We start from the raw sequence: 144,179 nt of genomic DNA, 5'->3' as shown, positions 1-144,179 counted from the left end.
TGTGGGAGGGGGTGTCCCCCCTCCCACGGTGAGAACTTTTTGCATTTTGATGTTGCAAATGATGCAGTTTGATGCATGTTTTTGCGCGTTTTATCGACGTGAAACAGTAACATTAGTGTAAGGTAGCAGTATATTTTGATGTAGATTATTATTGAACAATTTGCTTATAAAATGGTATCATTTTGAATAATCTTCTTGTATTCATTCTTTTCACTGAATATCATGAAAGCGACTGAACCCGAGCGAGCGGAGCGAGCGAAGGGGGAGGGTGTGGGAGGGGGGTGTCCCCCCTCCCACGGTGAGAACTTTTTACATATTGATGTTGCAAAATGGTGCAATTTGATGCATGTTTTTGCGTGTTTTAACGAGTTGAAGCAGTCCCACTTGTTTGAGGTTGCAGTATATTTTAGTGTAGATTATTATTGAACAATTTGCCTATATTTAAATACACTTCTTGTATTAATTCTTACACTGAATATCATGAACGCTGTCTGTTCAGCAATCAAACAGAAAAAGCATGCACACGAGGTTGTAGATAGGGGCATATCCCCTCCCACACGAAGGGGATTTTGCGTTTTCAGACCTGAAATTCAGCGATCTGGTGCAAATTTTTGGTGCAATACTTTTTGATCGAAGTGTTAAAATCACGGAATTTAGCTCTTATTCCGAATGTGCACCATCTGTGTGTCAGTGTATAAATTCTAGTGAGGTAGAGCTTAGGGGAAGGGGAATTCCGCCTCCCGCTCGCGGAGCTTTTGCGTTTTTAGAATTGAAATAAAGCGATCTGGGTATATATAGCCACAGTCTACATGGCGGAAGGGGGGGGGGGGGGGAGGAGGGGCGGGTGAGCAGGGAGAAGGCGTCCACCTTTCCCTTCCGATGGAGCTTTTGCCTTTTTAAGGTTGAAATTGAGATATCTCGTATACGCATATTTGATGGAATCAACATTTGGGAAATCAAAAAAAAAAAAAAAAAAAACTGATGGGGGGAGGGGACTGAGGGAGGAAAGGGTCGATTAAAAGGGGAAATTCCCCTTATACATGAGGGAACCTTGAGTTTTTGGAAGGTATGTGATAAGTCTTGTGCACTCAGAATTATTCATAATTTTTTTGTAAATCTAAAAAGTGTACTAAGCTAGGGAAAGAGGCACAGAGGGGGAGGGTTTGGGAGGGGGATACCCCCTCCCAAGCACGAGAGATTTTGCATATTTTGAATTGAAATTCAACGATCTGGTGCACACTTTGAGTGAAATATTCAAAAAAATATCTTATTTGATGAAAGGTTGCAAAGGAGACCCGCTTCATGTGCATGCATACAGTATACACGCATTTTTTTTTTTCCGCCTCCCAAATCCCCGGTCCAAATCTTAGGGGGGGGGGGGGGGGGGGGGGCGACCGCCCCCATCGCCCCCCCCCCCCCCCCCTGGCTACGCCAGTGCCGTATAACGCTTAGTACGAGTCGTTGGTAGTCACATGATCGTATACTCTTTACACCAACCAGGTCAGGGTCGAGGGTGATTACTGGTTCCAAAACGATTCACTCAACCATTAAAGGTCAGGACTGGACTATTTGGCCTATGGCCAATACGAAGAGTATCATCACAAAACAGTTTAACTCCCTTGAGTCTTGTCAATTTGAGGTACAGTGATCAGTGGCGGATGGGGGGGGGGGGAAGGGGCTTTAATTTTTCTTTAAATAAATGAAATAAAAAAAAATGAAAGGGAGCGTGTAAGCCCCCACCACTTTAAATATATACATTGTAATGGCGGTTCTAGGGCAATACATGCCCTTTGACAATATTATATCCCTGGACCTACCCATAACCCAAACTCTAACCCTAAACCTATACCTAACACTTATCTTTACTCTATACCCTATCACTAACAGGTATAAGCTCGGGGGCGGGGGGGGGGGGGGAATAATCATCCTCTGGGGTAACCCGGGGGTAGTTGCCCTGATACATGTAGTGGCACCAAATATTTGCACTGAAGCCCCCCCCCCTTTTTTTTTTTTTGGTTACAGCTCGTTATTCCGAAGGTTCGATATTCCGAAGGCTCTTTATTCCTAAGATTCGTTATTCCGAAGGTTCGTTGTTCCGAATTTCATTTTTGGATTGACCAATCTTCGAAATAAGGAACCTTCGGAATAACGCCACAAATTTTCGGATTAACGAACCCTTTTTCATTTTCGGATTAACGAACCTGTAGATATAGGGAATTTGCGTGTTTCGGATTAACGACCCTTCGGAATAACGAACCTTCGGAATAGCGAATCTTCGGAATAACGAACAGCACCCTTTTTTTAAACCGAATTCCTGGATCCGCCCCTGGTAATAACCGATCAAACTCATTAAAGCCAACAAAATATTGAAGGTATACTCATGACTTTTATTTTTATTCAAGTGAATTATCACTAGAAAGGTTTAGATTGCTCTTTAATTGATGATGTAGCCCTCTGAAATATTTCAAACTGCCACTTAACCTTTCCATAAATACATCATTTACTTTTGTCATCATTGCAAAGTACTCTAGTATGTAATGTTTCACTCATGATTGAATTTATCGTATTCCATTTAGTGCACAATATGAGATGTATTCTACCTTACGACTTGATCTTTACAAATAAATTATTGATATACGATATGGTCAAATGTGGGTTTATGTAAGTATCATGTGTTACTTGTTCTTGGATGGAAAACTTAGTATTATTGAATTGAATTGAATCGGGCCGTAGTAGCAAGTTCTTCATAAAGTAATTTGTGAGGTGCATAATGATTATATATAATTATATATATATATATATATATATATATATATATATATATATATTAATATTTTTATATATATATATATATATATATGAGGAGTTTGTTCGCAAAAACCGATAAGTCCATTTCTGAAGATTTTGAAGTACCGTCTCTGTCGTAAAGTACAAAATAATACCTGTTAAATGATATTTTGGGAATTACATATAAAGGTACATTTTTGAAGTAATGGTCAAAAGAAGCAAGCAAACATTTTCTTATTATTCTCTTTATTTTTCTTGAACTTCAATCGCAAATATCTCCATTTGGCAAATATGGACTTATCGGTTTTTGCGAACAAACTCTTCATATATAATATATCAAAATTAGTGTTGTTTATCAAAAACAGCATCATTCTTCTGGTTGACTTTTACTTCTTTCATATTGTCAAAGTGAATCGAATTAAGAATACCTTGGTATTACGATCTGATATCAAGTTGTATTTGGATGACCACACAAATATTAAGAAAACAACAACAACGAAAACCTATATGTTGGAACGCTGTGTTAAAAAAAAAATAAAACACTATGCATTATAAGTTTACAGTGTTTCAATGAATTCGATCAATTATTGTAACAACAGTAATATAACTGAACTGAAAACAAAACACAGCCTGTTACTAAAAGCGAAGAGTAGTGACCAGTGTGATGTAATCATTGAATATGTGGATGGTTGGAAAACTGGAAAGGGAGACATTCCTTCATCAGTGTGGAAAAAAATATCATGAGAAGAGAAAAGTCTGTAGTGTTTACGTAGGTCAGTCTGAATGGTTGGCATCTAGCGCCCTCTTGTGGTGTATTATTCAAAATGATATGTGCGCGACCTGTAATTTATTTGAATGTGGTTCGACGTGCGAAATCACCGCGAAATAATGATCCATTCCGGGGTAATTACCCATATTCTACAATTTGTTCTCATGATTTGGAGCTGAAAAGAGCCAAGTTACTTTGACGAGTTACTTGCCAACGTACGAAGAGTCTTGATGGATAAATATTCATCATATGCGTCGGTAAGTTATGGTTGATAATCACGGGGGTGCAAGAGTTATGTTCCCAGCAGTAGGCTAGTCCGATCCATAGTAAATGATGTTTGTTACATGTATCTTTGCCTTCATAGAAAATATGGCCAGACAAAATTTCAGCTTCTTTTTATGATGCAAAGATGTGAGAGAGCGTGCAGAGCTTTGAGGAAAGGCATTGATTTAGAGTAAATTTGAATCTGGTTTTAATGCATTTTAGCCCCAAAAATTGCTAACTCAAGATACAGGGCGTGCTGTAGATTAAATTGTTGTAACCAGGGCAGATTGTATGGCAGTGGCAGTGCAGTGAGTCGTCAGCAGGTCAGTGCAGCAAGATTAAGAATTCAAGTAACGTTAGAAGCCGATAGTCTATCTTGTCTAATCAAGGAGGTACTAGGCTCACTGACAATAACGGAATAACAATGTCAGTGACAAAAATAATCAATGATAAGAGATTGATTGGGTGTCTGGCCCAGAGTGTTTTTGTAACTTTTGAAATTCTGTGATTAGTGTGAAAGGCAGATTGTGAACTAGATCTAGGTTCTAGTCTATTTCATATAAAAGAGAATTACATCATTAAGATGTATTTCAAATTTCAGGGCGAAATGATGTTTCTAACTCGAGAAATTTACTTTTTAAACCACGGCAATATTAGTTATTACCTCTTTTTTGACGAGCACGCACAAAAAGGTGTCAAAATCATGTTTGCAAACAACGCTGAAAAGTTGCATTCGCATGTTGATCTCCAGCGATCGGATAATGAGCGCGAGCGTACACTGTACAGTGGTTAGAAAATATGCGTAACAAGCGTAGAAGCCACTCCCCCACTGCATGTATTGTCACACCGCATGTGCTGTGTGCATGTGTATGTGCTCGCTCAAAAAAGGCTACCCTTCCACATGCACATGGCAGTTGTTTACTGCAGTCCCATGCAACCCCATCATCGCGAATGCAAGAGCATGCATGCTGAAATTTTGACAGCTCTGATGCCAGCATATACCATGTAAAAGCATGCGCCAGCCATGCAAGTGCCAGCTGCCACAGTTGATCTACAACCGTACCTTGCCAGCACAGGAAGTGTATCGTCCAGCAGCAACTTGCGTGAAAATATACAGCATTGGGATTAATGATAAAGTACCACAATTCAAGGCATTTATTGCCAAAGAACCTATCGCAATTTTGTAAAAATAACCTCAAACCGAAGTTCAGTCACAAAAATTGGTATTTGTAGTACCTGATCTTACTCACAGTTCACTGTGCAATCGTGTCTTTTGCGCAAAGGCCTGCGGAAGAAATGAGTGAGCTTTTGCTGCGGCTGTATGTGTACAATTTGTCTGTTTGCGTGTTTAACTCATATGATCATTTCCAATCCACATACAATTTTAGCTGTCCGATAAAAACGAGAGTAAATGTTAAATTGTCTTGTTTATGAGTTGAACTTAAATGTTACACCTACTGTCAGTTCCCTGGCTCACCTTTCATGCTGTCAACCTAAAAACTTTCTTGATCTGGTCTGTATTGTAACATGTTTATACAGAGCTCATGATTTGATATGTGTTTTTTTTTTTTTTCTGACATCAACATGCTTCATATCGATAATGCTTTCAGGTTAAAGGGATTGTACAGTTATGGTTGAGACCTAATTTCAGGTTTCTAACATTTTTTGGTGAGATAATGAGAAACCTCTTATAAAATGTGAAAGAGCATGTAATTCTATGAGGAATTCAACGTTTATTTGATGAAAATTGGTTTTGAAATGGCTGAGATATCAAAAAGGAGCGATTCTAATAAAGTGTGGGACCCACACTTTATTACGATCGCTTTGTTTTACTTTGTTTTGTGATGTTTCAGTCATTCCAAACCCGATCTTCGTCAAATAAACTTTGAATTCCTCTTAAAATGGTATGTTCTGTACTATATCATAAGTGTTTTCTTGGTATCTCGCAAAAAGTTAAAAACCCAATTCTCATCTCCACCAAAACTGTACTATCCCTTTAATATAGTCATACTGAAAAAAATGTCAACTGATTAGAATCGAATGAAAAGGTCATGTAAAGAATTGTTTGGAACCTTTTGAAAGACAAAAGGTTTACAGTTTGTACCTCTTATGCTGTATACCAGGCACCGACAAGAAGGTTTGATGGAGTGGGTGGGCTAGAGTCGCAGCCTTCTCCATACCAAAGGACAATTCGCGGCATGGGAGGGGAAGGTGGGCCTTCTCAGGAGGACATGTCGTTCAATGTGGAGTCGGTGTCTTCGTACAAGGAATACCCCACTGCCAGACCCCTTTTGGCCGATCAAGTTGCCAGGCGCAGTTCCCCTGACAAAGTGCGTGCAGTACCAGAAAGCAACAGCAGAGGTATGTATTGTGTGGGATAATGATTAATGATCATTTCCCATTGTGACCTCACATAAAGTGGTCAATATCATTCACCTACATGTATCAAGATATCATTTAATTTGTTCAGTGCTCACACAGGTTATAGTATCTTATTGTTACATGGTTACACACCACAACTTAAACTTTTTTTTTAACCCATTGAAGATGGACTGATTTTCTTGTAACATGCATTTCCCATTCTCCCCAGCCCGAGAATACTTTGGACTAGTCTTCAATGGGTTAAGAACCATCAATTGCAAATCAGCAGATGACAAGTCTAATTTAAATGGTCAGTGAGGTTTCTTGCTTGCTGAAAGTTGTCTTGACGGGTGACTGCATGATTTTTTTTCTAGTTTTGCAGTGCCCCTTCTAGCTGTTTTGTTATTGCATTACATTTTCTGCGTGCTTATCGCAAACTTTAGCGGTGATATCAGCTCTCCGGGGTCTACAGGAGAAGATTCGGCGGCTGGAGGCGGAGAGGGTGCAAGCTGAGGCAAACCTCAAGTCCTTGTCGACAGAGACAAGCCAATACAGACAGACCTTGCTAAAACAAACGTCCGACAGGCAGTCTGAAGCATCCAAGACATCTAAGCAATACAAAGGTTGGTGCTTTGCGAGCTTGTCACCTTTCTATGCTAATTCATATATGCTTTGAGTAGTGTATATGGTTTAGTATTCTAATGTGCCAACTCGTATTTCGTTTTTTAACCTTATTGAGTTATTTTTTTACTTCATGAAGATATGATTTTGAAATGGAAAATAGGATTTTCCGGAATTCTGTTGAGCATGCTCTGTATGTATCAATTCCCCCTTTTTTTAAAGTAAATACAGTATTACCATTTCTTCCTTCAGAATATGTAATTCCTTCTGAATGTTTTTTTTAGCTTATTGTTCTTAACCCTAACTAGGCCGGGGGGGGGGGCCTCCGAGGCCCCCCCCCTCGACGTTCCGTGCTATGTATCGCAATCGCAAAAAGCTATCGCCGCGACGTTTCATGACATTTTTCTTTCGAGTCTCCCGCATCTTTTGACACCAAATTTGCGACGCCCAGGCACGCAGTTCCGAAGTTACGCATAAATATGTACATGCATGTCAGACCAAAAATTGCTCAAAAACGTGAATTCGTGTACAATTTCAATGCAAACTGTGCTTACAGGCAAATTTCATAAAAGCATGATTATTTTGGTGTTTTATTGATTAAATCAATGAATAACATATTTTCTTGTTCGGAGCGATGTCGCGGACAAATTTCATCGAAAAAACAATGAAAAACATAAAGTCGAAAAAACAAGGAAATACATAAGAAATTCAAAAAACAATAAAATACTTCAGAATTTTTTCTGATATCACAATTTTTTTCATTACATTTGCTAAGGACACTAAAAAGAATATTTACACAAAAAATGTGCCTGTTTTGAGCTTTATTTTGTGATTTATACCAAATAGTCTGATTTTATGCATCATCATGCATAAATTAGCATAATTTAGCATAAATGATGATTTTTTGAAAAAATAACTTCATGGTATTTTAGATTACATCATAGGCAATGTGTGTGCCAATTTTCGTCGCGATCGCGCAGTCGACAGCCGAGATCCGAAGGGGGGGCCTGGGAGGCCCCCCCCCCCCCCCCCCCCCCCCCCCCCCCCCCCCCCCAGCTCTATCAACTACCTAAATAGCCCGGCCTAGTTAGGGTTAAGTGTGCTCTTTGGTCTACAGAGATTTGCAGCCCTGCATCTAGACACTTGAGAATCCCTTTGCTAATTTGATTTTTGCACAATTAAATAGTGTCAGAATATGAGTATTTGAAGTTTGTTTTGTTAATCTTTGGATTGAATCAACAAAGGAAAACAATACAAAACAAGAGAATTGTTGCAAAGACACCATTCTAAAATTTGTTCTTGATCCCATCCCGTTCCACATGATGCATGCATAGAAGTGCAAACCCAGCTGTCTGGTGCGGAGCATCGAGCGGCGCTGTTGGAGAAACAGCTGGAATACATGCGGCGCATGGTGCAGACCGCCGAGTCAGACAGGCAGGCGGCGCTGCGCCAGGCCGACGCCCGCCGAGCGCAGGATTCCCTCGCCCAGCGGGAAGGCATCAAGAGCCAGGAGGAGAAGCTTCGGCAGATGGAGCGGGACCACGCCCGGCTGGCGGCCAACCAAGCCGCTTCAGAGGTGCAAATCTTACTCAGAAAGACATTTACATGACCACATAAGAATGCAGAACAATGTTCAGTTTTCCTCTCTGGTTATGCCAGTAATCTGAACCAATACCTTTTTTATTACTAAGTAAAGTAGTGGGAGTAGGCAACATACTGACAGTTTAGAGACCCAGTAATGTAGGGATACCATTGGATGGGAAGACTAGCCTGGCTTGGATATATTGTAGAATCCATGCAACGACTTGTATACAGCTTTATCACTGATGTCTGCATAAGTACACACACAGCCAAAGAATCTCAAATGGAGTTGACTGTTGCTGATGAGCGAACATTTCAATGTACCTGACCAGTGCTACAGTGGTTTTCAAGTGTACCCCAATGGGCTGGGAATGAATTAGCCACCCATGAATCCCAAGCTACGGGATCTTTAATTTTGTGCTTCTTACATTTGCCACATGACTTATTAAACCAGACATTGAAAACCTGTCTGTACAATTTTGATAATGCAGAGAGAACAGGGTTGTTATTGACGGCCTGAAATGTTCTCCATTTTCTTCGTCAAGAGAATGTCATATTTTTTCTTGTATCAAAAATGATCAAAAAGTTTCTGTCAACATCTCAGAAATCACACTTTTGTTCATATTTTAGAAACCCATTGTAATGAGGAATATGGAGCTGGGAAAAAAAGAAGATCCAAATGAAGCCAAGGTAGTGATGTGTTACAAATTTGTTCGATAATTGATGTATGTTGTAAGAAAAAGAATGTGTACAGTTTGTATTTAAATTACACGATTAAATTTCTGTTTCGAACAGGGCAAGATAAAGGAACTTGAAGAGCGACTACAGCAAGAAAGAAGACAGAGAAAGCTTTTAGTAGACCAGGCAGCGGAGGTAAGGAATTACAAATTTTGTCTGTATATTTTTTTTTTCCACCCAAGAAATTAAAGTGCAATTCTGTCAGAAAACTCATGTTGCCTCAATAAATAGATTGTAATCGGGTAAACAGAATGGTGGAACTTTCAATAAAATCAGATTTTTTTCTGAAAAAAAGAAATGTATGGAATTTTATGTATTTTTTCTGAACATGGATTTTAGATGTAACAGAAGTCTCACAGTCATCTGTGCGTTAATTCAAACTGAATTCATTACGCCTTTTTTAACATGATATCAGTGGAAATATTGCACTCTTCATGTCAAATCATTACAATCTTGTGATGTCCCCGCAAAGATGACTTTAGGGAGGAATTGGTTGTAGTTGCTACATTGTCAACCCAAAACATGATATTTACATATTTTTGTAAAGACCAATGTTGGAGTTTTGCAATAAATATGAAGTGCCTTTTCCCGAGTGAGGGCGCAATCACTGCTGTCAGTGGACTCAAACCAGGGACATCAGGCTTGATAGTCCATGGTTTTATCTGCTCAGCCGCAACAGTTTGTGCTGATAAGATATTAACCAACTGAAGAGAATTATTTCTGTTCAGATAAATTCAGATAAGCTGCGATCACTCTGGCAAAAGATTATGAAGTTTAAGATCGAGATCTTTAAGATCTCAAAGTTTTGCCAGTGTGACCGCAAACTTGCTGTTACTTCCTGCGAAACTGCTCTCAAAACTTCTCACAAAACTTCCAACTCAAACTATTGAAATTACCTGACGCCTGCCAATCTTCTCGATCTTTGGACAGTGGGAGCACTAGCAACTGAAACTTTGCGCAGTTTGTCACTCGAGGAGTCCACCATCTGTTTTTTGGGTGGTACTTGTGAAACGCACAGTCATTGTGATGTGCAGGTGTGCATTGTTACCTCACAATCATGAGCTGTCAGACGGTGCGCCCTTTCTTTTTTTTGCGCATGCCCACCAGTGACCCAAACTTTGAGAACTTAAAGATCCAGAAGTTTGGCTGCCAGTGTGGACGAACGACCAAAGATCGCAAAGACTGCGCAATCTTAAACCTCACAATCTTTTGCCACTGCGACTGCTGCTACAGTTCTATCAAGAATTTTTTTTTTTTTGAGTGTAGGTATGTGTAGTGATTTGATTTGATTTGAAGAACACTTTGTGATATGCATTTTGTACTTATCTTTGTTGTGTGCATTAGCTGAGAACCCTGGCAGAAACCAACCGCATCATGGCTGCCACGGAGGTAGCGGTTGATCGTCCCAGACCCACAAAAACCAAGAAGAAGAAGAGAAAAGCTCCACAGAGGACATCCCCCCGTCAGTCTCCAGGAACTGGGCATCACTGTACTGGCCACCTACCATTTGTTGTTGGAAAGGTGAGTTATTACCCCTTTTGTGTGCTTATAACCCATCAGCATTGTACACAATGTTCAAAGTCTCTGCCACAGAAATAGTTAACAGTAGTTACAGGTTTTCACTATGCCATCCTGAACTTCCAAGTCAATTTGAACGTCCGCTAACTTTGATCATTGTTGAGCCCCAAGAGAGTTTAACTTTATATTGGAGACAGTGTGAAGACTCTCGTACATGGCTTACTTCAAGTTGTCAGCGACACTCCTAACCACAAAATTTAATGTGGTTTGACAGATTGTCATGATTCTTGGTACCGATGTACTGCCTGAGTAGATGCTCTGATGAGATTTTCAGCAAAGGAAACTCTGATCAAAGTCTAGCCTTTTGTCAAGGCCCTCTGGCTGTATGTTGGCTATAACGGGCAAGTGAAGAGAGCCCAGCTGAACACGACATTGTGAGGGCCTTTTGAGATCTGCTTCACACATTATTATTCATTTAATACACATGAACCGTAATGAATAGTCATTTTGATGGGTTGCGGTTGACCAATGGAATGGTGCAGCCCTCCCAACATCCTCTGTGCTGGCATTATACGGCCTGTTCGCATGCATCACTGACCACCAGTATAGGTCTGTGGCATGCATTTGCGGTATGCAAATCAGACTTGGGCAGACAGACACGCAAATTGGTTGAGTCTTGCTTCCCAATTTGAGGAGCAAACATCGGTAATTCAGAGGGCTAACATAAGATTGCGAATCAGATCTCAAAAGGCCCTCGCGCTGTCCAACTCAGCTGGACTTGCCTTTTTCGCCCCCATTCGCTCACCACCATACAGCGAGAGAGCCTTGGCAAAGGCTAATCAAACACTGTCCCTTCGCTCCATCCTTTCACAGTCTACTACCCCAAGCCACTCCGTCAATGCCAATCTGCAGAGTGTCATGGCTCTCCTGAAAACGCACAACACGGCCTGGTGCAACAACGGGCCGTTGGCACGGCACTCCCCGCGACCCCAGAGTGCAAAGGTCAGGCGAGCGATGTCCACGTCATCGTCGGCAACAGACAGCGACCTTTCTGACCTGGTTTTAGGCCTGCAAGAGGAGTTTGCGCAGATGGGATTGTAAGTGTTCGGGGTGGGGTGGAGTGGGGAGGCTGAGGGGAGGGGAGTGGAAGGAAAGGAATGTCTTCAGAATCCATACATGTAGTTTTCTTACCTAACGTTGCATCACCTAATGAACTTTGCTAATTCTAAAGCCTCTGTTTGCTTCACTATTCTGTACAATTGTTCAGTCACCTGCCAAGAGGAATATACATAATATTGTAAAGCACTGGTTCCATGTGTTTCAACATTTATCATTTGTTGATACAATGGGGGCAAATTTAGCTTTCGAGTGTACATTGCTTTGACATAATCCTGGCAACTCACAGAAAAAAAAACAACCCAGACGGAGGTCCAAAGTTCGAGTCCTGCCAAGTACTTGTAACATCCTTGGACGAGATGTTTTTGCCATGTCTCTCTTGACCCAGGTGTAAAAATGGGAACCTGGCAATGCTGGGGTAATAAGAATGCCAGGGCCCTCTGGAAGAACAATGCTAACACTAAGAAAGGCTAGCCAGTACCCCTAGCCAATACCGCGGGAAAAAAAGACCATATTATCATCATAAGCAGTAGTAGTATCTTCTGCACTTTGGATCTATGACCGCACATGGTTACCATGGTATCGTCTTTGAGCAAAATTTTGTTTCCCCCATGCTTTCAATACTTACTCCCAGTGAGCACCAAGATCTTGCCAAGCAGATCCGAGAGACGGAGGATGCGGACGTGAGGGAGGACCTGGAACGGGAGCTGGACCAGCTGGTGTTCCGGATGGAGGCCAAGGGGAACCAGATTGCAACTCTGAAGAGGCACAAAGAACAGGTTAATGGTGGTCGGCTTTACTCAGGTCTTATTATGCTCTTTTCGAGGGGACTTAACCTGTTCCTTCTGCGATTCTCTGAGTGCCTTTAATGCTCCCAAGCGAGATTCTTTTTGCCTGTCGACAAAGAGACAGACAGGTTGGTAATCCACCTGTGTGAAGGCAGTCAAGCGGTACATTGTATCCCCCTTTCTATGGTCAACTACGTGTGCCAGTGAACAATGGAAATATCGATCGGGTGGGAGGTATGAATAGAGCGTGCGCTGATGAGCGCACAGAATCTTTTGTTCTACACAAAACCAGGCACCTGAATGGGGTGACTGGGGTCAGCGAACACAGACATCTAACTGAACTCAGCTGTGATGGCTATGTACATGTTTGTACAAGTTTACAGCAGAACAAGCGAAAACTAAGTCAGGAAAAAGGTTAGTAATACTGTGAAATATGCATTTTTCAAACAGAAGGAGAACAAATGCTGATAGAATAAACTCTGATCTTTTTATTAACCCTATTCTAACTGGGGGGGGGGGTCAAATTGACCCCCCCTCGACATTTCGCGCCACGATTCCGCAACGCACAAAGATTTTGCCGCGTCATTTCACGACTTTTTTCATTGAAGTCTCCCGCATATTTTGAGACCAAATTTGCGACGTCCGGGTACACCGTTCTGAAGTTACGTAATGTTTTGCACATGCATGTCAACCCGAAAACAGCTCAAATTCATGATATCGTGTGCAAATCCAATGCAAATTGTGTGTTTTGGTTAAATTGATATAAATTAGATTATTTCAACTTTTAACCATTGAAATTAATCAATTCTAGAGTAGATAAGCTTGAAAAAGTGCCTGCAACAAATTTTGGCAAAAAAACAGTAGAAAACAAAAGGTCGAAAAAACAATAAAATATATAAGAAATTAACAAAACAATAAAAAACAAAAGATATTGATTTTGATTGTGCTATTTTTTTAAAAGAAAATTGTTTGATATGTCTTGAGGAATTCTGACACAAAAATTTAGCAATCCTTCAGTCTTTTTAATGGAGTTTTGGTGAAAATATGATTTCATGCATGAATTTGCATAATTAATTTATTAAAAATAGAAAGCCAATATTTTTCTATTGTATGACCATGTAATCTTGTAGTTGACATCCGGCTCTATCTTTAGGCAAAATTTTGCGGCAATCGCGCGATCGGCGGCCGAGATCTGAAGGGGGGGTCAAATTGACCCCCCCCAGTAAAAACTTGGTCTCAAATAGCCCAGTTAGAATAGGGTTAAACCCACTTTTCTTGGCATTTTAACACAAAGAAACATGAATTTAGGCCAAGAAAGCAGGCACTCTTGTCTTCATCTTGGGAACCTGGTATACCAGGTTCCCGTAAGGAACGGGTTAAGGCAGTCTGTCCTGTGATGGCTTGCTTACAAGAATTCATTGTTTCCATAGTGGTCATGTCAAACAAATCCTAATTCTGTTCAATTCACTAACTGCAAAGTATGCAGATGCCAAGTTTTCACTTTTGAAATCTTTTGCTTTAGAAGGGAATGTCATCTTCAAAAGTTGTTTTTTCCTTGTGAATTTTAATGTAAGAGGATTGGGGGGGGGGGGAGGGGCAGGCAGAATTATTTTCTTGATTGCTATAGTGTTTAGTGTCACTTGTCCAAGGCAATGTTATTTTGAAAACGTTTCTGGCATTATTTGATGAAAATTGATATGTTCATGTGTGTAGGAATAATGACCCGATTACTTGACACACGACTCTCCCCAAGGAGTGGGATAAGTAAGCTAGTGTAGTGTGGGACTTAAACCTGTCTGGATGGTAGTCGACTTTTGAACATTTCCCACTGTTTCTGTGAATCTCATATCATGGGCCTCTACATGAGACACCATTTTATCGTGATTTTGTGTGCGCTATGTTTTGCCATTCATCCATGCAGGTAACAAGCAAGTCAAAGAAGACAAAGAAAACGGCCAAAGCGAGGCAACCACAGTCGAAACCCGCCCCGAACAGACGCTCTTCTGATCCTTCGAGTTCAAGCGGGGCAGAAGTCCAGGTCATCACGACCGTCAGGACAAAGGGCAAGAAGGCGGGGCCAGTGTACATATCCAACGGCAACAGCAAGAGTAACTCAAAGATGCTGCGAGATATTCGTTCATTGCAGACAACGCTGAGGAAAGATGATGTCAGTTGGGACTAAATTGGACTTTACGGAATCAAGACTGAAGTTGTCTTTCCAGAACTGTTGGAAAAAAAAAAGAGGAAAATGTTAATGTCATTTATGAGATTTCGAGAATGTTTAGGATTGGTAAGTGAAAGAATGTTTGAAAGAAAGTCATGGCAATCATCTTTTTTTCCCATTGAAAAGAAAATTAAGCTAACAACAGAGTTTCTCTGTTACACCCCCATCATGATAGATCTGGAAAAAAAGGACAATGATGGCTTTCAATAATGCAGGTATGTTCAAAGCGAGAATTGCATTAAAATCAGTGTTTGGACAATTTATGCTAATATTTTTGATTACCAATGGAAATTGTCCCCATCCCCTGTATTCCCACATACCAATATTAATTGTGGTGATGGTTTTTTTTTTTTTTTTTTCACACACTGGCCCAAATTCCCAAAGGTCGTTTTTATGTACCGTGAGTAGTCTGTGGCTTATGCGACTTTCATGTGTGTAACTGAACGTGATTTATAGTGTACCCAGACATCTGATGATGAATGTGCGCCGACACACACATCTGAAATGGAAGCCTATTTTGCACTTGTTTTAGTCTGTAGACTAAATTCAAACCATGGATTTGATTTGGGTTACCCTTGTGAATTTAGGCTACTTTGTCTGCAGTGAATTCTGACAGTCATGTTAAGAGTTCTGCCAGTCCATGTACTCTGGACTATATGGGATTATAGCAATCTACCACTCACACTGAACTTTGTTTCTTTGGATAATCTGCATCATTTCCTGCACTCTGCTGTGGGCAGTTGAACAGAAAAGCAGTCCAGATTTGTAATATATATATACTGAAATAATATGAAAGGTTACTGGGAAGAAGCGCACCAAGTAAATTGTGGAAATCTTTTGCAAACTTTGAAAGGTGATGGTAGGTATTAGATACACTATGCGCAAGTACTCACTGGTGAGAAGCAGAAGAGCATTGATTCCAAAGACATTACATGGCATTAGTGTCTTTCTGGTTCTCACCCAGCTGTGGGCTAGGAAGGGAAATAATCTTACAATCATTGTGTGCTTTAGAGATTGTGTTGCAAGGTGCTTGTAGGTAACATCAATGTTTCTTAGAATTTGCCATCGTGCCCAAATAGTTGGAAACCCTAGATGTGAAGCACAAGCATTATTGTGATGATATTACAGGGTGGTTCATGAGGGGTTTCAGCATGTTGCTGCAACATGCTCAAATTTTTGTGCAACATCCTCAACTCTTGTGCAACATTCTCAAAAGCCAGCAACATGTTGTACAACATTTTCAAGAATTTGCAACAAGCTCAAAATGAAATATATTCAAACATTTGAAAATTATGTGCAAAACATAAGAAACATCAAACTACCTGGTACTGAGATATTTGTGTGCAAAACATGAGAGAGAACATTGAATGTAAGCAGCACAAAGAAAGATAAGCTGCGACATATATTGCGTACTACATGTACGTGCTTGTGATGTGCGCTCCACGCACTGTACAATTTCTGCAATATTCTCAGATTCTGAGCTTGCAACATGCTCAAATTTCAAGTTGTGGACCACCCTGATATTACAAATTTTTAGGAGATGCAAATTACAGTTACTATCTGCTAGGTAGCCATGGCTTCAAATGATGATTCTGAAATAAACCATAAACCCTTTGTGTGCCGGGGATTTTGGACAGTGTGTGCAACACCTTGGAGTTTTCTGTGTCAGTTGGCACTCCAAGAACTCAAAAGGGTTAAACTAAATTACCATAATGTCCAACGATGAAAACAATGAAGGGAGATGATGTTAACTATCATTACACTCAAGTCACTCAGTACTACCTACTTTTTGTTCACAGCTTGACAATAGCGAGCTTTAGATTTGCAATGCATATGCTAAGACGATGCAGCCTCCCAGGTTGGACAATGGAAACAGCTGTCTCGCGCATATGCAGAACACCATTTTTTGCCTAATAGCGCCATCTTAGTGTTTGCGTCGCAGATCCAAAGCTCGCTAATGACAGGCTGAATAACTCTTTCCCCTCCATCTCTTGACACTGATGTTTGTATGTTTAAATCGTTTTGTTTGATCAGTTGCAAACATCTGGAGTTAGACTAAGCTTTATCACAGCCTGTTTTTGATTGGTTCAGCGGGACGTGAATGCATCAGTCAGAATATTAATGTTTCAGGAAACACACACCGTTAATCAGATTGGGGTTGCCCCTCATTATGAACATCCAAATAATGGGTGACATTGAATCCAAAATGTCCAGGAATCTTTTCAGGGTACTGGTGCTCGCTTTATACATAGCATATTTCTTCAAAGTAAAAAGGAATGTTTTGTTTAAATGTACACATTTTAGACAGGTGCTAATTTGAAAAAAAACAAAAACAAAAAAACTTAAAGAATATAAAAATCTTCTTATCTTCCATAGACACAAATAGGAAAAAATAATACCAGATTGATGACATACATATATTTGAAAATCTGAGATACAAATTGTATTTATCATGTTGAAGATATCACAAATGTGAATGCATTTCCAAAGATATGAAGAGGAATACATGGCCAACACAAATGGAAAAAATCTATCTGGTGCTGGTTTCATGCCACAGTACTAAACATACACCCAGTGGGTGCATGTTTCATGTGTACTCAAAGGATTGCTACTTCAGTGACTTTTAAAATATGAACAGTTATCAAATATATATGTTCATGAAGCATTTGTGAAACATGTTTGTATATTATATAGCTTGTGTGTAATCAGTATTAACTCAGCACATCTTGGAATGCCTTACATGGCATGTTAGGGTGTATATTGTGGGCACATTTGATTAGTATGTTCTCCCTGTTTGCTCTCATTAAGCGGGTATAGTGGCTGTGTGCCAAATTTAATGTCATACAGTGTAGAATGTTACAACATTTTCACACAGTATCTTTGCAAATGGATGATTTTAGCATTAACTGTCGTTGCACCTTTTGAATTAATACACATATACAGTGTACAGTACAATGTATAATGATTATAGTATGCTGTACAGGTAAGGCAGAAATTTAAAACATTAAACCATACAATGTTTCCCATTTTGTCTTTGGTGTGACTGCCACACTACACAGGCATGTATTTAGCATAAAACAGATACGAGAGCCATTCTTTACCCCCATTTTCATTTTCAACCTATGATCCTGAACGAATGAATGAATTCAAGAAGTAACACCAGAGGCCTGTTGTTTATAATGTTTAACCAGAGAAAAACTCTGATAAGAACTGAAAACTTGTGTAAGCATGATTCCGCCATTGACTTTACACAGGGAAAAATTCTGTTCAAAATCAACTTTAGTTTTTCCTTTGGTAAAAAGTTTTATGCAACAGGCCCCATGAATTTCGAATGTACCGGTATACAGGGCCCAGCATTCTTCACATGACTAGACATATCCTTGTACATCCTCCTTGTTTCTTTTGTTTGGGGTACATAGTACAAAGTTTGCTCAATAACTCTTGGTTTCCCTGAAGTTCAATGTCAAATTTGAATTGTTAATGCAGTCAGTTTATGAAAATATTGTGGATGTAATTTGACAGGCATGCAGAAAAATGATAAACATGTTAATTATCACATTATCTTGGGCAGTGCGACACTAAGGATTGTGGTGAAGGTACATTATTCAGAATGGAATTTCATAATCCTTGATGTCAATTTCGAAGTACTGTACAAGTGTACATCGATGGAGACATTTTTCAGATTACTGCAAAAGCACAAGTCCACACTTCCTAATATTTTTCACTTTGCCTGCGGCAATTACCAGAACAAAACATTAAAGAAATTTCTTTCACTTGAATGCACAGCAGGAAGATGATTACTACATCTTGCTTTAAAATCAAATACATGTAATTTCAAATTTTCAAAATGTTCAATTCAGATGACACTAATCCATGTCACAATGAACATTTAAATCAATCATGATTTGCAGTGCGTCATCCTTTTGTATTCTAGAATTTGTTTATACCTTTATGTTCAGCAGATTGTATACAACTGGCTACCAGGTTATTTATGATATAAAGTACGTGTTCATATATTTATTGTGATTTTTGTGCATTTATTACATTATCCTTCACTGATATCAACTGCAAATTTAGTTTCCTCCTGTGTACACATCTGTCTGTGTATTACCCAAGGATACAAAAAAGGGAATTACACTATTGTATGTCACAGAGCCAGGCACAAAAACAGACAAAGACAATGTTTCAAATTTGAATAAATTTTATTCATGGAAAATAAACAAATATTTGGTGAACATTTGTGGTGAAAATAAATGTCACTGTAAGACAGAAAGTTCCGCCATGCTCACAGTACTACAAAACAAACTCCTGTTATTTTTTCTTCCTTCCTGTTATTTTTTTTCTTGTGGTGTGGCATCATGTGTGATAGCTTGTCTACAGAAGGGATATGTATAAAAGTTATTACATGTACAATCTCAGCTAAATCTTTTCCTTCTTAGATATATATCTTTTGACAGGGAAATGCTAAATAGTTGTAATTAGTCAATGGAATCTTGTTCCTGAGAGGCTATCACAGTATATCAGTTGCTGATTTTTTTACCCTTCAGTGATTCTTAATATGATCTGCAGAATAATATATGGATAGACTGTACAGAAAAAAAACCACCACCACCCCAAAGTATATCAAATTCAACAAGGGGAGAGAGAGAGAAAGAATACTGATTGGTGGAAACATAATGAAGAAATATTTCTGTTTCCTACACTCAAGTGTAGTGTACACCTTGTGATAGCACCTCTTTGGTTTGCATCTATCTTCCCGCATAATTTTACAGAAATTACTGCAGCTCTGACGTTTCTTTGAAATACAGTGGACTCCCGTAATACGAAAGTCCTTGGGACCGGCAGTTTTCTTTCGCTTTATCAAAATTTCGTTATAACCGAACAAATAGACAATGAAAACATATAGCGGATAATGTTGAGCCCTGAATTTGTATTTCGGTTTAACTGGAATTTTGTAACCATGTCCATTATTACAGGAGTGCACTGTATCAGAAAAAAATCTTTAGGGGGAAACTACATAGAATATTGAGTGGGTTTTATATTTCCATCAAGACAAGGGTAATCTTCCTCAATACTGGCACAACAATCAATCAATGAGTGTGTGTGTGTGTGTGTGTGTGTGTGTGTGTAAGCAAGAGAAGAACAGACAAACAGAGGGGACGGACAGACAGATAGACGGATACGGATACACATGAGCAGGGCTGCCATCTTGAGCACAATAAAAAACAACAACATAGGTCTACTGGTGGACATTACGAAACTAACTGATAGAAGAGTACAGATAAACAATATTTTGGCTAAAAAAAAAAAGGGAAATACAACTACATACCTGCCAACCCTGAGACTTAATAAATCTGAACAAACAAAGAAAAATTATTTAAAAATCTGAACGTTCATAAATTTCATATACTTTACTATTAACAGATATTTCAAAAAAATCAGAACACACTGAAATTAATGCATTTTCTTTCAGAGAAAAATCTGAATATTCAGATTAAAACTGAACAGTTGGCAGGTATGCAACTGTAGCATATAATATAGAATACTGAAGAAACTGTTGAATTTTAGACAAAAATTACACTTAAAGCTAAAACAGTTCTAAGAAGGGCTTATTCATCTTTCACCATTTGGAATTTGATTGCAATATATCAGAAGGTTCTACTAAGAAACTTGCTGGCTGCTGCAATTTGCCGCGGCATGATGAGTTGTTAGAGAGTGTTTTGAGATCAAAAGTGTGAAACAATAAAAGTCGGTGTACCCGACTTTCATTCATGAAGGGCCCTTCCCGCTCAATGTTGGGAATGTGGAAGGCCACAAGTACATGACTATTGAATCGTGCCCAAGCAGTAGTACATGATATTGAATCACATGTAGCTATTAATAATTGCATGCAAAAGATACTACTGTGTCCCCATATATTGTAATCGATGTAATTGAGTATAAAACATCGCATGATGGGGTATGCTCTGAGATTGCATTACTAGTACTTCTTGCGTACCATTTTGGGTAATATTTCACATTTTCGTTATTCTTGGATTTTGTATATCGAACCTCCTTATAACAAAGTTCCACTGTACATTTAATACATGGCACTCTCTGTTCCTGACAGTCGTGGATGATATGTGAGTTACTCCAGTCTTTGTTCCAGTCTTCACACTGGTGGGTAAAAATGCAACCTCGCTGATGTCCTCACGAATGATCATCCAAATGAGATCATAAATATATCAGCATTGGTAATCAGTCGTTAAAACTTGTGTACAATCTCGTTCACTGTCTAAAGAGTTCTCAGGTTCATTTTCCTTTCCTCTTTCTCCTTCGTCCATGTCCCTTGCTGTGACCTGCACCCCTACTGCCATCTCTACCACTGTCATCGTTGAATACGATGTCAGGGGTGGGTCCTGTCCTCTTGGGCTTCTCCTCCCCTTGTCTCTGCTTCGCGCCCCGCCCCTTGAACGCCTCCTCGGCCTCTATGGGGTCAATGACGGTGCCCAGCCTGGTGGAGATGCGGGGTTTCGTCAGAGCCTTCACGGCCGAGGGGGTGTTCCAGGTACCCCCGATGGGGGCGCGGATGCTCCTCTCAAACTGCTGAGTGCTGGAGAATGGGAAAGGCAGGTTGTTCACCTGTGGGGGAGTAGGGAGCAGACACCAAAGGAACGTTGGATTAGAAAATATTTGTCTCCCAGCCTTTGATGGTTTGGTTCTACAATGTTCCATATACTGATCTTGCAAAGAAAAGACAAATTATTCACCATTTGCTTTGATGATGAATATCAAAAAAGTGACCAGAAAAGCTGAAGTTCTGGGGTCAATGGCATACAAGTTTTGCCCTGACCTTAGCTTCAAATTACAGCAAATTACAGCAAAGATCAGTTGGCTTACAGCATTTCTGCTCATTGCCGTAGTAGATTTGATAAATGCATATTACTTTATGGCAGATCTCTAGTACAACAGGGCCTGCTAAACTCTTACGGGAGGAGGTGGCAATATGACATACATGTACACACACTGCATCCTCCTTAATCTGTCAAGGGTGAGCTGGTTTTGCTATAACACACATTTCCCATAGACATCTGCTTGAGCCTACTCAGAACTAGTCTTTCACTGGTTAAAGAAAAAAAACCCAAACAAACCTACATCTACGCAGTAAATAAAACATTGTAGCCCTTTATGACTGTGCCCTTTATTTCTGCATACCTTCATATACTGATAATATACAGCCGTAAAACTGCATATACGTACTGTACAACTACCCAATCCAAGCTGCCTTGCAGTTGGCATTCACAAGCAAAAAGATACTTCTGTCCCTTTGTATTTCATACTATTTTGTCATTGACTTCTGACTCTTAGATTATAAAAATGTACAGCACACATGTCAAATTATGCACGGCACGATTATGAAATAAATTTCATGATGAGATTGCACAGCAAGTAGGCCCTTGAAATAAAAAGAGACTCCAACTCTCACGTTTTTGACCGGAGATTTCCCGCCGAAAGCCCATTTTTGCAAAATCTCCCGTTCTCCCGTTTAAGATTTGATTTCTCCCGCCCTGGCTCTGTGTCTCCCGGTGGAAAGGATTTCTTACTTATTGCTATCGTATGTTGAAAAAATAAGCCTTAGATAGCACCAGAGAACATCTAGAACCCTAGGAACTTCGGGCGGGAGAATCTCTAGATCAGAAGGTGCTTGGGGTTGGAGTCTCTGAATAAATCATATTCAACGTATGTGATCCACTGATGGTGTGGAAACGAAGTATAAAAACTTTCGGGCAGGAATCACAGCAAGATGTCCCACTGTAGTGAATAGACACGATCTACTGACAGTGCATGAACGGATAATGTAACTTTCTGCCCAGACCCATTTCGCATGATGACAAACTGTATTCCTTCTATACACTATCTACCAAAGAAGCAGAAAAGGAACAATGACTTTAGAGCAGAATTCGGATGAAAGACGCATCCTCGGAGCAGAGCTTTCCCCTCACCTGATGCAGGGCAAACTTCTTGTCCCGATTCTCATTGATGATAACGTGAGGAAGATTGGCGTCCCTTCGTGGTGCTTGGGGCGGAGCTTTCCTGATGAACCTGTCAGGAGGGAACATGGAAAGTTACAATTTTTTTAGCCATATCTTTATAAATATTCATTCATGTACTCATAGTATGAGTAGATTTCTCTTTTGGGGTTGATCATAATAAGGGAAATCTTACCTATTGTATTCAAATTTGTCTTTTGAGTGTTCACGACAACGGGTGAAGTGTTTTCACCTGTTTTCTCTCTGCTGAGTTTGAATGTAAGAAGAGTTACCTTTTCCATCTTTTCTTTGAGGGTTCATTTTATGACAATGTCATGTCCTCTGTTTTTGTTTTTGTTTTTGTTTTCTGTTTCTTCAGAATACCGACAAACCTCGTTAAAAAGAGGTTGGGCATACCTAGTTACCTGATATAATGAGACGAGTTTGGAGGTCCCATTCCTTTTATATTCTTCTGTTTTTATCCACTATATAATGAGATACACCATAAAACGAGGAAATTTTAGTGGTACTGCACAGCTCTTTAAAACAAGGTTTCCCTGAACGCAAAAAGTTGAATACATTTTTTCGTTTCCTCTTCATGGCCCGAATTCAAGAAGGTGGTACAATCTTTGTCCATGGTTTAAACCATGGACAAAGACCGTAGTTTTGTATGGGGCGCCAAGTTTCGGATGGCCTATTTCGTAAGGAAATCAGTCATTCGTTATGAAATGTTAAAATTTCGTCGACATAGTGTTCACTTCGTTACGAAATGTTAACATTTATCGACGAAATGATCATTTCGTTGACGAATGACTGATTTCGTAACGAAATAGGCCATGCGACACTTGGTGCCCCATGCACCACCTTCGTGAATTAGGACCCATGGGTTCACAGTATGGCAAATGTCATCTCCTCTGTTTGCTGTTGCTTGTTTATTTGTTTGAGATTTTGTCAGACAAGAAAAATTACCTCTTCCGTTTCCTCTTTGAGGGTAGCACCCCACTTCCTCCCCAGTCGCCCCATCCCGGCAACGTCAGGTCAATGTCCTTGGGTTTGTCCTTCTCCACTCGCTCTGCCTTCTCCTCCCTGAACTCCCCGACCACGTCGTCATCAGCAAACGCCTGCTGGATGTTCATGTGGTGCTCCCTGCGCCCCTTCTCCCCATCCAGGTCGTCCCCTTCCTCCACCAGCTGGGGCGCCAAGGACTTCATCTCAGTGGTCTTCAGGGTGAAGATCTTCTTCGGGTCAACGTTGCCGGATGCCGCTGCCCCCTCCCTCCGGCCCTGGCTGCCAACGGAGTCCGCTGACACAGAAGCGGACAGTGAGGGTGCCGCTCTATTTGTGCTCTGCCCTTCCTTCCCATGTAACCAGCTCTGCTCCTCCAGCAACTCCTCCGTCTGCCGCCTCTCCAGACCTTCGTCCAAGAGTCCACCCTCTTCCGCTTCCTCCCTGTCATCCTCCCCATCGCTCCCAACCTCTATCACTCTCACTTGCTTCTTCTTTTTCTTTCTACTCACTTTCTTCACTTCTGCCTTTCCGGCTTTCTCCTTGTTCTTTCCCTTCATCTTCTCTTTCGTCGGATGGACCTTTTTCACCTTAGCGCTTGGCTCATCATCCTCATCTTCGTCTGCTTCACTGTCATCGCTACCATCGGCATCCCCCTGAGCCCACTTCCGCCTCTCTTCCTGGATGGTTTTCAACATCTCGTGATCTTTAGCCAACTCTGCATCCTCTGCATCCTCCTCTTCCTCCTCATCATCATCATCCTTGGAATTGTCTTTGGATCTGTCTACCCGCACTTCTTCCAGGGCGATGTACCCTTCCTCTTGCCTCTTCTCCTCCTCTTCGCCCTCCTCATCAGCTTTACCAACCTTTCCACCAGTGAACCATGGATTATTGATGTCACTGAGTGAAGGTTGGATGCTTTCTGCTTCATCCTCTTCCTCATCTTCGTTCTTTCCACCAGCTTCCTCCCTTTCATTCACATCTGCGACCTTCTCTGTGAGTTCACGGCTCTTTTGAAGCTGCTGTGCAAGCTCCTGCCTTGCCTGTAGGCAAAAGAACGAATCACTATGAACTGCAATATAGTGTAATGAATGAAAGGAAAGCAAAATGATGCCACTTTACTGACTTCACTGTCGATGCAAACTGAGCTGTAATAATCTCTCTTCTCATTATCGTGTCATGAGTACAGTCTTGATTTTTGCCTCTCTAGGTGGGTAGAACCATATTCAGGCCAATCAATAAGGAGAGAAAACATTCAAAAAAATAGAAACAAGAAACAAGTTGCAGATGAATGAAAATAAACAAACAAGAAAAAAAAAACAATGAAAAAACTGTGCAAGATCTGTTGAGGAGAAATTTCACACTCTTTCACCTATTTCTTTTTTTTTCTGTCATGTATGATCAGTTCTACTGGAGTTTTCATTTTATCTAACAGTATGATATTCTGTGGCTACATGCACAATTCACAACATCTTGTGCGGATATTAAACAATATTTATAGTCTTGATACATTCTAAACACATATTCTCTATGTCTCTACACTGGCAGCTCCAAAATACCTCGTCAGCATGGAAAATAACAGACAAAACAAACAAACAAACAAAAACAGAATATTTGCCACTTACTGAAATATTATGACGACCATATCTGATCATCGTTTTTGCCCATTTGCCAGTGTTCCTGTGTTTCAGACTCATTCTCTCCTACAAGAAAAGAAAGGAAGAAGGAAATAGAATTAATGCATCCCTTGTGAAGTACATACAGTATGCTATAGCAGGAACAGAGAAATACATGACCATAATTTACGGTTTCATATATAAACTTTGCTTCAAGAAAGTTCCAAGCACTTGACATACATTGTTTAAAAATGAACAAACACACACACAAACACAGGCACACAAAACACTATATCGTACTGTATATGCCCACTGCATGGTTAACTCAACATGTCCTGCAGACAGACGAGACAAAGTACTGGATATACCATATATTTCAAGATGGCTTAATTTTTGTAAATTTCAAAAGTAAACCGGCATTTGCAAAATTATTGATTCACAAAATATTGCCTTTCATAACAAAACTGCCATGTATACAGTTTAAAAGGAGGGGAAATTACTTACTTTTGTCTTGGATAGGAACACTGATTTTTTAATCTGTTGCTGTGGTTCTTAGTTACAAATTCTTACACTGATGTTGTCAACTAATGTTGTCTTGAAGTCCTGATTTGGGAAATATTGTATTGGCCCATGAACCCATGATGGTATACAGCATACTACATTTTGTGAATTGGGGAAAAACAAATTGATCCCTTCACTACAGGATTCCATCTTGGTCATAACACAATGAAGAAATTATGTAAAGTAGAGTAATTACAACATCAATGAAGTTTCAGCAATATGCACTGAAGTAAGAGTCTATTACCTGTGCCCTTGACTTCTCCAGCTTGTTCAGCGTCTCCTGGGCAACCTCTGGATCTGTCTTCATCAAGTCTTCAATCTTCTTGCCCTCTTCCTTTGCCTTACTTTTCCTCTGGATACGATGGAACCTGACAAAAGGCAAACACCATGTTCAGATACCAACTCCCCATTCCTTACAGATCACAGAGCAAGATACAGCCCCTTTAAATGCAGATGCAATGTACCCGATATAATTGAATGCTATTCAGAGTTTTTTCTTTACAGATAGCCCTTCCCTTTTGCATTCCTTCCCAAATAGCACAGAACATGATATATTCTACCAGAATGACAAGACTATTGTAAATCTATAACATTCATGTGATATTAGAAGGTTGTTAGCCATTAAAATTCAAATAATGCACCAAACGCTCACTGTAACGTATTCTGTGTACTAGGCACAGCTGCATACATTACTCCTCCTGTGGTTGTAATAATCATACATATACTTCGAACAAAAGATATGCATATTAAAGGTGTCAGATAGAAATGAAGAATTCACTAGCTTCTCTTACTTTGTTGTCGATAGCAAATAACAACACACCACTTACATGAACTACACGTGCAACTAAGTGCATCTCACAGGTCTGTAAAACTAGACTAGTAGTTTAGATTTGTAATTCTTTTGTAGTACGAAAAAAAATATTCAAATCTTAACAGTCAATTTACTAAACAAATAAAGACCCTCTTGAGTTCAAAATTTACAGGAGGTTTCCAAATAATGTTTTCTTCAATACCTAAGTGTTCTCACCAATTTTTCAAAAATTTGCATGTAAAAGGGATTGGCTGTCTTTAATGTATCATACACTAATTCATCATTCATACTTTTTTGCACAACCATTTCCTAGGGCAGCATGAACTAACGTATGCAGCTATAAAGCGGATACCTGGGATTCACTTATAACAATATGACAAAAAGAGAAGAACAAACAGTCATTTACAGCTAATACATCACAACTGATTTGTGAATTCATAATTAAAAGATATTATCATCTGCCATTCTCAAGGCACATTCTCTTACTTTATACTGCAATAAAAGATGACTGGAAAATATGTAGAATAACTTTGCATCAACACACACATTTGTGGGTTTGCTGTTTTGTTTTGTGGTTTTTTTTTGGGTGGGGGTAATGAACAATTGGCAAGAAAAAAAACAACAACAACAATTTTGATAATGATAAGTTTGTTACAGAGATAATTGAGAAAAGCACTCACTTTTTGCTTTTGATCTTCTTCTGCCTCCGACATTTTGCTTCATAGTATGACATCAGAGCTCTGTGTTTCTGCAGCTCAGCTCTCCGCTCTCTTGCCTATGAGCACATGAGGACAGAGGACAAAAACACCAGCACACATTGTGAGTTGCCACTTCTACATTTTCACTGATAAGACAGATAGAGGTTTGGGAAGTTAACAAGTTACGAAAAGGGTGGAAAGACATATTTGATTCTGCACCTCATTCACTGTCATAATAAAATGTCATACAAGGAACAGTGTTTTGTTGTTGTTTTTTCCAACCACTACTGAAAACATCTCACAAGTACATGTACCAATTTATGAAATACATGGAATTTTTGTACCATTTCAGCACATACAGCTGCACTGCTCTGAATGATAATCATCCCGATGATTCACAGCAGCCGTGAGATGGCAAAACAACATACCTACATGCAACCTCTTTTCCAGTAAATCGAGTTTAAAGTTTTGCAAACATACGGCTCTTTTTCTGTTTTAGTTCAAAACTTCATATCTTACCCTAAAGGACCAAGAGTATCAATAATACATTGAATGCAAATTGATTTCACTACACCACTTATTTTTAGAAGAATTTATAAATCACAGTCAAAACATACATTGTTTCACAGCATCAACCTAGCCAAGCTATTGCTATGGCCAAACAATGTATGTCTTGAATAAAGACACATGCACATGTCCTCAAATGTCATTTTCTGCATGCTTCTGCAGGACGTGCACGGCGTGCAGCCTATTACTGCATAAACACGTGTATGGCAAAGCAACGTATTGCATGTAGATGCGTAGTTTTGCAAAGTTCATGACCGTCACATGTTGAGAAGGGCCATGCATATTGCTGCTTTTGTTGTTTTGCAAACAAAATTCTAACAATTCCCACCGGGAGAGGGCATCATATCTCAGTAGCGGAATGTACCCTGATCTCAAGATTTGGTCAGGAGTTAGATTACATGAAAACAAAATGAAATATGTGACTAAGTCAATTTTCATGAATTTTCGACATAAATTGTTTTGCCATCTCACAACCAACAAAATTTTTCTCCTTCTTTCATCTTGCAAGGCTACTTGATTCAAAATGCATGAAATGCTACGGGGACGGCATCTATCTCCGCTCTGAGTAAGATTGCCTAAGGTCACAAGTTGAACCTATGGACTAAAGTGAACAGTAAGGGGGAGAGGGGGCGGGGCTTACCTCTGACAGGCTCATGGCTTTGATAGCCTCCTCTTCAGCCTTTGTTAGTTCCTGGTCTGGCCGCTCAGCAAACTTACTGCCATGCAGGACCTTGTACACTTCCTGCTCGAGTGGTGTACTTGGCTGTTGGAAGAAAGGGTGACAAGCAGACACCATACAGCACATGATCAACATGATTATTAACTTCAAGTTCTGGACACTAAGAGTTCTTCTAACACTAGACTATTTTCAGAGTGTCATTTTGTTAAAGGGATTGTACAGTTATGGTTGAGACCTAATTTCAGGTTTCTAACATTTGTTGGTGAGATAATGAGAAACCTCTTATAAAATGTGAAAGAGCATGTAATTCTATGAGGAATTCAACATTTATTTGATGAAAATTGGTTTTGAAATGGCTGAGATATCAAAAAAGAGCGATTCTAATAAAGTGTGGGACCCACACTTTATTACGATCGCTTTGTTTTACTTTGTTTTTTGATGTTTCAGTCATTCCAAACCCGATCTTCGTCAAATAAACTTTGAATTCCTCTTAAAATGGTATGTTCTGTACTATATCATAAGTGTTTTCTTGGTATCTCGCAAAAAGTTAAAAACCCAATTCTCATCTTCACCAAAACTGTACTATCCCTTTAATTGTCATGAGGGGATCTTCTCGAATGCATTATGACCAACGCATATTGAATCTAGCTTGAGGGGCATCATGCTTCATTTTTCATACAGTTCTGTGTCTTATCATGTGTAGCCTTCCTTGAAAGGAAGACTTACATTATGAAAACACACACTCACACACACACACACACACACACACACACACACACACACACACACACACACACACACACACACACACACACACACACACACACACACACACACACAGACACATGCAAACATTAAACAACTAATGTATGATCAGCATTACTCATTTGTGTAAGTTGAAATCACTCTATGGCTGCAACATTCAGACCATCACTCTCTTGAGCCAAAAATTATGCATGTACCATGTCATCACGAGCACTATAGTTGTACATCTGAGTACACTGAAAAAATATTCATTTTGAAAATGATTAATCCTTCAAAGATTAAAAAAATGTTAAAATGTTTTCAACATTTGCTAGCACCAGGACCGCAATGTGCTGCATATGAACAAACCTACATTTTCTTGCCAAACTGTTCAGTAACAATATATCTATATGTAATATCACTTTTTTTCTCTATAAAAAGTTAATGGCTTGCTTTCTCTTTCATGGCTATACAAATGCAATATGGCAGATGAAGGAAAGGGCTTGTGATAGGAATATTAGCCACATGGGTAATTAACCTCTTGTTACCTCTTCTTAGTTTGATTTTTCCCAATATATTAACTTATCATCCTCTCTGTGCATTTGCTCAGAATATTCAGTTGAATTCAATATTTTCATGCTAACAAGTATTACAAAAAAGAATATTACTCAGAGGGAAGTTCTGCACAAAAAAAAATCTTGTCACCTTAAACTTCTTGACAAATTGATCTGTAGTGGGAAGCCCTAGTCCATCTTGACTGAGGGGGAAGGAGAGATGCTCCGCCTTTCTGTTGGTGGTCACTACCTGGTCCCATTTCGACACCTCTTTGCTGACCACCTCATAGGCCTTCTTCCTTTGGATCTGCAGAAATGCAAGCAAAGAGTGAGTTAATAAACAACTACCTCTTGAGAAACTCACTTACAGATGAACTACAGTTTTTGTAATAATAATGCATTTTTTAATTTTTTTTTGAGAAAACAATTTCCAGGCAATTTTTTTTTTTTTTTTTTTTTTTTTTGGGGGGGGGGGGGATTTATTGGAGGAAAGGTAAACATCCCACAGCTGTATACAGCATAATGGAACAGGGACTAGTCCAGAAGAGAATCAAAATAAAATAAACAGAAAGAATACAAAATGCTTACTGCTGCTCATAAATCCTATGAGACAAAGTATGAACACAGTTTAGCCTACGAAGGGAAATGTCTATTACTTTTTCCAATCTACACATGGGCCTATTTCAGTTATTTGGCTCCTATTGGTCTCTTGACAATTTTGCACACAACATTTCTCATTTCATGTCTGACTGAATTCAAGATACAATTACAATGGAGCAACTTTTAAAAATTTGCTATAATGGTTTTCAAAGTCGTTACAAGCTTCAAAGAGCAGATGAGACTTCTATCTCGCTGTATGGAGCTAAGAGTATGTAACACTGGAATGAAGTGAAAATGGTCAAAGAAAATAGGCCTATGCCTTGATTTGTGTCAACATGACACATTTCAAATGTTTACTTTTCCAAAGCTTAGACAGATGCGTATCTTGAGAGGTACGCATCAACATCTAGCAAAATATTTCTATGCCAAGAAGATGATAAGGCCGAATTTGCTGTTGCAACAGCTAAACCTCCCTCCACAATGGTTTCAATGGCAAGCATACCTTGTCTGCCTCGTGTTGATGGAGTGGAGTGGGCAAAACTTTTCGCTTGTTGATGATGTTCATCTGCTTCTTGAGCGCTGCGTGGGATGGTGTGTTCCGCAGTGAGCCCATCAAGTCATGGATCCACACTCCCTTGCCCTGAGCTGTGAAAGAGAGAGAGGGAGCAAAAAAAAAAAAGACTACACACATTATGATGCAACTAATTAAAAAATTTCCATACATCGATGTAAATATAAATCTATGTCAATGTAGAGCAATTTGTTAATCATTTGCAACAAAAACATCTTGACGGAAGAATTTCATGAATTTGAGCACACATTATCTTCCAAACAGAGTAGGGGTCACTGATCTCTATATAGCAGAATATCTGGATATCGCATTGGCCCATTCAACCCGTACAAACAATTGAAGCCGCTAGGCCGCCAAGCTACTATGTACACCCTTATGCCGACATGCACGCATTTTCCAGCAGAGATATTGTCACTGAGAAAAACAAGATGCTGTGGGCCCTCTACACAAGTGTATGACAATGTGCGTGGTAAGATGGCGGTGTGGAGGCTTCAAAGCGATCTGCCAATGAGATATCCAGATACATGTATTTCCTTTGGAGGTCATTGTTTCTATAATTAGTAACATTACATCACCCCCTCAGCTGGAATTGTCATGTGAGTTGCAATGAGTGCAACACCAAAAGAAGTGGAATTGATTGACAAATTTTGACTATTTGTTGGAACAATAGGCAGGGTACTCACCATCTTTAGTATTCAGTTGAAATTCTGAAACCTCCATGCTTGGCTCTGACCTCTGTTTCACCTTTGACCTGTGATAAAATATCAACAATCCATCCACTCATAATTTGTCTTGGATGTGTTAGATGAGAACACTGAATCAACCATTCTGGTAAGTTGTATGTTCACAGTCATGAGTTCATGAGAGGGCTTTGTGTGTCTGTGTGTTTGCTATATGTGCTTGCATGTTTTAGTTTTTGTTTTATAAATAAAGACACCAATAAAAAGAAACAGATTATGACACTATGCTGCTACATTTGTATATGAGCTGCTGTTTATCATATTTCAGAGTTTACTCCTGAGTGAGATTTGTACCTGGCACGATCAATATCATACATTAGTATTTCATCTGTCATGCAAAATCGCACAGTTCTATACAACTCAAAGTCTATAACAACACCTTAGTTCATCAGGAGACTATGTCCATTAAATGTATTAATCCAAATAATCTGGGCATTGTATAGGAAATTGCTAAATGAAATCATCATACAAATTAGTAAGCTTCTTCAGAGGATTCTGTTGTTTGTTGATATGCCACTAATCCCATATGCTGGTGGCTGAAATGCAGATCCACTTTGAAGTCCCCAGCTAATCCCTGCTTTATTTCAAGCTACTCAACAAGAAGCCAGATGACAGACAGAAAATTCTTTTAACAAACTCACTTCTTTTTTGCATCCATTGAGCTGATGGCATCCAACAAACGAGAATGTCTTGAGTCATCCTCCAGATCATCCTAGGACAAAGTCAAATCAGTGTAGGATAGGCAACTTTACCTGCAAATCCTTAATACTTATAAATAAACTATATATATTCATTTCATGAGTTGCTCTTAAAAAAAGGCCTAAGCGAAAAAACAAACAAAGAAATACAAAAACACTTTAAGCCCATAATTTACCTAACACAGTAAATTCAAATACAGCCAAGCTGGATTCTACATATGGGCAATTCCGTGGTTAGTAACGTTACATTTAAACAAATTTAGATATTTATTGTTACTACTAAATCCCCATTTATTAATTTCAAGTCAAAATCATGTTAAAAACATGTTCATCTTTCCCAGGTTTATGATATAGAAAAGAATGAATACAATCCAGTAGATATTAGAATTGCTATGGCAAATAAAAGGGCTGGTTAGTAACGTTACGAAAAAAGGACATGACCAAAAAATCAATGTCTTGTAACAAAAAGTGTGCAAAAGTTAAAGTTACCTCAAACAAAGTGTTGCATTAATTTCAATTATTGCATCGTGACAAATGTTCATGCAAATATTTTTAGCAGTTCGACCAATAATTTATTAGCTAGACTCCCAAAAACATGGTTAGTAATGTTACGGTTAGTAACGTTACATTTGTCCGGAGTAATTTCGCAGGTCATTTCACCCTTTTGTAATTGACAAAATGTCGCATGACTTGTGGAGCGTTTAAATGTATTCATCTTTTACCCTTTAGCACAAATTTGAGGAAAAAATTTCGAAGGAATCCACTGTAATTTACATTAAAGTGAATTTCAGCATCCCCAGTCCCACATGTACATTTTAAATGATGGTTTTAGATCTCGCAAAACTAATAAATACGAAAAATAAAATCTGCTTAATTTTAAAGCCCTTTATGATTGGTGAATATCCATGGTATTAGTTTATACCTAGATTAAAGAGTAAGATAGAGAGGCAGATTTCTTTTATGTATGTCATGTCCACCTAACTGCGGAATTGCCCATATTGCAATGTATCTGATTATAACAAGTGGAATGCATTGGTTGTTATTTGGCCCCAAGAGGAAACTACCAAGAAAATTTTATAACATTAGCACACTTGTCTATTATACAAGAAGCACCCATGAAACGAGATGGAACACAATGTTGTGTACACCTTGACTAAGAAGTCACATCAAGCATGGTATGGCAGCTCTGATAAAGATTGTAATCATATTGTGCTTTTAAGCAAATTATAATACTATCACATAATAATGAAATGTCCAAAACAGAAGTTTCAAAGACCGTTTACATTACCGCATTAAATGGCACACTCATGTATCAACTGTACTAGTAGTGACTTTCTTCTAACAGAGTGATTCCTTTTTTAGTTTGTTTGCTTTTGTTTGCTTAAATTTTTACTGGCTTGCTGCTCAAACCTAACTGCCTCTAAAAAGCTTTCATCTAAGAGAAAAATGTCTTTTTCACAATTAGCATTAAAAGCTTGAACATGAACAAGCAATGCTATATTTTCATCTCACAAACTCAGAGTTCTCCTTTTACCATCAGCTACGTCACAATAAGAGATCAAACAGGGAATCAGCAAATGAAAGTATGAATAAGAAAGAAGAAGCCATCTACAACAGAATGCAAAATGCTAAATCATGTGTCTTTATTACCCCATTGAAGACCTATTCCCAGTTTACTCAGGCAGGGGGCTATGTGGGAAATGCGTGTTGTAACAAAATCAGCCCGTCCTCAATGGGTTTTAAAGGTCCTGTTTACTTTTGGGAGCAGTGATCTAAAAATTCTCACGATATCACTTTTTATGCATATTTGTAGATCAGTTATATCACAAAACATCTTAGTATATAAAAATTTTGCAATAAGGCCTAAAAAATAGGGAGATATCACTGCTTTTCTCAATAAACCATAACTGTAGACGGTTTAGTCTGGAAACAGTTTTATTATAACTATTGTTCGCATTTTGCATATATTCAACAATACTGTACAATATCGATTATATCGATTCAAATTTTTACATTGGTTGTTTCTATCCCTATCTCACATTTTAGAATTATTTTGAAGCACTAATGCTGGGTTTTTGTTTCATCTGCAAATGGTAAATTACGACTTTAAACAGGCAGGAGGGAACTTCACCTCTTCCTCACTAGCACTGACAGTTTGCTGAACATCGTTGTCTGGGTCTCCATCATCACTCTCCGAGCCATGGTCGGCTTTGAGGCTGTATGAGTCAATCAACAGTTACCGATAGGTTTATCAAAGTGTATCAATCATACAACATTCCAAGATACTCCCATATAAGAGAAGTAAAGATCATTCAATAATACGTGTGTGTCAGTATGATACTGAGTGATAGTATATATATATGTCAAACCATGGGCATAGGCGGTCAAATCATGGGCGCCAATTTCTTCTGCAATTGAGACTCTTTAGATACCTCGATCTTAATTTCACAAATATTGTAGGTTGGTAATTGGTCAGTATATGAACATACTTTATCTGCATCCATGCATTTCTTATCAGCATAACAGTAACAAATTTATTGAGCTGTTAAATTTAAGTGTAGTAATATGGCACGGCCGGTCGAATCATGGTCAACACGTTCTAGTTTAAATGAAATGGTTTTTTTTCCTGATTGAATAGTATATGTATCTTAGAATAAAAGAATCAAATTAGAATAAAAGTATAGAATTCCTGCTGACAAAAGTCCTCCATCTCAAATATTGCAAATAGTAGATTATTGTGTGGCTACCTAAAAAGAAATAAGAAACGATGATTGATGCTAGATTTTATTGTCACATTAACATTGGACATTGTTCAGTAGATTCTACATGAACAACATGGACCGTAGTCTCCATTTGTTTCTTGATTGATTTAATTGATTGACCGAGAGCATAGAACTCTCCTTCATTTCTTTCCGGATTTACAATATATACAGTTAAAAAAGACAAAATATTTAATTCACACATAATACACAAAGGGATGACATACACCTGTAGGTCATCATACAACAAAGTGGTAACAAGTCAGACTTCTAAAGAAGTCAGACTTTAAAAAAAAAAAGAAGAGAAAAGTTAAAGTAAAAGAAAAAGGTGTCCCGTAAAAGTCTCAAGGGCTTGCAGAGATGGGATCACCTCACTATAAGGAGTTGGAAAACACGAAAATAAAAGAAAGAAAATGCAACTCAGGTTTGGGTAAATTATACAAGTGGTAGATCAAGTGTGAAGCAACGTTAAACTAGTATTTGGCGAGGAGAAATATTTTGAGTTGTCTTTTGAACGACCTGTTAAATTGTAAATTTCGAATATTGGGCGGTAGTGAATTCCAAATGACCGGACCAAGGTGGCGAACTGATTTTGAATGGATGTTTGCTTCCATTTTCCAGCGGTGGAATTTGGATGACTGACGGGTGTTATAGCTATGTACTTTATCATTCATACAAAACATTTCAGTGAGGTATGGGGGAAGACTTTTAGGAAATACCTATGCATCACAGAGGCAACTTGCAAGACATTGCAATCATGGACATTGAATGTGTGAAAGCGGTGGAACAATGGATTTGAGGGATGGTACAGTATTGGTGGGGATGAGAATTGGGCTTTTAACATTTTGCGAGATACCAAGAAAACACTTATGAAATAGTACAGAGCATACCATTTTAATAGGAATTCAAAGTTTATTTGATGAAAATTGGATTTGGAATGACTGAAACATCCAAAAACAAAGTAAAACAAAGCGATCGTAATAAAGTGTGGGTCCCACACTTATTAGAATCGCTCTGATTTGGATATCTCAGCCATTTCAAAACCAATTTTCATAAAATAAACGTTGAATTCCTTATGGAATTACATGCTCTTTCATATTTCATAAGAGGTTTCTCATTATCTCACCAAAAAACGTTACAAACCTGAAATCAGGTCTCAACCAAAACTACATATACGACCCCTTTAACATCCACTACACGTCTAGTAAGCTTTACTATAAAAAGATTAAATAATATCAGTGTGTGTGCCTGCATGAATATCATTAGCGTCTATCAATTTAAACAATTAATGTGTTATATTCTACATGTTCAAATATATTGTGGTTAGTTCATGTAGGCTTAATCATACACAGCCCAGTCACTGTAAAGACATGGCAGGGCTGTACCAGGAAGGTCCAAAACACAAAGTAACCATGTCGCAATCGATCGCGTTGAGTTTTGATTCTTGACATCATTTTTGTCACCTCAGACTCATTAGGAACAATCTTCATTAATTAAACTTCATGTTTTTGTTATCGATATTGATGTACATGTACACAATTCACAACTCACTGAAAACAAAGACTTTATGCAGCGTGTGTGAGCGGAAAATCAGTTTTTTGCACGGCCATATTGAAATAATCAAGAACGCAATCGGAACTAAATTTACACTTTCAAAGGTCACACTGTCAACCGTGCTTCGACACTCAAGCGGCGCATGCCACAGATTTTGGTCACACATTTGCGCAGAACTAGTCTGGTTTCCACACCCTTTGCCAACTGGACTCCTTTTACAAAATGTGCCCTCTGCAGAGACGAAGGCAATGGCAAAGGCAATATCCTGTACAGCAAAATAGTATGAGTGGAGGGTCTGGAAGCCAGACTAGCACACAACTTGCATTATTTGTAATTGGTGTAAATACTCAGTCTTAAGTGACGTGATACATGCCATTAAAACCAAAAACAATTATTCAACTCTGGTAAATTTTATGTATCTTTTTTATTAGGTTTAATTCTGCAACGGTACTCCGACGGTCAAAGTTGCGCAAGATTGTGCCATTTTTGTTCCATGGAGTTTTTGTGAGTATTATGTACAATTCTTGGCAGAACGTATGAAGGAATTTGAATTAGTTTTGTAGTTGTGTTGTGGTTTTCACTGTGATGCTGATGATGGCGAGGCCTCGTTTGTCTGATGCTGTGCTCTGCTGCATGGCGTCTGGTTGGGCTAATCTAATTTTAGGCATGAACATTCCTTTCAAATTTAATCTGCATTTGGTAGCTGGCAAGAAGTGTTTTGAGTAGGACAATTTAGGGATTTTGTTCTCATAAATATAACGCATAATGAAAGACATTTTGTACGAAGTGAAGAGCAGCAATTTCTTGACCGACCCTGACATACATTCCAGCACGTGGGACTGTAGTCAGTCCGAGCATGGTAAATTGTCATTAGCTTACAAGTACATCAATACACGGGACTGTGTGCAGGCCACGCACTACATACGACGCCCGAGGACCGCGGCGGTAGTACGTAGCTAATTTCTAAATCACGGTACAGATTGATGATAGAGTGAACTAAATTTTAAAAGTTGTTAATCCCACTTACCTCAGTAATTTGTGTACAGATGCCATTTTCTGGTAGCATATGTTAATCTTCAGTCAGCACTTCACTTCACCACTTTAACGTTAGAGGTTGCAGCCGTAAAATTGCCACATGGTTCGCATACATATCATAACATGCACACTAGACACACACACACACACACACCCACACACACACACACACACACACACACACACACACACACTCCACGTACACACACTTACCACTGACACACACAATCGAACCGGCAGCAGGATGGATGGAGGATACCACCCCATAGTCAATAGATAGGCACCTTTTATTATGAAATTTTATTTACATTACACATTATTGAATAAACTAGTGAAGAGTGAATATTAATCGCATATACATCTCAGAATCTTACGAAATCAATTCCATTTACAATCTATTTTTTTAAATATCATTCCCCGCACTCCCCCTCCCCAAATCTGACGAATTTCCATCGAGTCGTTGACCTCTCTTTGACCTTTGGATGATCGATTCAGCGAGTTTCTCTTCTTTCTCGTTTATCTCGTTCACTCGCCTGCCTGCATGCGATCGCGACGCCGCGCGCGCCTGAGCTAGCCGCCTATTTGCCTGCATGCAAAGCCAATGCACTGGTACTGTGTGGTAGCGCGGTGTTCCGTCTGTTCTCTGTGTGGTTGATGTCCTTTCATCGTCTTATACCATGATGGCTTTCGTCGTCGTCCATCACCTCGATGTAGCTGCAGGTCGAAAACTGTGCCAGAAACGAAACTAACGGCTCGTGAATTCTTGGGCTTGGTTTCAGCGTATCTTGATTATGACAATCTCAAGAGAAAGTGAACTATGAGTTCCAAAGCGAAAGATTTACTGGATGGTAAGGTTCCGATCCTTGTGTTTTTATTCCTGCTATTTCATGATTTGTATTAACCAACATTCATTCATTGACTCTGTCCCTCTAACACAGTTCACAAGTAACAGTAACTGTGGTAAGCCTAACAGTCAGTAACGACTGTTAACCTCTGACGTTAGCTAGATCTAACAGTAAGTTAGGCCTAGATCCTGAGTGTGAGTCCTACTTTTCATCCGTCTTGGACAGTGTTTAGAATCTGCATCGCGATTAGAAGATAACAGACTGAGAAATTCGTCTTGTCTGGGATTCTGAAAAATTGTCTTACGTAAACTTAGCATCTTGATACTAAAACTGAAACTAAAATTGAAAGTTGTGAGAATGCATGTAACGTTACTGTGCCAATGCCATGTGTGAGATGAAGGAATCTACTAGACACTCTAACAAGCTACTAGTTCCTTGACGAGTTGTCTGACTGAGATCTGTGACTTTACTCGATCTGTGTCATTTGAGGACATGGCCTAACCGCACCAGCGACCCCAACCCGTGCCGAGTCGGGGTCGCATGGCAGCCCTACGCCATGGCTATCGAAGAAATGCCTGATATATGGCTCAGCATTTTAGTGACCAGAGACCAAAATACGGGATTTTACACTGAAAATCATAGCCGTACTGTTAGATAAGATAGATCTATGTGTACTTACAATCAGAGCCGCCGAAATGAATTTACAATACGACCTGTTTTAAGAGCCCAGTGAAAGATTTTATCTGAGGTTTTACTTTTAGTCTTTCTGCACTTCGTATCATTCATAGTACAACTTACACACTACAGGGGTAATTCCGTGAAGTTGGGGCACAGAGTGTGACATTTTAGCGTAACTCAATACTAATTATGCAATGTAGTATACATACAAATTGTATTTTGTTTACAGGCTTTAAATTTACATTTGTATTTAGACCATACATTTTCCTGGAAATTTTGTGCCATTCAGACTCAATTTTGATGAAGTTATTAAAACGATATGTAACAGTGTCCTGTAGCATCGTGACGTGTCCATGTAGCATCGTGATAGTTAAAATCTGGTCCTAAAAGACAAATTAATGCAATTAGCTTGACCAAAATTTGATATAATAGGGTAACATCCCCAGTATTCGGTCACTTAAGCTTTTTTGCAATATTTTTTCAAACTAAAATAATACATACATACATCATATCTACAGCAATGTATGTGAAATATATCAAATTTCGTTAATCTCAACTTTCATTTTGTTAAATATCTCACAGAATTGCACAAAATCCCGAAATATTTCATCTTGAAAATTCCCCAGTATACGGTCATCGGCTCCAGTATTCGGTCATGCGATGTGCGCGTTCAAAGTCAATGCGTGTTCAAGGCAGCTGAAAAATGTGCGTGCGCGCTACCTTGTTGGCGCAAAATTATATCGGGGGCGCAAAATTGCATCGGGGACATTGCAGCGACCGTTGGTGACCGAATACTGGGGCCTTGGCACTTGCATTCAACCCTTGTACATTGGGACACTGTATCGGCTCGTACGGACATTTTGTTTTTCTTCTGCGTTTTTGAGGATACCATTGCACTCCAAGCTTGCGATAAGCGAATAAAATCCCACGAGAGAACAACGTATTTCTCGTTTTTTAGCGCTTTTTCGGCGACCCGTACTCTTAAAACTGGGCCTTATCCGCACACGCTTTTGGAAAGTAGCGCAGATTCTGCACTTTTATCGGTAAAATTGGGGATTTTGGATGGATTTTTGGAGGGGGCTATAAAGGGAGTTTCCTGTTGTGAATGAGTGTGCAAGTATGTGAATTAGTGTGATTTGCGTGTGTTGTGACAGTTGAACTTACTGGCTGGTGACTAGTGATAAGTGACCGAATACTGGTGGCTGACCGAATACTGGTGCCCTTACCCTATGCATAATTACTAGATTAGTCAGATAGCTAAATATCTTAACTCTCCTTTCCACAGTTTTACTTTTACAAGAAAATTACACAATGTGTCACTATGCTACGCGGTGTCCACCAAATGTCACAAGAAAAGGACACTACATAGCATCGTGATACATTTTGTAATTTGCTTTTAAAACTAAAACTGTGTACAGGAAATTTGAGATATTTAGCTATCTCATTCATATCTTGTAAATATGCATATTGCATCAAATTTGGGTCAAGCTAATTGCCATACTTTGTCTCTTAGGACCAAATTTAAAAATATCACGATGCTACATGGACACGTCACGATGCTACAGGACACTGTTACATAATTGTTTAATAACTTCATCAAAATTGAGTCTGAATGGCACAAAATTTCCAGGAAAATGTGTGGCCTCAATGCAAATGTAAAGCCTACAAACAATGAATGTATAGCATAATCAATATTGAGTTATGCTGAAATGTATTTTTTAAATATCACGATGCTACATGGACACTGCCCCAACTTCATGGAATTACCCACAGACACAGCGCATGTATACGCCAAAAGCCTTGCTGTCAATCGGGTATGGATAAAACGTAGCACATATTATAATACACAATGTATGCGTGTGGAAAAAAACAACAGGACAGCTTGCTGAGAACTGAAATGAATATTTATACGCGCATGCGCATATCATTTTGTTTACGTGATATGTTCAAAATGGCAATTCGCATCTCGCGGAGATGGTCTCAAAGATGATGACGATTAATCTTGTTTTCGGAGGTAATGGTGAGTGATACATAGTTGCCTATAATATGGTGTTACAACATGTAGTCGGGTACCTACGTTGTAAGGGGGGGTCACCGTGCATCCCCCACAGGACTCCTCGAAACTTACATTTTCAGGATCCTCATGACATACCAAAACATAATCAAGATGTTAACAGGAACGAAAAGTGGCTGTTCTAGGTGAAATTTAATGTATTCTATTGTTTTTCATAATTTCTTATGTATTTCTTTGTTTTTCAACTTTTTCAACTTTTGCTTTTTCTTTGTTTTTCTATCAGAAATTGTCACTGACCACTTTTCTACAATAATTAGCACATAACTAATCAATGAAAGTGATTAATTGTAAAAATAATCAGGGTTGGTATTCTGAGGTCGTAATTAAGTCTGTAATTAACTTCGTGATTAAGTCGTGAAGTTTATAGGCCCTTAATCATGGGCAAAATCAGTATTCTGAGGACGTAATTAAGGTATGATTAAGTCCCCTGTAATTATCTTAGATCCCTCCCATCTAATTGTTATTCCATCCAATCAGACGCGTTGTTAGAAGCCAAAATGATGATTACACGCGCAAATATGCCCTCAGTGCGCGCTCCTGCACGTCCCCTGTAATTACAACCCAAGAGCTCCGTGCGCACACTCCGGTATTTGATTACAACCCCTCACCTACGAACGCAAAGATCTCAACCTCTTTGCTCACATAAAATGACAAAATTCCCCGAAGATCGGCTGTATTTCTTTTTTTCACTGAATTCTACGGATACCATGATAACAAGATTCAACCGCTCCTCGGTTACCGAAGACGGTAAGCATCGTTGTGGCAGAGAAAACACGATGTAATGCGTGATATCGGAGTAGTTAATGACACTCATTGGTATCATTAAGTTTTCCATTAACTTTCATACTTAATTACACCCTCAGAATACCGATTCGTAATTAACTCTGTGATTAAGTCCTCTCAGAGGTGCACGCGCATTGAACCACGCAAACGCGTAGGTCCTTCCCGCCAAAACGCTTGTTGCTATGGTAGTTAATATACCCCCTACTTAATCATGCTCTCAGAATACCAATTCGGTAATTAAGTGATAATCAGACACTTAATTAGCTCTCAGAATACGGCCCCAGGTTTTCATGACCTTCATGACAAAGCACCTGTTTTCCATAGGATATGTACCGGTACACAAAATCACAAAATTGTGCCCGTTTTGGGGGGACATTCCGTTACAATAATGGGCGTGACTTCGCAAAAGTATACGCGGATGTTGCAAATTAGATCTCAAAAGTTGTGCGAGACTTGAACAAACAAAGTCAAGAAGCCTCGCGACAGATTTATAGCGCGAAACTTTGAGGGGGGGGGGCGGATCCTCCCCCTGTCCTTAAAGGGTAAATGTTGCATGAAAAAAATCAATTTTCACATAAGGGCAAGTCCAAGATAACGCGCACTTTACGTATGGGACATTCAGAGACTTTTATGACCTGAAAAATAATGTTAATGGCCTTTGATCATATTGAACTTCATCATGGTGATTGATATCTAGAAGAAGTATAATCATGTAAAGTATTGAGAAAAATGACCTTGACAATTATATTCTAGAAGAGAAAATATGTGCTGTTACGTATGGGACCAGAAAAATTTTGTTTTTTTTGAACATTTTTTTCAACCTCAAAACTCTCTGAAAGTATATCATTCTACAACTTGTAACTCACTGTGATGAAAGTCACAACACTCAAGATTATCACAGGTAAGTTTCATGTCATTAGGCAAAAAGCTCTAATTACAGGTTCTAATTAAAGACAGACATGACGTGTTACGTATGGGACAGTTACGTATGGGACAGTTTGTCCCCCATTCATTTAGTGTGTGAAGAACCATGTTTATGGGTATTTTGCATAATTATTGAAGTAAAATCAGTTGAAACTACTCAAATACTGATCCAGATTGTCAAGGAAACAATATTTCCCAAATATTCACCATCATAATCATATTCAATCATATTTTTATATTTTTATGACCAACCTGGGTATGCATGCCCTTTGTCCCCCATTCGTTTAGTGTGTGGAGAACCATGTTTATGGGAATTTTCAAAATAATTTTGCAAAATACCCATTTAAGCAAATTTTTGCATAATTATTGAGGTGGAATCAGTTGAAATTAATTACTCAAATACTGATCCAGATTGACAAGGGAACGATATTCCCCAGATATTTACCATCATAATCACATTCAATCATATTCTATATTTTTTATGACCAACCTGAGTATGTATGGCCTATTTTTATCAGGATAGTTACTACTGAAAAATTGAATAGTTTAAAGTGTTTACTTGCATTGATGAAGGGCAGTTTGCCATTTAGTTTCAATTAAAAAACAACTTGACACAATAAATATTAAGTTTAATAAATAAGCAATACCTGCTGCGTGGAACCCCAGTGATCGAGTAGATATATGATGTCTGTCTAGCAGTCAGGTCATTGATTCGAGTCACAACTCAGTATGTATACCCATGAATTTTGTTGTGGCTACTACTGAAAACTGAATAAGGACAATTTGTGTATCACTTGCAATAAAAAAATCATTTTACTTTTTTTTTCTTCTATATATATCACAACAATTTCAAATTGGATCTCCATCACATAAACTTTGAATTCCTCTAGTCTTAGGATTTTATGCTCTTAAGTAATTCATATAATTGGTTTCCAATCATCTCTTTAAATGTTGAAAACTGAATCCCCATATCTACAAAAAACTATACCATCCCTTTAATGCTGATTTTTCATTGTGTATTTTGCCATTTTCCCCTCCCCCTTTCTGAAAATTGTTCAGTCAAGTTCATGTATTGTTTCAAGTGTCTATAACTCAAAAAGTAGCTACAATGCTGGGATGCTTTCTTCAGGATGATTGACCATTTGTGTACTGAGAGACCTTCCCAGCTAGCTACATGCATTCACATGCAATATGTATGAGGATGTCCCATACGTAACGCATTTGTCCCATACGTAACATTATTTCAATGCCTAATAAAAAATATTTCTTTTACTTTTTTTTTCTTTTTTCTCTGGTATTTAATTTCTCTAAACAATAAATTAGAACTTTCCAAAAGGGCATTAAAATAACCTTAGCAATTTCAGAAAAAACCTAAAAAAATGACCTCATTTTGTTACGTATGGGACATCTCATGATAGGGCACGAGCTAATTTGCATAATCATTTGCATAATCCCTAAATTTTCATACCAAGTTAAACTATGTGATGACGTTCTTATGTCCACATATTAATCAAATATTATTTGCTTTCCTTTGAATTAATATGAATTTTTATAAATGTCCCATACGTAACGCTGTGTTTCACATTTATGCAAATGAAGCCCTTGAAATTTGCATAAATTCACATAATATCATTTTTTCCTTCACGGAAATCAAAACTTCAACTCATAAGCTTCAAAATGATACCAAACATGTCAATATTGAGCGAAGATGAAATTTTGCCTTCTGAGGGGACCTTATCTTGGACTTGCCCATAATCTCACTTTTAAGGAGGTGGTATGCTTTACTAAGTATTTATCCATATCTTTCTTTTTGATAAACCGACAGTCACTTAACTTCGTGGGTGCATTAGACATAAATGTATTTCTTCTGTTTCCACGACAACAGGGTGTGCTACATATATATGTATGTATGTGCTTACATGTAGGGCCTACATACAAGTAGTAGGGTACCTAAGGGGGGGGGGGGGTTACTATGCACCCCCCCCCCCCGACTCCTCGAAACTTACTTGAATTTGTTTTGTTCAAGTCTCACGCAACTTTCGAGACCAAATTTGCAACTTCCCCGCATACTTGTGCGAAGTCACGCCCATTTTTGTAGCGGAATGTCGTCCCAAAACGGGCACAATTTTGTGCTTTTGTGTACATTTCCTATGGAAAACAGGTGCTCTGTCATGAAGGTCATGAAAACCTGATTATTTTTACAGTAATCACTTTCATTGATTAGTTTTGTGCTAATTATGGTAGAAAAGTGGTCAGTGACAATTTCTGATAGAAAAACAAAGAAAAAGCAAAAGTTGAAAAAGTTGAAAAACAAAGAAATACATAAGAAATTATGAAAAACAATAGAATACATTAAATTTCACCTAGAACAGCCACTTTTCGTTCCTGTTAACATCTTGATTATGTTTTGGTATGTCATGAGGATCCTGAAAATGTAAGTTTCGAGGAGTCCTGGGGGGGATGCACGGTGTCCCCCCCCCCCCCTTAGGTACCCGACTAATGTGGCTTTTCGTTGCGAATCCAAGTGTCGTTTTGAACGATGAGTTGTATAGTGGATTGCAAGCATCGCAGTGCACTTGATTACTTCACTAAATTGCATACAAGTCTTCGGGGCGCTGTTACTGGTTACAGCGCCCTGCGCTGGGGTTAGACATGGCCCAGACATACTTGTAGGGTGCACTGGCACTGCCACTGGTACTAACTACTGTGTGATAGCCCTACTACATATCGACCACCCTCTTTTAAACCGACGGCGTATTAATTGGCGCACTGAACGGCGCACTGACGCACTGACGGCGCACTGAATTGGCGCACTGACGGCGTATTAATTGGCGCACTTCACTGCACGCAAAGCACATAAAAATGGATTGGCTTTGACTGTTGATGAGGATGGTGTGGGAAAACGCGAAAATTCACTGTTCATTAATGGTCTTAATCAAGGACAAAATTTCGAAGCAATATTTTCACCGAATCGTAATGTAATATCTATGGAAGTTTCTAAAAAGCTTCTTACAACACAGTGTTCAATACAACTCAGTTTGCGTGCATTGTCAATGCAAAAACAGCGGTCGATCTCAATAAGGAGCGTTACCGCGGGGAGCTGAAACGAGGCCACGCAAGTTCGACGGCGATATTTTTGCACTGAAACTTCGAATTGAAAAGGGAATAACGGCATTTGATAGAGCTGGACTTTCTCAATCACGTAGGTCAAGTTTTTTACGTGAATTTCGGTGTTAAATATTCTTATCAAGCTAATAAACATTAGGTGGTCGATGAGTAGTAGGTCCAACCATACTGACCGCAGCTCGCAGCCACAGTGCTTGACCGAAAGATTGGTCAGCATCTTGCCGGGGATATGTTCCGTGGAGATTGCATCCTGGCTTCACGGATCTGGCTTCATGGAATCCCCTTGAGAAGAGCCGAAAAAGTAAAATTAAAAAAATTATAAAAAACTTCTCCAGACAGACAGATTTTTCTCTCCACCACAGCGCAAGCTTTAGAAAGCCTGCCTCGGAAAAGATGGCGGTGTACAAATACGATGAGGTCATGGACATGGGGCTCGATTGGAAATATGCACAGGCACTTCATGACATTGGCTTTGTCGTTGCAGCAGTTCTGCTGACTTGAGCATACTCGCGAAATAAGCACCACCACTGTCATGTTGACTGTCTGTCTGTATGGTAAGGGTGCCACGTAACGTATTGCGAATATCGGCAGGGTACGGTGTACCTTAACATCGCCACCCTGTCTATACATAATGTATGGCTGTAGCCGAATATTGCTAACGAAAAGTTACGCGTGGGAGTAAGCGCCATGCATTGTGAAAATGATAACAACAGAGAGACGAAAAACAAACTCATAAACTAGCAAAAACTGAATACAGTTCCATTACACATCCTCGATCCTCTTAGTCTTACACGACGCTTGACTGAAATTCACATGTATTACCTATAGAGGACGGGGTGCCAATCTCAAGGCATCCTTTTAAGTCGTGCGAATTAACAATGCATCGCACGCACTAAAACAGCGTTATTTCACTACGGAGATTCAGAATCAACAGGGCAGCCATGGGATTCAAAACTGCAGTATTTTGAATGTATATGGGATATTTGAAATGAAACTTTCAATTGTTGGTGACCTTTATACTTGTGGAATAAAGGAGCTAGAGATCCTTGGGTGGCGATAGGCGGTACCCTCAATCATACTTACGGCGGCGTAAGGTGTACTGTAAAAGTGGATATTTTCGCGCAACTAATTTTTCGCAGTCGGCCTGGTAAGAAGAGTTTCGCAAGTTATTAGTACCGCAGAATTGAGACGTCAACTACTGGATCATATGGCAAGCAAAAATATTTGCATGCTTTTATTTTCGTTCTAGTTTCTGGTTGCGCAAAATGCGTGAAAATTTCAACACTGCGAAAATTTCCACTATTAGAGTACCTGTTATAGGCGTGAATTCAGCCCTACTGTGTGGCGTTCAGCGTTACATCATCACGGCCGCAGAGCTCTCTTCCTTAGTATAATACTCCTGAATGTGGCCCCACCAAATGGCGTTTACGCATGATATGTACAGCAGCGGGGTTGATTTCTGCAGCATGGCATCTTTTGTTTCCTTATTTTTTTTTTTCTGTTTGATCTTTCTCTTCTTTCTTCCTTTTATTCTTGGAAAGACTTCCTAATGTCTCTCAACTAATTTAACACATACACTCACACAGTCACAGGGGTTGAGTAAAAGCCGACCAGTATTCGTCCACCTGCCACTAGAATCCGTCCACTTATCACTAATCACAACGTACACAAGCCAGTAAATTCTGTTGTCACAACACACGTATATCACATCATTTCACACACTGGCACTGTCATTTACTACAGAAAAGTCCCTTAGTCACCTTCAAAAATCCATCAAAAATCCAAAATTTCATCATCAAATATGCAAAATCGGCACCATTTTTCAAAAGGGCATGGGAATTAAGTCCAGTGTGAAGAATTAGGGTCGCCGATAAAGTACTAAAATTCAAGAAATATGTCATTTTGTTGCAAAAATTTTTCCTTATAATTAGCACGCTCAGAGTGTGATGGTGTCGGCAAAAACGCAAAGAAAAATAAAATCTCTGTACATGCAGATGCAATTGACTGAATGTTCGGTACAGGTATTGAATGCAAGTGCCGACTTGCCAGAATTTGTTGACCAACGGGAGCAGCAACTTTCCTGATGCAACCTTGCACCAACAAGGCATGCTGCGGTGCATTTTTTAGTGCTCGTGTGCACATGTATGCACATTGACATTGAATGTGCATAGCACTTGTTCGAATTCTGGCTGGGGCGGACAGATTCTGGTCGGTTATCACAGCGATATATTTTGGGATTTTCTGAAATTCTGTGGTGTGTTTAACTAAATCAAAATTGAGATTTATATAGAAGAAGTTAAAAAAAATGTGTGCCATGCCTATACATGTACTGTGATGTCATATTCATGGTAAAAATCTAAATTAATTGATAGTGTGTGTAAATTGTTTTCGGTATCACTCATCAATCTCAGAGAAACTTGGGAAAGACGACTTAACCCTATTCCCACTGGGGGGAATTTTGGCCCCCCCCCCTCGACGTTTCGCGTGATTATTCCGCAACGCGTGATGCTCTCGCTGCGACATTTTATGACTTTCTTCTTTCAAGTATCTCGCAACTTTTGAGACCAAATTTGTCGCTCCCGGGCATACTGTTTTGAAAAAAATTTGTCGACCCAAAAATTGCTCATACATGATTTTGTGTACAAATCCAATGTAAATTGTGTTTTTGCAATTAATTCATATAAAAATAAATATTTTTACTTTTAATGGCTGATTATGATTTATTTTAGCCTGATTATGCTTTAAAATGTTTCTGCGACAAATTTATGACAAAAAACAAAAACAAAAACAAAAAGTAAAAAACAAAGAAATACATAAGAAATTGAATAAACAATAAAATACATAAGAAATAATTATGAAGCCGAATTTTTGCTTCAATATTATTGTTGAGGATATTGAAAAGAATATGTTCACCAAAAATTAGAAGTCTTGGGGCTTCATTTTTTTATTTATAGGCAAAAATTTATTTTTGCATAAATTGGCATAGATTAATTGATATAAAATACATAAATTAAAATTTGAAAAATCTAACTCTACAGTCTTGTAGATTACATTGGCCTCTACCTTAGTGCAAATTTTTGCAAGGATCGCGCGATCCACGACCGAGATCTGAAGGGGGGGTGGGGGCCAAAAAGCCCCCCCCGGTGGTTTCAAGTCCCTCAAAAAACCCTGTGGGATTAGGGTTAAGCCCGCCGCACACTATACGATCCGACCGGTCATACGACCTTAAGACCGGAAGTGTGACGTCACAGTCTTGCCAGTTTCCAGTCGTACGACTGGGTCTTAGTGCCAGTCGTAGAGATTTGACATCTCGAATTTCTACAAGCGGTAGTGGGCTTTCAGCCATTGACAATACAGTAAAATGTATGCGCACGCTATTAATACTCATTGGTAAAATGTACTGAAGACAGAACAGTCGTAAGCCTACTCGTGAAGTCAGGTCGTATAATGTGCCTTGGCAGGTCGTACGACTGGGTCTTTTGGTCCTAAGGTTGTATAGTCGTATAGTGTGCGGCGGGCTTTATATGTACACATCTTGATCATGTACATGTATACAAATGTAATTGCACTTGGCTCATAATCCCTGTATAATGATTTGTGTACATACAGCTTCATATGAAGCACACACACAGCCAAAGAATCTCGCTCGACTAGAGTTGACAGTTACCAATGAGCATACACTGCAGTGCACATATTCGCTGACAGGCAGTTCTCTTGTAGCAGTCCTGCTGTGATACAGTACATTATGTAGTCCCGGTTTTTGAGCCTACTGCTCAGGGCAGTGAGCGAAGATCAACTCAATGTTCTGTCTTCAGTACATTTTACCAATGAGTATTAATAGCGTGCGCATACATTTTACTGTATTGTTGAAAAGAATATGTTCACCAAAAATTAGAAGTCTTGGGGCTTCATTTTTTTATTTATAGGCAAAAATTTATTTTTGCATAAATTGGCATAGATTAATTGATATAAAATACATAAATTAAAATTTGAAAAATCTAACTCTACAGTCTTGTAGATTACATTGGCCTCTACCTTAGTGCAAATTTTTGCAAGGATCGCGCGATCCACGACCGAGATCTGAAGGGGGGGTGGGGGCCAAAAAGCCCCCCCCGGTGGTTTCAAGTCCCTCAAAAAACCCTGTGGGATTAGGGTTAAGCCCGCCGCACACTATACGATCCGACCGGTCATACGACCTTAAGACCGGAAGTGTGACGTCACAGTCTTGCCAGTTTCCAGTCGTACGACTGGGTCTTAGTGCCAGTCGTAGAGATTTGACATCTCGAATTTCTACAAGCGGTAGTGGGCTTTCAGCCATTGACAATACAGTAAAATGTATGCGCACGCTATTAATACTCATTGGTAAAATGTACTGAAGACAGAACAGTCGTAAGCCTACTCGTGAAGTCAGGTCGTATAATGTGCCTTGGCAGGTCGTACGACTGGGTCTTTTGGTCCTAAGGTTGTATAGTCGTATAGTGTGCGGCGGGCTTTATATGTACACATCTTGATCATGTACATGTATACAAATGTAATTGCACTTGGCTCATAATCCCTGTATAATGATTTGTGTACATACAGCTTCATATGAAGCACACACACAGCCAAAGAATCTCGCTCGACTAGAGTTGACAGTTACCAATGAGCATACACTGCAGTGCACATATTCGCTGACAGGCAGTTCTCTTGTAGCAGTCCTGCTGTGATACAGTACATTATGTAGTCCCGGTTTTTGAGCCTACTGCTCAGGGCAGTGAGCGAAGATCGACTCAATAAAAAAAAAACAAACAAACAAACAAACAAACAAACAAACAGGTAATACCTGATGTCTGAGACCCTTTTAACAGAAGGTCTGATCCTTCCCTGACTTTGGCAATCAATCTCCTGTCATAATTCTGCTGGGACAGTAAAAAGTCATCTTAGTTAGTATGATCTGTAGAACATATGGGAAGTTTCTTATGTTCCCTGCATATTTGAAATTGATCTGATATTGCTCTTTATTCTGTACATTCTAACCCTAAAACCAAGGGGGGGGGGGGGCTGTGGGGCTGTGGGATATATGGAAGGGGGTCATATTCAATGGTACCCCACCTTTTATTAGGACCACTTTCTTTTACTTTGTTTAATATGGAAATCCCGGTCTTTTCAAAACCAATTTTCATCAATTATTCAAAGTAACTTTTAATCCCAAATAGTATTTCATATATTAGTCCATGGGCCAAGACCCGAAAAATGGGTTGTTGGTACCACTTGAGGTGGCAAAACCTTTTTGGTGTCAGTTTATTGTCGGGCATAGATATGCTTATCAAGCTATGATAGCATTTCCAAATGAGTAGCTTAGTCATAATAAATGATTTTTTAACCAATTTGGTCTCGTTTTTATATCCCTATACTTCTGAATCGAAACTAACCGCTACAGTATATACAGAAGAGCACTGTCTTCTGTATGTCCACTGGTGTTCTGTTGTTGTTGTTGTTGTTGTTGTTATTTGAATTTATTTGGCATTTATCATTCCTCAAGGAATATTTACACCAAATCAATATTCATAAAATCACTTTAAATTTTTCAAATTTTACCCTGTATTATTTTCCTTTTATTGATCAATAATTCAAAATAATACATTATATCAAAATGAAATCTCCCTCACTGGCCTCGGTTCGAGCTGCCCAATCGACGATCGTATTTTCTGGCCAGCCCGGCTCGGTACCTTGAGCAGACTTCTCAGCAAGGAGGGGCTGTGTTGGCTGTCCGCCTGCCTAGGCCACTCCAATACACGAGAGGGGCTCGACCGATGCTCATGATTAATGTTGTAAACGCAGTGCGCTTAGTCTTTATGCAAGGCAGCGAAGGGAATATCCAAAGGGTTATGATGTCCACAGCTGTCACGCGGTGCGCTTAGTCTTTATCTAGACCAATGTACCGTTATCATATCTAAAGTTCCTCATAAAAGGGATTATCTATACTGTTTTTATACTACCCTCTCAACAAATGCATCAGTTTTAAACAAAAATCACTCTGTTCATTTACAATATTATTCATTATAATGTATTGTAGTGTACCGGTACATTGTTTTGCATTATCTTTTATTGTTGGATGGAAATAAAGCGACATTGGCGTGGTGTTAGCGTTTTCACCGTAGCAGTTTCGCCAGAAAATGATAAATAATTGAAAAATACGGTAAAATTCACGAGGAATTGATTTGTTGTTGTTGTTGTTTTTAGATAAAAGGATATACACTGTATCATAAGCTTTGGATATTCCCTTCGCCGTCTAGAATAAAGACGTTGTAGGCACTGTGGACATCATAACCTTTGGATATTCCCTTCGCTGCCTTGAATAAAGACTAAGCGCACCGTGTTTACAACAGAACACCTGTGAACATACCATAGAGCTGCATTTTACAGCCCTATGGAACATACAGAAGACAGTGTTCTTCTTTGTATAGCGGTTAGTTTCGATTCAGAAGTATTGGGATATAACAACGAGACCAAATTGGTTAAAAATTCATTTATTATGACTAAGCTACTCATTTGGAAATGCTATCATAGCTTGATAAGCATATCTATGCCCGACAAACAAAATGACACCAAAAAGGTTTTGCCACCTCAGGTGGTACCAATATCTAGCCTGGCCCATGGACTATATGAGTAGTTTCTATATTATTAGGCAAAAAGTTAAAACCTGAATCCATACCTCAACTAAAACTATACCATACCTTGCTAAGCTGTGGAACTATAAAAAATGAAAGATATGTATCTTTGTCTTTTTATTATCAATTCTCATACTAATTGTGAAATGGGATGAAATGCCTGATCACATGCAGTGTCTGGGATAATACTGTGCTTTCACCATCTTGATGAAGGCAAGCGGTTTGCAGGTTTCCTAGCTCTACCCACAAGAGTGTGTATGTTATCTGGTCTTAGCAGCACATGGCAAGACATTGATATACTATATGTCAACCATACAGAGGCCCAAAGATAATGACTCTGTGACTGATAATTTTAGATAGTGACTCTGTAGTGATGCAACACACTTTGATTTCATTTCAGCAACTTTCCAACACTTTCATGAAGAAGCTCCAGTGTAGTACAGTGCCAACACTTCATCGAACCAAGTTTGTTACTCCAATGTGTTTAAGCATGCAAATCAACATGTTTGTACTGTTTATTCAAATGGTTGTGTTTCATTAAGCCCTTGACTTACAATTGTACGTGTGAATTTCTATATCATTTTCTTATATTTTTGGACTTTCTTTTCGAGTAAGTAAAGTTTATGTTTGGGCAAGTGTTGTGCAACAATTTGAAAATCTGCTTCCCTGACTGAGGAAGTGGTAAAAAAAAAAAAGGTTATACAGCACCCAACTATAGATTCCTTGTTTAACCCATAATTAGTCAATGAAACCCCAAGCACCGCCAATCTTATTACTCCCTAAGATGCCTGAAACCACCTGTCCATTTTATGCTTTACCATTTTTTTGTTTTATTTATGATTATATAGTTTGAAAAGGGTCAAAGGTCTACAAATGTATGTCAGAATTATGTCCGTGACACACCATTCTCTTGGTAAAGCCTTAGGCTTTCAAATAAACGTAACTTAAAGGCAATATAAACATGCAGTGAGCTATTTAACATCATTTAGAATGTTGTCAAAATGAGAGTAATATTGCTATGCTTTCCATTGAACCATAGGCCATTATGTATACGTACAGAATCTTCAGTTGCGAAAAGGGTAATAAATAATGATCTCCTGTAGAATTACTCGCTATTAAAAATTCTCCTTGGAGACATGTACAGAAATGTACATATCAGTGCATGGAATTTCATATGTTTGAATTGAAAAAAAAAATGGTTGATGTGTATCACATTGACACATTTGTTTAATTTTGTTAACTGTCAGAGCTTATATTCTTTTTGTCATATTGATGGGGCATGGTTGATCTGTGGGATTTTACTAGTTGAAGGCCTCATGGTTCACATTTATCCTAAGGATCTGTTCCATGGCTGCTGCGAACTAGAGGTGCTACTTTCCACCGTGAACAAGCCCGATGTTTGTATGCACCTATCCTTGTGCTTTGTGAACACTTAAAGTGCATACCGTTTGCATCATGTTAAATTCATGAATAGGGACTTCTAGAAGGCTTATTCAAATATTTTGATGGAAAAGAGTAGCAAAGGTACATGTGTAGTAACCATGTCCAGAAATATCTTAGCATGGAGACATATTTCACTATACAATGACAACCGCTGCTGTGCATGTACACTGTATGTTGCAGTACTCTTGTTTCTTTATAGTGTGTCATAACTGGACTATGATATGAGATAACCAAACATCGTAGGAAAGCTGAAGTGTTATTGACTCACTATTTGTACCTTCTGTATATTCTCTGAATTGATAACATGTACACATCATGGGAAGCTGTTTGATGCACAGATTGACAAGGTCATTGTGATTGGCATATTCTTCGTGATATCATACACAATCAGTATGTGTATGTTGGGCAATCTGTCCTTGAGGGACTGCTGTGTCATTGGAATATGTAGCGATCACACAATTGTATAAATTTACAGTACATTGTATTTATTGTCATACTCTCTTTTAATTCAGTGATATCCTTAAGAGCTTTACCTCATGAAGGGAACATCTCCCCCAAATAAGTGAGCATTCAGTGAATAATGAAAGATGAGGCAAACATTCTGGGGAAAGTTTGGGGAAGTTAGACAATTTGTTCATTTTTTTTTAAAGTGTTGTTGAATTCCATCTGCAGTCCTCTCCAATTTGGAACTATACACCAATTCATAGAACTGTCAAGATAAAACATTACATACAATACATGTATATCACCCCCCCCCCCCAAAAAAAAAGAAAGAAAGAAAAAAGAAAAGTCATTTCTAGGATATCAGCAGAGCCCTTGACCTAAACTCTTGAGAAGTCATTGAGAATAATAATAATACATGCTTGCCAAAACTTATCTCAGTAACAGATGTACTCTCTACAGCATTGTGCGATGTACATATGAAGGTATTATATGTCAAATATATATATTAAGGACTATATAAAACTCTCGGACCCCAGTTTTATGCTCAAAATGAGATGTTTCTGGTCATGTCTGTGCCTGGGTTATTCCAGTGTAAACTACAATTTTGTTTATTATAGGCCCTACTCTATTCAGTGTTTTGCATGTTTGAGCAACAAGAAGGGGATATTACACTGTGGGAAGAAACAGTGTGTGACATCTACAATGTTGCATTTCAAACATGTGCTACCATTGCCTGGTACTGCCAGTAGCATTATTACAACATTTGGGGATGATTTTTTTCTTTACACTTGTAATTGCACATGGCAACACATGGTGATAAAGTCATGTGATAGGGGGACTTGAGCAAATTCTGGCAATCAGTATTTGCAGACTGTTGTACATTACACTGTACCAGCACATGAAATATCAACCATAGCAGGGCATCTTGTACAAAAAAAGAATTCTCACACATATCCAAGTGGCCTAGACAGGCACATGCCTGTCCATTTTACCTGCCAAGAATTGAGTTTTTGCACCACCAGGCAAGTGGGTTACAAGTGTATTAATACCCTGGACAATACACACCTTGGCTGTGTTTATGTTTGAAAGATAGAGCCATGTTCAAAAAGCATTTCGAAAGGTGTGTATGAATAGTGGTTGGACATGCATTTCTCGGGATGCCTTGTTTGAGTCCTACAAGTGAATGTATAAATAATAACAATTTTGGAGTTGTCACTGCCCAGCTGCTTTGTCCTGTTTGACCCATGAATTAGATTTCATGTACAAGGCTCGCGATATACATGTATGTTTCAAAGTGGCTTTGCTTGAAATTCTGATATCTACTTCACAAAAGGCATTTGTGGCTCAAAAGCATTCAAAATTGCTCTTTCTTTTTCATTTTAAATCAACATTTCTAATCATGATTGAAAGCACCATTGCATTTCTCTGTTTGCCGGAATATGCCTCAAATATTGGTGATTATTACAGTGTGTTATATGGTGTACCTCAAAAGAAGTTGAATAAACACACCCCTTGGATTTCACAAAAGTTGTCTTAACACTGATGTTTATTTCCCTTGTCAGATTCAGTGAACATGGCAGTAGCTCTGTTGATGACACAACATTTTGCTCCTGCGACAACTGCTCCGGTCTTTTTTTCTCCAAGGACTTACATGTAGGGTTAGGGTTGTTATAGGGTTTTAGGTTTATAGTTTGATGTGAGGATTAGGATTAGGGTTAGGGTTATGTTTCTTTGTGGTTAATAGAATTTATGTTTGGCTTTAGCGTGCAGATATTTCATGGGAGCAAATGTCGCAGGAGCAAATGTCATGTAACCAGTTCCGTCATCTTGTAGAAAATATTTCTTGACCTGTTTCATGCTTCATCTCATCATGCAATATGCAAATTCATTAAGAGAATGTCAGCTATATTCATTTGATAAATGTTGCTGAAGATGTTGTACGTGGCAAGCATTTCATTGAAACAAGGCTCCCTGGAATATGGGATAACACCGATAGAGATTGCATTGCAAAGTGAGGGTGTGTATGAAGATGAAGAAAAATCAGAGGTACATGTAGATAGGATATCCACATTCTGTACATGTATAATTTGTACATTGTTAAAAGCCTGAGTGTAATCTCAGTAATGAAAACATTCTTAAACAGGTTGTATGTTCAATTTGTTCTATAATGGTTTTGACTGTACATTCAAGTTTCCATCTTGTATCACATACATACATTGTGTCTATATTGTATACATTTATGTATATGTTGTACAACTAGCTACATGTACAAGAGGCCTTTACAGGTCCCTTGATCTAATCTAGAACTTTGTACATCTATTTAAGTACAAATGTGTGTTCACTTCTGCTGATGGGAGCACAACTGTAGAGTACGACGGTACACTGTACAATCCTATGTACCGGTGTACAATGTAGGTGTACAGTCACAAGTTCTGTAATTGTTTGATCAAAGTACTGTAAAAGTGGAAATTTTCGCGGTGTTGAAATTTTCACGCATTTCGCGCAACCAGAAACCAGCGCAAAAATGAAAGCACGCGAATATTTTTGCTTGCCATATGTTCCTGTGCGTGATATCTTGATTCCGCGGAATTGAAAACACGTGAAACTCTTTTTACCTGGCCAAGTGCAAAAAATTAGTTGCGCGAAAATATCCACTTTTACAGTACATTTTTATGTATCACGTACACTTTTATATTCTTTCTTATGACATGTTCTTATATTTTCTTAGTTACATGATTTTTTTTTTGTGCACCCACTTTACCTCCTCCCCTATCAACTTTATTGCTTCTCATAAACAACAAAGTGAGGAGACATAAACATTATGATGCCTCATACTCTCCACTGATACTTTGACTGTTTTGCAAACTCGCCCCCCCAAAAAAAAGAAAGAAAGAAAGAAAAAAAAAAAAACCCACAAAAACCACCACCAACAACAACAACAACAAAACAACAACAACAACAAAAACCCAAACAAAACAGACAGGTCTCATAGAATGACATTGTGGAACTGTTATTGCTAGAAAATGTTACAGAATTGTGTATGGCAAGAAAAGGTATGCAATATTGTAGTGTACAGTATTTTAGATTTATCTTGCTCATCTGAACTGATGCACCTGGCTCTGGCAAGATGTACCCGTGTTATACTGTGTACTAGGTATTGCAGGCCTTGAAATAGGATTTTGGAGGGGCAAGGCCATTTAGAAAAGGGCACTTTTTCCAAGAGGCCAGGGCACTTAGGTCAGTCAGAGGGGCACCAAGGCCACATTGGAAAGGGTATGTTGGGTGTTTATACGTGATGTGAATGCCCCATAGAGCTGTATGCTATCGACCGTGCTGCTACACTCCAGCAGCGCATGCATGCATAAGATCTCTCCGCAGCAGACGACGTTAGGCAGTAGGCCATACGCAATACGATGTAGGTTGTGTAATACAGTACGTTCTCAACGCGTACGCCGCGCTCGCTTTGGAGCACTTCCGGCGCCATTTTGCTTTGGGCATGCGGGCATGAATGCAGAGCGAGAGAGATGGCAATGCTCACAGCCGTCCGACAGGCCTGGCATTTTTTAGCATGGCTTGCGACCACTTGCTCCGGCCCGCCGCTGCCTAGCTAGTAACTCTATGGCCGCTGCGCTGCGGAGGCAGTCGGGACGGTAAAAACCGGTCGGGCGTACATGTACGTAGACTTCTACACATCGTCTCAGAAAGATACTTTGAGTTTGAATCAGATATATTGGGACGCGAGTGAACTGAAGGTATGATATTTGAGATCAGGAAAGTTGTTCAAGCTTATGAAAGTGTAGACTTTGAGAAAGGGCATATTATACGTCATAAATAATAACTTTCATTCTAAAAGGGCACCACGACCACAAGAAAAAGGGCACATCTTTTTTGGGCCATAACTTTGATTAAGGAAAAAAAGGCAGTGCGGCCAACGAGAGGGGCACCGACGGCCATGGCCGTCGGTGGCCGTCGGTTAATTCGAGGCCTGGGGACCGTTTCATGAAACTTTTTGTCAGGGATTTACACTGACAACTGTTAAAAGCTACTGAAATCCTTGTGTCTGATTGGCTGATAGCAAATTTGTCGGTGAAAACCTCCGACGAACTCGTTGATGAAACGCCCCCCTGGTATTGTTACACAGAACATGCTTTTAATATCTGCTGGTTTTCCCATGGGTGACATCACCATAGGCAAGAATGATTTTGAGAGGGGGATATTAAGTGGATGCAAAAAAACAATAATAAAAAAAGCATGATTAAAAACATTTGATAAATGGAATGATCAAACAACTTAATTTGTGAAGTGAAGACCCATTCACATTGGCAGAAATGATTAAACACTTTGAACACAAGAGTATCTTTTCATATTAACTGATGTCATAGTGCACAGGTTTTGCCCTCTTGGTTCAAATGTAGCTTATGTTGTATAAGAATGCTTATACCATGTCTTCAGTATGGCTGAAAGAGCTACCTGTGATGTAGAATGAAGTCAGAGGTGGCAAGGTTTCCACTCAACAGAAAAAGGACATTAAAAAAAAAAACTAGGTAAAGAATCGCCAATATTTGGGTTAACTGTTGTTACTTGTTTGAAGACATTTGTGCAGGTAATGTTTAGCCATGAAGTGCATGGTATGCTGCTGTATAGACCAAAGTTTTGACAATCAATTTATACCCACCGAAATATTATGACAAGGAAAAAAAGAGTCATACTCTTAATTTTCCCTACAAAATTCCAGTCTGTGTTGGCAGTTATTTGTGTACTTGGCCTTCTGAAATTTGTTTTTAAATTTCATGTAATAGTTGCCAATCTTGACAGTTAGTGTTAGGCGGAACTTGGCATTATCAACTACTGAGAACCAAATTTAGGCACTTTTCTCTTAAATATTTGCCTTTGCCAGAATTTGTTGGCTCAGATAATGCTTTGGAGGTGTGTGCCAATACTAATGTACAATTGTATGCAATATTCTAACCTACCTTCAGTAATAATGGCCTGAGGTAGTAACTGAATCTGCTAGTGTGGCATTCACCCAAGTGTGCATTTCACCTTGCATGTACATTCATGCCTGGTTCCGTTTCTTGGGAACAGTCTCATGAGATCTTGTCTTTTTCACAACTGACCAACCACATGACTAGTATTGACCGTCCCCAAGCTGCATGGGCAATCGTGGTATGGGCTGTGCATGGGGCGGAAGAGGCACGCCCTGCCATTTGGCAAGAGGTCGCACATTCGCTCATTTGATTAACACAACTGGGCGCTATCATTAACAAGCCCAGGGTCACTCTTCCCTTCAGATTTTATCCCCTAACCTAAAAAGATTTGCGTGGACAACGGAAGAACTCCCCTTGAGCGTTCATGCTATGGTTTTGTTGGGTAAGTCCTGCAGCACTGGTCTTGCCCCTAGACATTACCGTAAAACATGATAAATTCGCTGCATAAAATTTTCGCGAATTAGAGCCGACAGCCTTTTTTGTGGCAAGAAATTTTCGCGAATTGCCACTGGCATTCAATGCATATAGTGTAGACAAGAACTTTTGCACACATTTTAACTTCGCGAATCTTGGCGCTCGCGAAATTAAAGTGCATGCGAACATTCCTCGTTTTACAGTAATTGCCCTCACTGAAATTTTATTGCCAAAGTTGAAGACTCCAGTTAGGTTCACACGCTGTTCCTAAACTTTAAGTTTTATAGGTCGAAAACTTAACTCTCGATGGTTAGCTTGTAGTTTAGCACCGTATGGACGCACTCGAAAGTTAGCAATCTTAAAGTTTAGTCTATGATTAGAACCACGAGACATCTTAGGGTTTACGCTCTCTTCATGAGCCATGGGGGGGGTCCCCACTCGTAGTTTCGCTCCGTGTGGACACAATAATCAACGAGCTTGTGAGTTAGCGTGAACCTCGCTTCTCGTTCACATCTGGGGTCAACCTCCAGCTGTGCTGTTGTATGGGCATAGGGTCATCTAGCAAAGACTCTGCACTTCCGGCGTAATCATCGAGTGGGATTCTCTTGTGAGTTGTAACTTGAAGTTTAGGTGCCCGTGTGAACCCGCATCTTGAATTCACGAGTGGAGGTAATCATCGACAGTTACAATGTAAGTTTTCGGCCTACAGCTGTAAACTTCAAGTTTGGCAACTGCGTGTGAATGTAATTTAAGGCAGTATGATTCTTTTTCAGGCAATAAATGTTGCATTCCCCTCAAGGCCAGCAATATCTGTCATTGTGTGTACATGTATAGCAAATTTGCCCAATACAGTCTAAATGGAATTAATTTATTCACTCAAATCCTTTTCCCCTTTGTCTCCTTCTTAGCTTTGGACGCAGTGGATAAAGATCCGACCCATGGTTTTCAGCAGAGCATTTTAACACGTACAGTGCAGACACCAAACAAAAGAACTTCTGGACAAGAGACCTCATCTACCCAGTAAGTTTAGTTTTGTACCTGGTTCAGGTAATGATGCACAGGACAATATATTCATAAATATACTTTTTTTTCTTTCTTATATCCATCTGTGTAGAACTTCTAAATAATGTATGCCATGTATTTCAGTTTTTAAAGGTTTTGATTTTTGTGAATTTCGTTAGTTGGGCACTATTCAAGAATTAAAGAACATACAAAAATATCAACTCTGATGCCAACATAAATGCGACACGCACTCATTAAGTCATACATGTACAGTGCTGGTGTGCAGTAAACAGTACATGAACAAGGTGCGTAATAATACGGTATTGTTTGATTACGAATTTAGCCACTTGCAAAATTGTTGGGAAGTCCTGATTTGCAATAAATTAGACTTGCTGAATGGCTTTAATATATTTTGAACACTGTTACAAAGGTGACCTTGACATGGTTATACTCTGGCATATACAGGATACAGCTAGTAAGTATCATAGTTTGAAGGTATCATAGCTGAAGTACATTGTATCATAGTTTGAAGTACCATTGTGATGCAGCTCTGAACATGATATATCTTGTAGATCATAGGTCATTAGGTCATATTTCCTGGGTCTGGAGTCTGAGTCCAAAGCATAACATTTTTAGCATTTTCTTAAGCACCAGATGAAAGTCACTCAAACATGAGACTGGAAAAAGTATACAATTGTAAGATAGAGCTGGTAAAGGTGAGAGGAGAGATCTAATTATGGAAATTTATCTATTTGCCATTAATCAAACATTGAATTCAATCGAACTTAGATTAATGTAGGTCAGAAGCAGTGTAGAAATCTTTAAAGGCTTCCGTGGCGGTAGAACGTTGGGTGGTAGAAGGCTTAATGGTGCACCACATATTCTTTCTAGGGTATGTACATGTATTTGGCCCTGAAAAGGGCCTACCCAGTCCCGACGTTTCGGCAAGCATGTTGTGGCCGTTCCTTGAGAACGACAAGAACATGCTTGCCGAAACGATGGGACTGGGTAGGCCCTTTTCAGGGCCAAATACATACCCTAGAAAGAATACATGGTGCACCATTAAGCCTTCTACCACCCAAGAAGCACTGCACATTGACGAACTATCAAAATATTTTCATCCCCCCCCCCATACAATATAGATCTTGAATGGGTCACAGGGTTTACAGTCACTTTCTGAAACTTTCCTGTTCATGCAAAAATTCAAAATGTACAATGTATGTTATACAGTATTTTGCAGTTGTACCTGGTATCAAAGAAGATATTACAACACGTTGATCACTGATTCAGTAAATTTGTTGAAATTTAGTGATGGTGTATGTGAATGTACATTGTAATATATCATACACCTCTTGTGGCAAGTTAGGTAACACTGAGGCATGCCAATCAACATTATCTTATGGCATGTACAATGTATTGTTGCTTCATCTGTATTTAAAGTCTTTGTTGTATCCCCCTCAAGTTGTAATGGACAAATATTCTGTATACATACAGTAGCAATATGGATGTACATTGCATGTGAACAGAAAACTGAAATGGGATGTAGAGTTCTTGTTATATTTTATTATCAATATTGAATATCTTTTGGATATTTGCATTCATGTTTGATGCATATTGACATGTTATTGGATATCATCAAAAAATACAAGGGAACCTACTGTGTATTATAAAGTACCTAGACGCACAAAACTGCAGTAGTCATATCAGTCACTTCTCAAGATCATGTTATAGTGAGGAGAATATTACATTATACATGGTGCAGGTCAAATGAATTGATGTACATCTGATGTATAAAGTACTTACTAGAATGCATCTCAATGGTGGATGGCATCACCTGGAATTCCATATAGTGTAACCAAATGCAGTTCCAGGTTTGGTTCTTTTTGCACATGAAGTACAGGGTAGACTAATGTACACTGTATGTTTGTCTGTAAATCATACCATATGTACAAAATTGTATGCACTTGATCACACAGTACATTGTAGGTGCATGGATTTAGAGATCTACGAGTGTAGCGTGGGATATAGATGTACAGTACAGTGTACATTACATTATGTTGCTGATTTTATTGGAGTGTCTATTGTTAGCACTTTAAATTTACACTTGTCATGGTAACAAAATTGCAGTGAGGAGAATGCATCCTGGGTATAAAAACAAGTAAGACGCAAGTGAATATCAAATCCGTCAACCTTATCGAAACAGCATTTGCTCTGCCTGGCTCTGCCCTGTATTCATTCTCAAATGAGCTCAGTATTTCATTAAGTAGAATTAAATATTAATTATGGAGTATGGAAAATCATGTTTTTCTGTCAAAGATGTTTGACCAAAATGCTCATGTCAAGCAAGTGAAGTATAATGGCATGTCTGTACAAGTGTACATGAATGCCACTATGTGTGTGTTGAACTTGCAAGAGTTTTTTTTTATTTTTTAAGTCTTTTACTGTTAGTCATTTTCAGTTGTATATTCTACACCCTCTGTAAAATTACAATGTATTTTGAAGGAGCATTTTGTGCAGAACACAAGGTATTTGTCAAATACAATGCCAGTTTAAATAATAACAGTTTTCACATCTTGCCAATACATTTTACTGTTTGCATTTACAAATGTAAGCAGAAACCTGAAGCATTGGTACAAATGCCACCATGTCGTGCATGACATATTTTAATAGTGATAAATGTGACAGAGAAGAGATACAGTGTAGGGTTGTTTATCAGAAAGGACATTCCTGATGAACAAACAAGAGAAAGAGAGAGAGAGAGAGAGAGAGAGAAAGAAACAAAATCTTGATGGGGAATCAATGGTTGCAAATGTCAGTACATTGTATGTGTACTCTTCTTGGTGTAGTACATGAGGTAACATCATTTGTGGTATCTACATGTGTTATACACATATGTACTGTATGTGTTTTGGCTATTTTGCATTAAAGATTATTTTAGCAATATCCTTAGGTCAGTAATGTACATAACCCAGCCAAGTGATGTTTTATAAATTTGTGCCTAATTTACAAGTAGACAATATTCCAGTAAAGTGTAGTACATATTGTACATCAAGCTATCTATGTCTTTTAATTTCAGAGATCCAGAAGTGATTGTTATCGGTCCGAACTCATCGGCATCCTCTGCTACGAGTGCAAGCCAGCACCTTAGTCCACAGGTAAACACACTCTCTTTGGTTTGGCCATGTGTAACTGTGATGTGAAATATTGTACCATGAAATGCACATAATTGTATTTTTTTTTAAATTCCTTTCAGCTTCATTGTGAAATTCCTGTGATCATTAGTGAGACCCTTTTTTTTTTTCTTACCTGTGGCTTTCTGACAGCCCATTATACACTAGAGTATTTCCTCATGTTCGTAAAGTGCTTGATTGTGTGGATCCATCACTAGTCATTTATGAAGGTCAGTCATTGCAGCATACAGTGGTGTACATCCTCAAAAAAATCTGTACCTTCCCTATGGTACATTTGTATGACATAAGTACTTGGCAGATACATTATAGCAGACATATTGTATTGTTCCTCATTTACCATTATGGATATCACTGCCCTGGAAATGTAGGATCTGCTCATTCATAAGCTTTTTTGTTCAAACAGATATTCCTTACAGTAATACAAGGCTTGAAGTATTTTGTATTGAGTATAGCTCCATGTCCCTACATCACTTTACTTTGTAGTGTATTAGTACATTAATTCTCAAAGTGTTTCTATACCTTTTGCAAAGCCAGTAATAAGTAGGATTTATTAGTAGGTGCTTACACAAGTTGTGGGTACAATTCTGTTCTATTTTTATGAATATGCAGACATACAGTCGGAAGAACACCAAAACGATTCCGAAGAAGATTTCCGGCCAGGATTGCGTGCATTCTGTAGAGCCGGAAGGGGATCGTGTTAGAGATGGGCGTGGTGGAGGGAAGCATGGCATTGGACTGAGAATCCTCTCCGCTGGTGGAGACAAGTGAGTGGACAGCAATATGTACAGTGCACTCCTCTTACTGTAAAAGTGGATATTTTCGCGCAACTACTTTTTCACGCTCGGCCGGGTAAGAAGAGTTGTCACTGGTTTTTAATTCTCCGGGATCAAGACATCAAGTACTGGAACATATGACAAGAAAAAATATTTGTGTGCCTTTATTTTTGCGTTAATTTCTGGTTTTGCAAAATGTGCGAAAATTTCAACACTGCGAAAATTTCAACTTTTACAATATAACATAGCTACAACAAAATTCTTGAGGCAACTGAGTATATTCAAGCCCGTCAAATTATCATCTACATCATATACTGTATTTCATAGCTGTTATTTTTTTTTCACGAGGGTTTAATTTTTTGTGAATTTCATGAATCACAGTTTGACCTTGAATTTGACAACACGCAGTGCGCTTATTGTTGTCTTTGTGTCAATTTGCGAAAACAGCATCTTGAGAAAATGTCTGTGACCCCCTCATTCACGAAAATATCTGCACGCAAAAATAACCGTGTCTGCAGTATAACTGGATGCTCATTGCTATTCCGTTATTGCAAAATTTTGATATAAATGAAAGAAAACGGGCAGTCCTTAGAACTTTGTTGCAATGGGAGTCACCTGTTTTCTGTTTCTCTCTCAGATTGGGGGTGGCTATTGTGTCCTTGAAACAACATTTACCTCTGGCAGGTTTGTCTGATCCATGAACTGCAACAATATGGGAAGCATGGTATTGAAATGGCAGATTTGGGTGAAAATGACATGTGGGAATTAGTATACAGTTTTATGTTTTGTTTATATACTTATCTGACCAAGAAGGATAGCACTGTATCTTTGACAATATTTGCAGTATCTTTTAACAATTTTTCTGCAATCAATTCTAAATTTCTTAGTCTTGTTTTTATCTTAGAGCCCTGAAACAATGATTGTTCTGCGTGTATTTGTTCCTTTTATGATATATGCCTTTTAATATGCATGGAAGGATGTCAGTGTAGATTCGCTGATATCTCGTCTAGTGGTAACGTCGCATGTATTAGAAAATTCCCAGTCCACTTCATTATGCATGCAAAATAAAAAAAAAAAGCAACAACACAGTCTGCCTTTTCAATATTATGGGCTTTAACTTTATGGTACATTTTACTATGTGGTCTTTATTTGTTTGTTTTTCCTCTTCTGTAGTTCATCTCAGTCTCTGCATCAAACGGGTCCAGAAAGGTGTGCCCAGATGGACAAAACTCCCGAGCGATGGGAAAGGGGGCGGGGCAGAGGGAGGGGCAGGGGGCGTGGCAGAGGTGGTAGAGGAAGAGGCGTCAACAGTGAATGCCGCAGTAGGGGGCGAGGGGGCGGTTTGAGAGGAAACGCCACCGGCCTTAATATGAGTGGGTGAGTACAGACTATGCTTTGAAATATATACTTCAGTTAATTAAGGTTTCATTTACTACACCAAGGGGCTTGGTTGCAGAGTTCCTTTTAAATGTTTACCTGTCAATTTACCTCAGTGTTCATTTCTTTTTTTTTGGTTATACACTGGAAATTTTATGCAATTTTATGCAATCCAACTCTACCAACTACAACTCTACAAAGGGGAACACATTTGTCTCAAGCCTTTGGCTTTCTTTGAGAACTCCCCAGCACATTTTACAATGCATACATTTCTGTTTTTTATGATTATCAATAAAGTGAATTTGATTTAATTTGATTTAAACTGGTTTACATTCTATGCATAGACAAAATGATCAGACAAATAGTTCATGCATTGGATAAACCTGTAATATGTAAGCATACCATTCACTTGCAATATTTTGCACTACAAATGTATGTTTAGTAATGTAAACTAACTTTGAGAGAGGACATACTGTAATCTTGCACAAACTGCTGTGGGACGTACATGCGTGTCTGTCTGTGGGCATTTCGGTGAATGCGTGTGTTGTGTTATGTTTCAGATGACAATTAAATTGTCAAGCACTTCCTTTGTAAACTGCAACGTACTCGCAGTGGTGAAGAAGTGAGAGTCTGTCCAAGGTTTCTCTTAAATGAGGATGTGGTCTGAAGCCTCATACACTCTCATACACACTCTGTGAGGGATTAGATATGACAAAGCATGTCATAGTCCCACCGACTCGAATACATGTTAGTTTGGTGTTGCCCTCTGATAACACTCTGGCCTTGCTGGTGATATATTAGTATTTATCTCTGTTAGCATCAGCTCAAAGCAGGTCTAGGGCAATTACCCCCTGGGTAATTACCCTGGACCCTTCCCCTGGCCCTAATCCTAGTCCTAATCCTGAACCTAATCCTAACCCTAACCCAAACTCCTAACCCAAACTCCAAACTCTGAACCTAACCCTAATCTTTACTTTAACCTTACCACTAACCAGTATTTAGCGGGGGGAAAAGGGAGGGGGGGGGGGGGGGGGGGAACTGCCCTCTGGGGGTAATTGCCTTTGATACGGCTCATCATCATTGCATAGGGGATTGTAATCTCCTTGCACTAATTGTGCCCTTTCTATTGTGTTTTTACATCCCATATTAGGAGACAGCAACAGACAACTCCCTCCGTCGTACAGGGAACTCCATCCACGAAATCAAGGAGCTGGAACTTTGCCAAAACGTAAGGCTCATGCGGTCATATGCCTCAAACCTCTTCTCAGATTTCACCGCGTGGGTCCACCGCTGAAATGGATAGGATTGGCTGAAACACAGTATTGTTGAACTCTTAATGCACATGGCGATCGTTACTGTTGTCATATTTTTGTCTGCATACAGATAATAACTTTCATTTTATGGCCTGCTATCCTCTAGTGTGTTAACATCGTGAGTTCAGATTTGTCACAGGCAGCCGCACCATTTGGGTGTTACAAGATGTTGCCATGTCTTGAAGAGTGACATTCCTGCTTGTAATAAGCAGTGAGTAAGCATGAGAAAAGTAACTCATTACACGCACCAGGAACTTATGCGTAGATGGGACTGAGTACTGTATACGCCATATATTTCGCGAGTCTAAATTTTCGCGAATCAGGAATTCCCGACGATTTCGCGAGTGGTTAAATTCGCGACCGTGGAGCCTTGTACTGAACGGAGAAGTGCACACGCGTATGTCACATTCACATCGGGATCAGAGTCACTATTTTCGCGTGTCTTTAATGTCGCAAATAGCACCTGACTCGCAAAATCCGCAAAAATAAAAACCTTGCAAAATATTCGGTGTATACAGTATATTACCTTTGAATCATAAAGGAATTCTTTGTTCATTACTGTCATCAACATGTTCATGCACTTTATCATTCTTTGATATACATGTAGTTCAAAAGAAAAAAAAAGTATTTTGTTTACTGTTTATTTAGTTACTGAACTTACATATATCTTGTAATTTCATACATTTCAAAGTTTCTGTGTTGATGTCTTTGTTTCTGTCACTATTTGATACATCACAGTGCATGAGTTATAAATGCTGGAGGATGAATGATATGTGTTTACCTGCACGAGGTATGCATTGATATTGATTTAAACATTATGTGTAGTGTGTTTGTCAATGTTAATATCTGTCTAGAAATCTTGTTCTTTCTTTTAAATTCTGAGAGACAGTTGTTTATCTTGGTGTTCAAAGCAATCAGGTAGTTTTTGAACACTTACTATAAACACTTTACACAGAGTGTTGTCATATCTCTGACATCATGCAGATTTATCGCTTCTATTAGCACCGGCCTAAGATTTGTGTATTGCTGTCCTTGATCGGCCAATCTCACTGCAACAAAAGCAGTTGGACCATGCTTGATTTCAATGAATATGGAAATGATGACTTTGGATGTGACGTATGCCATTAGTTTATGTTTTTCACTCAATCTTTGTGTGTGTTCAATCTCAGAGTAACTGAGCCAGTGGCCACATCACCAGAACAGAAAGTTGGGGTTCAAAACCCCCGGACCATCTCCATGGTAGTGACGGGGCACCGGCAAACACCACATGCTTCGGTGAACACCACCACTGCTAGCACAAGCAGCAGCCCCTCATTCGTCCCTAACAGTAGCCAAGAAAGTGACAGCAAAGTCAGTGACACCATGACAGCTCGTGCCTCCAGCCCCAGTTCTGGAGCTGGTGATGCAGGTATGGCCCCGCCAAAATTGGATAAGTTAAGGACAGATGTGACTGTGCGTACAAAACCAACAAAAAGTCACACACCTTTATTTTATGTGAGGATTCAAAATAGGTGAAATGGGTCCATCTAGTCAATCATCATTTTTTTTTTTTTTTTCTAAAAGAGCAAGTCTTTTTCTGGATGATTCTAAAATCAGGGATCATAAAATGAAGGGGGAATTGTGTTTTTTGCAGTTTTTCTCGAACACATCTTTGTAGAATATTGTGATAGGCATGTCTCGGAGGCCCCTTTTCATTTCTGAAATACCCTTTACACACTCCTCACTTTCAATGCTGATACCTTTTGAAAGGATGATGCTACTGCATTTTAAGTTGGTATCAGTTATAGATAGAATAGGTTGAGTAAGGGAGCAAAATTTCAGCTTAATCTGATGATCCCTTCGTTGTGGTTGTTACAGAGTTTAACCTGTTTTTTTTTTGTCTCATTCATTGCAAAGAGCGCAGCGCAGTGAGATTAATTACTTAAATAGACTAAATGTAAAACTGAATGTCAAACTCCTGCAAGAGTTTTCTATGTAGTTCAGGTTGAAAGATATGCACCAGATAACAAGCTTGTGGATATCCTCTTTTTCAATGATGATGAGCTATTGGAAGAATTTCATTATATGAACCTCTCTTAACATTATTCATTTATTGCGATTATGATATTTAGAGGTATGACACTCTTAATGCTTGTTTACAGACAAATCATCATCAAGCCAGTCAGAACAAAGTGATTCCTCCCAGTCAAGTGATACCAAGGAGTCCGGAAAGCATCAGGTATGTCGTCTCATCTATCTCTCTCATCTATTCCATCCAGACTGATCTCATCTACCCTTCATTCCATCTTAGCTCATTCCATCTATCATACCATCAGGACTGATCCCATCTTTCCATCATTCCATGCAAACTCATCTCATCTGCCATTTCTTTCATCCAATTTCATCTCATTTATCCATCCAGACTGATCTCATCTACTCTTCATTCCATCTAAACTCATTTCATCTATTCATCATTCCAATTAAACGCATCTCGTCTATCCATCGTTAGATCCAAACTCATCTCATCTACCCTTTCTGTCATCCAATCTTATCTCATTTATCCATCATTCCATCCATACTAATCTTATCTAAACTCATTTCATCTATTCATCATTCCAATTAAACACATCTCGTCTATCCATCATTAGATCCAAACTCATCTCATCTACCCTTTCTGTCATCCAATCTCATCTCATCTATCCATCATTCCATCCATACTAATCTTATCTACCCTTCATTCCATCAAAACTCAGTTCATCTATTCATCATTCCAATTAAAGACATCTCGTCTATCCGTCATTAGATCCAAACTCATCTCATCTACCCTTTCTGTCACCCAATCTCATCTCATTTATCCATCATTCCATCCATACTAATCTTATCTACCCGTCATTCCATTAAAACTCAGTTCATCTATTCATCATTCCAATCAAACACAGCTCATCTATCCCTCATTCATCCAAACTTATCTCATCCACCCATCATTTCATCCAGTCTCATCTCATCTATCCATTATTCCATTCAAACTCATCTCATCTACCCTTCATTCTGTCCAAACAGATCTCATCTACCCATCATGAGGTGACGATGCCCCCATACACTTGATGTTTATGGTTTCTTCCAATTAATGCTGCATATAAACTCACACAGAAATCAGTCCTAAGAGATACACCTGGTAGTCAATAATTACCACTTATACCTACCCATATAGCTGATTGGTCATTTCATTTTGCTTGAAATGATCATGTTACACTCTTTTGCTCTCGACGATGAACATAATACTCTCCTCTAGGATAATTTTGTCATTCCTCCCCCTTTCAAGAGGTGATGCTCATTATTCTGCCTATATCTTCTTTTCTCAGAGTGAAGTTGGTCTATGTCACTTTTTGCTCAAAGTCATGCCCTTTTTTTTTGGCCATTAAAGCCAAAACATCTTCCACCATTTGGCATTTGCTTGCAATACAATTACATCAAAAGGGTCTGCCAAAAAACTCTTCTGGCTGATGCGATTTGCCACTATAATGAGTTGTTTAGGAGTATTTTGAGATCAAAAGTATGAAATAATTTTGATCGTTTGCACGCGACTGCTATTTGTGAAGCGCCATCCCCATTCAGTAGTGAGTATCAGAAATAGAGTATTATGTGATTAGCAATTATACAAAATTGCATAACAACAATTACCGTGATCGGGTAAGCTGTGAGACTGTGGGTACTTCCGGCAGACCTTTAGGGCTAAAAAGTTGCATATGAAAACTAGTATGTTTTCCCTTATAAGTTTATCCAACTGATTGCCCATTCGTTGAATACACACCACCCCTTGTTGTAGAACAAAGGAATACAGACAGCTTTGTGTTCATTTCATCCACTGGAATAAAGGATAGTATTTGTCCTATTGATGGCTCAGGACAAAAGGGAAACACATGAAAGGATACTTGACAAATCTTGTGATATCGTCAAGTATGCGTACTTTAGTTTACAGTTTCTTTATGTGCAGATCAGTTGTGACAATTCATTGTCCATATTGTCCATACTAAATGTAGAGTACTCCATATACTCTGGTTCTTTCAGGGCTGGCAATCCTACAACCATCCTCTAGTACATGCCTGACTTGCTGTAGTTTAATGATATGCAGAAAGAATGTTGAAACGTTCTGAAAGTTGTATATGGCAGAGACTATTTATGCCATATATTTCAAGAATTTGGACATGTAAGGTAGTTTCACTTTTCAAGAGAAGAGTTATCAATTTCCTTTCTCAGAGATGTAAAAAAGAAGAAGAAGAAAGTGCAATGTATATTATGTTACGGGGGGCAACAATTTTGTGAGTTGTTACTTTGCGAACATTGGTTGACTTTTAAAATTCGTGAAAAATTAAACATGTGCAAAAATGACCATGTACGCAGTGTGTTCAATGTGAAATCTTGCAATTAATGGCATGGTATCTTCTGTTTAAACTTTGCAGGAGGCTCTTTGTGCGAACTGTGGTGTGTGGTCAACAAATGTCTCATACTGCTGCTCCTGCAACAAGGACTTCAACATGGTGAAGCCGAAACGATACCGCTGGAGTATGAGCCCCGCAGCCCCTCTGGTTACTTCGAGACCTACGTATAGGACTGTGCCAAAGCCACAAGCGACACCTACGCGGGTGGTTACATACGAAACACCCAGTGTGGACAAGTCGAAAACAGCACCTACCAATAGAACCAATGCGCCTACACGGGTGATTACATACGAAACGCCCAGTGTGGACAAGTCGAAAACGACACCTACCAATAAAACCAATGCGTCTGTCGCAGTGCCCATGACAAACATTCAGCAGCAGAGCCCAGAGAAGCAAACACGACTTCTCAGCGTGAAGTCCATGTCTGCGCCCAAAGCTGTGGTCAGTAACAATAACAATAGGCAGGTACTCTCGACAGGCCAAGGGCCAAAGATCCAGACCATTTACGTCACCAGACAAAACATCGCTATCGTTCCCAGCACCACATTCCACAATCCCGTGCAGACTGCCATGATAACAGTTATTAACCCAGACAAGCCTGTGATAGACGGTTTCAGCAGAAAGAGAACGTTGAGAACATATAGCACGGCGGCTACCACAAGGAAACGTGCCCCACCCAAACCCAAAGAACCAGGTATGCATACATTCCGCAAATACGCAAGTAACCCGTTGAGGACGAGTCCGGAGTAAACTCGGGCAGGTTTCTATGGGAAATGCATGTCGTAGCAAAATCAGTCCGTCCTCAACTGGTTAAGCAAATTATTTGGAGGTTTTTGTAGGAAGTAAATTCTTATTGTAAAATGGCATGATAATGGTAAACACATGCAGACAAACAGACGGAAGTGATTTGCAACTATAATTGTCCCCGCCGAACGAGTTCGAGCAGGGGACTATGAAACGGGCTCCGTACGTGTGTGTGTCTGTGTGTCCGTGTGTCCGTGTGTCTGTCTGTCCGTGCGTCCGTGTGTCCGTCTGTCCGTGCGTCCGCGTGTGATCAAAATGTTCAAAATGCTACTCCTTCGCCATTTCTAACCCGATTTTGATTCTGTTTGCTTTATATGATAGCACTACATGGGAGCTTTGAAACTTCTATACAGAATTTCAGTTGTGACCTTTGACCTTGACCTTTGACCTATATTGTACATTTTGCTTCAAAATGCTACTCCTTCGCCATTTCTAACCCGATTTTGATTCCGTTTGCTTTATATGATGGCACTAGGTGAGGGCTTCAAAACTTCTTCACAGAATTTTGACCTTTGACTTCTTTGACCTTTGACCTTGATTTTTGACCTATATTGTACATTGCCTACAAAATGCTACTCCTTCGCCATTTCTAACCCGATTTCGATTCCGTTTGCTTTATGTGTTGGCACTAGGTGAGGGCTTCAAAACTTCTACACAGAATTTTGACCTTTGACCTTGATTTTTGACCTATATTTTACATTTTGCTACAAAATGCTACTCCTTCGCCATTTGTTACCCGATTTCAATTCCGTTTGCTTTAAGTGATGGCACTAAGTGAGGGCTTCAAAATTTCTACACAGAATTTTGACCTTTGACTTCTTTGACCTTTGACCTTGATTTTTGACCTGTATTGTACATTTTGCTACCAAATGCTACTCCTTCGCCATTTCTAACCCGATTTCGATTCCGTTTGCTTTATGTGATGGCACTAGGTGAGGGCTTCAAAACCCTACACAGAATTTTGACCTTTGACCTTGATTTTTTTTACCTATATTGTACATTGGCTACAAAATGCTACTCCTTCGCCATTTCTAACCCGATTTCGATTCCGTTTGCTTTATGTGATGGCACTAGGTGAGGGCTTCAAAACTTCTACATAGAATTTTGACCCTTGACTTCTTTCACCTTTGACCTTGATCTTTTTACCTATATTGTACATTTTGCTACTAAATGCTACTTCCGGCGGGGACATATTTTACGCACCGCGTAATTTCTACTTTTCCTTGTTCTTAATTGTAGAATTCCTTGTTAGCATGATTTTCTCGCCTTCTTTGTAGGATCTTGCTACTTAAATTTCAAGAAGACATTTTTATCTCCCCATTTGTTTCTCTCTCTCTCTCTCTCCACTCCCTCCTCTCTGTCTACATTCTTAACCCGTTGAGGACGAGTCCCGAGTATACTCGGGCAGTTGTCAGTGGGAAATGCGTGTTATAGCAAAATCAGTCCGTCCTCAATGGGTTAAGGAACATGTCCACCGTTATAGACATGTGGATTGAGGGAAAGCAGGAATATTAGTAGAACACATTAGTGACAGATTGAGGAAAATCAGACAAACCATTCAGAAGTTCCTGAATTTTTGAAGTTTTAGGTCCACAATCTCTGGATATGAAGACTACTACAGCTTGTGATGTCATATGTGTAGAATGATATGAAGAAAATATAAACAATATATTTTCACTTTTCTCGCTTTATGAAAAACCCTACGACTTGCCTCTTTCAGAAGGCAGGGGGAGTAACATTACCCTTTCTATGTCAGATACAAAATGAGGGAATTTGCACTTATTAAAAGAATGGAATATTGTCGAATTCTCTTTATATTTTCCTTATATTGTTCTATGCATGTGACATCATACACCGTAGCAGTCTTCTCCCCCAGCAGTAACTGCACAGAATTAGTTTACAAATTCATGAGTTTTAAACTGATTGTCCAATTTTCCTCAAACTTTCATGGATGTGTTCTACTTATATTGCTGTATTATCTCAATCCACATGTATGTGAAGGTGAACTTGACCTTTAAACTTGAAGGCTGTGGGAGGAGAGGTTGTGACACACAACATGAATAGGGCACCAAAGTGTGATATCATAGCCATTCATCCCCATGGAAACTGATTTTTAGTAACCTCAGCCAGCCTGAATATCTCCAAACACTGTTGTTGTTAATCTTGCTGGCATCTGGGGCCTGTTGCATGAAATAATTAATTTGAGAAAAAACTCTGGTAAGAACTGAAAACTCGGGTTGGTGTAATGCTCCCATTGGCTTTAACACAGCAAAAACTTAAAAAAATGTACCCAAGTTTTTCTCAGGTAAAAAGTGTTATGCGGCAAGCACCTGGCTACAACCCAAGGTATAACAAACGACAGACATCATTGCTTCGATACTCTATAAAAGTTGTGTTACAACCAAAATACTTCTGTCAGCACTAATATAATTCCATCTTCTTCAAAGACCTTGATGCAGGTTTCATTGAAGGTTGTAAGACATGGATCTCTCTGCATAAGTGGCCAAGTTTTCATCTTTCATGTTTGTTTATTTTTCTACGACATTCGAGCCTCGTACAAATTAAATTTGAACTGATGAGAAGCTTCTAATACTTCTGATAGATAGATCTGTAGTCATTGTCATGCATGTTGTGTTTATACATTTTCCTTTCTTTTTCTTTTTAGAAATTGTCCTCATTTCTGACAGTGATGATGAGGAGGACAGTGCAAGAGAACCAGCAAAGATGCAAAAAACCATAGAGGGCTCACAGGAAGGTACATTACCAATATTCATTTCATTTCGTCAGATATTTTAATGGCAAAAAAAAAAATGATATGAGTCAGTTTCGAGGAGTGAAAGTGTCGACTTGGGACTTGAAATGGTGATATAGTAACCAGAGAGGAAACTCAATGAGAGAGTTACTGAATATGCCATATATTTCGCAAGTCTAAATTTTCGTGAATCGGGAATTCCCGATGATTTCGCAAGTGGTTAAATTCGCGATCATGGAGTCTTGTACTGAACGGAGAAATGTACACGCGTACGTCACATCCACATCGGGATCAGAGTCAATATTTTCGTGTATCTTTAATTTTGCGAACAGCACCTGACTCGCAAAATTCGCAAAAATAAAAACCTCACAAAATATTTGACGTATACAGTAAGACAGAAACAGGCAGTTTGCATGTACTGACTTAGATATCAATGCCAGAGTGCTAAGTGTAGCATGTACAAAACTAGAAAAGTACTCAGAGAGTGCAGACGGGTCTCCACTAAGCAGCTCATTTCCACCTGTACCACGCGTGCTGAAAATTGCCCTTGCACGTACATGCTAATAATAGAGAAGATACACATATTTTTGTTGTGTCTTCCTCATCAGCAGCTTACTATATGTTGTGCCTTGAGTGCGTGCTCAGTGTGCGTATACACACTTCAAATATATGCAGGTTGAACTCCCTCATTTGTTGGCCCTATTTGCCAGTGATAATCTTAAACAAAAAGGTATCTTAGATCATGACGGTTATCCAGATCACTACCAAAATGTAATCATATGTTCCTTCTGTCATTATAAACTTTTCCTGTAAGTTTCATTTTAATTGGAGCACAAATTTTTGAGTTATTCTGCAAACGGACTGACAGACAAACCAACGCCGACAAAAATGTAACCTCCTTGGCGAAAGAGAGTGATAGCGCCCAATCACTATTACCAGTCATAGTATTAGACGTCTTGGTGAGTTTTAGGTTTGATTTACTGACCGGAAGGTAAATGCATGTTTTTAGCTTTGAATCCTTCTCTTAACTGTTCTAGACAATTCTAGTATCTCATTCAAAATTGTGCAATTAGTAATTGAGTGAAATGTGGACCTTTTCTTTGTCTCGAAATTTTGCTGTGGAGATCTAGAGAGAAGCCCTGCACGGCTTCAGGGTGTACAGGAATATTAAATATCCAGTTGTAATTCTTTAAAACCCAGACATGTGTCTGCATTGAGTTGCCACTCCATCTACAAACTGTATTTATATGTCCCCGGTCATAATTTAAACCACTTTGCAGCCGCAGAGTCTGAAGAGGAAGCGACATCATCACACGCCAGCAAGAAGGCCATGATGAGGGACCAGGTGAGAATCTTTGTCCTCTGTCTAATGACCTCCTGACCCCTGTCTAATGACCTCTGACCTCTGTCTAATGACCTTCTGACCTCTGTCTAATGACCTTCAATAAACATGCTCAGAATTGGTTGTAACTGTAAATCACTATAATCTCTGCTTTGAAAGCAGTGTTGTTTTATGTTGATTTCCATTGGTCTATTTTTTCCTGTTTGTTTTGAGTGAGATTTGGCACTGAAAATATATTAAAACACAGAAAAAAAAAACCCCAAATTGTCAGCCAGTCCTCGTCTGGATAATGAAGAATCTGGTTAATTGATGGCTGTATAAGTGAAGTCGGGCAGTATTGTAAGTTGCAGTTAATTATAAGGCTGATGGGAAATTGTTTTGAGGAGGGCTGACTTTTTACAGAATAAACCAGCAATCATCAGCACAAGATTACATAACACAACCTCAGGTCCATTCAACCCATCAAATCCCAAAGACCACATCTTTGTTGTTTTACTGTGTATTTTTTATTATTCAGATACTTTTCCTTGTTAGTGTTTTGCAAGGTAGAGTACAAAATTATTGAGTTAGAAATTGTCTTTACTCTGAGCTCTCTGTTATATGAGTGTTTGATTGCTAATTTGAGTGCTTGATTGATGAATTTATAACGTGTTCTTCAATTTCTAACACATTGAAAAGAGTTCCTGTTTCATGTTCCAGTTGGCAGTTTCTTGAATACAATTTTTTTTCTGATATTGTGTAGATTTATTGATTAAATCTGCAGCTAATCCCCTTCAAAACTGAGTTAGATATCTGGATGCCAAAAGCTATATCTGAAGTCATCTCAAAATTAAGCAACAGGAAAAAGTATCATCACATTTGCTGTTTGTTCTTGCTCGTCATTAAATCTAGAAGGGAAACTTTGTTGGCTCTGCACATGAGCAGCCGGCTGATGGGGCGGCAGGATCGCCATCCGTGGGCAGTCCGAAGTCAGGCGAGCGGGAATTGGAATTCGGGGTTTTAGTGCTGCAGTTTGGGTCATGGCCCCGCCCAGCGGTGGAGGGTAGTGGGCAGCCCCCATTGCCTTCGGTGACTATGAGTGCAGAGGGGTTCAAATTCAACTTCCAATGTGAGTAGTGTCTTTTTTTAATTCAAATTATTTGCACCAATTATTTGTTGATTGATACAATGTAACAATTATAAACAGTGACAAATGCAAACAGAAGGAAATGAATATAATTCATTAGTGGAAATGTGAGCAAAGAAAATGGGATTCCATCAGGATTTCCACTAATAAATTATGAACGTTAACAGTTTGATGCAATAATTGACTTGTAATTCATGCATGTGTACATAACAACAAGTTATTGATGGCTGTGGCCCCATAAGAGCACAGCTTTTAATTGGGGCCCTTTAGCATAATAATAAACAAATTATGAAAATTTATGTGTTCAGGGTGCATTCGTGCTTGGATCAAGCTTATCATTTTCGTGTGTTCCTAAATTTGTAGCCAAATTTGCTAGCAGCACCCGACTCGTAGAATTTACAAAAATAAAAACTCTTCGAAATATATGGTATATATTTATTCAGTGATGTTTGCACCATATGATAGTCGTCCCTGTCATGTGACTCAAAAGTTGTTTGTGCAGAAATCCTTTGTGGTTATGAAGCCAAAAGAAATTGTAACATGCGTTTGTGAATTTGCTTGTGTGAGGAATCATCTTAGTCTGTATTTCAGGGTAGATATTTTGCAGTTCTACCTTGGACAGAGTCTTGAGGGAAAGTGTAATATTTGTATGACAAAGTTACGATTCATTGCGAGGTATGTGAGGGCATTGTGCCAGAGATTGTGTTTTCAAATGCCAGTAAAACGCCAATTTGGGCTGCATACTGACATTCCATAGATGCAGCAACTTGAAGGGTTTGTGTAATTGAATTGCTGAAAATTTTAATATTGGATGACGACGTTTTGCTGTGTATTCATTGTATAAATTCATGATGACTTTGTTTATAGGGAAAAGTCTCCTTTATTGTCTTCCTTTCAAACCCCTCTGATAAATATAAAAAAACACAAAACAAAACACCAACAAAAGCACACGTCAAAATGTGAAAGGTTTGATACCTTTGCACAGGATATGAGGTTCACATTCATGGAGAACCCCCCCCCCCCCCCAAAAAAAAAAAAAAAAAAAGAAGAAGAAAAAAAGCAATATTGGAGCAATATTATCTTGATAATGAATGCAGCTTAGCATAGAAGGTGTTTTTCTGTGTGTGAAAGTAGGAGAAATTCAATGAACATAATTTATTTGAAAGATTTTTGTGTGTGTTTTCTTTGCTTTTTTCTCCTTGTCTTTCTCATGCAGCTAATATACACAAATGCGGTCAGTTTTCAATGGCTCTCAAGGATATAGTGAATTGTAAGCATTACATCAGCAACTCCGGAATGTCCAGTATATTCATCAGAACCACACCTGGCTTTGCTCAGGTGGTGCGCTCCCGCCTGTACATTAATCGGTCAGAAGCCCACTTTGACCCGGGGAGCAAAGGTCAGTATTGAGAGGAACTTTTCTTTTTGGCAGAGCACCCAGGAAATCAGCAGTGATCATTCCTGAATGTGTGATGCAAGCTTTTGAAACAAGTTTACTACATTGATTTCTGCTGTTTCCAAACCTATAATCTATTTTAACCTGTTGAGGAGGGGCTGATTTTGCAACAACACACATTTCCCATGTGGGGGGGGGGGGGGGGGGGGGGGGGGGGGCACTCTTCAGGAATTAAAGTTGTATGCATACAATCAAAATGATTTTACTCTTTTGATCTCAAATACTCCAAAGCAGCTCATTATCCGGGCAATCGCATCAGCCAAGCAAGTTTCTTTGTAGACCCTGTCGATGTATCATAAGCAAATTCCAAAGGTTGGGAGATGAATTTTGAACCCCTATTAAAGAGAACTATGTTTTGGCTCTAAACTACTGAAGGCATAGTGCACACTATCTGTCACCTGTGTGTAAAAAATTGATTCGTATGTTTGTTTTGTCCACCCAGAGGAGCATGAGCGGATAGTAGTGATCCGTCCGTTGCCGTCTGAATTCACTCCGAAGATGCAACAGGAGATGGAGAGAGTCCTGACAACCATGTCATCCAAGGTTGCCGAGACAACCAACAGTAGGTGTTTCGTTTTTATTGCAACCGGTTGACAAATTGCCCTATATTGATGTCAATAAGCACCGAATTGATCATTGTTTTGGATAAGATGCCTGACCCGAGAGCAGAAGGTTGTAGGTATGAATCCTGCTCGAGTATGTATGCCCATGATTTCTTTTGTCATGGCCACTATTAAAACACTGATCACTTCAGTGCTTATTTACTTCGATGTAGGGCAATACATGTGTGTCAATCAGTTGCAATATACATGTCGACAACTTGATGGAAGAATTTCATGAATTTGAGTCTTTCATTTTGTTCATTGTTGTATCCCTTCAATGACAGAGATTGTTGAGGACATTTTAGATGGAACCACTTCAACCCACTGCAGCACATTCCAATATTTTGTGTGTGTGCTATTCTCTCGCCTGATTTTATTTTAAGTTTTCTTTGAAGGTTCACCTGGGGAGTATCAGGCTGCCTCAGTGTTCTCACATATAGCATCCTGACAAATGATACCCCTGGTGTTCCATATATAGGGAATATAGATATAAAGGGAATTCCACAAAAATTCATTTTTCATGAAAATTGCGCATTCCATCAACTTGATACTGACATATGTTAAAGGTAGCAATTATTCCCCCTGCTTTCTGAAAGCGGTTTAGTAGTCAAGTGCTTTTTCTTTGTGCTAGAAAAGTGAAATTTTGTGGAATTTTCTTTGTATTTTCTTTATATTGTTGTCCACTCATACGTCATAACCTCTAGTAGCCTCCTCATCCGGCGGTTCCAGCATCAAAAGTTTAAAAATTCATAACTTTTGCATTGATTGTCCGATTTTCCTCAAACTTTCATTGATGTGTTCTACTAATGTTGCTGCTTGCACTCGATCCACATTGCTCATTGGGTTTGGGTTTCCTTTAAGTATTTTATTCAATGGATTTGGCACAATTCATGCACAAATTTGATTATTATCATCAGAAATTCTTAATCTTACTGCCACCCTCCAGCTGCCATGTTTGAGTCCATCACCAGAGAGGACGTAGAGAAGCTACTGATGGCCAGCCTACGGCCAGAAATGAAGAAGGTGGGCATCCTGGTGGCCACATCGGGCACCACCCAAGTCCTGTCCAGTACTGGAATGATCACCCTGGCAGGGTCCGTGCTGAACAACCTCAGCAGGCTACAGAGTGGGGTTCATATAGGCCGGCCAGAGACCAAAGAGAGATCGAAGGGCAATACAGAAGACCAGCTGGACAAGTGAGAACATTAAGTCTTCATTATTTTATCAATTCAGTTGTTCATTTGATATACACTGTAAAAGCTACTGTATACGCCATATATTTCGCAAGTCTAAAATTTCGCGAATCGGGAACTGCGGACAGTTTCGCGAGTGGTTAAATTCGCAATCGTGGAGTCCTGTGCTGGAACGGAGAAGTGATACACGCATACGTTACATTCACATCAGGACCAGAGTCAATATTTTCGCCTGTCGTTAATTTCGCGAATAGCACCTGACTTGCGAAATTCGCAAAAATAAAAACCTCACGAAATATTCGGCGTTTACAGTATATTACCTAATTATAAAGGAATTCTTTGTTCATTACTGTCATTAACATGTTCATGCACCTTATCATTCTTTGATATAGTTCGAAAGAAAAAAAAAGTATTTTGTTTACTGTTTATTTAGTTACTCATTTGAAATTACATATATCTTGTAATTTCGTACGTTTCAAAGTTTCTGTGTTGATATCTTTGTTTCTGTCATTATTTGATACATCACAGTGCATGAGTTATAAATGTTGGAGGATGAATGATATGTGTTTTACCTGCACGAGATATGCACAAAAAAAACTGTTGGTTTCTTTTTTTCATACTGTAAAACACAATTTATTCGTGGCATAAAATTTTGGCGAATTGGAGCTGACGGCCATTTTGGCGGCATTGAATTTTTGCGACTTGCCACTGGCATTCAGTGCATATAGTGCAGTTAGGAACTTCCACGTGCATTTTAATTTCGCGTATGTTGGCTTTCGCAAAATTCACGAAATTAGAATGCACGCGAACATTCCTTGTTTTACAGTACCTTCGTAATCTCTGTGTGTTTTTATCTTCCTTGCAGTCGATTGTTTGTATTTCCTCCTCCCCCAACCATTGGTGGCATCACCGTGACAACGGAAGACAGAGCTTGTCTACAAGATGGAGAATTTCTCAACGATGTCATCATTGATTTCTACCTCAAGTACGTACTACAGTATGTCCCCCCAAAAAATGACAATCAGATTTTCGCATTTATAACTCCCAATTTGATTAAACTGTCTAAATGCTACTTCAGGGTCTTAGAATACAACATCTCAGCTCTATTTTGCAGAAAACCCCATTCAATTTGGTCAAGAGGTCACAGAGAAATGTGGATTATTGTAAAGCATGTCATGAGTCTGATTCTTCCAAGTTTAGCACTTGGATGCTCTTGGAACTGCATATTATTGTATGAACCATTAGACAGAACTTGGAGGGAAGAGATTCCTGACAAGCTCTACAAAATTCCTCATTTCCCTTTGACCACTGAAGCAAATCGAATGAGGTTTTCTGTAAGATGTGGGCAATGAGTTGTAGTTTCATACCCTGAAATTGTATTTGGATTGATTCACTATTTTTAAAGTTATTATTGCAGAGGGTCCCGTTGTAATTTTTTTTGGGGGACATATGGCTGTATGGCATTGTCGGTGATAACAGTTGTGGAGACTGTACCAGGTGTAAAATGCATGAATGCTGCCTGTAATACTAATACTCTTACCAGGGTTGAATACATCCTTTCATCTCATGGCATGGCAGTGAGGTGGCATTACTGTATGATAGAGTGATTATATGTTCAGTGCATTTTAAAGAGTAGATTGTTTTTTTCAGATGTTGGATTATTTTGCGACACAAATAGAAATGTAATTTCAGGAAGTCGCTCAATAAGATTGCAAGTCTTCGGAGGGCCTGCTGATGATCTCTACTGAAGGATCAGAAGAGTTTATGCGACACGCTGTTGGTGTGTGAAAAGATTATGTGGTAATACCATAAGTACTCCAAATGTGGGCACTTGGTGTAGGGCATGCTCTGACCTCATGGTTTAAGATGCTACCACTTTGAGGTTACAAGTCCTGCAGTAAAGCAGGGCCTAGTATTATCTGGTATTAGTATTACAAGAGTTGAGTATAATTTTATCTTCCTTCCTATATAGTCTGCCATAGAATTACAAACAAAATCAGTATTACAATCAATTTGAACTCTTATTGATAAAGTAGGCCCCTGATAGAACATTCTGTATGACCCTCCCCATTCCACGATATTTGTTGTCGTATTTTGCCCAATAAGCTGTTGAAGCAAGCTGTTGAATCACGGTTCAATTTGGGTACTAGCTGCATGCTATGCTTAACCTTTTGTCTGTGCAGGTATGTGGTTATGGAAAAGCTCAGCGCCAGCGACCGCAAACGAACCCACCTCTTCAGCTGCTTCTTCTACAAGCGCCTGATGCAGCGGGACACACCCGGCAATATTTCCCCCCAGCTCAACGGCATGACGCCCAAGGAGAAGCGGCACGAGAAGGTCAAGAAGTGGACGCGTCATACCGACATCTTTGAGAAGGACTTTATCATCATTCCCATCAATGATTGGTGAGTTTTCATGCATCAGGTTTCAAGTTTATACAATCAAACCTGTCTATAGCAGCCTCGAAGGGAGACGATAAAAGTGGCTGTTATAGACAGGTGGCCACTATTGACAGGTTATCCAACTGTGTGCATTTCCTACATGTACATGTATCATCGTTGTATACATGTTCAAGTATGTGTGTACTTATGCGCATGTATGTTTCATGCGCCTTTGAATGTTTCTGTGACAGATATATGGCGCCATACAAATGCTGTGGATCATCATCATCATCATCATTGAACAATATGAAATAATTGCACAGTAGCATGTGCTTAGTTGTGAAGAAAGCTTAAAACTATGATTGAATGAGTGATGAATGCAGCGGTGGTGATCACTGAACGTTGCCCATGAATGACTGGCATGGCTATAAAGCAAAAAAAACACGCTGAATTACCGGCTTGGCTACAGCTCCATCGGGTCTGTGGCTGCTATAGACAGGTTAAATTCTACCGTGGGAAACAAAATTTGGGGCCACTGGCCGTGTTAAACAGGTGGTCGCTATACACAGTGTCTCTAACAGGGCTTTTCTCTCGGGGGGGGGGGGGGGGGGGGGGGGATTTCTCAGTGGCTGCTATAGACAGGTGGCCGCTAAGGCAGGTTTGACTGAACTATCTTCCAGTACTTCAAAAAAATAAAAATTGTGCAGAGAATGAAGAGTTCCACAAGCACTGTACTGCAGGCTGCAGGGAACAGCGAAAGGCCTCTGAGCTGTTGAGTCCTGTATTGTAAAAAAGCTATAATGAATATAATAAACACAAAACATGTTATAACGCAAAACTATGTACTATACTGACATAGACAGGTTACGAAGTACACAATGCAAGACAAAACAAAACTCACAGTAATAGCTAATTTATGTAACAGTCACAAAGTATGAATGATAGGATACTGAAAAATGAGGAATATTCGTGTGCATTTTAGTTTTATTTTCACGAAAATTTCATGCTGAGAAAATATCCTGTTTTACAGTATGACGTTTTGTACACATGTTTCTCTGGCAGTTGTCATGCAGCTTTAGTTGGACCAAGCCAATATTGTGATAATACATCAATGGGTAGTCAAGTCCTACACCTACAGTACTTGGGTCGGATGACTTGAAGTGTAAAAACCCACTGCAAAGTCTACCATAGTTTGTAGTCAGTCTTTGATAGTTTTATGCCCATTTCAGTCCTTTCTAGGGCAACATTTAGCTAATCAGCAATGAGTGATGCACCAGCAACTTTCTGTTATGACATCTGGAATCGTTTCATAGATTTCACTGTTTTTTTCTCCATTTCCAGCGCTCACTGGTTTGTAGCAATTATTTGCTTTGCTGGTCGAGTCCAGCACCTGCAAAAGGGCAGCAAACCGCAGCAGCAGCAGCAGCAGTCCCCTGCTCCCTCTCCATCTCCATCTAACAAATCGTCAGCGAGTGCGCAAAGCTTATCAGCGGCCAAAGAAGTGACCAATCACGGCACGGACGGACTGCAGGCTGTAGGGCCGGATTATAAAGTGAGTGCACCGACAGTGCTTGACCGTGTCATGTTGCACAATGGAAACAGGGGGCACTGTACCGTCCACCCCCAACTGACCGGTCAGAGCAGGCATTGCCCCAAGGCCGGCGGGGAGGAAGAGGAGGAAGACGCGGAGGAGCCAATGGACACTTCTGAAAGCCCCGAGCAGAAATTTGAGGGTGGGGACAGTGAAAGTGACACAAAAACTGATGGACCTGAAAGTGAAAGTGGACACAATCACAGCCAGAACTCATCAGGAAAGCCATCAGTTACCACGTCTACAGCTGCCTCCACGCCCGCAGCTTCATCCACGCCAACAGCTTCATCCACACCGTTAATGGTATGTGTGTAAAACAGTGTGCATATCAATGTTTTGCTATCGGTAGGTTAAACGTGTCACTCGCGATTCCATTCCTCACACCTATGTACGATACAGCAAAGCTTGCAAATTTCTCTGCAACTTTGCTGCACTGCATCCGTAGCATATACGATTTTTTAAAAGTTGCATGACTGTGGAAAACATGAGCTCATGCATTGCTGTCTCAGAAAAATGTGGCACACAAGGTTAACACCATGGCACATTAAGAGTATATAGGCACCAACAGATCACATTCAGGATTATCCTAAAATGACCATTAGGCACATGTGTCACTGTTATGAAAGAAAAATATTCAATGTGTGTTTCTGCAAGTAGGCATGATAGACAAGAGCATCCCAGTGGCAAGTGGCCTGGCTGGTGTCTATTGGTTGTTTTCTTGACTTTATTTGCATACAGATGAATAGATACTGTCCAGTCTAGCTGGCTTGATCGGGGATGGTATCAATTATATCAGATCATGTATCTAGGACAGAGGATGTGTATAATGCGGTCACATCATGCTACAAATTAAGCAGATGTGTTGATGCTGTCTAGCCCATGGTATTCAAGATTTTAATGATCAGCTCATAATAGCAATTTTCTCTTTTAATAATACCTTATATTATCTTTTAAAAAAATATTTCAAACAGAATTTCGATGAACTTTTTAACCCATTGAGGATGGGCTGATTTTGCTATAACACACATTTCCCATAGACACTTGCCAGGGTATACTTGGGACTCATCCTCAATGGGTTAAGCCAGCCAAACAGGAAACTTCTGTGCAGAGGACAGTCCAGCTAGTGACTATGTATAGGCCTTGATGATTTCTTTAGTGATTTAATCTGATTTTCATCATATCAATGTGTGTTTGCTTCCTGTATACAGCATGTCCATATTTATGTGAAGTCTTTAGAAAGTTGAAATGTGGTGTCAAGTTGAATTTGATTAGATTGATCTGTTTTACCGCTATGGAAGCACTGAGTGCTTATTAGCAAACAACCCCAGGACTGACAGCTTTTAGTCCCCTCCGAAAGCTTACGCAATGAACATAAAATGTCTTGCCCAACGACACGACCACTGCAGCCAAGAAACTTGAATCAGGGACGTAGAGATTGATAGTTCATTGTCTAATCCACTGAGCAACAACAGCTCCTATGAATAAGCTGATAAGTTACGATGCAAGAATGGTGACAATTTCATTAAAATTGGACTTAAGATATGTGGAAGTTCTTATGCAAGATAAGTGTAATTTTCTTATGTTTTCATGCAACTTCTGCTTGGATCGAAAGCCCCAGGCCCCCTTTGACTCCATTTTGTTCTATTTGCTTGCCACTGTTGGACAAGCAGTTTTCAGCATCTTTTTTTTTTTTTTTTTTTTTTTGCTAAACGACACATGATGATGACAGGCAGACTTCAAATTGTCCTGCATTGACCTTGACAGACCAATTCTTGACTTCTATTTGTATGTCATTTTTATTTAAATCTTAGATTTTGTATCAAGAAGCATGCTCAATTTGAACATTGGTTTTAAAGCATAGTATCATGATGAAGACTGTTTTGTATAGGATATTGCCCCCAAAACTGGGAAGAAGACGAATTTCATATTCCCTGGTACACTTTTGAAAAAAAAAAAAAAAAAGATTGCTGTTTACCCCCTTAACCCCATTTTCTGAACTTCAGTAACCTCTTGTTGATTGTCTACTATCTTTAGAAAAGGCTGAGTGTCTTTTGAGTCTCCTTGTCCAATGCAGACTTACTTAGCATATGACAGACCAATGTACCCCTCTTCTGTTTTCAAACCGTTTACAGGCTGCCCAAAATTGTGCAATATCGTCAACCAGTCAGCTTGATACGTCAAGCAAAGCGCCCTCTGTGTCCACACGAAGCGCAGCCTGGCCAGTCAAGCCTAATGGGCTGCTGACGACGCAGAGAACATCAGAAGATTTGGAATACCAGCAGTACCATTGCCCCCAGAAACACTTTGAACAGTGAGTTGTGTTGGTATGATAATGCACTAACCTTGTCAGAACAACAACCTTACATAGCTTTGTGTAATGCAAGTATTAGCCGCAGTTTAGTTTTTGTGGTATCAAATCTGTAGATCTCTGCAAATGCCTTTCTTGTTTTTCCCAAAGCTGAACAATTGAGGCATGATTTGGATATGAATAACGAGTCTAAAGTTTCATGAACCGGGACTTCCCGACAATTTCGTGAGTGGTTAAATTCGCAGTCGTGGAGTACTGTACTGAACGGAGAAATGTATACCTGTGCATCGCATTCTTATCGGGATCATAGTCATTCTTTTTGCACGTCTTTAATTTCGCAAATAGCACCTGATTCGCGAAATTCGCGAAAATAAAAACCTCACGAAATATTTGGCGTATACAGTAAGTGAATCAGTACTGCCCAACAAGAATTCCTTGAAGAGTTGGTTGGATTCTGTAATCACTATAGCAGTATTTTTGCTTTAGCCTGGCAAGTTTGGTCTAACTGGCAGTAACTTGTAGTGAATGATTTAAACACTTTTGCATTCATTAGCCGCTAGTAACCATACTGGTAGCAATCTACTGTGTAGTGTTCTCCTTGGGCCAGTTGTATGGAACTTTCCACACACACACACACACAAAAAAAACCCTTGTAAAATCTGAAAACTCAGGTTAGCGGGATTCTTCCATTAATCTGAAGACAAAAGTAACCTTTAGTTTTCTCAGGTAAAAAGTTTCATCCCAAAGTCCCCTGGTGTGTTTACATTCACACATGCATTGGTAAAATAATTTCACTCACCTCACAGCTATGTAGAGTAGGAACAATGCAAGACACATTGCTTTCTTGTGAGTTTCCCTTGCCAAATTGTAAGGATGCACCTTGTTAGATTTACCTCATTTCATCCTGTATCCCTGTCCAGACCTGCCATTCTCATATTCGACTCTCTAATGGGACCGCCAAGGAGAAACGTCATTGCCAAGCTACGAGAGTGAGTATAGACAAAGCATTTGTTTCATTTTACATTCTCTGTGACTTTAATCAGTGCCACATGGGTGTTGCGTAAAGAAGGGCTTTTCATAATCTACATTACTTAGGTCATTATCCACTGATAATTTCTTGCTGTACCAACTGATTTTTCATGCCTCTATATCTTCTCCAAAGGGTGTGAGGCAGTATAAAATATTTACAGTATTCCTTAATTGTTCCATATATCATGTTATGAGAGAGTAGATGAGAGACTAGTTACACAGTGCTCAACATTAACTTTCTGGTGGCCTGAAAAACAGATGTGCTGGCCCAAAATAAAAAGAAACATTACAATCCAGCTTGTATCTTACTTTCTTGATTGGGCCACCAAAATATAACCTTGTTGGAAATTTGGTTGCTTGGCATCAATTTTTCATGAAAAGGGAATGGTTGTAAATTATTGTGGCACAGTCGTACATGAAAGAAATTATAAGACGATAGGAAACAAGTTAATCCTTTGTCACACGAAGAAGAGGCTATAACCTGCGCGCACACACCGCTGTGTCTCATTGTACCTGACGAAGCTCAGCAGTAACAAGTGAAACGTCGTACACCTTACTACGTTTTTTAGTGAGACAAAAGATTAACTTGTTTCCTGTCGTCATAAAACTCACCTCCATGATCAACATCTTTCACATGAAAGAAACTGGTTGAAATGGCTGACAGTAAAGTAGTGATTGAGTATGTGCTGCAAAAGTATATATGTTGTGACATTAGTGGCATGCAATTGTGCAAAACTAAGTTGATAATGACCTTATCATGGGAGTATATGGAAGTGGGTTACATTAGCATGCAATATCCTACAAGACAAAAATTGCACGCTCAACAGCAACAGCGTGAAGTGGTACTTTTAACTACATGTCATGTGATGGGCAGTCAACCAACTGGATAGCTTGAAACTTTGTGGCTGTTGTATAATATAATGTAATTCAATTCAATTTGTTTATTCATCTCATTTTCTGATAAAACAATACAACCGTACTGAATTTTACAATACAATATAAAATAGATTAAAAAAAAAAAAAAAAAAAGAGAACTTGAATAAAGCCAGAAAGGTATTGTAAAGTAAGTTCCCTTTTATATGAGTATGCAAAAAATAATTGATTAAAGTACATAAGTGTAGACTTGGACAGAAAACAAACAAACAAAACAAAAGAAAACAAAAGAAAACAGACCCCAAGACAAATGATATGATAGCTTGACCATGTGTGATTTGCTTTAAGGCGTGTGGTGGTTTTCAAAAATTTCTTAAATGAAGACTAAAGCCTAATGTTTTTAGTCTGCCATCCGTGTTTTCCGTGCAGCTACCTGACAGTGGAGTGGGAGACTAGGAAGGGAGGCAAGTGTGAGTTCAACCCAAACAACACGAAGGGGATCAGCCCAAAGGTGCCCCAGCAGAACAACTTCAGCGACTGTGGCCTCTACGTCTGCCAGTATGTGGAAGCCTTCTTTGAGGTGAGGTCTGGTGCTGGCCCCAGCCCTGGTAGTTTTGTGGGAGAGATGTGAATATTTGATTGCATATTCAGGAGATAGGAAAGAGTGCTCCACTACCCCCCCCCCCCCCCCCCCCCCCCCCCCCCGTGTATGTAAATCTTGTGTAGTTTTTTTCCGCAACACTTGAGAGACTTTGTGTATTTTAAAGGGATGGTACAGTATTGGTGGAGATGAGAATTGGGCTTTTAACTTTTTGCAAGATACCAAGAAAACACTTGTGAAATAGTACAGAGCATACCATTTTAAGAGGAATTCAAAGGTTATTTGATGAAAATCGGGTTTGAAATGACTGAAACATCCAAAAACAAAGTAAAACAAAGCGATCGTAATAAAGTGTGGGTCCCACACTTATTAGAATCGCTCTGTTTTGGATATCTCAGCCATTTCAAAACCAATTTTCATTAAATAAACGTTGAATTCCTCATGGAATTACATGCTCTTTCATATTTCATAAGAGGTTTCTCATTATCCCACCAAAAAATGTTAGAAACCTGAAATTAGGTCTCAACCAAAACTAAACAATCCCTTTAAGCTATGGCATGCTATTGACATTATTCATAATATCTTGTCATTACCACACAGAACAATGTTTTCTATGGAGAAGAAAAACACTGTTATCTGTTTGATACAAGTGTGTGTATGTTTATGTACATAAATTGAAATGAAATGATTGAAGACAGCACTTTAGCTTTTCTCTGTTGTTCATGGACAAAGGGAACTGCTATGATCAAAGTATGATCAAAGCAACTGATTAGTTCAATCAGCCTGAAAACCTTGCATTTCCGTATTATATTTTCTCTTGTAGATATAAAAGCCCTCCACCCATTTTGAGTCTCTCTTTTGTTTTCATTATACCCCCGCCAAACGAAGTTTGAAGGGGGTATATAGGAATCAGCGGACGGTCGGGCGGTCGGGCGGTCGGTCGGTCGGTCGGGTGGTCGGGCAGTTGGTCCGTTGCAAATCTTGCGTCGCGAACTACTTCCTCAGTTTTCAACCGATTCCCATAAAACTTGGCACAGATGTGTGCCTTGGGTTGTAGATGTGCAAGACGTATTTTTTTGACAGTACCAAAAGTACGTTGCCATGGTAACGGCATATTATGGGCAAAAATGGGTACAAATCTTGCGTCGCGAACTCCTCCCACAGTTTGTGATCAATTTTTATGAAATTAGGTACAGATGTTCATCTGAATATGTTAATGTGCAAGACACATATTTCCGCAGTGGCAAAAAGTGCGTTGCCATGGTAACGGCATGTTATTGGTAAAATATAGGGCAAAATGCTTCATGGCAAAACTGCTTCATCAGTGTTCTTCCAATTCTCATGGAATTCATATTGAATGTTTGTCTTAGGATATAGGTCAGCATGACACATTTCTTGACAGTGACAAAAAGTATGTTGCCATGGTAACAGCTCACATATTATGAGCCAAAATGATGGAAAATTTTGTGTTGCAAACTACTTCCTCAGTTTTTGCCCAATTTCCATGAAACTTGGTACAGATGTGTGCCTTTGGTTGTAGATGTGCAAGACGTATTTTTTGACAGTACCCGAAAGTACGTTGCCATGGTAACGGCATATTAATGGCAGAAGATCAAGGAAAGATCTTGCGGATTTAACTACTTCCTCAGTTTTTTGACCAAAGCTTATGAAATGTGGCACACACCTTGATCTTGGTGGGAAGATGTGGAAGACGTATTTTTCGGACGTGTCGGAAGCTGTGTTGCCATGGTAACGGCATATAAATGGCAGAAGATCAAGGAAAGATCTTGCGGATTGAACTACTTCCTCTGTATTTGACTGAAGCTCATGAAATGTGGCACACACATTGGTCTTGGTGGGAAGATGTGCAAGACATATTTTTTGGACGTGTCGGAAGCTGCGTTGCCATGGTAACGGCATATTAATGGCGGAAGATCAAGGAAAGATATTGTGGATTGAACTACTTCCTCAGTTTTTGACAAAAGCTTATGAAATGTGGCACACACAATAGTCTTGGTGGGAAGATGTGCAAGACATATTTTTCGGACGTGTCGGAAGCTGCGTTGCCATGGTAACGGCATTTAAATGGCAGAAGATCAAGGAAAGATCATTCCTTGGGTAAGACTGTCGTCACGGGGCGGGGGTATTACTCACCTTAAGTGATATTTTTTTCTCTGAATATTGTGTATTTTCTTGTATGTGGTACAATGTATGTGTTTCATTTTCTTTTTGGTAGTACAAAATATATATATGATGAAGTGGTAATACAAAATGTACACTTTGTATATCTGATGAAGTGATATGAATATTTCTTCATGATGAAAGGGCTGTCCATCCCAGTCTTGGCAAATTATAGTAATGATGACGATAAACAAGCAGACATTTATTGATCATTTTTGTGAGATATTTTAATCAATGTGAGGCTATCTGTTTATTTCATCCTTCTTTCTTTTTTCTACCTGAAAGTAATAGTTCCCAACAGCATAGAAGCATGAAACCAAAGCAAAATATAGTTTGTTGGGAATGTTTTTTAACATCACTCTCCAAAAGTGTGGCCATTTGATTTTTTTTTTAAATCTGAATTGATTTGTGCAATATCAAACTTTTTTTTTATTAGGCTTCGAAGGAAATTTGCAATGATACTTTCATACATAATTGTTCATGTACCATCAACAATTGCTTATACACCCCCTCCCCTCTTCCTGATGTTTGTAGAATGAACCCAGAGATATTTAATGATGTTTGATTGTATTACTTTGTTTTATGTAACAGAAACCCATCAGGAACTATCACATCCCCATGAAAGGTCTGATGAACTGGTTCCCTGAGGAGGTCGTGTCCCAGAAGCGGCAGGAGATTCGAACGTTGATTGAAAAATTGGCGGAAGAATACAAAGCGCGGAGATGACAGCGCCGTAACTCCTCACCTGTGCACGAAGTCTGAGGACGGAGATGAATTGGTCAATGACTGGTCCACCCAACTTTACTGAAGCCCCCTGGATGTGTTGCAAAGGGGACTGTAATGTGTGCTGAATGATGATCGTGACTTGTGATGTCAGATCTATTCTCAACTGGCTCCACTCAGAGGGAGGTGTACTTGTGTCTGGTCCTGCAATGGAATCTCGAGTGCCATTGGACGCATGGAGCCAAACAATATTAATAACATGGCGTACAACAATCACAAAAAGAAAAAAAAATGAAAATCAGAAAGAAGTCATGTTGGACTGTGAAAATGAAGAATCTTCCATTTTTGTAAACCATGTGTGGATGAGCGGAATGGCTGATCATATTCATATCATTTTGGGGGTTGGGGGAATTATGAAAAAAAAAATGAATGCTCAAATATAGTGATGTCCCGTCTTGGTCACAATTGGTCTTTTAAAAAAAATGCAAAGCCATTTTATGCACTTATTTAGTGAAGTTTCATTTAAAAACTTCCCTTTGTGTTGCTGATTTCTCCCTGATGGATAGTGTTACCTCGTCTTTTGGGTTCCTTGAGGTGGAAGAGGTAGCTAGAAACAGGACAATAATTGACTTCATGTCTCCAAAGACTAGACGCCCCTTGTGAAAGCTTCATCATGTAAGATTTAAGGCTTTAAGCAAAGGACATGACACTTTAAATTTTCCTTGTGTGTGTGTGTGTGTGTGTGTGTGTGTGTGTGTGTGTGATTATTCAAATGAAAATTATTTGTGACAAATTAATTTACCATTGACTGTTACAAATTTAAGTTAGTTTGGTGCTGCAATGAACTAGGGTATGCTTATTAGTACATGTAGCTTATGTACGTAATAGGTAATGAAACGAAAGATAGCCTTTTTGGAAATTTGGTAGCCCATTACAATTTTTAGTGGCCCCTGGCCACCACCGCTGTCGAGCCCTGCTATATTGGAAACAGTAATATTTGTACAATGTATTAGTTATCAAGTTGAGTGATACCTTGTTAAGGGTGTTTGATAGGACTTCACTTTGACTCAATACCACCATCAACTGTTTGGTCTCTAAAAGTAATTTTGTCGACTCGGTCTTGCAGTAATAACATTTCTCCCTTAAACTGAGCACCACTTTTTCAGTGCAAAGCCCAGTTGCTGTTTACCCCTATCCCTTGTTGCATTGCAGAGCAACGTTGGCCCCATAGTAACATGGTACCTACGAATGCACATGTAATAACAGTACCCATCTTCGTAATGGTTGACAGTCATTGTTGTAGATCTATTGTAGTCTCATACTAAAAAAGTTGCAGACCTTACTCTTTGGTCAAACGTGATGAACTCCTCAGTTAAGAGTATTAATAAAATCAACAAAAATATTGTTAGCTTTTTGCAAGAAGTAGTGAAAATACATCTCCAAAAAAAGGTCATACCCATTGTAGGAGTGAATATATCCTATAGTTTCCCCATTAAGCTAGAGAAGGAATTCAATAAGGTGTAAGAATACAAATTTGTATATGATTTCATTCAGTGTTTTGCTCCTGTGGGCCAGTGAACACATTTGATACCACCCAGGCATGTAGACATTCGTTGTGAGTGCAAAACCTCGTAGAAACCTGTCAAAAAAATGCTTGGTATGAATTTAATCATCCACACCAGAAAAGTGACCTCTAATAGATAAGATGAATTCCTGATTATCAACTCCTCATCAGGCCAATAAATGTGTGGTAATGCCATGACGAATTAGCTTATCATCAGTGCTGTGCATATATTGCGAGGAAAGAGATGATAATGATCAAAATCTCCAATCAGCATTCGAGCAGGGGCCACTCTGGGCAGGCAAATGTCTCTTTTGACATGCCCTACCATTATGCGGGCAAGTGGGCAAATGACCGGAGCAGAGTATGGTGCACACATAATGCTGTCACCACAACTGCTCTCCTATATCCAAAATTATCTAGAGGCATTTGATGTGTTTTGGGACCAGTATTCAAAAGAAAGATGTCCTACATGTATGTGGAGTCTCTACTGGCACAGACCTACAGGTCATCTACCACATCCTACTTGAGTAGCAGCACTAAAGAGATGTTTAATTCTCCATTTTTTTCCCACAACATAACTGCACAAGCTGCAGTAATATATGCGAATAGGATGTCACTGTGGCATCCAGCATGAAAACACTAGCACATATTTTGCACAGACCAACACTTTTCTCCAGTTTTGAAGATTATCCATCAAATCATATTATCCCTTTTTCTTTTTTTTCAAGAGTACTCCCCCCCCCCCCCCCCGATATTGTACTGCACAAAAGTAGCAGGACATGATTTGTTTATGCCATTGTTTATACAGTTTGCATGTAAAATGCAGCGATGCTTTCATGTGTGTATTTTACCATACATTCTTTGGTTATTTTGGAATTACCAGCAGTTCAATGCTACACTTCAAAATGAAATATAATTCTGAAAAGTGAAGTTGATATTCAACATATGATTATTTATTACAGTGATGATATTGGTTGACCATATTCAGGGGACATAAAGATTATAAGCCCTCCTTGGGACCATAGTTCGCTTGTCTTCAAACCATGCATTGTGGTCCTAGCTATGGCCGTTGCATTCCAGTGTCCTTTTCAGGCAAGCTGATATCATGAAATGATTTGACTCTGATGCAGAATTATTTATGGGTGATATTGAAGAAAGTGGGAGTGTTTATGTTGTATAGGGGAAGATAACAGTGTGTGTTGTATTTTGAGGTTTTGTTCCATTTGCATAGGTGCTACATTTGTCTTGTAGATTCACAAGAGACCCCTGTGGCTTCCATGCTGCTGCCAAGAGAGAATGAATGGCCAGGTAGCTTGGGGAAACATGGTTGGTCTGATTGAATCAGTCTTCATTTGCTGGCCACCGGGTAAACAGACTGCCATTTATAGTACCCGTACAGCCGCGTGTCAGCGAACGTGTGTGTCAAAGCATATGCTTGTCGATAATGGTCGACTACAGTCAAGATTCTTCAGCTGTGTGTGTACTAACATAGAGATCAGGGGGGTGTTTCATCAACGCTTGTCAGCACCGACAACTGTCAGCGCTGACCAATTTCAGCAAAATCCTTGGTTTTGATGGGCTGAGATGCTCTTGTCACTGACTGTTACTATGGTGATTCAAGTTGTCGGCGCCGACAAACGTTGATGAAACACCCCCCAGTGATAAAGCTATGTACACACAATTTGAAAAGGTGATTCTTGAATATATCCGAGCCTGGCCAGCTTTCCCACTCCTTGAATTCCTACGCTACCGGGTCTTGAAACAATGGCGTTCATTGTGCCAAAGTATCATTAGTGTATGTCTTCAATCTTAGAGAGAAATTCCAGTGCAAGTGAAACTTTGTCTGAAAAGAAGGAGTAACAATTTCTGAGCACAACGATGAAAATTTGATCAAAATTGTGTGAAAAATAATGAAGTTATGTCATTTTGAAGTTTTGCTAATTTTTCAAGAAACAGTTCTTGAACGGTCAATATAAATATGTGAATAATGAAGTGATGTCATCCCCTCACAACTTGCCATATAGTTTGTACGTAAGAACTTTATATTTCCAGTTTTTCATTCAAACACAATTACGTCCCATTCTCAAATCCTGATATATCTAAGTGATTGTTTTCTTAAGTTACAAGTATTCAACCAGAATAAAATCATGTTTTACACTTCAATAACAGAAACAGTGAATTTTTGTCACTTTTTTTGTACATGATCAATGGAAAAATTATGAGGTGATGACATCAGCTCACTCATTTGCATATTTCATTTCAACTGTACTAGAACTGTTTTGCAGAAATTAGCGAATCTTTACAATTTCATAATTTCCCTAATTTTTAAGTGATTTTGATCAAGTTTTCGCTCTTGTACTCATAAGATTTTACTCTTTCATATCAGACTAATTTATGATTGGACTGGAATTCCTCTTTAACTCTGACCATTGTTTGCAAATGACCATCTTGTATTAAAGCAATCAGTGTTCTACGTCTCCACCAAGCTTCTGAAAAATTTCCACGCCATGTTGACATTCAGCACAACACGTTGCACAGATGCAAAACGTCACCTTTTTTTTACACGGGTTCTTCATCGTCATATTGATCTTCAGTTTAGCCAAGATCTTCGTTCATGAATGTCTTAATTTACTCTTTGTTGTTGTTTTATTTAACAAGTAGTGGCCCTCATTTGCAAGGCATTGTGGGAATCTGGAGCCAAGGGAGGACTGAAAAAGAGAGTTTGTTGTACACACATACATTCATTTCTTCAGTCTGTCAGTAGGTCTGTTATATTCATACATTGTGTTCACATGTATTTCTCTAAGTAGGAGTCAAATGCCTTTAGCGCTCAAAGCAATGTTTTCATCGCTAATTTACTAGCTGAAAAAGCAGGATTTTCTAGATGTTCTCACACGATTTTTGTAAAATCGATTGAGTACCACCTTCTATCGAAGTTGGTAAGAAATTTGTGAGTGCTTGTAAAAGAGGGCTACTGGATCTGTACTTATCGTCTTGAGATTGTTTTTTGCCAAAACTGTAGTTAGATGGGTAGAATTGGTGCCATCATACTACTGTCTTGGCTGCTTTATTTATGATGTGTATTTATTATCGTTATCGTAGCAGGAAAATATTTCACTGCTGGAAGTTGGACGTGACTGTAGAGTAATGTGTCATACATTCAGGGGGCATTTTATCAAGGGTTTGTTCAGATATTTTTACTGACAAATTTGCTCTCAGCCAGTCAGATGCAGGGATTTCAGTAGCTTATAACAATTTGTCAAAAAAAAAATATCTGACAAAACACTTGATGAAATTCCCCCAGTTTTCTCTTTTTCTGAAGTGGAACAATCTTCATGTACTCTACACGGCATGTACTGAAACCTCTTATTCTTTGGATTTGTGCTGCTGAAGTAGACATTATGAAAAACATGGGTGGATATCTGTGACTTCTGTTTGAATACAGGTGAATCTTGTAACAAGGACCCACAAACCATGGCGTTACCTTCAAATGCGAAGATGCTCACTATATTACGGTATGAAAACAAAAATATAAAGGGATGGGAACTGCGAAATCACCTTGATATGAGAGGGTTTTGTTGTATCCAATTTCTTCATAACGAGGTTCCTCTGTATTGATTAAGGACATAAAGTCAAGTGGAAAAGATGTTACATTTTAGATGGTAAGTAGGGGTGCACGTCAGGAGACCGACACCTAGGAGTCATACAGCCCATGAGTTATACAGCTCACGAGTCATACAGCCCATGAGTTAAACAGCTCACGAGTCATACAGCCCATTAGTTTGACACTAACCTAACAAGGCACACGAGACCAACACATTAAGCCCCGTGTTGTGTCTGTCGAACTCGTGGGCTGTGTTTACCTAGTGTCGAACTCATGGGCTTTATTTGCCTAGTGTCGAACTCATGGGCTGTATGACTCGTGAGCTGTATGACTCATGGACCTGTTTTCAGTGTCGAACTCGTGGGCTGTATGACTGGTGGGTGTCGGTCTAGTGGGACGACCCCGGTAAGTAGACCCCCTGTAGCTGGTGTATTGCACCTGGCAAGTACCTTAAACATAGGTGGAAACAAAAAGGAAGATCTGAGAGCACATTCAGTTCTGAAGAAATTCAACAGTAAGTTACCATTTTCACACCATCATGCCACCATTTGATGCCATCCCGTGTGTTTTAGGGTAGATTTGCAATAAGGGGAACTGGTCCCTGTAAATCTGTCCTTGCGGCTTTGTAGATTGGTATGAGTCTCCTGTTGGGACTATGTTCATAAAACCATGAGGTAAAATAACATTGCCCAGCTTTGAATACAGGTACCAGTACATGAACATGTACATTGGTGGTATTCTGAAAACTATTTTCTTGCCAAATATTTCTTTTTTTCTGTTATGTAGTTTCACAATGTAAATGGACTCAATTAATATGCACAATAATTCTGCCAATATGTTTCGTTCTGTGTTCATTTTGTCTGTCAAAAATGTTTGCTATATAAGATATAAAGAATCATGAGTAAACCTAAGAATTAGTGCAGTGCATTAAACTGCATCAATAGCTACACCAAACTATTGGCAGGTATACCATTATTACGATTTCCAAAAGACTGCACAGCGAGTTTTCGTCTCAGCTCCACTCGTAGGTCACTACACTCGCTGTGACTGTGCATGTCCACAAATTATTGCGAGCTGCCTTTGCAAAAGGCTAACACTTGTTCGATCTATACGTGCTCAATGTTAGCAGGTGGCAGCCACTTCCATTTCACCAGCGTCCTGTAAAATCGGGAGAGTTGATCATCTTATGGGGTGTAGGATCTTTGGTTGCACTGGTTTCATCCAACTGATATCTCTTATCTTTGCAAAGACACAAGCTTCTGTGTTTGTTGAGTCTCCTTTGCAACTCTGCGGATAAAAATAATGGGGGAACCATGCGAGAGACTGGAATTTTGTGCTTTAGCATGGCACACATGAAAATTGTCATTGCTTGTCGGAAAAAGATATTTCTACCCTTATTTTACACTCTGCCTTCTACATGGTTCACAGGCACATGTATTGACAAAAAAAAAAGGGACAACAGCAGAAGGACAACTAAAGTTTATTCTTTCTTGTGCTGGTGCTTGATTTTTGAACTACCAAGTCTATTTGATTTCTTGGGTTAGCTTATGAGACCTCAAATGGAATATAGATTCAAAGAAAAACTTTTTTTTTTTGTTGATAGGAGATGTACAAGATGTACCACCCTTTTAATTTGCTGAAATGGAGAATTTATTTGCAAGTATTTGAATGTAACCTGAATAGTGGAGATTATGGTCAATAATACTTCAGATTATTATTTTAGATGAACCAGTTCGTAGCTAAGATGAGGATGATATTCACTTTTGACTGTTGAGCAACCCCATTGCAAATACAGGAGAGCCTATTTTTAGGTGCAAGACAAATGTGTGTGAAAATCCACTGTTCTGTTCCGTTGTTCTCTAGTCTAGATGCATATGTGTAATGTGTGTGTGCAATGACCCGACAGAAATGCTCAGCGCAGCAAATGAAGCAATCCTTGTCGTGACAATCTGTAGATTCAGCCTACCGAAAATCTAAGCTGGCAAGACCTCTCATGGATTATGGTATCACTGTAGCGTGCATGCATTAGCAGTATGTCACTTTGTTTAAATGGTACAGGCATTATATACTTGTATTCTGTAAATTAAAATCTGATTTCAGATTTTTTTTTTTTCCTCAAGTCTATACACATTTTGCTTTTCCTAAAAATTTCATGCCGCGAAAGAGGACGGCGGCTCCAATTTGCAGAAATTTCATGCCGCGAAAATATTGTGTTTTACAGTATTAATGACAGGGCCTTCAGGGAGATCAGTGCTTGAACCAAAGAGGCTGATTACCCAGATGAAATATGAATACATTTTAGTAATATCATGATTGGATGCTACTGCGGCATTTAAGCCCCTTGCTAACATTTGCAGATGAAGAAACCCAGCTTTAATGCATCAAAATAGTTCTAAAATGTGAGTTCAGGAGAAAAATAAACAACATGAAAATGTTAATCAATAAAATTAATGTTAAGTTCAATTGTTAAATACAATGTATACAAAATGTGAACAATATTAAAGATGATTCTAGAATAAACTGTCACTGTGATTGTTTATTGAGAAAATTAGTGATATATCCTTATATTTTTGGCTTTATTAGGATATTTTTTTTATGTTTGGGTGTTTTTGTCATACAACTGAGCTATACATAGGCATCAAATGTGACAATTTAAATATTTTCTACATCACTGTTCCCAGTGCTAAAAGGTGGCTTTAAGAGATCTGCGCCGTTGTAAGATTAGGAGACTTGATCGCCACTTTTTATAGGTATAAATAATGATTGAAAGGTCTCGACCATCAAGCCAGTGATTAGGTACACAGGTGAATAGCAAGTTGCGTACTTTTACCAGTAACCACCGCATTCTGTTCCAATGACCTACAATTTGTATGTCAAATCTGTGTAGTGGTTTGTCCTACTGATAGCATTGATTTGACTGAGTAGTGCATGGCAAACTCAATTTCAAAATGGACCTTTTAAAACAAACCTTCAAACTTGTTCGTTATATTGATTAAGATTTGCTGGAAAAAAAGAGGATTACATAAAGAGAGAACAATATATATTGCATTTGGACCATAAGAAAGGCCTTTTAGTTGCCTAATTTTGTTGTATTGTGTGTTTGTCAAGTGGAGAGTGTATTGTGGAGACCCAGTGGCTGCAACAACCAAAACTGATGTGTGAATTTGAGTGAGAGTGAGAAACTCGTGAAAGCATTGCCAAAACAAACTAAGAGCAACTTGTACATAATATATTTTAGAATAAATTTGATAGATACAGAATTATGTTCGTGTTCAAATGATTTGCTTGCCACATCAAACTTCAGCAAGAAATTGCAACTGGAAAGGAAGTTCATTTGATGTTTACACTTTGATGATGTGAATAAATCTGTCAAAAACTAGTATTTACAGAAATAAAATACTTGTTGATTTTACATTGTAATGTACCTTCATGTTTTAGCATTGCTGGAGGTAGTATTACATGTATATTTAGGAGTGGGGGGTCGTCTATCTACCTGTTGCTATTTGTTAATTGTTGCCATGTTAACTTGAGACTGGCTTGAGACTAGCATCATATAGAATAATGATTTATGACTCATTGACCCTAGGTTTGTGTCGTCACTTTGTTTGTTCGAAATATGAAGAAAGCAATTTATTCATGTCTATGAAGATTTAAATGTTGAGTAAAAACAAGAGTATTTTCATATTATTATTATTATTATGATTATGATTATGATTAGTATTATTAATATCATTATTGTCATATCAATTTAATTTGTTAACCCATTTACAAAGAGTAAAATAACACCTTATACTCTTTCTGGTAAAGTTGTTTATTTTCCCCCATGGATCAAAGTTTTATTGCATTTTATTGTTTTTTTTAAACCTTGACATGAAAAAAAAAAGAAAAAAAAAAGAAAACAGAAGAGATTTCGCTGGGCCTAAGGATTTTTGCAGGACCCTCCAGGTGAAAATTAAGCCCCATTGATTGGCCCCGCCATGTTTGATGTCGAGGTTTATAAGTATCACAAGGATTCCGCTCATTCACTACAATCGATTTATTGACAATTACGTTTTTTGTGCTAGAGATGTATGACATGTAGTTTTTCTTTTGCAAACATACAATGAAACTGCGGCAGTGAACATTTTACATGGTTTCAGCACCATTACCTCAGGTGATGTTACTGAGGAATTCCATTTAATGTGCATCTTTTCTTGGCAATGCTAATGCCTTTCTGTACTTCTCTTTTTTTTTTTAAAGTTTTCTCTACAAACTTTCACAACACTAGTGTATGCAAGTAAAAGAGGCTGTCCTTACTGACATTAACAGTAGGGTGTAATTGTGTATTTATTTTATAGGAGAAAAGATTTTGAAGCACGATGTGTTCAGGGTCAATAACAAATGTCCCATTTTTTTTTAAATGCAAGGTAAAAGTGTGGTAAAATTCCCTTGCCCACTATTTATGTGTTCATTCCCCATTATATTGATGAATTAGTTACAATGTAACTGAATAATGAATTCATTTATTTCATTATGAAATTATCTATTTGTGTTTTTTTTCCATGTGTTATTTATTTATTATTATTATCATTATTTTTGACGAGACATAATTCAGTCTCGGGTAAAAGGAAAAGTGTTGGCATTTAAGTCCTTGGACTCGAGTGCATTCTTGAATACATGTATATGTATTTCAACAGTTGTACATAACAGGAAAAAATGCAATAAAAACAGGTTTTGTGAAAAAGGAAAATCTACTTTGCACTATTGCATGATATGATTCTGCCCTATGAAACGAGGCTTCGTAATGATTATTATTCTGTGACTACCATCTTGTTTGCACAAACAACTTGCCAAGTCTGCAGGGAAACCTGTTATCTTAGTAAATTTCATCATGGTCTCCATGGTCTCCAAAAATTCTTGAAACAGTCCAAAATACAATTGTAATCTTTCAGCCATCTTTCCAGAAAATGGCCCGTCAGTGGTCTTTTAGCAATCTCTCAATGAGCGCTCAAGGGTCTTACTAGTTGTTCAATTATCTTTCAACAGTCTCTCAAGAATCGCCACATTTTTAGGGGAAGATCGCTGAAAAACTATTGAGAAATCATGGCGGGATCATTGAAAGACTACAATCTGTAGTCTCTAAGAGGTCTTGGTTGATCTCTCAAAGATCTCAAGGAGTACAGTATTTCAAATGATCTTTCAGTGATCTCTCAGTGGTCCTATTGGTCTTCTCAGTGAACATTTAGCGAACTTCAAGGTCCCACAGAGATCTCTTAGAAATTTGTTGGAAAATTACTTTTTGGTCTTTCAATGATCTTTCCAAGGATATTTTTAGAGCCATTCCATAATATAGACACTGTTTTTATGTAGTCTCGGAGACTGCTGAGGGATCTAACCAACTTTGGGTCTCTCTGTCATCTCTCAGGAGTTTATGTCATGTGGAATTTGGGCCTTCTACATTCTAACACTGGTAGAAATCACTCATGGACGCAAGATCTTCAGTTTTATTCAATCAATTGGTTTTATTAAAACCAAAATACTACACAATATATTAATGTGTACTGAAAAAATAATAAGAAAAACCCTCCACCCAAAGAAGTGGTGTTAACACGGCAAGCGCATGCAATAAAAACAGAAAACACAAATAACAATTAGAGAGCTGTCAACTTGTACGATTTTACGATATCTACATGTAGTACATGTATGTAATTTCTCACCAAATATGAGAAAATGCTTTTGTGAATGAAAACTTTGTTTTTCCTGAAACTTGATTTAGCATGCTCAAGATGTGCAATTTTTAAATTTTTAATCCAAAATACATTATTGAAACTTTCGTTCCTCTCTTTTAATTGGGCACTGGTATGTGCTTTATCTATTATTTCAATGTGTAGAGATTAGCTGCTCTGCATATAAACAATATACAGTGTACAAACAACATACAACAACAAGAAAGATCAGGGTGACTTTACTAAAATTAGAAAATTAGAAAATTAGAAAATAGAAAATTACGGGTTGTCCTGGTAGAAATTGTTTGCAGTTATCTTACATCTCTGAGTAAAACAAAAAAAAAATGTATGCACAGGTGAAACTTGTCATTGCAGACTAATGTTGCACACTCATTCTTGAAAATAATGAATTGACTAAACCCCAAATCTGCATCATTTACTTGGGGAGCTCTTGTGGCTCAGTGGGTAAGGTCACATCTGATCAATCAAGAGGTCCCTAGTTCAAGTCCCATGACTGCAGCAGTTGTGCATGCCCCTAGGCAATTAAGGCACTTTATCCTCATTGCCTAGTCCTCTGGAGGGGGCCTAAAGCTGTTGGTCTTGTGGTAGATTGCATACAAGCATTCGATGCTTCCAAAGCAGCCACACAAAACGAATCATAATTCAAAGCCAAATTCTAAAAAGAGTTTCACAAATTTTCAAACCAATGTCGCATTCACGAAATGCATCTTTATGAAGGAAGGTTAACACAATATTGGTCATGTAACCATGCAAACTCCATGCTTAAATTCATGTTTCATTAGTCTAGAAGAAACAGTAATGATTTCACTCTCTATGTTCGTATACATCCTAAAAACCTAAGTATGACATATCAATTGCTATATAAAACAGTAACAAACACATGCATGCACACACACACGCACACACACACTCATGCACTCACGGCATTCAGAACAAGAGTTCTCAAGTTGTTCTTGAATTACTGATTATTGGTGGGAAGTATAATTGCATAGGTGTGCTGATAAATGCAACACATTTCTGTGCAAGAAGCAGTTAACAGTGATTCATGTAACAGATTTCAGTCAGTGAGCTGTCTGATAATTCTGAATTTAAGTAGTGCATTCAAGCACTCTCCTAAAAGTGTACTGTACCATACTATCTGCGCCAGAGGAGGGCTCAAATGCACCTGAAGTGAAACGTAGTACATTTGTATACCAAGCCAAAAGTGGACCACTTTCTGAGCTCCAAGAGCGAACCATAACCTTACCAGAAGTTGGCATGCAAAAAATATGTGCAAAATGCACACACATCATAATGAAAAGAGTGAACTATATTCCTTTGTTCTGGACACCTAAAGCGTGCCCATGCAGTGATTGACCTCTTTGCTACAATATAAATGACCCCCTCTAAAAATAACTTGTGGGGTACGCTTTCTCCACAGAGCGCTCAAATGCTCCAAATCTGGCATAGCATGATATGGTACTTGTAGGATCAGTTCGCTTTTGAGTGCTCGAAGGTGGCCTTAGCAATGCAACTAACTCAATCAATCCAACTACGAGTCCATAATACATGTATATGCTTAATTGGACACAGCATAACCAGTCCATCAGAATACATATACAAGTTATGTACATGTACATGATCATTTAAATGTATATTAAATACTTGGAAAAGTTGAAAAGGCACTTGCACTCAACCTCTGTGGCAATTCACTATGGATATAAAAAGGTTCAGTAGGCATATTATTGCTTTGTGACAAAAAACAACAACAACAGGCAAACTTTGAAGCAATATGAAGCCGACTAGTGGAAAATACAAATCTATTGTGCATAGAAGAATGTACAAGTAATTGTCCCGAATATTCTGTGCTAGTGCACAGAACAATTGCACATATTGTCGTCAATGTATATTATTAGAATTATATAATCTGACATACTTTGTAGTACATAATTCATGTGGATTTGACTCAATCAAAAATATCAAATGTCCATTCTTGCCTAAAACTGCTGTATTGCTATGGTTAACCATATAAAATGTTTTACTAATCCTAAGCAGTGTTAGGAATAATATGCTTTTTGAGTGATGAGGACTGCACTGGGTCTTGTGTACACTGCATAAAATTCCATGCAGAATAAGACCTACTTCACCAGAATGTGCCCCCTCCCATTCATTACCACTCTCACAGGAGCGACAGAGGCACATAAAAAACTTCATACCCTGCCTCTGCTGGGATTTATATGTCTCTTTTAGTGTCCATCTATGAAATGACCACCTATGTCAACATCGTCAGAGACTTACATAGGCAGATCATTCATCAACACTGTCCACTTAACAAATGGTGGGATTTTAGCGGCGCCCATTGCACAGTTACTTCTTCTAGCTGCGGCTTTGAGACTCCACCCGGTGCTCGCTGTGTGGAAACCAAGGATGTCGCTTGCAGCAGTTGCTTTGGGGTGCGTCCTTTCAGCATTGCCCTGCGGAGTTGTTTTTGCGTTTCCCGAATGACTTGCCTGAGGTCCAGGGATGGGAAGCTTGCACGACGAGTGGTCTCATTGAAAGGGAAAGTGAGCACAAAGTCACCCACCTGTTGAGGAGGTTTGAGCTTAGCTACTGCAGGAAACGACAGGTCCGTCTTGCTGGTTCTGTTGTTTGATGCACCCTTCTGGTTCATAATGGACAGGGGTCTCTCCTTAGTTCGAAGCTTCAAGCCAGTCCGGGTCACCACTGGTTGTGTCACTGATGGAGATCTCTTGGGTGATGCATCCTTTCCTCTAGGGGCTGCACGTGAGTTGTTTTGCACAGGTTCTTGCTTCCTCTTTGATGAATCTGCAGGATTGGGGTACTGATGCATTCCCCTCACACCACTCTTGGGATGACTCTGTGCAGAAGATAGACTAGAGGTTGTCCCTGATTTGCTGGTGCGAAGACTTGTCGGTGAATGCCCTTGTGAGTTAAGATTGGGCTTACGTGTTGGCGATTCAGGACTTGCTTGTTTCTGACCCTGTCTGCTGCGTATCAACTCTCTCCTGCTGTCCAGCTGCTTTCGGGATTCCTCCAAGCTCGGCAGTACCAGAGCATTTAGTGTCTTGTTCGGTTTTCCCGGTGAGCATCCCCCATGAACACTCCCTGATTGGTGACTCAGAGAGCTTGGACAATCTCTCTTCAGGTCAGCCTCGCTTGATGAGCATTTACATGCTGCTGCTATCTCCTCATCATAGTCATCTTCTTTATCATTTGGAATGGTTTTGAGTGAAGCCTTGCCCACTGTGGAGTCCCCGCGAGGTGAAGGCTTATAGGTCACGGCCAGCCTGTCGTTACTGGGTTGCCTATTCCTGGTTAGCACCCTGTTCAAGGAGTCTCTGGAGCCAGGGGCAGATGGTCTCGATGGAGAACTTCCTGTGCTGGCATTCAGTGATTTTCTCTTGGGTCCAGGTTTGGTGGAGAAACTTCTCTTGGTACCTACCAGACTTCCCTTTCTGTTTGGGCTGTATGCCTGTCTCATCTTAAGTTTGGCAAATGACTCTCCTCCACGAAGTTCATCACCAACCTGAAAGTGCATGAGGTCCACAATGTCCCCTATGAGGTCTCTCTTGATGTTGTGGTCGATGGAGCAGTCGAGGCCAAGAGCTGGGCTGAAGTTGACCTCCAGCAGCCATGGCTTGAGGCTGCTGTCGATCAGGATGTCAAAACCAAAGAGCTCCACGCATCCACTCGTCTTGGGAACAGTCGGGGCCTGGGCAAGCATGGTGAGAGTCACAATATTGCAGATTTTTTGCCAGATGATCTCATCGTCAATACCCTGCTGATGGAAGTAGTTCCTCAGCATGGTGAGGCTCCACTTGCATCCAGGACCAACGCCTTCCTTGAACGTGGTATATGAGGGGCCAAGTTTATTGATGCTGGTATTTGTCAAATGACAGAACATGTTGTCTAAGGTGGTCAGATCAAATTTCTCTGTGCTAAACCTCACAATTCCTTCTTGGTACATGTAGATGTGAAGGGGATGGAAACTGGTGACAAGGACATAGATGCGCAAATCAAACTTGTAGCCACCAATTAGGAGGGGGTTCATAAGGTACTTCTGCGCCACAGCACTGCAATCATAGGTCAATTCAGATAGGTCATGGAAGATGAAGATGCCGCGTCCTCTTGACAAATCCGCAGGCTTGCAGATCCAAAGGGTCTTCTTACCCTCTTCCCCATCCTCCTGCTGTGATTTAGAGTACTCTGCAACAAACCTTGTGTAGTCATTGGGAAGGTTGAACCCGACTGGAGTGAAGTTGTACACTGATGGGCCATACACCCCTCTCATCCGGCGCATATTTCTCACCAGCGTGTCCTTCTTTGTGATTGCAACGGTGTTGGGGAAATGATTCAGACGCTGCCATGGCATTAAGTCACTGTAGTCACAGAGCCGGAACCGATTTGTGCGCCACCACAGATTCCACTCGTGGTCCTTGCTCTCCCCTTCCACGAACTCGTCCCACCCGCGATCCAGGAGGACGTCTCGCACAACCTCCGGGCCGACGCCATTCTCATTGAGTCTGAAGACCAGGGGCTTTGCATAGCTGGGGGAAGTGTGGCCATGGTTCTCTGGTAACATCACTCAGCCATGTGGCACCTGATCATGATGATTGGGTAATCCTTGCTCCGGAACAGATGCTGGCCTACCTGATCATCTGGTTGAACAGCTTATACGTAGCCCCTGGTGCTGATCTGCTCTGTATAGCTTGTGGCTGTCAGAAGCATTACAGTAGTCCCCTGCCAAGGAAAAAAAATGAAGACAAACAAACAAAAGAGTAAGTATTAAAAAGTAAAAAGTATAATTCATTTAGATGATGATTGCAATTACCAACATTTTCACATGCGTATAAACATTACGCTGGGGGGGTCAACACCCAGCCTAAGGTACGCTTTCCAATTTTGAAAAATGTCGACACGATCTGAAAAAAGGTAGACCAAGCAGGAACTGAACACAGTGAAAATAATGGGGAAAAAATATCAAAATGTTTCTTCTTACAATTTAATGGGGGGGGGGGGGTCTTGAAAAGTGTATAGTTTGTACACATGTGATAATGTTGATAATTGTGAACAGCCCCTATGATGATAGAATTGTAGACATGTGAAGATAAGACAGCATCAAGTTGATTCTTGTTAGGGTTCGAAATTGGCGATGGTCCGCTGGCCATTGGCCACCCGAAATCACGTCTGACTAGCTCAAAATCATAAAATTCTGAAGTTGCTAGTCTGTCTGGCTAGCCAGAATATTGCTTCAGTGTCAAACTTGATTCGAAGCAGTCTGCCTGGCTAGTTAAAAAAAACAGGTAAGTGCGACCCCTGTTGTAGCTTTTCATGATATCCCTTGTAAAGGGTGGTAGAAGGCTTAATGGCGCACCATATCATACTTTTGTGGGTGTGTACATGTATGTGGCTCTGATGTACACTAGGAATATGACGAAGATTGCATTTAACATTGGTTCATGGGATATGCACTCATCCAGCATGAAAAGAAAGGAAACACATTTTCACATTCATATGTTTTATATAAGTCTTTAAAGGTGAATTATCTATCAAATTAACGGAAATTCAATTGTCCTCAAACATGAAAGCTAAACACAAATTGAAAGTCTACACACAAATGAACACATTTCTTTAACTGCTCCAATGTGCAAAGGAAAAGAAATGCAAAATTGCACAAAATACAATTTCAAACAAAACAAAGCAGATTGAAATTCAATTATTACACAGAAAAATGAAACAAAGCACGATAAATGTTTGCATGCACTTGAAAAAAAAAATATTATTGAAAAAAAAAAGTAATATATCTTTCCTTTAAGTCAGTATCCTTTTTTAAAGTTTGTCTTTCTTTCTTTCTCTCTTTCAAGGTAATATCTTGTTGAATCATGGTAACTGTAAACCAGTGCAGCCCACTAACAGAATCATCTTCTCTCTTTGCACCTTGACAAAGAAAAACAAATGTGTTCATTCATGCATAAAATTTACAGACTAAATTAGTAGAAATTTCCTTTAATTTAATCTACAATCTATTCGTTTCTATTGCAGTCAGACATGGAACAACTTAATTTGAAAAAGTGTCTTTCTTTTTGTGCCGAGTACAGTGTAGAAAAAAAAAGTGTTTTAGATCCAATTACAGCGAGTTACACAACTGTACTTGTCAGATGCGAGTAATAGACATACAGACGGCAACAAAATAAAACTCATTGGTGACAAACATCCATTCTTCCTTTTGAAAGAGCAAACACATTATAAATACAATGACTTCCTGCAGCTTGCAGGCTGCCGGGTAACACTTCAGCTGCTGCCTTTCAGTAGTAGCAAGGGCATTAGGAGCCTGAGATCTAGTTTTCTTCCTGTGTACACAAATGTTCTGTACACCTTGTGTAACAACCAGCTCTCAGTCAACAAGATCAGTTTGCTGGAGGGCTTACACTGAAGTGATTGTGATCAATATGTTTGCACAGCCTTTTAGTGGAGACACAACAGATGAGGGAGCAGCGGTCTGTTCTGGATGGAGTGCCTATTGTCATGGTTCTTTTTGCAGCTAACAGGCTCCCCTTTTCTCCTCTTCAAACAGGTTCTGAGTTACTTTGTATCTGTATCCAAAACACACAGCCTTGGCTGACTACTTATCCTTCTTTACTATGAGTATTGCAAGTTACTGTCTGAAGTGATAGGTAAAGATAAGCTGTGCATTGGGGGGGGGGGGGGGGGGATGGGTTACTTCTCAGGGGGTACTATGTGCAAGGTTGGCTGATTTATACTCCTATGGATACAATTTTTTCAGATGACGTCCCTTTGTGACTAATGAAAACACAAAGGTTTCTTGTGCGTTCCAATGAAGTTCATGTTTTTTTTTCATTACCTCCGCCAAGGGAGGAGGTTATGTTTTCATTACCATTGGTTTGTTTGTTAGTTAGTTAGTTTGTTTACAGTTTGTCCGCGTGCAAAATAACTCAAAAAGTTGTAAACGGATTTGGATGAAACTTGCGGGGAAGATGAGAATGACACAAGGAACAGATAATTAAATTTTGGTAGTGATCCAGAAATGTTTAAATGGAATTTATGAAGGATTTTAGATATTTTGGCAGGTAGGGTCAATAAACTTGGGAGTTCAAGCTGCGCATTTTTGAGGTTTTCATACGCGCACTAAATTGCGTGCTCTAGTTTCTGCTAGAGCGAGGCGCGTCGTGCAGCTGAGGGTTTATGACGTTTATAACAAAGGCTTTTATATTGGGAAATCGGGTGATTTTTCAGCATGCATGCGTATGGGTGGAAATCACTGATCTCTATGGAAGATCAAGATCGTCTGGATGGAAAGTAGCTGCTTGGCGGAGGTCCGTGCTCTCAGAGTGCTTTTCTAGTTTAAGAATAGCCCCACCTGTTGCACAATATCTTCTGAGGTCTTAATCAAGTGTGTGATTAACTTCATAATTAAGTCTGGAAGTTAATAGCCCTTTAATCATGAGCAAAATTGGTATTCTGAGAACATAATTAAGGTATGATAAAGTCCCTATAATTATCTTAGGTTCCTCCCATCTAATTGTTATGCCATCCAATCAGATGCGTTGCTAGAAGCAAAAATGATGATTACGCGCGCAAATATGCCCTTAATGCGCCCACCTACGCACATGAAGATCTCATCCTCTTTGCTGACATACAATGACAAATTTCCTCGAAGTTCACCTACATTTTTTTTTCCTGAATTCTACAGGGTCTATAACAAATTCAACCGCTCCTTAGATACCGAAGACGGGTAAGCATCGTTATTGGCGAAAAAAAACAAAACAAAACAAAATAAAACGCTGTAATGCTTGATACCGCGGGTAGTTAATGACACTCTTGGTCAAGTTTTCCATGGACTTTCACTCTTAATTACACGCTTAGAATACCGCTTTGCAATTAAATCTGTGATTAAGTCCTCCTAGAGTTGCACGCACATTGATACACACTAAGCGCATAAGACTTTCCTGCCAAAACGCTTGTTTTCATGGTAGTTGATAAACCCCCTACTAAATTAAGCTCTCAGAATACCAATTTGATGGATGAATGTATACTGTATATTACCTCCTTGTTTTGGCTAGCTAGGATGTTCAAAATGGAAGCTCTTGTATTGCAGACACTTCCTCACACTTTGTGACATGATCCTGGCAATTTTCTGCGCTGCAACACTGTAAGTGTAAAGCTCGATAATCCTGCAGTGGAGAGCAAAGACAAGCGATATCGCGCAGTATTCGATGTGTCAAAATCAGAGGGTGAGGAGGGCTCTAGTGACGTCATGACTTTATCAAACAGGGTTCCATACAACAGGAGAAGCTGCTCAGCACATGGTGGTTCATGGGATAGATCACCATGGCACACAGGGAATGAGGTACGGTACAGATACAGTACTATAGGGCCGTAAGGTGCATGATTGCCTCCATTGCTCCAAATGATCTGGATTCAATTCCTAACACAATTCTAGCTCAAATTCAGCTGAGCAATGTTGTTTGCAAGTTACCCGTTACTGTACTCATGCATATTGTTTCAGAGCTCTAGGTTTCTTTCACTTCCTGCCAGTTGTATTTGATAAGGCACCCGAGGCTGTCGAACTAGTAAACATGGTTAAACTCTTTCAGACAGTGAGCAGTAACGTTAGTAGCAAATACAATTTGTACTTGGAATAGCCTCTGTGCAGAAGCTGCCAACAAGGCAACATCAGTTTCAGCTTCAAGTCTATAACTACAATTGTAGATCATGAGATAAGTTCAATGATCACTGGAAACAGACACATAAGATTGAAATTGAATCCAGATTGCATTGAAGCTGACCATCCCATGGAAACATCACATGGAACTCCTCAGGCTCAGAATTGAATCCTTTGATTAATGGCCCTCTGTTACTGGTTTACAAGTCTTTAACTTACTGGGCGTCATCGCAGGTAATTCAGCTGAGCCTGAGGTACATGTACCACTGGCACTGGTAATGCCAGTTCAAGTTGAGAGATTCCACAGGGACCTTTTATTGCATTCCTTCTTAATCTTATAAATTGAGATCTCTTAACAGTTAATCGTCTTATGGTCCGACGGTTACAGCCTACAACAAGGCCAAGGGTACAAAAACGTGTAGGCCTACACTGTGTGTACAGACTCTAACTTTACTTAACCTTTAACGTTATAGCTAACGTATATGATCCTCTTTGTTATCTACAATGTCAATTGTAAACGTAGGCCCTATAGTTAATTTAGACTTTTTTAAACTCCAAGAGCCAAGTTGGCTAGAGTACGAAGAGGAGGTTTAGGGCTCTGGAAAGTTTCAAAATTTATACCACCACTGCCCGTGTGACCACCAGTTTGGATACGTAACGTGAAACTGAAAGTTATCACATTGTATTAACGTTAGTACATTTGTACTGTATTGCTCGCTCGCATTATCTATGAGTAGAATTAGACTCTATGCGAGAGTGACTGAGACTGTTGTGTCGTGTGATGTGGGTGGTGGGTCTCAGTGTTTTGCAAACTCAGAGTGAGTCTATCTAACGAGTTAACTGTTAGATTCTAGGCTCGGAAACCGGAAGCTCACCTGTGACAATGTCAAAAGCTGTCTAGAATTCCTTTCATTTAGTCGAGTCAGATGGAGATCAACTTCCTCCCAATGTTTCCTTCACTGACGTCTGCATTCCCCGCCATGAACCTCCGACATGTTCGATGGTCTACTCTCTGGGCCCGGCTACGAAACGTGCATCATCACTTCGGTCTCCAGCTAGCTCAGCGGTTCACAATAGACCAATAAATGCAAACATCATCATCATCAGCGCAGCAGCGGCAGCATCAGCCAGCAGCTCGCATAGGGAAACGTAACGCATAGGGCATGCAAGCAACCCTAGCTAGCCCTACCGTACAGCCGCCGGTGAATGAACGTAGCGTTGGTAAGGTAACTTGGTTACGAAGATTTCAATACCGACAGAGGGCGTTTTTCATTACGGCACTGCGACGATGTGGCGGAGACGTCTGAAAAAGAAGAGAGAGCGAGTTACACGGAACTCAAGAATTGGTACTTTTTTCTTCTCATTCCTTTCTATTCATGTTGGTTGCTCACATTGTATTTTTGTAAAGATTGTGGGCCAGATTGTGCCTTGCAGTACTCATATGGCGGCTTTGATCGGAGTACTGTACCAAAAAATAAGTGATCAGAATACTGTGGTCGCGTGACCTTTAATAATGGTCCCACGTGTGTATTTTTACGTTAGTATATATCGTATTTAAAAGCCTACATTCACAATCAAACTCAAAGGCTAATGAAGTGTCTAAAGGCCAAAGCAGTAAAAAAAAGGTGCCAAAACTAATCACATCCCAGATCCTCGTAAGTCATAGTCATACGATAGCCAAGGCAATTGTTTATGAGCATTACATACATGTGATGTCAAGTCACTGAATTTATTTAAAGAGAGCATGCATGATCAATGACATGACACTTGACAGGATCAGGACTCGGGAGAAGAAAACAAAATGGTTTGATTTTGATTGTTTAAACTTACTTTAATTTACTGTGTTGGTTGGTAATTCCACAGCGGAATCTACCCAACTATTTAATATATGGCTATGGCTATTACGCTACGTACTGTATACAAACAATTTTATACGCTGTTTCCTGAATTTCGCGAATCACAGTTGGACTAGCTGCAAATTTAACAACATGCAAAAATGTTGCTATTGTATGCGCTAGGGTAATACTATAGAATAATGCGTGCCATTTACAATAATCTCGGTGGTGTCAGTTCATGAAAACAGCATCTTGCGAAAATGACTGACCTCCTCATTCTGGAAACTATTTGTATGCGAAAATAACAGCTTATCATACAGTATTCTATATTGTTGCTATTGCATTGGTTGGTCATTGCATCGGACATTGTATTCTTGTAATTCATTTTTTAATAGAATAGATTAAATCATCTAATTGATTTTTATTTGATTTACATGTAGGGTAAGGGTGGGACCCTACCAGTATTCGGAGAGCTACCGGTATTCGGTCACTTATCACTAGTCACCAGCCAGTAAGTTCAACTGTTACAACACACGCAAATCACATCAATTCACATACTTGCACACTCATTCACAACAGGAAACTCCCATGTCCCCCTCCAAAAAATCCATCCGAAATCCCAAATTTTACTGTCAAAAGTGCAGAATCGGCGCTACTTTCCAAGCAGCAAGCCCAGTTTTAAGAGTACGGGTCGCCGAAAAAGCGCTAAAGATCGAGAAATACGTTGTTCTCTAGCGGGCTTTTTTGCTTATCGCAAGATTTGAGTGTGATGGTATCATCAAAAGTGCAAAAGAAAAACAAAATTTCCGTACGTGCCGATACAGTGTCTCAATGTACAAGGGTTGAATGCAAGTGCTGATTCCCCAGTATTCGGTCACCAACGGGCGCCGCAACATCGCCGATGCAATTTTGCGACAACAAGGTAGCGCGCGGCGCATTTTTCAGCTGCCTTGAACACGCATTGACTGCGAACGCACATATCGCATGACCAAATACTGGTTGCGGTGACCGTATTCTGGAGAATTTTCAAGGTGATATATGCTGGGATTTTGTGAAATTCTGTGTGATATTTAACAAAATGAAAATTGAGATTTAAGAAATTTGACATTTCACATGCATTGCTGTAGATATGATGTATGTATTTATTATTTTAGTTTGAAAAATATTGCAAAAAAGCTTAAGTGACTGAATACTGAGGGTGTTACCCTATATGTGACCCTGCACCACAAAACGAACAAAAAGTCACCAGACATGGATTTTTAGTTAGGGACAGATGCTGAAAGAGCAGACTGTAAGCTTTAAAATGATGTATAACTCAATTCAAATGGCCTCCCCTAACCTAAATACTGGAAAGAACGCACACACTCTGGAAAAGTGGGAACTGAGAAAAGAGTCTCTGAAGTACACGGTCTATTTAAGCGCTTAATCCTTACCAAGCCGCGTTAGCTGTGGGGTGAAAGGGACAAAACACAGGATGTAAAACCACCGGAGCAACAACAATGAAGGGATTATCAGATTAAGCTGAAATTGAGTATGTTCTATTGACACATTATGTTCATGATTAATGCCAACTTTCTAAGCAGTAGCTCTATCCTTCCACAAGTTATTAGACTTGAAAGTAAAGATTGTGCAAAGGAATTTAAGAATTGAAAAGGGGCCTCTATAAGACATCATTCTACTCTCTCTCAAAAAAGGGTTGTATAAAAACTGCTGAAAACACACATTCCCATTCATGTTATGATCCCAAACTAAAGAATAGTGTAGAAGAAGGATAACTCTTTCAGAAAATATGAAAAACTCAAGAATGACTTGATTGACCCATTTGACTTTTTTAGAGTTCTCACGTAAAATCGATGGGTGTGACTTTTTGTTCGTTTTAAGATACATGGTCACATATTATATAAATCATTTACTTTTGTATTTCAGGCTAAGCCTTGTACAATGTGATTTGTTGAGAGATGACTTTTTTTTTGGGGGGGGGGAGGGGGGTGGGTTGTACAAAATATAGGTCTGTAGAAGTGATTTATTCTGATTAATTATCTTCTTTTTTTGTAATCATACTATCTTCATGAGAAGAGCTATACATCCTACAGTGTATCACAAAGATGTACATTAGTATAATATTGTGCACTCCTTAAAGTTATAACAAGCACTGCAAGGTTATGAACAAAATTCTTTGTTATAATCACAGAAGTATAGATTCATATCCCCAAATTATTATGTCTAATGAATCTTTATAGAATACTTTGCTTGTAGGCTGTAACAAAGTTTCACTTAGTGTACACCTTTTATTCCTCAATTTTTCCTTCCTCTCATCAAAGTTACTTATAGCCTTTTATATCCCCACACTCGGTGGTCTTCTGTCTCCCCTTGCAACAATGACATTTGAAAGAACAATTTGGATTGTGACTGCTCTCAACATGTTCTTGTGATTGCAGTTTGTCTCGACCACGAGGAAGACTTCATTCTGCTCATGAAGTGGCTGAAGCAAAATGGTTTCCGATCTAGAGACTGCCACCTGAAACCAGCTTGTCTCCCAGGTAAAGTGACATGTGATGGTGTAGATTAGATAATCGATCAGACCTTGCATAGTTAGGATATCTGTACTGTACGTGGTATCACTTGCTTGAAAGTGTCTGTTATTTAATGCAGTGTGGGGAAAAACAAAAAAAGAATAAAAAATGATTAGATCATATTTAGCTACTGATGTATTGATTGGAGATGAACTGTTATTTTCTGCCTGTACTTCAGTTGACATGTGGTCAAATGTAAGTAATTTGAAAATGAAATATGTGTCCGTCAAACCCCTGTTAAAATTCAGAATGGCAGCTGGTTATATCCGATGCAATGGCTACCCCTTCAGTCTCTTTTGCCAGTTTCATTTTCTTTTTCTTCTTTGGGAATACTGTCCAACACCTCAATGCAGGGGCCAACCAGACAGGGGTGCACCAATGTTTATGGCACAGAGAGAGAATTTAGAAGTTAATTGCTTTGCTCTTTTACGCTGTGGAGAGCTGCTGTTTTAAAGGACAAATCCACCTTCATAGACATGTGGGTTGAGTGAAAGCAGAACTATTAGTAGAACACATCACTGAGAGTTTCTGCTCAGTCATGGCTGGATGAGAAGACTACTATGGCTTGTGACGTCACATTTGTACAACTATATAAAGAAAGAATAAAGAAAATTCAACATATTTTCACTTTTCTCGCATAACAAAAGAACACTCAACTTCTCTCTTTCAGAAGGCAGGGGGAATAATATTTCCCTTAAGAACCGTCAGTAACAAGTCGAAGAAGTATGCACTTTATTCAAAAAGTAGAGTTTTGTGAAATTCTCTTTTGTTTTCCTTATATCGTTGTACGCATGTAACATCATACATACTAGTCTTCTCATCCAGCAGTGACTGTGCAGATACTTTAGAAATTCATAACTTTGGAACAGATTGTCAAATTTTCCCCAAACTCTCACTGATGTGTTCTTCTAGTAGTATTGTTGCATTCACTCAATCCACGTGTATATGAAGGTGGACTTGTCCTTTAAAAGTATCTGTGTTTTAATGTCAGTGACTGTCAATTGCAATGCATGCCACTCTGTCGTGGTCCTTGATATGAATGAATACTTGTAACAGTTTGTAATTGCAGTGATTGGCATGTCCGTGAAAAAGATGATTTCTGTACATTGTAGAACGCTTTGGACAGATGCAGGGCTTTACATGGTTTCTTAGGATGCATTGAATGCTGTAATCAAACCTCAGAAATCCGCCACATTCATCAAGAAAGATGCAATGTGTATAATGAACTGTGCATATTAATATTGTCATTGGTTGGTCTGGAGGTGTTCTGTATGTGTTGCTCTTTGTGTAAGCTGTGTTCACAATTGATGAGGTAGTGACTTTAGTGTAATGATTTTAACTCTGTGATCTCATTGCATTCTAATGCTCTATAGGGATTCCAAACTTGTTATAGTTGTGGACTTCATTTTGTCATGCTCTCTTTTCTTAACAGAAACAGGCAGGGGTTTGGTAACTACTAGAAAGTTAAAGGTATGTATACAAACAGAGAGTTGGAAGCAGCTCACACTATCCCCCATGTTTACCGTAAGATCACAAACATAATCAGATTTCTGTAAACACGCATACTTTTGTCTAGTTGACCTCTTCTTGAAAAGGATCATGTACACACCCATCATCAGTAGACAGCAAGGCTGATAAGGTCCAGTAGTGATCATATCAATATGAATATGATACAAAACATACATCATACAATATGATACAATATGAATTTTGTTCAGATGTGCTGAGTTATATGAAAAGCATTTACCATTTGCAAATGAAACAAAACCCAGCTTAAGTGCTTCAAAATAGTTCTAAAATGTGAGTTCGGGATAGAAAAAACTAATGTAAAATTTTAATCAGTGTGATCAATTAATGTTGAGTTTTGTTAAATGTACAAAATTTTATCAATAGTTGTGATAAAACTTTATAGAATAAACCATCTACAGTTATGGTTTATTGAGAAAAATAGTGATATCTCCTTATATTTTAGGCTTTATAGGTAGATTTATATACAATTCAATAATTTTTTATACAACTGGCCTAGACATGTTTAGGCCAATTGTATCACAAAATATCCTACATATGCCATATAGATATGCATCAAATGTGATAACGCAAGCATTTTCTAAATCACTGCTCCCAATCATAAACAGTACCTTTAATAAGTTCAGTTAGTGAGATGTAGTGTGTGAATTTTTGTAGAGCTGTGCAGTGGGCTGCAAACACTGATTCACAATAGGTTGTAGCGCAATTTGCTGTAATTTAGGTCTTTCTTCTTTTTACTTTGTTTTTGTTTTTTGCTTTTTGCTGCAAAGTTTTAAACACCTTCAGATTCCAGGTTTTGTTTCAGTTGAATTGGAAGTTATTTTGAATGTCTGTGGTATAATTTGGTAATCTTCAACATTTTGAATTGTTGAATTTTCCAGGATGAATGCATTAAAATTGATTTGTAATCACAAGATTCAAGAAAAATTCTTAACCACCAATTTAAGGTATGCTAGGGTGTATCTGTTTCTCTCTGTCTTTAGGCTGGTGATACCCTTCTTGAGATTCCTTGCCACCTTCTGATAACAGCCCAAAGCATCCTAGAAACAGAGTTGGGATCTGTTATCAAAAGGTATGTCTTCATGTCATCACATCAATGGTACTTCAGGCCATACAGTCATAGAGCTTGAGGCACCCTTGTCTTGACCTTTAGAATATGGTTATCAGCTCAACAAAGAATGCCATCACATTGCAACTGATTGACAAATTACCCTTCATAGACATTTGTAAACAAGCACCAATTATTCAGTATTTTCATAGTACATTGTAGTAGCCATGCTAAAAAATCATGGGCATGTACATACTGGGGTTGGACTCAAACCAACGATCTTGTTTGTACTAGATGTGAGTCATATCCACCAGACTACTGAGCTTCCGCCCAACAGCCAGTGCTGGTTCAGATCCCTGATAGCTGTGGGTACTGCACATTTGATAGTGAAATTGATGAATTCTTGCAAATTAGTGAATTCTTAATGCAAGAATTCATTGACTTGAGTACATGTGACCATAAGATTACTTTTCTTTACTTTCTTAAAAGAGATGAATTATATTTCAATATTTGTGCGGGAGACAAGTTCATGGCCTTCAGCATTTGACCTCAGCTTGAGCATAATGAACAGCTGCCAGCAGTACTTTCCTAAATTGTTTTTGACTCGGCAATTATTTCTGTCAATTCTGCACCCATATGAGCCAGAATGCCCTCCTAAATCAAGAAAAATTGCTCTGAATCAGAGGTACACATTGACATGATATGTAACTTGGCTGCAATTTCTGTCTTGACCAAAAGGCAAACCAGGAAGCCAACACCTCAGCAGGTGATGTGCACCTTCCTTCTCACAGAAAGGTCAAAGGGTAACGCTTCGTTTTGGTACCCGTACATCAACGTCCTTCCCACACACTTCACAACGCCGGCGTGCTGCTTCCGTGACCGGTCAGTCTCAAGCTACCTCCCGGAGCCAGTGAAGACACAGTTTCTCCATCAGTACCAACGCATCCAGTCAGCATTCTCAAATGCTACCCAGCTGTTTGAAGATGTAGAGAGAACTTTCCCACAATACCACGGCCTCTTTGACTTTTCATCATTTCTGTGGGCCTGGTTTGTCATCAACTCGAGATCTGTGTACATTGAGCCAGGAGATTGTGAATATCTAGATCCCAGCGTGAAGGATCAATGTGCGTTAGCTCCTTTCCTGGACTTGCTGAACCACTCTCCTACAGCAGATGTGAGTGCCAAGAGTTTATGATAGCAGGAGTGTAAGGTATTGACAGCTGCTGACCACAGGAACGTGAAATTGAAAAACAAAACCTGAAGTAAAAATTGATACAGTGTGGTCAAAGTGTTAGCTGCATAGTACTAGAGACACTGAACTGGTTTCTGTGGCTAGGTTATTGAAAAACTGAACAAAACAAAACAAAAAAACAAACAAATGAGGTTCAAATCTGCTAGCACACTGTGGTTCTAAATGGCAGAACTTGTTATTCTCCTCTTCTTAATATTTTGTATTTCTAGGCAGGGGCATAAGAAAATTAAATGTCGATGCTGAAAGTGAGAGATATTAAAACAATGTGTCACTTTTCCACACTTTAAAACCACACCTACAGATTTGAAAAATTTTCTCACATCAGGTCAGAACTGATTGCTGAAACAAAAATTTACCATGATTTAAAGAAAAAAAAGCCAAACAATATTTTGTTGAAAAAAGGGTATCCTTGTCAATACATTGAAAAGCTTCAATTTGTTGAAAGATGAAATTGAAGAAGACCGTGTGCAACTTAAGTTTGTAGTAGTTTGATAAATGAATTTGACGGAAGCACATGTTAAGTTTCAACATAGAGCACAGCAGTTGCAATTTATAGACTTTTGCATTGCATTTTAATGATATAATATTGTGCATTATTTTGTTATTTTTCCACTGGTCCTACCCTGTTATGCTTTTGAACCAGTATGGAGTTGAATGAGAAAACAACATATACCAGTGCATGGGAGCAGGCTCATGTAGACTCTGTTAATTTTGTGAAATGATGGAGAAAGTGCTTGAATGTTTATGAGAAAACAACAATATTGCGACTAAGTTAGGCACTTATACTCGATGGTAGTCATTTAGAGTCTCTTCTTGATTGAATGTAGATATGTGCAGGACTGGATTTGGATGCCAACTGCTACCGGATTACGACCCAAGACCGCTATGATGCCTTTAGCCAAGTCTTCATCCACTATGGTCCCCATGACAACGCTGCCCTTCTTCTGGAGTATGGATTTGTCATTCCAGAGAATCCTCATGATGTTGTTTTCTTTAGTCTCGGTAAGCTTTGATATTTCAATTTTTGTATTTATTACTACAGTGCACTCCCGTTATAATGAACACAGTTCTAACAAAATTCCGGTTACAAGAAAGTAAAAATTCAGGCAGAAAAATTATCTGCTCTTTGTTCTTTATTGTTTATTTGTACGGTTATAATGAAATTTCGATATAACGAAAGAAAACTGCCAGTCCCAAGGACTTTGTTATAAATAGGAGTCCACTGTATTTATTTTTATGTTGTGTGTTTTGCCGTATATTTTACAGAAGAGGTACGTAAGCTCATGTGTGAAGCCCAACAATACATGAAAGTCTCTCAACCTCTAATACAAAGATATCAAAGTTCTGATGCACAAGTTTGTGCCATTTCTCAAAATGCTTATAGGGTGCTTTATGTTTGACTGCAACAGGATATCTTAGCCAGGTCCGTCATCCATTACTGTAAAACCGAAATTTTTTGCGTGCATAAAACTTTTGCCAATATCATGAGGAGCCAAGATTGGCAAAAATAAAATATACCTGAAAGGTTTTGTCTGTACAATGCATTGAATGCCCATGACAATTTGTGAAAGTTTCATGTCGCAAAAAAGGCTGGCGGCTCAAATTCGTGAAAAGTTATTCATCCCGTAATTGTTTCTGGTTTTACAGTTCTTCGAAAGTGACTATATTCACATTGTTTCAATATTAACCGATTTGAGACCGCAGGGTGTACATTGTGTTTTATATAATGCAGGTCATGAACTGCCATTTACAGAAACACTTTAAATGACTAAATCTCACCTGCTTTGAATTAGAGGAAATGTCCAGATTTATACAATATTGAGTATATTCTCTACCTCATTAGATGCTGTCATGGATGCTGTGAAGTGGGTACGGGGCAAACATGGTCAGATGGCCCAGAACAGTGGCAACAGCATGTGGGAGAGAAAGGCGGCCATTTTGGAGTCGGAGTCCATGCACAAAGACTTGTCATGCAGCCAAGAGGGTCCCTCGTGGGCACTTCGGATGGCCCTCCGTGTCCTCTGCATGGACTATCAAGAACTGTGAGTGTGCATTCCTTAAAGCATGGAATGTCTAGAGGCTGATTTGGGCTGTGTTTGGTATGGTAGCTTCAAATCTAAAAAACACATGGTGGGCAAACTGGGGAGGGGGGGGGGGGGGCACTCTCTGTAGTTACACCCGATTTGCAATGGTTGTGCACATGCACATGTATGCACTTGAAAGAAACAATTGCCTACTCTCTCTTTCATTGATACTGATAACAAGTGACTGGCTGATTTGTAGTACTTTTCTACCACTTTACTAGTGGATGAATGCTTTTGTTTCAAGAGGCAGGCTAATTGAAATATGCCATTGTGCAAATACTGCATCAGTGTTCCATTTGATGCCTTGGTGTCTCAAATGCTCATGCGTGCACAATGATTTTAATAGCAGTGTATGAAAGCTCCCCTGTACACATAAACTGTAGGCTCATACTTTGTCAAAGTTTCACATGCTTCAGTTTGAAGTTTGCATAATCTGTAGATGCAGCGCTTTCTGTAAGTGCAAAACTTAATCCATACACATGTATATTCAAAATATTTCGCAAGCATGACATTCTGGAAGTCAGGCCTTGTGAAACAATTTTACAAGTGATTGAATTCTAGCTAAACACAATGGCGAAATGAAGAATTATCATTGATCCTTTTTCAAGAAACAAAGTAAAGGTCTTCCAACCTTGAAGAGGATGTAAACTGCATTTGCATTAAGGGAGAAACTATTTTAGCAGGTTTTTAATTCTTGCAGACATCTGTTGACTTGTAAATTTGTGAAAATACAAACCACTGTGAAATACTATGCCCCCAATCTATTATTCTGTCCTCCTTGTTACGCGGCAGACGAAGCTGGAAGAGGATGATAGGAGGTGAGGGCGCCATCATGTCATCTTCACGTCTCCTCATCTCGTTGGCACTTCAGAAATTAACGGATGATGCCATTGAAGAGGTTCTCTCCAAGCTCAAGGTAGGATTCGTCACTTGAAGCAGGCTAACCCTTGTCTTCTCTGAATGACAAAGTGCTGAGCAATAGAGAATGCAATATTAGTGTATAAGCCGTTATTTTTGCGTACAGATATTTTTGCGAATTGGGAGGTCACAGTCATACGAATTCACACTGACGCTATTTTAAATGCATTGTTACCCTGGCCTATGGCAACATTTTTGTGTGTTGTTCAATTTGCAATCCAACTGTGATTCGTGTGATTCGCGAAAATTAAATCCTCGCGAAAATAACAGCTTATACAGTTGGTGTATTTTGAACAAGTTTTACAGCATTGATTGATCGGAAAATAGATGTCAATTTTCTGTGCTTATTGACTTGTTGGAGTATAATGAACTTTTCTGAGTACTTAAGTGCTGCTGATTGTGTAATTTTCACAACAATCAGATCCATCTATCAACCCACACAACTGTACAGATTGTTACTGCCTTAAACTTTAGACTGTATGGCAAAATGGCTTCAATATTTGTTGCCAAATGTTAAAGAAAAGGTTGCATGCATTTGCAGTTGTAGCCACCTCTTGAAGAACCTGTGTCTCTTGCATACATGTTGTATCAAATTTTCCACAACGCCACAAACTAGCTGGTGAGAATTGGCCATTTGTAGCTTCTTTCTGTCTGTCTTTCTGTAGGTTTGATTGGTTTTGAAGAATAGGAGTATGAGAGAGAGAGGTGAAGATATAGCATGCGTAACAGCCATTGTCTACAAGTACATTAACAGTGGTCTACGTTTGATTTCTCATTGTTTTCGTTTCAGACTTTCCATCATCCTAGTGAAGTGAGTGAGGAATATCTTCAACCCATCAAACTCCTTTGGGAAGAGAGGCTAAAAATTCTTCATGCCACAGAAGCAGTCATACAGACATGATGCTAAGCAGTTTAGCACGGGACTTTTCTTTATCGAGATAAGTCTCTTCAGTGTTACCACTGCTCTACCAGAGCATCCGGTCATTATTATTACCAGGTGTAATAATATATGACAGAGTGAAATAATGTATGACAGAACTTACAATATTGCCAGGTACCTACAGTGTATTTATACTCCTGGGTTGAGAGGGACGTAGTGGGTATAAACATCTTGTCCAAGGACGTAGGCACTTGATGGGATTCAATCTCAGGACTTCCAACTGGGAGTCAAGCATCTTGCTCACTACGCCACAGTACTCCCAGTGCTGTTCTGGATTATTGATCTGCTCTTATACGGCATCCAGTGTGCATGTGAAGATCATCTCTGATTCCATGTTTAGTGTTGTTGAGACCTACTGTGTTACTACTCTCTGTAGCAATTACCTTCCTTTTTTTTTTTATTGTCATTCAGTTGTGTATTGGTATCACCCCCCCCCCCCTCCCCCAAGATAATCATGCCAGTGGTCAGGTACTGTTTTCATGGAGGGCCTCAATGATTAAACACACTCCAAAATAACACAGTACAAGCCACATAATCACATAGTAAGCACGATTGTTACACTGATGTTGACATGCTTTTGAACATTATCTTGTCTTTTGCAAAGTCAGTTGTGATAGTGTTCAATATAAATGATTATCATCTATATAGGACATTTTAGCGGCGCATTAAAAACGCGTATTTTAGTCCGCTCAATTTTAACCGTTCAATATCAGAGCATATTGAACGAAATGCATAGGCCAACGTATTAATTCCCCATAGGCTACCATTGTTACTTGCTTTTCAAGATCACACCATATTCAATTCTGTCTCGTCTATTGCGCGAGCGCTTACTGAATGCGCGATACCAGGGAATATTGCACTCGTTATGGTAAATATTGCATTCATCTTCGAGTCATGCAATATTGGCCCTAACTCGTGCAATATTCCCTGGTATCCCTTTCATAGCCATTCAATATACATTGTAATATAATTATCATCTATATAGGACGTTTTAGCGGCGCATTAAAAACGCGTATTGTACTCCGCTCAATTTTTACCGTTCAATATCAGAGCATATTGAACGAATCACATAGACCAATGTGTAATTCCCCATAGTCTACCGTTGTTACTTGCCATTCAAAGATCACACGATATTCAATTCTGTCTCGTTTATTGCGTGAGCGCTTGCTGAATGCGCAAACGCTTGCTACTAGTACGCGTCATTTTGTTACATTTTTCACAAGCGCGCAAACATCTTGCCAGTTGTTTGTTTCATACGCAGTTTTAGGGGCTTCCCCTTTTCAGCGCTGGGTGGGACTGCCGAGTCAACTTCAACGACGAGTAGAAGCCGGGTAATTTTGTGCAGTTCATGGTTTCTCTACTTGATTGTATAGATGAGAATAATTATATTGGATGGCCTTGATTCATGGAATACCGGGGAATATTGCACTCGTTAGAGTCAATATTGCACTCATCTTTGATTCGTGCAATATTGGCCCTAACTCGTCCAATATTCCCTGGTATCCCATTCATAGCCATCCAATATAATATAAATACTGACCTTGACTCGGGGACATATTTAACATTTATGCAGCAAAGTCGAGTCGTAGCTGTGAAATCCCCCTCCTGACACCATGTGTAGCAAAGTTTTGGGGTTTGAAATGTCCTCACCTTTGTGTTTGTGTGGGTGTGTGTGTCCGTTGGTTACGTGTCTACCACTCCAGAGAATTGAGATAGAGGACCCAAGGTATGTGAAGTTTCCCACAGTCTCCAGCACATGCTCATCAATGGCGATGGTTGGGGGATGGTCTGTGCCCTGAGCCATGACGTTCGTCTTCTTCAGGCTGATATGGTGATCCCAAACTCCTTGCTGGCAGCGGAGGAACTTCTGACGAGCTGCTACAGTCCATGTTCTGTGTGCAAAACTAGGGCTGCATCATCCGCGAAGAGCATCTCGTGGATGAGCACCTCTCTCTCTCTCCGTGCCTGCTGAAGGGGGCTCAATGGAGGTCATCAGTGTGTTCTCTCAGGCGAAGCCGACACCATGTTGACGGGGTTCCTCAGGGGGTCTGCCTCGCCAGAAGAAGGTGTAGCTCTGTTCTCTAAGGGTGCCACTGCCTGCAAGCCTCGTCTCCTGCAAGCATGCAATATCTACACCTAACTGAGAGAGCTCTCTGTCGATGACGGCCGTTTTCCTGGCATTGTCAACCTGTTGGATGTTGGGGGAGAGGCCAGGACACATGGTCCTGACATTCCAAGTAGCTATGCAAAGACATGGAATCTTCAAAAGTTTTCTTTTCCGTTTGTTTTTAGCAGGTGCAATGTTTTTTGGCCCATTCTTCGAGTAAAAACTCTACTCTCCATGCACCTAGTGGAGCAAATGAGCCATGGCGGAACAGCACCTAACTGGCTGGGGGCTGCCCAGCTTAAGGCGGGCGGTAGCTGTTCATTGGGACTACGATGGTCCCTCCCACCGTCAGAGATGGCCCCTGGCGCCCGCTACCTTTGCCAATCAGTTGGACTTATAACCGGTATCTGCACATCTGCCGTGTTGTGTCGGCACCTTTCAGTGACGCTGGAGTGTCCTCTCCAGTGGAACTACGTAGCCTGGGCAGGGTGTTTAGAGGACGAGCTGTTGTCCAGGCAGCAAGCCCCCACTCTCCACGCAATTGGCGAATCCAAGGGAATGACAAGTGTCGATACAGCTTGGGCACCAACGGCGTCGCAGGAGTTGCCGGAATGACGTTGTGTTGCCAGACCGCCTTCGGGACTCCGTCTCCTGATTTTCTGTCTGGGTTTACTCCCATAGCCTTTCCCAGAAGGGGTTTACCGCAAGGCAGCGGTGGTTTTGAAATCAGAGATTCCTTCTCCTAGATGGGCTGTCATCCCAGACTGACGAGCCCCATCTGCCCGAAGCGACTGGTTTTAAGGCGCCAGTGACCCGCCTTTCGTCCCCTTCTTGTCAGTGGAAACAGGCTCGCCGGACTCGGACTCATAGCTGAACTGGTACTGCAAATGTAACGGTGGGAGTACCAGCTGGAACGTGCTCACGTCGAACCTCATATTCTGGTCTGGAAACTCTTCATCGGAAATTCCTGCATCGTCTACAGCAGCAGCAGCAGCAGCATCAGAAGCTTGTGATTGTGTCTGATCAGACTCTTCATCAGAAATTCCTGCATCGTCTGCAGCAGCAGCAGAAGCTTGTGGTTTTGTCTGATCGGACTCTACATCAACCATTCTTTCCTCGTCTGCAGCAGCAGCAGAAACTTGTGGCTGTGTCTCATCAGCCACAGGCAGCAGGTACAGGCACGACCGCCGCATGAACCTGTATGCTTTAAGCTTTCGAGGATTGTCAACCTCTGGGGGGAGGTTGACTATCCTCTTGTCTTGAACAGTGCGGCAAAGCTTGTAGCCACCAGTTATCTGAAATTCCGTCCAGAGTGTTTCATTGAACTCTTGGGCCGTCATTGCCAGCTCAACAAGTTTTTTCGTGTGAATTCCACCTGATCTTGTAGCCTGACTTAGGGAAATAACTCTGCTATTAGGCAGCAGACCAACATGGATTGTTGTGTTCTGGCTCCGACCTGCCCGGGGACCTGCCCTCCTCCTTCTCTGCCTTTCCGTCCTTGGAGATGAGCGACGAAACAGTCTGTCCACGAGGGGTTGTCTCGTTGACTGCTGAACTTGGCCAGGTTGACTAGATGAGGCAATACTGGCACCAACATTATCACTGGTAGCTGGTGCCGCTGGTACAGAGCCTATGCGAGAGAGATCAAGGACCTGCGCTGTCACCTGCTGTTCATTCTGTTGTTGTCTCTCAATGCTCCTTTGTCTTTCGATGCCATCTTTCAGTCGAGAGAGCAGTCTTTCTAAGTTGTCCCTCATGGTTGGCAAGAGGAGGCAGTACTACTTGGTTTTTGTCAACCAGTTCCGAAAACTACCACCAAAACTGGAACCTTTGAAAATGTCACCATTCTTATGGTTTTTATAATACCAATCACTCTTTATGCGACCATCAAACGCTATATACATCTTGTTAACACCACCTGATGCTACCTTGGGAAAATCGTATAGAACACGTGCATCCAGCATCAATACAACCAACTCAAAGTATGAAAAGAAGTGGGGTAGGGCTAAACTACCAAAGACCAGCCCTCTCGGAGTGATAGTACCAGTCGCAATGTTTATACGAATCATATTTCTACTGAATATTTCTAATTAATATCTGCTCTTTCAACACCTAGTATCGCTTTAATTACAAACTTCTCCACTTCTTGGAACCAGCTATTCCATCTGCAAATTATGACCCTTAAATTCAACAAACTAGCAGATGTATCCTACGTGATATCACCGCTTCTTTGTAGGCATACTCTCATACATGTTTCCTTTGTCCAAACTCGACATTATATCACCAATATCCTTGATAACAGTCAAAGTGGTAATACTCATCGCGTTCTGTCCTCGGGAAATGTCCAGTTATGATAAATTAATGTCCTTGTTTAATTGGAGAAATTCATAGTTAATGTCCATATTTGCCCATCTCTACCAATTCTCGCTCCGCTATTTCTCCTCGAAGGTGTCCGTTATCACTTCCAGGAATTCGTCACTGGTAGTTATGTACCTCTCAGTCCTCGGGGGCCACGTTCCCCCTGCCCGCAATACCAGCGTCTCGGTAGCACTGATGTTATCGGTGAAACTGGTCCCTTCTCTGCGATGTAGCTGGCCCAGCCTCTCTTGGAGGATCTCCCCCTTTATGTCAGTCGGTGAGACCTGGACCCCGACATCACTAGTTTCCGGGGCTTTTACTGTAGGTGCCACGTCCTTGATCACCACCCGTCTCCTCCCGCATGACAGGTCGAGGAGCCCGCTGCCATAGTTGACCTCATTGTCTATCACTGGGGTGCTGTTCCTCTCGGGGGTGACGCACCTCTCCGGGGTGCGCCGGGAAGAGGTTGAAACAGGGGATGCATGGGGGGGGGGGGGGGATGGGCTTCTGCTTTTCGTCGACGGTGCCTTCCTAGACTTTACAGGGCATAGACTTGGGTCTTAAGGTGTAACCGACCTGGAGCTATGTCAGAAGCATGCGTTCCATAGTGTCGTTCCAGTTCTAGTTTGTGCAGGGTATGGAACGAACACGGATAACATCTGAATTTCCGAGTGTGTGCGTCAAACTCGTGTCGCTTCATCGAGGTCTTACTAGAAAATGATCGACGGCACACCTTGCAGTGGTAAACTTCCTCCTTATCTGAACGGGACCTTTATTTGCTTGTGGTAGCTATCGTTCTGTTCAACGATAAATGTTAGTCAAACGTTAATTGTATCTTTAACAAAAACCCTCACATTCGTGCATGATGCATCTTGTAGCTGGTTTGTTTGAAACTGGTATATGTCATAGTTCACAGTCTCAGCGTCTTCTCCCCTTTTCGGTGTCAGCTGCCAAACACTGGCGATGCTGCTACTTGGTACTACAGTTGATTAATGATACTCGGAGTGGAAGACTTCCTTCGCCGACCGGCAGAATTCCATGCGGTCTTAAGGCTACGTTTACATGGTGCAATGGACGACGTTCACCTGTCTGAGATGAAGTGAAATTGGCGGGTTAGGCATTCTAGATTTGGGTAGTGAACACGTCGACATACTGTTGAGAGTGAGGCACATGCGCAGTAGCCCTTTCGTTGCAGGCAGACATGATCTCGACATCATCCACTAGTGCACGTTCACTGAAATCTTAAACTCCCTATTGGCAAACCACATACAAGTAGACATGCAATCTACAATAGGTTGTGGATGTTGACTTCTGTTCCAGCCTTTTTGAAAAATTGTTTATTCCACACTGACGTAATGATTTCCAATGGGTGCTTTCTTGGAGACAAGATACAGTATAGGGTGCTGAGTAAAGCTAGGTTGTTACTTGCAAATTTTGTTACGGGGCTTGCTCTGGATCCTGAAATGCCCAGTCATGTTGGGATGCCACAGCTGCTTGCTGGACTTGGAGTGCTGGGAAAGGAAGGGGATGTGAAATGAAGATTTGAAATACTGGTGGAAACTTCTGTTTGCTACTATAAGTTACATCTTAGCCATATATATCAACACAAGAATTTGGGGTCAATTTAACATGTGTCACAAAATCAATGCTCATTTAAGTTTAACATATTAACTATTCTTCTTCATGCCCATGCACATGATGTTCGTTAGAAATCTTCGTCATGTGGAACACAGCCTCTGTCTGCTTATCCTGATCCATCGATTTGACATGGTGTACCAGTTCTAAATTCACTTCATTAGTAAATACAGCAGGTGAAGCTTTCTTTGCACCTCTGAACCTGACAATATTCTTATCTGGTTCGGCCATGGAACGCTTTCTTGTCTTCCTCGTCATAGGCTTTGGGACTGTAGGCTCTAGGCGTGCGTCATTTTTAATGTGCTGTACAGCAATGCCGTTGGTGTTGTGGGTGGTGCCCTTGCCCGACAGCGTTTGCTTCTCGAAGTCGTTATTATCCCAGATGAGTGTGGTAAATGTAGACTTCTTAAGAATTGATGGAAGAGCATCACCCCCTCTTTGCATTTCAAGCTGGGCAAGTGCATTGTCATGTTCTAAGACAGAAGTGTGTGATACACTGTAGCCAAAGCCATTGATGAGCCCTATCAGCTTTGTAGACCCACTAAGGTGTCTTACCTCTAGCTGCCATAGCCAGAGATGTGTGTTTAGGCATATTGCTTTCTTCCCCTTTGATGCAAGGTAGACGATGTCTTGTGCTATTGCAAGTACACGCCAAGTTTCTGCATCATTGAAATTTGAGAATTTCAGTTCAGTCTAACACATATCTGAACGATATAGCTTCTTGACAAGTTCAGATGGTTCACTGGCTGTGAGTGCTGTTCGGAAAGAACTGGCTATAGGATCGAGAGGGTGAAGGTGGCAGTTGAGTTTATTGAGATGTTTATTCCAGTTTAATCCAACACAGATTGTTCCATGATTGACAGCTGCATGGTCTGTCGTGGTATTAGAAATGTGATTAATCATTGTTTAGAGAGTGTCTTCAAAATTTGTGGCACAGAACTTGCTGTGCTAAGGTTTCAATATTATCTCATTGATATGTAGCTCATAGTCTTCAGCAGTACCACCTGGCAGTTGGTCTAATGCCAGGACATAGCAGTCAGTCTTGCTGGTGACATGAATGCCTTTGACATGCAGACCTTCTCGTGTGTAGGCGTCAAAACCCAACATCAAGTCATCTTCTCCCAAAATGGTTTCTGCAGTCTGAAAATCAGCCATAACCCTGAGTTCCTGTGTCATTTGCTCAACTGTACTCCCGTGGAACTGTTTCAAGTGTAACACTAGAATGCTTAGCAAACTGACTGAGCTTAATTGGTACATTCTTCATTGGCACATGGTTCACTACACAATCATAAACTACTGTAGAAGTGGATATTTTCGCGCGACTAATTTTTCGTGCTTGGCCGGGTAACAAGAGTTTCGCGTGTTTTTAATTCCGCGGAATCAAGACATCACACACAGGAACATACGGAAGCTTAAAAGTGCCAACCAGATGACGAGATAAGAAGACGAGAAGACAAGCTAAATGCCGAGAAGCCGAGTTATTGGAGCTCGGCAAGTCGACTTGTTTGGGTCAAGAAGACACAAAGCCGAGTTATTGAAACTCGGCACGTTGATTTGTTTTGGACGAGAAGACAAGATGATGAGTTGTCGAAACTCAGCAAGTTGATTTGTTGGGGACAATAAGACAATATGACGGGTTGTTGGATCTCGGAAAGTCGACTTGCTTTCGACATGAAGACAAGATGACGAGTTCTTAGAAGTTGGCTCTTCTACTTGTTTGGGACAAGAAGACAAGATGATGAGTTGCCGAAACTTGTCAAGTCGACTTATTTTGGACAAGAACACAAGATGACAAGTTGTTGAAACTCAGCTAGTCTACTTGTTTGGGACAAGAAGACAAGATGACGAGTTGTTGAAACTCGGGTAGTCTACTTGTATTGGACAAAAAGACAAGATAATGAGTTGTTTGAACTCGGCAAGTAGACTTATTTGAGACAAAATGACAAGATGACAAATTGTCGGAACTTGGCAAGTCGTTTTGTTAAGGACAAGATGACAAGAAAATGAGTTGTAGGACCGCAGCAAGGCGACTTGTTTTGGATAAGAAGTAAAAAGGTCCTTTTTTATTTATCTTATTTATTTCAACATATTTTGAGAGGATAACAAGATCAGCAGGTGAGTGCTGTTTTACATCAAGGTCCTGTACAATCCAACTATATAATATAAAATCATGTTACATAAATATAAGCATAAAAACCACGACAAACAAGCAATCATTGCTGTAAGGAGCAAAACGTTCCGTTAAAATCAGTAGTAACCAGATCAGTGTATGATAATTTATGACAAAACAATATGATAGAAAACTAAGGATATATTAAAAAAAACAAAAACAGAAAACAGAAAAAAAAAATGATGCAAGATTATATACACAATCATACCATCAGGTGTACAAAAGGAGTTTTTAAAAAAGTACAACGTCGTTGTACTTTCGTGATGAATTAAAAAATTACTCCGTTCTGGTGGTTCTTTAGCACTTAATTGTGTGTAATTCTAAGCTTTTCTTGTAACCATTGCCTTCTTTTGTGCAAGGAAGGAATAATGGGATTATTATGGAATGGAGCAGAGTGATACGTTTTGTCGGTTATTGATGTTTTGGCCTTTTCCGCGCAAAGTCGTGTCAAAATTGTCCTGTTTTAGTTGTGTTTTAATGCTAGATTAGTTTTACCATTCTATTATTCTAAGCATTGCTTTGTAAATATTGCTATAATTCTCATTTTGAATGGAATTACTGGGGGCCGGGGACAATATTTTCCACCAATATTTTCATTGCCAACTGCCCAATCCCTCCCCCCCCCCCACCCTTCATGAGGTAAAATCAGGCGATTTATCATGAACACATATATTTTAATATTTCTGAAACCTGCGGGGGAACATACCCCCCCCCCCCCCCCCCCCCCCCCCCGATATCTACGCCCCTGCTTGGTGGGGAGGGGTGCTCTGGGAGATGGGAACAATAATCATGTTTGCGAGATATGATATTGCTGTAGAAGTAAAGGAACGACCATAATACACATAAGTGACAGGCTTATGAATTGAGCTGCCTTCTCCACTCCACCTCCGTAAATCGATCTATAAGCTTGACTTTGTTATCTTTTCTTTTTCTAGTTCTTGCAGCTTGTCAAAAAGTTAGTGCTAGTGGCCGTAAATAAATATACCCTCTCCCAAGTTCGCCTTTGGTGAATCAATGCTATGTGTTGATATCACATTTTGTTGAGAAATGTTTATGATATTACTTTTGTCAATTGTTGTTTGTAGATTGAATAATTCACAAACCCTTATTTAATGATTCTACACACAAAAACAAAATTGTGTAACTTTACTCATAAACAGGAGTTAAATTTTGACACTAAAATGACACACCAAATGAGGAAAGTTTACTCATCAAATTGAGTTTCTTCTGTAGTACTCATCTTGTGAGTTCCCGATGTAATGCAGATAGGTGAGTTTTTGCGATTGACACTATAATGACACACTGGTGAGTATTATTAATGAGTATTCTTCAAAATACTCATGATTGTGAATATTATTTACACACGATTACGAGTGAATAAACAAATTTAGTTTGGTGAGTATAATGATACGAATGTACCTATGAGTTGAATGAATATATTACTCATTTAGGTGCATTCTCATCATTACGCTCGCCAAACAAAATTATTTTATTCACTTGTAATGGTGTGTAAATAATATTCACAATCATGAGTATTTTGAAGAATACTCAAGAAAATGAACAAAATCAACAAACATTTTATCATCATTAGTGATAAAACTGCTCCAACGGCTGAGCCTTTTTATTTACTTAAAACTTACAAAACTTACAAAGGTAACAACAACAACAATAACAACAACTGGCAAGTGTGCAGTAAATATGTTTGAAAACAACAATCAAAACAACTATAACGACTTGACAAAGGTTTCAACAAAGCTAAATACAGGGATGTCAGGAAAGGAATTTTATACCAACAAGAAAACATTCATTGCTTTAGATGATATATCTACGTTTTAGTATAGACAATGCATGCATGCATTAGCCATTCATGATGCCCTGTCTCCTTATCTGTAATTTAACAATTGACCTTTAGAAAGAAACAAAACAAACTTTTGAGTACTCCAATGTCTTCTCTTTTTTACCAATCATGATACTCTATTCTGAAAAATGCATACAACCTGCTTTCTTTCAAACCCACATGATTTTTCAAGACATAAACACTGGCATCGTGCCTAACATGGGAATCATCAACTTGAAGTTTGTTAATAAATCATTAATCAGATTCAAAATCTACTCAAATCAGCATATAATTTGAAGAATCAAAAGAGATGGAAAAATATTCTGAAAACAGCATACAATGATGAAAAAGATGAAATGGGAACATTGATGGCCACATAGTTCTTATATAGTTGGTCTAGAAAGATTGATATTCTTTTTGAATCCAGGGGGATCCAGAGGGGGTCATGGGGGGTCGTACACCCCAACCCCCCTTTCAGTCCAAAGAGATATAAAAAAACAATTAACAGAAATTGATTTAAAAAATATACACCAATTTGCAGGAAACTAAATCTTACCAATTCAAAATTGTCTTATAGAAGATGCCCCCTCCCGTCTGTAGCGGCACTTGCAGTGCTCGCAGTATTTCATACCCCCACCTCGGTTTTCAAAACGATGCCCCCCTCCTGTTTTCAAAATCACGCCCCTCCTTTATAAAATCCTGGATCCGCCCCTGATATCAACATCATGAACTAAAAATAGAAATTGCAACTCTTTAAGATATATAACAATACACAAAATAATAACAAAATTAGAAGGCATCTTGTATGCCTTTCAAACAAGTTTTTTTTTTATTTTTTTTTTACACATGAAGAAATGCCTACTTGAGTTGATTGACAAGCCTCATAGTTGGTCTTGAAAGTTTCAACTTTCTTTTTAAGTCAAACATCATAACCTCCAATAAAGACAGTGTGTTTTGCAACTCTTAACAAAATATGCCACAATGAGTAGGCACCAAGCCTCAGGAACATCTGTTGGCACAGCGACTTGAATTTGTTCATACACGACGGAATGTCCTTCATCCCTTAGTTCAATGTATGGATACACCAATGGGCATTTGTACTTCTTAGAAGCTATCAACAATATATCATAATCTACAACTCTATACGATATTTCATATCATATACAAATTATTACACAATGCGAAGGCATCATGTGGTAGCAACTTGATTTGTTTACACACAATGAAATATCCTTCCTCATGAATTTTGGTAAATATGCCAATCATGGTCAGCAGCTATTGAAGTATGATGAACTACTTATGCTCCATTCATTCATTCCCCAGGGACCAATTCTGTGAGCCCTGCCCATTCTCTCACCACCATCTCCAAGAGAGCCTCCAGGCCACCACGTCTGACAGCGCTCTCCGCCAGGTACTGAAGGGCATTATACCGCATCGGATACAGAACATCGGCATCCCAACTGGTACATCCAGGGTGATGGAAACAGTCCGTCAGGTGTTTGAACCAATGTCTCCTCCTTTGGGTAACTTGTTTTCCGAACCCTGGGACGGAACACGGGTTCCGATTCTTTTGCCCTGGCGCAGACTCTTTCGGTGGCGCAGATGGCCCCACCCCTTGGGGATGGGACCTTCCCAGTGCACCTCGGACGCTTTGGGTCTGGAGCCCAGACCGCAGGAGGCTGTTGCCCCACCGGGGCAGAGCCTGCCTTGCGCTCTTTCTTTCGCGCCTTACCCTTGGTCCGGGAGCGGCTTTTCCCCACCTGAACAGGACTGGGGACAGCCCTGGGGGGCATCGCAAGACGAGGGGGGTGGGCTGCCTGGACCTCTTGAGGCGCCACGGCTGGGTGCGTGTTTTTTATTTATACCACTGCTCCGCCACTATATTAAAAAAAAACACAGAAACGGTTCGCACAAGAGTCTAACATGTTGACCACATGTGTCGTCGTGCACTTCTCCTTGATTTCTGTTCACAGGGTCTTTTGATTCAGGCGAATGTAATTCAGTTTCTGATTTTCCTTGATGACAAATCCCATACACAAAAACTCTTTGAACAACCTTCCAGCATGTAGCAAGTATTGTGTATCTTGACATTTGTTTATGTGGAATGCCATGTACTCCCTAGCTGTCATTCATTTGTGTCCATTAACGTGTTTGCTTTGGCTATCCCATCCTTTGGTTCCATGTGGATAGAGGAGGGTGAAGTGCAGTGGTAGAGCTGCAGGATTCAGATCGGACACTTGCTGTAGACCACCACCACGTTTGTGAAGTACCAAATCATGAGGTTGAGAATCCATGAGTATGCTGACTTCATTTAGATTGTGTTGTTGATTGTAGCATCTTTCGTGTTCGCTTGGTGGACGATGTTTGGCTGATATGACCAATTTGCCTCGTAAAAGGTCCTCATTTGGAATTTCAGCAATCATCATGAAATCTTTGACGAAGGGATTCACACTTTTGAGGAGTGATTGCAACTCTTCCAAGAGGTTTTTAAGAGTATGCTTTTCTCTGTCTGTGATTGAGTTAGGTAGGTTCATGTTGGCAAAGCGTTGTGTTAGTTCCAAAGCAGGATCACAAACGTAGAGCTGACTGTAGCTGTGGACGAGAGAAACAATATAGGAATATAACTATTAATTTGTGTATTGAGAGTACATTTTATAAAATTCAGAGAGTGAAACGTTGTACTAAATTTAATACATGTCTAGAATCAGTTAGTATTGAGCTATAAATTTATCGTTTAAATACTTTTTGTTATAATGATATTACTGGATGCATAACAAAATTTTAATAAAAGATGCTTTTAAATGTAATTTTGGAAAAACACTTAGATTTAATAGGAGCTATTCTATTGAAGTGCATTCGATAATTGATTCCACCCTTCTATGCAATCACTAAATATAGCCCAAACAAATTGGCTTGAGTTATAATTTGGTAACATGTAATTCTTCATTGTAAACTTTGACTTTGTTAGAGGAAATATGTGGCTAATTTTATCTTCATTCCAAGAAAATCACATATTCGTTCTGATAGCTGCACTTAACACTTGTAACTGGCACTGTTGCCAAAGTACAATGACCAATAATCTATTACAGTCATATGGAAATATTTTTCTGTATCACAGTTATTTCTACTAGATTTCATAGATATTGAACATTTGTGCCATAATATAGCTAGAAAGTAAAATCTACGTCTATATCGGTGACCTCTGATTTTGAACTTTGGGGTACATGTACTATTGTCTAAAACTTGATATTAAAAATAACCTCATATGATTTATTACATAGCACTGCATTGAATAGCTTTAACTAGTCAACACATGTGTGCATATTGCCATAATAACCAGCAGGAATTGAAGTCAATATTCTTTTGCCATTGGGACACCAAAAACAAATAATCAGGCCCTCAATTAGGTCTTTTTTGAAAGGGCCACTTTGAATTCATGCACCTGTTAGAAAATGGCACATGGCCTTGGATTCTTTTATTTTTTCAGAAGACATCAAGAGCAATAAATAGGCATCAAAGCTAATTTTAAAGCATGCAATCACTAGCTGCTGAATGGGTTAGCAATTGTATGATGTAAGATAGTGTGTCACCTAGGTGAGTGGGTGCCATCAGGGAGAAATGGACCAATGAATTTATGAAGTTTGCCTTGAAAGATAACTGATGGTGCAAAGCCTCCAGCAAAGGTTCTTTGTTGTACTTTGATGGAACTAAGGCATAGAGCATTGTTCAGTGACCAGCAGAGCAATAAAATTACAATAAAATGATTGTGACTGGGTAAGAAACAGTTTATCCAGATTTAATTATTTTATTGCAATGTTAGAGTTTTGGCGTGAATATTCCTCTTTTTGTTTTCCTATTCCCTTATTTTTATGTAGATTGGGAACCAATTATGCTTTTTACAAAGAGTCTGATTGAAACAACTACATCATTACAAAATATATCAGGTTTTTTTTTCAGTTGTGTGCAAACTTATGCATGAAACATTAGTTTAAACTCTGAAAAAATGCATGGAATGTTATAGTTTAAACTCTGAAAAAATACATATATAGTCTCTTGTGAGGGTTTATTTCTATCATTATGATTTAATTTCATTTATTTAAATGTGAGACACATTTAAAAGAAATTATAAAAGAGAACTATTTGACACTGTATTTATATTAAACTAACAAACAAACAGACAAGAGACCCGGGGGTCACGCGCTCACCTGAGTATTGCAATTTCACCTTCGATGCATTCTAGCACACTCTTACCTGAGAACATTTGAAACGTAGGTCTGCGTATGGATTCCCCCCCCCCCCCCCCCCCAATGCCAGGGGGGGGGGGGGGGGTGGGGGGGGGGCAGGCAGCCCTGGATCTGCAATGCACAAACTTCATCAATGTACAAACTCATGGTATTAACTTTGCTTAATCATTTCGGGTTCTAGAGTAGAAGATTTTAAATATTTCTTAATGTGGGGGGGGGGGGGGGGGTGGGCGGGCCCCCTAGGGGCCCCCCAAGAGGGACATGGTGCCCATTTGAAGGAATTGAGATTCTATCCCAATACAATACTTTCAACAACTGATTTATAGAAAAGATTGAGAATAGTTCTATCAATGTGTAGTGATCTCAGTTTTCTCAGAAAGTACATACGAGTCCGAGCTTTTGAGATAACAGATCTGCACTCTTCGGTCCAAGAAAGTTTACTGTCTACTGTTGCCCTAGGTATTTGTAACTCTTGACTATCTGTTATTTCTCATTTATCTAATCAAAATATCAATTATTTTTAAAAAAAATCTGGCATTTCATGGAACACAAGACATATATTACATTCATTTCTGTCATAAATATATGGCTATTATTGCTGCCTAAAACTCTGAAGTCGGCCTCGAAGTTTTTGTGATTAAACCACTAGACATAACAGAAAATTACTCATATTGACTGGCCATGGGAATTGAGATTATCGGGAGAAAATTGAATAAAATGCATTGAAAATATATAATTTTCATTTTCAGAGGTAAATATTTATGACAGACATGATGATCATGCCCAAATAAGTATTTTTATACTCACAACATCTACGCAAAGTCACAAATTAATTCACAAATTAGGCAGCCTGTCAGGTGAAAAATGCTTGTTTTACTCAAGTCCATTAACACAGCACTGCATTTTCAGTACACGTACGTACACATTATTCATATGCAGTAGCCTTTGCCTGCGCAATGTTTCTCTGCCAAGTGTGCATTAAATGAGTGGGTATGATCAGCCTTGATCAGATATTTAAAAAATCGGGACAAACCACAAAAAAGCGTACAAGCGTATTTTTATCAGAAAAGTCAGAAAAATATGGCTAAATCGGAACAGTTGGCATCCCTGTGGGACACTTAGAACCCTGGACAACCACAAGCCAGAAAATACAATAGGCCTATACGGCTAGTACAGCTGGGTAAGAGCTGATCCATCCTTGATCTGAATTTTCAGACTTCATGGGACTTTCCATTTGAAATCTGAAATAGTGTTTCACCTGGGTTTTTCACGGTAATCCATGCATCTGGATGGGGCAGAACCTTTAAGTTGGCATTACAGTCTCTTTAGTTCACAAAACCATACCCTGAAAAAAAGTTTCAGGGAATGTCATAGTCCAATTCAGGTTAACAAGGGCCCAGTTGTAGTAGCCATATTGAATTTTGTTAAAGATCAAACACTCAAATTGGCAAAATACATGCAGAAATAGATTCCTCACCCCTAAAACCCATGGGGTAGACACCAAAATCATGGTCATAAACCTTTCAGAACAGAAGTTATGACATTTATTAATTTCGGGAGCCGCGTCTGGTGGCCATCTTGGATTTTTGCAATAAAAACAACTGATTTTAATTTTAATCCACTGAATCTTATTTCTCTTTCCATTTATCATCAAATACAGTAAAAAAAACCCATCCTCAGACAAATCTTAACCACAGAAGGCACTTTTTAGGTCCTCTGGTGGCCATTTTGGATTTTTGGCGGCCATCTTGGATTCGGGACAGATTTCAAGATGGCACAGAAGCTTATTTTGTTAAGTATGGTCTAAAGTACCAGAATCAAGTGAGAAAACCTAAGCATTTTTTTACCTGGCTCTGCCCTGTCTATTAAAGACTTGTGCCTTTTTCAGAACCAGCATTCTTTGGATTGCTCGACTGATTTTTGTCTCTCATGTTTCCAGAGAAATTCCTGAAAGGTGGTCTGTTCTCAATTCTGTGGGTCAGCTCATACCCATCAGCCATCAAGGCTGCTTTACTCAAACTTGTCACTTTGTGATCTTCCGAATGCAACCTCACACTGAAAGCAATACTTTTCTTGAATTCCTCCAAGAAAACAACTTCACTTAGGATAAATGAAAGAAAGATATTATTCAGAGGGGTGAAGGCTCAGGTTTTTGTAGAGGGAGACAAACTGAAGAAACTCAAACCTGAACTTCACTTAGGTTATCAAAAACCTTAGTTTGGCTTGAGCCAATCCTTGGATTGGCAGACTCTGCCTGTGAAATGAGATTCTCTACCGCTTTCATCATTTTGCCAACCACTCCCTGTATCTCTGTGGTATCTTCTCCCTTCTGTTTTGTCCTGTTGTCTGTCAGAGCTCTGTTGTACCATGGTGCCCTTCCTTTGCATCTCTCTCACTCCGTTTTTCAAAATGCTTCTTTGCTTAACGCTGCCTCTTTTGCTTCTTCCAATGTGGGATGTTGTGCACGGAACATTCCCTCTCAGATCTCGGGTTGCACAACCGCATCCATGAAATGCCTTCTTGCCAACCAGTCCTGTCCAGCCTCCTCGAATTCCTGGTATGCAAGAGCCGATAGCTCTCTGATGCTTTGCCCCAATTCTTGTAGCACTCCTTAGGCTTGCAACATCTTGATTGCAGCTCTGCCAAAAACATCTGTGCATGTCGGACCAAACCTGTGTTTCAGTCGACTCACCAACTCCTGGTAAGTTAGCTTCCTTCCGGTCTACTGTACCAGCAACTTGACTGCTGGTCTCCTCATACTAGCTGCCAAGTACTGAAAAGCCTCCTCTTCCGACCACCTATTGACACCAGCACAAGCCTCAAAGTGGGTCAGGTCGTCCAGAGTTGGCCCTCTGCTGGCGTAGCGATCTGACGTCATTCTTACTATGGTACGTTGTATCTCTACCTCTTTCACAATTTTTAAACTGCCTTTCATTCCAAAGCTCCGAACGGTACCATGGGGTACTACAACTGTAATTCTTGGAACCTCTCTTTCCGGTACTGTGTTGAATGCTGCTGCCTCCATTGCCAGGTATGGTTCAGTTTGCCACTGCTGTCCTTTTAATTGTCTAGTCTCTGCCCCTCTGCCAGCTGGAGGTGGGTAGTCTGGATTCCATTGAGTTGGCAACTCAATGCTTCCGCTGTTCCTCCTTTCCAGTTGGTTTGGTGTTACTCTCCTTCCGTTGGTCTTCTGTCATATCCGCCTTGGTATTGTCAGCCCAGCTCTCCGCTACAGCGCCAGTCATCCTCCAACTGCTATTTGTACTAGTTGGAGACCCTTGAACACTGTATTGCGGCCTCGTTTGTTAGCTCCACTCTGCCAGTCTTTTCTGTTGCTGGTATTGGTGGCCGCCTCGTATCCATTTTGGCTCGTAGTTCACTCATTATCCGTTCTACCTCCGCGATCCCAGTCTGCAATTTTCGCCATAACTGCACTGGTGACAGGTGATACGCCATGACTGTTTCCTTATCCCCTTCTGGTCCTTATCCCACTCCTGACACCACGTGTAGCAAAAATGAGCTGGAGTTGTGAAATCCCACTCCTGACACCATGTGTAGCAAAGTTTCAAAGAGCCGAACATCCATGTCGCCTTTGTGTTGTTTTTTTTTCCAAACTTTTTAGCCCTCCATGGACTGTTTTATTATCTCCGTGTCAACATTTGAAATACAAACTCAAAACATTCAACCATAATCTCTTTTTTTTTTCTTAACATTTCTCTACAACTCGTAAACATTTACACAAACAAATGTAGGAGTGACTGCCACTTTAAACTGAACTTGATGAGAGTGCCCAAAACAGAATGATTAAATATCTCTCATCTGCATAATATTCAATAACTTTAATTTTTTTCTTCAAAGAGTTAAATCTAGGGACTTTGTTTTTTTAACTTTTGTGCAAGCAGTCGTTGCAAAATCAAAATTACAACACAATTTAGAGCGTCATTTCTCTTTTCTTTTAAACAAAAAATAATGTTTTCCAGACCAAATTTTATCTGTGCTCTAGAACCTTCATTTATCCATTTTTTAGTTTCAGTGCAGATTGACTTACTAGTTTCAAATTCATGTATAAAAGAAGTGTACAATATCTTCCAACTCATCTATACAAAACAAACATTTATCACTACTGACTTTTTTTTTCATTTTATATAGTTGCTTATTCCAAACAAAATCCTATTCACTATCTTATAGTCTGAAAATATCTCAACCCAATGTCCATAGTAAAATGAAATGTAATATGATACTTTTCCGTTTTGACAGTTTCAGGGGGACTATCCAAATGTCGTTCCCATTTAGAACATATCAAAGGTAAACATTTTGTTTTTCCGAGAAGAGCTTTATAAATGCACCTACATCCTTTTAGTTCTTGCAGTAGTATTTGTTTGTGTTGTGTGGGTGTGTGTGTGTGATTGTCGGTTACGTATTGTCTAGCACTCCAGACACCATACCGTAACCAGATGTGTGGTGGTGTGTCCCCCCTCTTGATACCAGGATGTGTGATGATTGATTGGTATTTGGTGAGGACGTATGACAAACTTTGTTCAGGATGACCGAGCTTAGGCGTGGAATCGTTTGGTCAAAGTATATGACCAAGGATACCAGTTCTTGCCTACCAGTTCCGAAAAACTCTGGATCATTGGTGCAATACTGTAATTACAACTCTTCCTCAATACAAAATTGCAGCATACATATGGTACATTCTTT

The 144,179-nt window shown here is 39.5% G+C and overlaps 5 protein-coding genes across 5 annotated transcripts; 3 read left to right on the top strand and 2 right to left on the bottom strand.

The window, feature by feature from the left end:
* The first annotated feature begins 3,704 nt into the window (after nucleotides 1-3,704).
* Nucleotides 3,705-14,907, top strand: LOC139723870 (centrosomal protein of 57 kDa-like). Its single transcript, XM_071635079.1, has 9 exons — nucleotides 3,705-3,813; nucleotides 5,944-6,181; nucleotides 6,625-6,804; nucleotides 8,137-8,378; nucleotides 9,179-9,256; nucleotides 10,466-10,642; nucleotides 11,513-11,736; nucleotides 12,390-12,534; nucleotides 14,465-14,907. The coding sequence occupies exons 1-9, from the start codon at nucleotides 3,787-3,789 to the stop codon at nucleotides 14,723-14,725; spliced, it is 1,572 nt and encodes a 523-aa protein (XP_071491180.1). The 5' UTR covers nucleotides 3,705-3,786; the 3' UTR covers nucleotides 14,726-14,907.
* Nucleotides 14,908-21,058: 6,151 nt separating this feature from the next.
* Nucleotides 21,059-38,071, bottom strand: LOC139724574 (U3 small nucleolar RNA-associated protein 14 homolog A-like). The gene is made up of 13 exons (XM_071635709.1): nucleotides 37,961-38,071; nucleotides 34,752-34,836; nucleotides 32,564-32,634; nucleotides 31,866-31,933; nucleotides 31,114-31,256; nucleotides 30,163-30,318; nucleotides 28,675-28,797; nucleotides 27,450-27,544; nucleotides 26,203-26,326; nucleotides 25,407-25,484; nucleotides 23,746-24,824; nucleotides 22,750-22,849; nucleotides 21,059-21,388 (listed from the first exon to the last, which is right to left on the bottom strand). Exons 1-13 carry the CDS (start codon nucleotides 37,984-37,986, stop codon nucleotides 21,059-21,061), a joined length of 2,478 nt encoding a protein of 825 aa, XP_071491810.1. The 5' UTR covers nucleotides 37,987-38,071.
* A 23,085-nt stretch (nucleotides 38,072-61,156) lies between these two features.
* LOC139724565 (uncharacterized) lies at nucleotides 61,157-93,507 on the top strand. Its single transcript, XM_071635700.1, has 21 exons — nucleotides 61,157-61,357; nucleotides 64,416-64,494; nucleotides 65,140-65,294; nucleotides 66,477-66,680; nucleotides 67,831-67,908; nucleotides 69,163-69,401; nucleotides 70,135-70,211; nucleotides 72,433-73,105; nucleotides 75,881-75,970; nucleotides 77,248-77,312; nucleotides 78,201-78,417; nucleotides 79,652-79,834; nucleotides 80,334-80,453; nucleotides 81,440-81,689; nucleotides 82,552-82,671; nucleotides 83,870-84,091; nucleotides 85,409-85,961; nucleotides 87,791-87,969; nucleotides 88,887-88,955; nucleotides 90,298-90,448; nucleotides 93,242-93,507. The coding sequence occupies exons 1-21, from the start codon at nucleotides 61,164-61,166 to the stop codon at nucleotides 93,374-93,376; spliced, it is 4,053 nt and encodes a 1,350-aa protein (XP_071491801.1). The 5' UTR covers nucleotides 61,157-61,163; the 3' UTR covers nucleotides 93,377-93,507.
* Nucleotides 93,508-106,560: 13,053 nt separating this feature from the next.
* LOC139724553 (uncharacterized) lies at nucleotides 106,561-113,941 on the bottom strand. Its single transcript, XM_071635689.1, has 2 exons — nucleotides 113,826-113,941; nucleotides 106,561-109,007 (listed from the first exon to the last, which is right to left on the bottom strand). Exon 2 carries the CDS (start codon nucleotides 108,847-108,849, stop codon nucleotides 106,561-106,563), a length of 2,289 nt encoding a protein of 762 aa, XP_071491790.1. The 5' UTR covers nucleotides 108,850-109,007; nucleotides 113,826-113,941.
* A 297-nt stretch (nucleotides 113,942-114,238) lies between these two features.
* LOC139724542 (SET domain-containing protein 4-like) lies at nucleotides 114,239-125,088 on the top strand. The gene is made up of 9 exons (XM_071635679.1): nucleotides 114,239-114,296; nucleotides 117,224-117,325; nucleotides 118,791-118,828; nucleotides 119,869-119,957; nucleotides 120,672-121,107; nucleotides 122,013-122,187; nucleotides 123,029-123,227; nucleotides 124,062-124,185; nucleotides 124,978-125,088. Exons 1-9 carry the CDS (start codon nucleotides 114,239-114,241, stop codon nucleotides 125,086-125,088), a joined length of 1,332 nt encoding a protein of 443 aa, XP_071491780.1.
* The last annotated feature ends 19,091 nt before the right edge of the window (nucleotides 125,089-144,179 follow it).

The sequence above is a fragment of the Diadema antillarum genome, unplaced genomic scaffold, assembly GCF_040938485.1.
Source record: "Diadema antillarum isolate AM-2024a unplaced genomic scaffold, OU_Dant_1.0 scf00000015, whole genome shotgun sequence".
Taxonomy (NCBI): Eukaryota; Metazoa; Echinodermata; class Echinoidea; order Diadematoida; family Diadematidae; genus Diadema; species Diadema antillarum.
This window is presented reverse-complemented; position numbering and strand designations above follow the sequence as displayed.

Excerpts from the sequence above, each read along its gene's own strand:
- LOC139723870 (XM_071635079.1), top strand. The coding sequence starts at position 3,787 with ATGGATAAATATTCATCATATGCGTCG. Across the intron at positions 8,379-9,178 it reads CCAACCAAGCCGCTTCAGAG|GGCAAGATAAAGGAACTTGA; the intron begins GTGCAAATCTTA and ends TGTTTCGAACAG. Across the intron at positions 12,535-14,464 it reads TGAAGAGGCACAAAGAACAG|GTAACAAGCAAGTCAAAGAA; the intron begins GTTAATGGTGGT and ends TCATCCATGCAG.
- LOC139724574 (XM_071635709.1), bottom strand. The coding sequence starts at position 37,986 with ATGGCATCTGTACACAAATTACTGAG. Across the intron at positions 31,257-31,865 it reads TCAACTGAATACTAAAGATG|CTCAGGGCAAGGGAGTGTGG; the intron begins GTGAGTACCCTG and ends TCTCTTTCACAG. Across the intron at positions 27,545-28,674 it reads AAGCCATGAGCCTGTCAGAG|GCAAGAGAGCGGAGAGCTGA; the intron begins GTAAGCCCCGCC and ends ATGTGCTCATAG.
- LOC139724565 (XM_071635700.1), top strand. The coding sequence starts at position 61,164 with ATGTATAGCAAATTTGCCCAATACAGTCTAAATGGAATTAATTTATTC. Across the intron at positions 69,402-70,134 it reads TTCTGGAGCTGGTGATGCAG|ACAAATCATCATCAAGCCAG; the intron begins GTATGGCCCCGC and ends GCTTGTTTACAG. Across the intron at positions 85,962-87,790 it reads CTTCATCCACACCGTTAATG|GCTGCCCAAAATTGTGCAAT; the intron begins GTATGTGTGTAA and ends AACCGTTTACAG.
- LOC139724553 (XM_071635689.1), bottom strand. The coding sequence starts at position 108,849 with ATGTTACCAGAGAACCATGGCCACACTTCCCCCAGCTATGCAAAGCCC.
- LOC139724542 (XM_071635679.1), top strand. The coding sequence starts at position 114,239 with ATGTGGCGGAGACGTCTGAAAAAGAAGAGAGAGCGAGTTACACGGAAC. Across the intron at positions 119,958-120,671 it reads TTGGGATCTGTTATCAAAAG|GCAAACCAGGAAGCCAACAC; the intron begins GTATGTCTTCAT and ends CTTGACCAAAAG. Across the intron at positions 123,228-124,061 it reads TGCATGGACTATCAAGAACT|ACGAAGCTGGAAGAGGATGA; the intron begins GTGAGTGTGCAT and ends GTTACGCGGCAG.